The sequence below is a fragment of the Typha angustifolia genome, chromosome 14 (assembly GCF_048772165.1).
Source record: "Typha angustifolia cultivar Huaian chromosome 14, ASM4877216v1, whole genome shotgun sequence".
NCBI lineage: Eukaryota > Viridiplantae > Streptophyta > Magnoliopsida > Poales > Typhaceae > Typha > Typha angustifolia.
Genome location: NC_133252.1, coordinates 11,953,854 through 12,091,444, shown reverse-complemented (window position 1 = coordinate 12,091,444; position 137,591 = coordinate 11,953,854). Strand labels below are relative to the sequence as shown.

The 137,591-nt window shown below is 39.3% G+C and overlaps 20 protein-coding genes across 25 annotated transcripts in view; 5 read left to right on the top strand and 15 right to left on the bottom strand.

Annotated features, from left to right (window-relative positions):
* Window positions 1-3,034: 3,034 nt before the first annotated feature.
* LOC140776147 (uncharacterized) lies at window positions 3,035-6,350 on the bottom strand. Its single transcript, XM_073119747.1, has 4 exons — window positions 5,162-6,350; window positions 4,251-4,469; window positions 4,050-4,141; window positions 3,035-3,951 (listed from the first exon to the last, which is right to left on the bottom strand). Exons 1-4 carry the CDS (start codon window positions 6,251-6,253, stop codon window positions 3,213-3,215), a joined length of 2,142 nt encoding a protein of 713 aa, XP_072975848.1. The 5' UTR covers window positions 6,254-6,350; the 3' UTR covers window positions 3,035-3,212.
* A 2,194-nt stretch (window positions 6,351-8,544) lies between these two features.
* Window positions 8,545-9,654, bottom strand: LOC140776170 (protein LURP-one-related 8-like). Its single transcript, XM_073119783.1, has 2 exons — window positions 9,311-9,654; window positions 8,545-9,124 (listed from the first exon to the last, which is right to left on the bottom strand). The coding sequence occupies exons 1-2, from the start codon at window positions 9,575-9,577 to the stop codon at window positions 8,753-8,755; spliced, it is 639 nt and encodes a 212-aa protein (XP_072975884.1). The 5' UTR covers window positions 9,578-9,654; the 3' UTR covers window positions 8,545-8,752.
* Window positions 9,655-16,622: 6,968 nt separating this feature from the next.
* LOC140776364 (protein LURP-one-related 5-like) lies at window positions 16,623-18,225 on the bottom strand. Its single transcript, XM_073120041.1, has 2 exons — window positions 17,890-18,225; window positions 16,623-17,325 (listed from the first exon to the last, which is right to left on the bottom strand). The coding sequence occupies exons 1-2, from the start codon at window positions 18,139-18,141 to the stop codon at window positions 16,933-16,935; spliced, it is 645 nt and encodes a 214-aa protein (XP_072976142.1). The 5' UTR covers window positions 18,142-18,225; the 3' UTR covers window positions 16,623-16,932.
* A 12,719-nt stretch (window positions 18,226-30,944) lies between these two features.
* LOC140776378 (probable serine/threonine-protein kinase PBL8) lies at window positions 30,945-36,008 on the bottom strand. The gene is made up of 7 exons (XM_073120059.1): window positions 35,851-36,008; window positions 35,570-35,730; window positions 34,383-34,717; window positions 33,801-33,936; window positions 32,297-32,433; window positions 32,065-32,188; window positions 30,945-31,658 (listed from the first exon to the last, which is right to left on the bottom strand). Exons 2-7 carry the CDS (start codon window positions 35,622-35,624, stop codon window positions 31,204-31,206), a joined length of 1,242 nt encoding a protein of 413 aa, XP_072976160.1. The 5' UTR covers window positions 35,625-35,730; window positions 35,851-36,008; the 3' UTR covers window positions 30,945-31,203.
* A 3,214-nt stretch (window positions 36,009-39,222) lies between these two features.
* Window positions 39,223-50,400, bottom strand: LOC140775532 (ethanolamine-phosphate cytidylyltransferase-like). The gene is made up of 9 exons (XM_073118884.1): window positions 49,914-50,400; window positions 46,029-46,264; window positions 45,086-45,267; window positions 43,506-43,577; window positions 42,888-42,955; window positions 42,195-42,315; window positions 40,822-40,887; window positions 40,617-40,739; window positions 39,223-40,390 (listed from the first exon to the last, which is right to left on the bottom strand). Exons 1-9 carry the CDS (start codon window positions 50,285-50,287, stop codon window positions 40,319-40,321), a joined length of 1,314 nt encoding a protein of 437 aa, XP_072974985.1. The 5' UTR covers window positions 50,288-50,400; the 3' UTR covers window positions 39,223-40,318.
* Window positions 50,401-51,040: 640 nt separating this feature from the next.
* Window positions 51,041-54,488, bottom strand: LOC140775533 (vacuolar protein sorting-associated protein 32 homolog 1-like). The gene is made up of 6 exons (XM_073118886.1): window positions 54,210-54,488; window positions 53,461-53,560; window positions 52,687-52,772; window positions 52,496-52,587; window positions 51,841-51,955; window positions 51,041-51,406 (listed from the first exon to the last, which is right to left on the bottom strand). The coding sequence occupies exons 1-6, from the start codon at window positions 54,282-54,284 to the stop codon at window positions 51,248-51,250; spliced, it is 627 nt and encodes a 208-aa protein (XP_072974987.1). The 5' UTR covers window positions 54,285-54,488; the 3' UTR covers window positions 51,041-51,247.
* Window positions 54,489-55,110: 622 nt separating this feature from the next.
* On the bottom strand, window positions 55,111-57,934 carry LOC140775745 (cation/H(+) antiporter 15-like). The gene is made up of 4 exons (XM_073119156.1): window positions 57,695-57,934; window positions 57,017-57,589; window positions 56,518-56,934; window positions 55,111-56,364 (listed from the first exon to the last, which is right to left on the bottom strand). The coding sequence occupies exons 1-4, from the start codon at window positions 57,932-57,934 to the stop codon at window positions 55,111-55,113; spliced, it is 2,484 nt and encodes an 827-aa protein (XP_072975257.1).
* Window positions 57,935-63,615: 5,681 nt separating this feature from the next.
* LOC140775957 (protein SCARECROW 2) lies at window positions 63,616-67,402 on the top strand. The gene is made up of 2 exons (XM_073119465.1): window positions 63,616-65,814; window positions 66,295-67,402. Exons 1-2 carry the CDS (start codon window positions 64,103-64,105, stop codon window positions 66,737-66,739), a joined length of 2,157 nt encoding a protein of 718 aa, XP_072975566.1. The 5' UTR covers window positions 63,616-64,102; the 3' UTR covers window positions 66,740-67,402.
* A 1,208-nt stretch (window positions 67,403-68,610) lies between these two features.
* LOC140775744 (L-ascorbate oxidase homolog) lies at window positions 68,611-71,009 on the bottom strand. Its single transcript, XM_073119155.1, has 4 exons — window positions 70,765-71,009; window positions 70,416-70,667; window positions 69,207-70,067; window positions 68,611-69,112 (listed from the first exon to the last, which is right to left on the bottom strand). Exons 1-4 carry the CDS (start codon window positions 71,007-71,009, stop codon window positions 68,815-68,817), a joined length of 1,656 nt encoding a protein of 551 aa, XP_072975256.1. The 3' UTR covers window positions 68,611-68,814.
* A 994-nt stretch (window positions 71,010-72,003) lies between these two features.
* LOC140775959 (glutathione transferase GST 23-like) lies at window positions 72,004-72,923 on the top strand. The gene is made up of 2 exons (XM_073119470.1): window positions 72,004-72,371; window positions 72,456-72,923. Exons 1-2 carry the CDS (start codon window positions 72,048-72,050, stop codon window positions 72,813-72,815), a joined length of 684 nt encoding a protein of 227 aa, XP_072975571.1. The 5' UTR covers window positions 72,004-72,047; the 3' UTR covers window positions 72,816-72,923.
* Window positions 72,924-73,756: 833 nt separating this feature from the next.
* LOC140775958 (zinc finger CCCH domain-containing protein 53-like) lies at window positions 73,757-78,164 on the bottom strand. 3 transcript variants are annotated; one of them, XM_073119467.1, is made up of 11 exons: window positions 77,566-78,152; window positions 76,501-77,318; window positions 76,241-76,429; window positions 75,975-76,160; window positions 75,790-75,887; window positions 75,445-75,714; window positions 75,138-75,318; window positions 74,744-74,944; window positions 74,564-74,650; window positions 73,911-74,453; window positions 73,757-73,808 (listed from the first exon to the last, which is right to left on the bottom strand). In XM_073119467.1, exons 2-9 carry the CDS (start codon window positions 77,220-77,222, stop codon window positions 74,617-74,619), a joined length of 1,881 nt encoding a protein of 626 aa, XP_072975568.1. In that variant the 5' UTR covers window positions 77,223-77,318; window positions 77,566-78,152; the 3' UTR covers window positions 73,757-73,808; window positions 73,911-74,453; window positions 74,564-74,616. The 3 variants fall into 3 exon arrangements, with proteins under 3 accessions (XP_072975568.1, XP_072975569.1, XP_072975567.1); XM_073119468.1 differs by lacking the exon at window positions 73,757-73,808 and having other exon boundaries at window positions 74,102-74,453; window positions 75,981-76,160; window positions 77,566-78,164; XM_073119466.1 differs by lacking the exons at window positions 73,757-73,808; window positions 77,566-78,152 and having other exon boundaries at window positions 74,102-74,453; window positions 76,501-77,548.
* Window positions 78,165-87,372: 9,208 nt separating this feature from the next.
* On the bottom strand, window positions 87,373-89,239 carry LOC140775633 (NAC domain-containing protein 68-like). Its single transcript, XM_073119013.1, has 3 exons — window positions 88,569-89,239; window positions 88,179-88,462; window positions 87,373-88,090 (listed from the first exon to the last, which is right to left on the bottom strand). The coding sequence occupies exons 1-3, from the start codon at window positions 88,750-88,752 to the stop codon at window positions 87,659-87,661; spliced, it is 900 nt and encodes a 299-aa protein (XP_072975114.1). The 5' UTR covers window positions 88,753-89,239; the 3' UTR covers window positions 87,373-87,658.
* A 9,421-nt stretch (window positions 89,240-98,660) lies between these two features.
* On the top strand, window positions 98,661-100,042 carry LOC140776750 (NAC domain-containing protein 2-like). 2 transcript variants are annotated; one of them, XM_073120590.1, is made up of 3 exons: window positions 98,661-98,888; window positions 98,955-99,259; window positions 99,366-100,042. In XM_073120590.1, exons 1-3 carry the CDS (start codon window positions 98,726-98,728, stop codon window positions 99,891-99,893), a joined length of 996 nt encoding a protein of 331 aa, XP_072976691.1. In that variant the 5' UTR covers window positions 98,661-98,725; the 3' UTR covers window positions 99,894-100,042. The 2 variants fall into 2 exon arrangements, with proteins under 2 accessions (XP_072976691.1, XP_072976692.1); XM_073120591.1 differs by having other exon boundaries at window positions 98,727-98,865.
* Window positions 100,043-104,309: 4,267 nt separating this feature from the next.
* LOC140776166 (gibberellic acid methyltransferase 2) lies at window positions 104,310-106,099 on the bottom strand. The gene is made up of 3 exons (XM_073119778.1): window positions 105,498-106,099; window positions 105,106-105,399; window positions 104,310-104,723 (listed from the first exon to the last, which is right to left on the bottom strand). Exons 1-3 carry the CDS (start codon window positions 105,981-105,983, stop codon window positions 104,361-104,363), a joined length of 1,143 nt encoding a protein of 380 aa, XP_072975879.1. The 5' UTR covers window positions 105,984-106,099; the 3' UTR covers window positions 104,310-104,360.
* A 3,031-nt stretch (window positions 106,100-109,130) lies between these two features.
* LOC140776055 (NAC domain-containing protein 79-like) lies at window positions 109,131-110,859 on the top strand. Its single transcript, XM_073119612.1, has 3 exons — window positions 109,131-109,421; window positions 109,531-109,811; window positions 109,938-110,859. The coding sequence occupies exons 1-3, from the start codon at window positions 109,229-109,231 to the stop codon at window positions 110,529-110,531; spliced, it is 1,068 nt and encodes a 355-aa protein (XP_072975713.1). The 5' UTR covers window positions 109,131-109,228; the 3' UTR covers window positions 110,532-110,859.
* A 3,532-nt stretch (window positions 110,860-114,391) lies between these two features.
* Window positions 114,392-118,236, bottom strand: LOC140776080 (uncharacterized). Of its 3 annotated transcripts, XR_012106833.1 has the most exons (4): window positions 116,656-118,236; window positions 115,436-115,532; window positions 114,719-114,868; window positions 114,395-114,565 (listed from the first exon to the last, which is right to left on the bottom strand). XR_012106833.1 is itself a non-coding variant. In XM_073119642.1 (3 exons), exons 1-2 carry the CDS (start codon window positions 118,215-118,217, stop codon window positions 115,439-115,441), a joined length of 1,656 nt encoding a protein of 551 aa, XP_072975743.1. In that variant the 5' UTR covers window positions 118,218-118,236; the 3' UTR covers window positions 114,392-114,868; window positions 115,436-115,438. The 3 variants fall into 3 exon arrangements, 2 of the variants coding, with proteins under 2 accessions (XP_072975743.1, XP_072975742.1); XM_073119642.1 differs by having other exon boundaries at window positions 114,392-114,868; XM_073119641.1 differs by lacking the exons at window positions 114,395-114,565; window positions 114,719-114,868 and having other exon boundaries at window positions 114,917-115,532.
* A 1,854-nt stretch (window positions 118,237-120,090) lies between these two features.
* Window positions 120,091-122,117, bottom strand: LOC140776426 (protein SLOW WALKER 1). Its single transcript, XM_073120138.1, has one exon. It carries the CDS (start codon window positions 122,006-122,008, stop codon window positions 120,413-120,415), a length of 1,596 nt encoding a protein of 531 aa, XP_072976239.1. The 5' UTR covers window positions 122,009-122,117; the 3' UTR covers window positions 120,091-120,412.
* Window positions 122,118-122,232: 115 nt separating this feature from the next.
* LOC140776425 (BRCA1-associated RING domain protein 1-like) lies at window positions 122,233-126,981 on the bottom strand. Its single transcript, XM_073120137.1, has 12 exons — window positions 126,862-126,981; window positions 126,530-126,583; window positions 126,360-126,430; window positions 126,127-126,278; window positions 125,430-125,723; window positions 125,174-125,274; window positions 124,557-124,743; window positions 124,314-124,417; window positions 124,099-124,195; window positions 123,760-123,925; window positions 123,354-123,472; window positions 122,233-123,171 (listed from the first exon to the last, which is right to left on the bottom strand). Exons 1-12 carry the CDS (start codon window positions 126,948-126,950, stop codon window positions 122,812-122,814), a joined length of 1,794 nt encoding a protein of 597 aa, XP_072976238.1. The 5' UTR covers window positions 126,951-126,981; the 3' UTR covers window positions 122,233-122,811.
* A 1,323-nt stretch (window positions 126,982-128,304) lies between these two features.
* On the bottom strand, window positions 128,305-130,295 carry LOC140775996 (transcription factor MYB56-like). Its single transcript, XM_073119522.1, has 3 exons — window positions 129,524-130,295; window positions 129,032-129,430; window positions 128,305-128,943 (listed from the first exon to the last, which is right to left on the bottom strand). The coding sequence occupies exons 1-3, from the start codon at window positions 129,777-129,779 to the stop codon at window positions 128,714-128,716; spliced, it is 885 nt and encodes a 294-aa protein (XP_072975623.1). The 5' UTR covers window positions 129,780-130,295; the 3' UTR covers window positions 128,305-128,713.
* A 5,763-nt stretch (window positions 130,296-136,058) lies between these two features.
* LOC140776103 (zeaxanthin epoxidase, chloroplastic) overlaps window positions 136,059-137,591 on the top strand; it is a 2,463-nt gene continuing 930 nt past the window's right edge. The window contains exons 1-3 of the mRNA XM_073119678.1: window positions 136,059-136,352; window positions 137,376-137,440; window positions 137,516-137,576. Of these exons, the coding sequence (XP_072975779.1) occupies window positions 136,103-136,352; window positions 137,376-137,440; window positions 137,516-137,576 (376 nt within the window). The 5' untranslated portion in view covers window positions 136,059-136,102. The remainder of the gene's footprint in view (window positions 136,353-137,375; window positions 137,441-137,515; window positions 137,577-137,591) is intronic.

The following is a 137,591-nucleotide window of genomic DNA, read 5'->3' as shown; positions in this document are numbered from 1 at the left end:
AATTATATGAATTCATCACATGGGAAGAATTTAGAACTGTGGGACCTTAAAATTTCTACTCTTCTTTAAAATCTAATGCGATTATTGTGCTTGGGATGACTTTTAAAAGATCCCAAGAACGAAGGGCCTTCATTACTCAACATTCTTAATTATTATTATAAAACACATTTAGAATAAGATTCTCCTGGCAACATCGACTAATAGTTTTGTACTGAGGCATTAAAATTTTTCAAGTCAATGTACAAATTTGCTTTAGATTCCTAGCCAATGATCGAGCCAAATGGAAAATCTATCTTATTTGCAAACATGATGGTCACGTCACATCGAGGGCTAAAATAACAAGACCAAGCAACCAAAATTCCGTCTTCCACTAATCAAAGCAAGCTGCATTCATATGCTGGAACAGCCAAGCCAGTCTGCACGAGGTAATTGCTATACTGACATACCACCTAAAGAGATTAAAGAAAGAGCAAACTATACTTCACCACCCTTCCTTATTTTTATTTCACAGATGTACGATTCACACCCTATTTATTTATATGTTAAAAGTATTTACGTTTCGAGTATCTACGGTCTGGGCTTTATTCTTGAGAAATGGCCTAAGTTAATAATAATGAAGAGGTCTCAAATACAGGGCGTATGAACTGTAATAAATTTGTTAGAATTGCAGGATGTGGAATGCAATTCTTCGTTGAAAAGAAATGGAATAAATGGCATAGTGTTAGTTGGCAAGGCACAAGGGTGTTGAGGAGGAACGTAGACAGGTTTTAAAGCGAGTTGGATTACTCGAGAATGGGACTAGAAAGTCTATCATGAGTTTGGTTAAGATCCACTTCTACATTTAAGATGTGAGTTATGGCCAGTGGCTCACAATTTTCTAAGCCCTTGATTTAGAGGATCTGGTGCGAAGAGTGTGTTCTGATTACAGTTACATGTCAGCATCATCAAAATCGACCTATTTCCACCAATTCAATGTAGCTTATTATTATTATTATTATTTTTGGTCTTAAAAGTAGAATTGTTTATTTAGTTTTCTGGGTCAGTAGAATTTGTAGCAGATCTTACTTTTCAACTAGGATTAGAAAATTATCTCTGAGACACCCATTTTACCAAGAGATATAATTTTACTAGTTCCACGGCGACTTGTGATTTAACTGGGATGACATAACGTTCCACTGTCTCTAGGAAAAAGCCTAAAAGTTACAGAGATTGCTTCAAATTTTAGTTTCTCTGCTCTTGCTAAACCTGGAGTTTGATGTTTTACTCCTCATCAAATGCATTTTGCAAATACAAATTCTAGTCCTCAAAGTTTTATTTAATAATTTTATGGCGTTCAAATACTAGCAATCCTCTTGATATCAACCTCCCATCCAACATCGTTTTATATCTGCTAACAAAGTAAAGAAGCCATTTGGCGTGATGAACCTTTTCATCCTTAATCTTTAATTTCTGGGGCTTTCAAGTCCTTATCGTTAGACCACGCTCGCCAGTTAAAGCTCTGCACCGTACTCCACCGAGACCCATGATGAGGTCATGGACGAGAAGCTTTCTCCTGTAACCTGTGAACTAATGGCTACTCCGTGTTTGGTCCTACAATATCATATGCAATATAGACATTGAAATCCAGATGATGGTTACTTGTAACTGTGCGACAGAAAGAAATGAGCGTGGACGTAGCAAGCAAGCTCGACCTGGTATAATATTAAAATCATATTTTGATACGGAAATTGAATCATCGAATGAATTTAATCCCAGATTCATGCAGTTCCAAAGCTACACTTTTATGACAGCGGGGTATATTTGATGTAAACTACCAGCACCCCAAACAGTCGAGGAGTCGGATTAGAGGCAAACTTAGGATGTTATTAGGCTGCTATTTATTTCAGATCTGACTTGGGAGGGCAGAAAGATGCTGTAATTTCCTAGTAAAATTGCAAGAACTAGAACTGTAACTTGTCAAGGCTATCGAAGTAGGGGTGTTCCATTGCTGCTTTAGCTGATATTCTGTCAGCTGGGTCGAGCTGAAGCATTTTCTGCAGGACAAAACAAATCGTCAGGTCTACAAAGAGTGGCTATTTACAACATTTTCATTAACAAGATAGGTTGAAACCTTCTATTTTCCTCAATAGTCTTGCTGGCAGGAACCGGCACGTTCTAAAGATTCATGTACTGAGCTTAAATTTTAGAAATAGTTATCATTCCGAAAAGGTCATTCAATGGTTTTCGCAGTATGTTATGCCTACTCTAGTGATGTCTTTTGGATCAATAATCCAATGTAGAGTGAGGAACAAGTCTGAAAATTTGGTAAAAGATGTAGGTACTTAATGAGTCAATAATCAATCTGGTAAATTATACACATGTGCAGTCCTTGCGAAATATATTTAGATACTACTGTATTCGCTCTAGATGCAACATAAGATTGCATCAAGATGAACAAGGAGTAAATGTACATAGAATACCAAAGATGCATCCAACTAACCACATGTCAGAGTTCAATAGAACTTTAAGAGTTGTATACTGAAGTGTGACCATTTAGGACAGAAATAAACTCTCTTGGACCCATACCATAAATTCATCCTTAAAAAAATAGAACAAAGATTTTGCATATAAAATCAAATAAAATGCTTATATTAAGAAGCTTATAAAAAAATAACAACCGAAGACTTCATGACTATAGTTTTTGAGGGGTATAGTGAAGGCTCTTCTTTTAAGCCCTAGATCTGCAATTTTCATCCTACCCTTCTTCTTATTAACCGAGACCAGACTTTAAATAGCTGAAAGTATTATAAATTTTATATAAAACTTTTTAAAATTTTAATACATATATATAAGTATTGGTAGAATTTTGTTTGAAGATTTTTAAATTTGGAAATAAATAAATTATGTCGTTTAAAATGCGTTTGAATACACTCTAGAAGTTATTCAAAGTCATGAAGTCTTAGTTTCATCGTTTGAAGTTAGGAATAATTAGTATTTAAAACGTCAAGAAAAAAGCGTTTCCAAAGTGCACCAAATGCTCATATCTCGTTCGACTAAATTCATCGAAAACTAAAAATATAATTTTATTCACGAAGCTAACAAAAGATTTCTGGCCATAACAAATAACCATAAATACAATTTCCCAGAGTCTCGTCGTTCTCTCTCTCCATCATGATTTTGCAACACATTTCAACAACAAGGGCAACGATGAGTAGAGAGTCCGGTACCAATCGTCAAGACTTGGAAAGTGAAACAGAGCTCTCAAATGCAGATCCCATATGGCTTATGACGAACCCGTAAATCTTGCGTTTCAACTGCTCGATCTTCTCTTTCGTCGTCTCCTCTTCTGGCAACCTCCCTACCCCATCCAACCAGTCATTGATCCTCTTCAGCTGCGAAAGGACTGCCGCCACCTTGCCATTGTCATTGCATGAAGCTTCTCTACCGCTTGCGCTCTCTCCGAACATGCGAAAACCCATGACAAGTGCTTCTTCTACAAACTTCAAAAACCATATCTGCATCTCATGTCGTAGAGCCCTGGCAAGATCCAGTGTTTCACTCACGCCGTGTCCTTTGTTCCATGTGTTTGTTATAAGGCTAGGTGAGACCTTGGAGTGGTTCTTCGCAGGTGTTCCAAAAGATTGCCTCTTTGCTACGCTTTTCCTTGGTGGATCAACAGGGGCAATTGCCTGCTTGTCGGTAACCTTTTGCTTGTGAAGGAATTCGGAACTATTGTTCAGTAGCTGGAGGACTTCAAGATCTGTGGCTAATGCAGCCTCGACCCAGACAGAGGTGGATGTAGTCAAGGATGTGATTGTGGCGGCCTCACTGGGAGAGTTGGTATTGCGGTTAGCGATCAGAGATTCAGCAACTGTGTTGTGTTTTAAGACATCATTGTAGATGGATAGGAAACGGTCGATCGTTGGGAGTGGATTGACAGCCTTTGATGATGAACAGAGATCAGAAAACAAGCTGCAAATTAGAACAAAAGATGCAATCAGACAACAAAATATGTAGAGATATATGTTGAAGTTCGGATGGCATCGGAAGGGGGCAAAAGGATTAATTACCTTAGATTCCTAATAACAGACTCAGTGATCAGTGCCTCTTCCAATGCCTCAGCTGCAGCTATTGACGCAATATCTCTTCTTTGAAGAGCATCCTGCATTTCCCTCAGAATGAGCCATAAGAGAAAAGAAACTAATCTTGAAAAAGCACATAAGAATAAACTTCAAATGCTTCTAATTTATAATGAAATGAAGCATGACTACCTTTCCAAGCTTCGCAAGGTTATCAGAAACAGAATCTAAAGGAACGCTGCCGTCAGTCCATTTTCGGTCATGAACTGTAATCTTTGTTGGAGTCAAGTTGGGCTTCTCCGAAGAGATGGATTCAATCTTCTTACTTTGTTTTGGCTTCTCATTACTAGATGCTTCCTCAGTATTTGACTGCTCCCGAGCAGCATCACTTAGTCTCCCTGATATTGCCACCTTAAAGCCAAAAGAGAAAAGTAAGGCATTTAGTCAACATGCTCAAGAAAACGCAAAAAAAATGAGGCCAGATCAGACACAAATTATTAGCATTAAACAGCGCAATAGTCAAGATGTGGTTGAGCAAAATCAATCTTAATCCAACCAGGGAAATGAAGTACTCGTTTTCCTCTGGTAGACTAATGCGAACAAGAGATTCTTCAAGTGCACTTACATTTCAGTCATTAGTTTTAAGCACAAAATTCTAGGTGATTCAACTGCAATATTGTCTTAGAACTACAAAAACTTACAGACAAAGTGTACCAATGTTCAATTACTAAAACAGAAAACAGTTCAAGTTTTTGACTTATCTCAAAATGGTTATTACAAGTAATTAAGTAAATACTCAATAATTCTACAACGGTATATGAATGATCTGACGCAATTCAGTATTCCAGGGACATGAACAGCAGTAAGTGACAGACCTAAGTTATGTATCCTCATTCAATCTCCCTAGAGCTCTTCCAAACGACAGCATACTAGTTATTCAGTTCAGTTGCCTTTATTTGATTCAGTTTCTTAGGAAAGAAAATTAATAAAATTTTAGACGTTGTGTAAGAACAAAAATTTAATACAAGAGTTTTTTTTTTTTTTTTTTTTTTGTCCTATGCATCCCAAGTCAAATATATAAAGAACAGAGCAACATGCACTACCTGGGTTTTCAAAATAGCTTCCCTGTTCAATTTGCTCTTTGCTCCTCCCTTCTCCTTCAATTCCAAAGAAAGCACCGAACTCATGGATGAATCGTCCCAGCTCTTTCTAACAGACTTTGCCGATCCCATGAGCGCGTCCGACACCCTAGAGATGCCGGCGACCACCAGCCCGGCCTTCTTCTTGCCCCCAACAACCCCCTCCCCTGTTGCCGGGGACACCTTCAACCCAACCGACAGCCTCCTCCCAGGCGACATTGACCCCCGCCTTCCCATCGGCGATGCTGCTGCCTTCCGTCCAACTGGCGAAGGCTGGCGGTACCTCGACGGCACCACGATCGCGGGCTCCTTAGCTGATCTCCTATTCTCATCCTTTGCGGCGACGAGACTTGGGACAACACACTTGGACGGCACGGGTGATGATGACCTCGATCCGGCCCTCGTGGCTCCCACTGTGGGGGATGGGTCCCGGGATTCTGCACTGGCCTTCCTCGAGGCCAATTTCCCCGCAGAAGGGGAGGAAAATCTCCGCTTCATGGTAGGCAATTCACCCGAGTTCTTGATGACGACGTTCTCCTTTGGGGCAAAGACTGTTCTTTTTTCGTCCACCGGAGAGGAATTGGGCTTTTTCGAGGAAATTAAAGGTGGGCCCGTGTCTCCAGGGGGCGCGGGCTGGATGACGAAGCCACGGTGGGATGGGGAGGTCCGGGCGACAAGTGGCTCGGGGTTCCCAACAAAGGGTTGGGGGCGACCGCCGGGGCCGGCGACGGGGCGGAGACCGGAGGCGAGGGGAAGGGGATGCGCGAAGTGGAGGCGATCGACGTGGACGAGCTGACCCAGCTGCGGACGAGTGGAGAGGACGGCGTCAGCGTCGCGGTCGGATAGGGAGACGAAGGTGGAGTGGAGGGAGTCAGAGAGCTGGAGGAAGAAGCCATGGGAAGGCCAGAGGGAGTCGGCAGTGGAGGCGGTTAGGGCCGGGACGATGCCGATTACCTGGAGCACGGCAGAGCGGTGCTCGCCGGCTACCTTGGGATCGGAGGGGGAGTTCATAGACTGGAGGAGCTTGAGGAGGACGCCCGGCGTGAGGGAAGCCATGGATAGGGAGTGAGAATAGCAGAGCAGAGAGGAAGTGAGAGGAATAAGGTAGGGGGGGGGAGAGGAAAGAATCAAAGAAGAAGCATTTGATGTCAGATTGCGGAGAAGTGAGAGCCGTTAGGTTAACGTTAGAAGCTGGTGGTTTTCAAATTTCAAATGCCGCGCCTCGAGGGTAATTTGGGTAATATGATGAGATCTCCCTAAATGTAGAGTGGTGCGTTGAATGTTGGGGAAGGGGAAGATTGAAGGCTGATAGGACGGTCGTGGTACTCGTACCTAGGAGCGCTGTTTGGGGGATGGGGTAGTAATAGTTACTAAGTGGAATTGACAGAAATATCCCTACTTATCAATCCATCTAATATCCTGCCGAGGATTTTCATTCAAAATAGTTCAAATTCAAAAGAAATTTACCTAATGGTTGTGTTCACGATAAAGGTCATCCGTTTGATCCCCCAAGTAGATGTTTGGATTGATAATTAATTTTATATTTAGTTTTCTCTCTTTCTCTTTATTGTTATGTCCAATATATTATTGTTGTGCTTTAAAAGGATGTTAACATAATGAGTTATGGTTGATGGTAACTTTTCTAGATTGGTCCTCAACATGTCTTCATCTTTATTAGTCCCTCTGTAAGGAATTTTTTCTGGGTCATGTTTGTTATGTATCTTTTACGTGACTAAATAGTTTGCTACTATATTTTATTGATGGTTTGGTTGGTACCTGCTTCTCTTTCTAATCTTCAGTTTATCAAGCTTTGTAATGCTGTGATTCCGAATGAAACATTGGAATACGATCATTCCTCTGTGTGTCTCTCTCTATGAATAAGAAAAGGAAAAAAAGAAAAATCCTCAATAGCAACATTTAGACTCGGCCTAAGATGGGCCAGTCTTTGGGCAAAGCCCGTATGATTCATTCTTTTCGAATTTCGATTGAGTTAGCCCAAGTCACAGGCCGAAGATGGACCAGCCTCCTCGTCCAAATGGCGAAATTCGAAAAGAATGAATGATTTGCTGCAGATCTATCGCGAAATGATCGAATGATTTGTTGCAGAATGTTCTGCCTAACTTAAGAATGCGGTAAAAAGTGTAAACCCAACAAACCCGTTCCTTTTGCAGTACCTCTATTTCTCTCCAGGTCACGCAAGACACCAAGAAAAGGACAATTCCATGTACAAATGAGTCACAAATTTGACAATCATGAACTTGATTGCCGCTGATTAGTCTTCCAGCTCTTAGAGGTTGCTTTCTGCATTCAATTACAAAGATATCTCTTCTTCTCTTGAGCTTGTAAATGAACGAGAATTGTTTGACCATCACGATCTGATTTCCTCCGATTAGTCTTATTTAACTTTTAGAGGTTGCTTTCTGCATTTAATAACAAAGATCGATTTCACTCATCTTCGGTCGGGTTTAATCAACTAAGAGTTTGTAACCAAGAGAAACGAGAACTGCATCAAATTCTATACCTGGAAAGAGAATAGGAGAATTCTAGCAGATGGTGGTCAAAGTCTAACAACTTTGAGTGAAGCTTAAGACGTTTGTAGTGTTTGAGCCACACACCTGGAAGGAGAGCCGCTGATGGAGTCCTATGCACATGAGAAAACTCTGCCTGAATGCTAACGCACACCAAGGTGATCCAATTAGTCAAGGAGATTGGCGTGGTCGGTTAGAGAAAGCTCTCGAACAGAAGACCCATTGCTCCACCCCATGTTCTGCTAGCAGTTTTTAGATTAGACGGTGAGTTTTAAATATTGAGTTCAAATTCTATTAGACCTTTTATTTTATGGTAGAAAAAATAAAATCTCCGTCTATTTAAATTTATTAAAATAACTTAAACTTTAAAAATAGGAAAAAGAAATTTAGCATATTAATATCTCACTAAACCTGCTTCACTTCTTTGGGAGAACATAGTAGTAACTCGTCTGTCATAATATAACCTTTCAAAAAGTAACATTTACCAAGGATGCGGAAAGACAATTGAAGAGAGCTTTTACTGGGCCTGGTGTTTGGAGAGAAGATTAAGATTCAAGATTTTTTATTATTTATTTTTGGTCATCTCAGAGCTGACTTCTATTTGAGTGATCATTAAATCATTTTCCATGCTATTCTTCCATTTGAGTGATCATTAAATCATTTTCCATGCTATTCTTCCATTTGAGTGATCATTACATTAAACCATTTTCCATGGCATTGGGGGTTCCTATGTCTTTATCACTACTCACCACCGTTCTGTCTCATTAAACCTACCAAATGTACTCAATAAAAAAGAAAAAGAAAAAGAAAAAGAAAAATAAAGAGTTTGTACCATCCAAAACTTTTTTTTATTTTTTTTATAAAATATACACATAAGTTTGGATTTCTTCAATTCCTTTCATTGCTGCAAGGTTCGTTAATGAAAAAAAAGAAACAAAACCCTACACAATGAAAGGCTTCCAGGATCAATTTTCAATTTGACCCCGAACAAAACCCAAAATAACTCTCCGGACCCAAAAGAAAGCCCCTATGAGGACCAACTTCTCAAGAGTGAGTGCTTCGCCCCAAACACCTGATCAACAACGATCACAATGGCCATGGCGATCGACGTGTCAATCTCTGGTTGGACGACCAACCTGAAGACGTCAGCACCGAACCCCACGCCGCCGGCTGCCTCCTTCCGCTTTATCTCGGCTACCCGCTGTCGCCGGTCGTCGTACACGACGCAGCTCCGCTGCGAGTACGACCCTTCGATCTGGTAACCGGCGCCGCCGCCGCAAGGGGTCACGTGTGCGAGCGTTTTGGATTGCCGGAGATTCATGTGCCTCTTAACGGAGAAGATGGGATTAACGTCCTCCTCGCCGTTGTAGATAACCCAGTGATCGTTTAGGCTTAGCTTCTGCACCAAATAAGTTACCAAGACCGAGTTAGTCATCAGAACCATTAGAACTGAGATTTTTTGCACGCAAACCCCTTTCATATACGGTATATCTCACATTTTGAGGGTATACAAGCAAATAGCAAAAACAGAGGACTAGATATACGAATAAAAGAATTTAGAGGGGCTTGGACGCAAAATTTGTACCTTTCGTCGGACGGTGAGGAGCGGTTTCCCGGCCGTGTCCATGAGAACTACCTCGCCTTTTCTGCCGGAGCCGTAGTTATCGACCCGAAAGACCAAATTGCCCTTTGCATCGAAAACCGTGAAGCCGCTGCAATTGAAGAGGAGGGACTTCCTCCACACCGTGAGGGAGGAAACGTGTCGGTCCACGCCGCCGCCCCCATGGCAGGCAACAGCCAGATTCGGGACCTCGCGCGCCGGAGAGCTGGTGTTCGGGTAGACCTTCGTCATTCGCAAGCAGTGGCAGTTCGGTAATTGCGCCGGCGACCGGAAGGTTGAGAGGCTAGAACTTGGGAGAGAAAATGGGATCATATAAAAAGAGAGGAGCTCAGGGCGGATATATATACACCTTGGGCGGACGAAAATGCCCTCGGAGAAAGCTGGAAATGGCTCGCATGCACGTGCCCGGAGGTTGGCGATGACGTAGGCTGGGGGTTAAGAAATTTCCGACTTTCCAAGGGGGTTAATTCGAAAATAATGATTGAATTTTGGCAATTAACTTTTTTAGGGGGGTTTTATCCGGAAAGGAAAGGGCACAGGGTAGAGTTTTTGTATGAGGGGCCACGTGGTGGTCGGAAAGTGACCGAATTGGTTTAACAGAGTAGGTGACGATAAGCATAAGGGGGGGAGGTTTGGGCGGTTGGTGGGGTCCGGCTTCATGATTGGTGGACATAAGTGCTTATTGGATCCCTTCACAAAAAGAGCGAAATGATGCATTAATAAGTTAAGACTAACATTTATCAGAAACACCTTATATTATATTTTTATTACTATTATCTTTTTCAAAGCCCGAGCTATTGATTAAACTAATATCATACGCCGACCTGATAGTACATTCAGTCCACATCAACTTCTATCGAGTATTATTCTAGATTTCTCACTGCACGATATTTTCTTTTGCTGCCTTCATCTACAGTAGTACAAAGGATTGATACTACTACTACTACTTCCTAATTTTATTCAGAATAATATTTACTATAGAGATCATAATCGTCGTTTACTAATGGTTTAAGTTTATATGGAAGATGAGGATACTAAAACCTATAGTTGGGAAGGGTTGAAACGCCTTCTGATAGTAACTATCAACATGTACCTCAATCTGTCCAAAGAGTAAGACCTCAATCCAACCTATAAACTAATATAGTTGTGGCTATAAATGAAGGCATCTTGAAGCTCTAGCTCCTCGGTAGCTAGAATTGTCATTAAACATTTGATGAAGGGGATAGGACGTGGTAAAAGACGAATAAATGATGGAGTTTTGCTGTTAATTAATTGGAAAGTAGACTCCCTTCTTTTCCGAGTTATCAAGCTAAGTCAAATCATTTTCAGGCACACTTGATATATACTAGAAAGATAAATTAAAGACAACCTTTTGCTTACCGCAATCGATATTTAGCTTTGTTTCGTATGTCGAGAGTTTTCTCTTTACAAGTTACACAGCTAAAAAGGAAGTAAAGGAAGTGAATGAGTGATCTCCTTGTTACAATTAATACACCTGGGGTGAGTCTAAAACTATTGTAGAAATAGGAGAGAAAAAAAAAAGGACCAATGTCACCATGCACGTTTACTAATTAAGCTGTGTTCAAAAGCAATTGTACCTCTACTTTCTTTATTATTACGCCTTCTTGGGAGACTATTCAAGGAAAAAAGTTATTTTGTGTGATTGAGACGAGGCTTAGGAACTACCCAGGATGGTGCAAAGAAGGAATGTTAATTCTATCTCGTCATCAAATCTAACTCTTGTTTGATCGTTTGGTTAATTGATTGCCGAGAAATTATAAATCCTTCTGGCAGAAACTTCCAGTCAGAATATTGTTGGCTGATTTCAGTTTACTGCAATGCGATGGATTTTAGTTAATGACTTGTCCAGTTCACAAAATATTCTTAGCTTTAATTAATTTCTTGGGTACACATCATTATTAGAAGATATCGAACTGTCTACTGACATTTTCTTACGTTTCATAAGTATAAAACGAAGGAAGTACATCGGTTAGAGATCCTCTCAGTTGTTAGCTCTGAGCAAACCCAATAAGACTAGGCAGAAATTAAACCAGTCCAAATTGTCAATTAAATATATGATCCAATTACATATATTCTTGTACTATCTGGATCAACTCATGATATTCTTATGTGTGTTGATATTTTATCAAAAATACAAGAGTCAAATTGAAAAATTATTAGAAAATCAGGGCGTAGGTTGCACTCAATCTTTTCGCCATATTAACATGATATTAAAGGGAAAGATTTTACGAAATAATTCAGAAGGAATAATTCATCAAAGCTGATCACTTGTCATATTAAATATGTGAAGATAATGTACAAGGAATGCTTTAATCATAGTGGGAAGTCCACCAACACTTGTGCGGTGGCCGGGAAGCTGCTCAAAAGCTTAGATCCTGAAATACCCAATTATATTGGTTCAAGGAATAGAATCTGGACTTATTGCTATGTTAGTGGAGACTGAGAGCTCCTAATATTAATTCACTTGCGCTTTACTTCACCATTAGATGTGGCTACTAACAACTGTGTGACTGGCTTTAGAGTTATGTCAAAGGGGGGACATGAAATTATTGGTGTTTTGGCTTTCATTGCAATCCAATTAAAGTATCCAAGTTATTTAATTCCTTGAGTGTTTATTTTAAAGTTTAAGGAAGAGAGTGATTAGTTTTGGAGGGCTAGTGAGGAAGAAAAATGTAACAGAATGTTTGCTTAGTGATGCAACGAATAATTTTCCTTTTTCTTCTCAATAGTAGACCACTAAAGAAGAGAATAATTCAAAGTTTATTCATAGGATCAGCTTCTGCGCATGATCCATTAATAGTGGATCAGTCGTAATGGATACTGATATACCTAGTATATATCAATCTTCGGCGCTCTTAGATTTCCGTATAGTTTTGTTATTCGCTCGAGAGTTATAACAAGTGGAATCCATCCACTTGATAACAATATCCTAATAGCTGCATACACATATATACATCTCTCTACACTGCCAAATAAATTTACTCGAGATTTTATTTCCTCTAATCTTTTAGGGAAGCCGCGTATGGATTTATAGATAAACTTCCAATTGCTTCTTTCATTTGCTTCTGATTCTGCTACTGTGAGTGTATGAATAACAATACTATGTCACTCTCTCAGATGATAAAACTTTCTCCCCATCGATCGCATTCCGAGTTCGCATTGAGTCATAGAACTGGCATCTCTAGTAATTAACAATGACAGGAGTAGATCTGACAAGTTATCAGATATAAAAGTTTTCAAGAAGATTTGCTACGATGCGTCACAACTAGATCATTGGTTGAAAATTGCGTGTCAAGCTCTCTGGTAGTTATTGTCAGACATCAGAAGACGTGGGGTTGAGATGGAAAGGTTGGCCATGGAGAGCGACTACTCGCATCGTAGGATTCGTTAATATATATATTAACATATGAAGTAGGGAAAAAGTTAATAAGAATTAACTCCTCCTTGGCTCACTAACTTCCTTTTTCTCGCCTTAAAAAGAAGCACCATTTCCTCTTTCTACTCAACCTAGCTCTTAACCTAGTCACCTTTCTAGGCGTTTACAAACGTACAAACACTTTGACTAGTTCAAAAGATTTCTTCTTTTCCTGTGGCCATTAATGAGCTCTTCCTTTCTTTTGAGACTATACTAGGAACAGTACAAATTGTTCATCTCATATAGAAATTGCATCTAATACCACAAGTTTATTGGTAATAATTCTATATGTTTTATATCAAACAGTGATAATTTTGCCGACCGATCCTTTTAAGCAACTCACTGGATTTGGCCCCAAGACAGCACTCCAAGTTCAAGTCACCAGACATAATTAAGCTTGATGGAAACTAAAGTTAATCCTCTGGCCAACAACTTTCATGGTTGGGCCAGATCCTTCTCATTAGTTTATTAATGAAGGACTAAGATATGTGAGCAAAGAGGACCTCGAAAGAAGGTTTTAAGATACAAACCACTTGGCCTTGCTTGGTATTCCTCCTTTTCGTAGGCCCTATGATGCAAAGTTTGCTCCTCAAATTAGCAGCAATAGCTTTATGCCTTGAAGGCAATGCTATGTGGAGACAATTAATTTAAAAGACAAAAAAGATAAGGATCTTTATGGAATTTACTTTACTTTTGTGGTGTCTTGTCTAAAAGATGCCTATTCTGATATTCTCCAAGTTGCTTCAACACTATGGAAACTAACCTCCATGTACATCTATTATTACTAGGTTCAGTACAAGTGATCATGGAAAAAAATATATATGAACAAAATTTTTGGTGTAACCATAAAGATATATATGGTAATTAACCATTTAACAAGCTATTATAGCTTACTGTGAGAAACTTCATATTATAACTGAGGAATAGTATTAATTTGAAGCTAAGATATAAAACATAAAAGATGAACGAACGAAAATTAGTGTCTATTATATAGCTTACTGTGAGAAACTTCATATTATAACTGAGGAATAGTATTAATTGAAGCTAAGATATAAAACATGAAAGATGAACGAACGAAAATTAGTGTCTTCGTAAAATCCTTGAAACCCGGAAACATGTCTGAAACAAGCTAATCCATCTTGTCTCTTGGGATTATAATGATGACAGGAATGCTTTGTAAACTGTAACCAATCGAAAGACACCTACACTAGCTCACCATCATTGCACATTGGAAGACATAACCATTTGTCTCCCTCTTGATCCTATCAAGTGGGGACCAAATCACACTACAAACACTTGGGATTGCAGTCGCTAACAGTGGATGTAAACCCAAATGGAACTTCTTCAATGTAGGGTTATGAACACATGGACTTGCAAGCTTGAGCAATGGTGCTTGATAGCAACACACACGAGAGAGAACAGCACTGAGCTTGGCTATATCGCCTTCTGAGGAGACACACACATGAGAGTGAGTTAGCCTATTTTGTTTGCCTTCCAAACAAACCCATGTGAGCCCAACGACTTGGGTACGAGAAGAGTTGATGATCAAAGATTTTACCGACCGAGTGCTTGTTCCATGCAATTTAATCTTTGATAACCATCTTGTGACTTTTACCTGCCCTCATGCCTGGATAAATATATCTTTGCTATTGTTTCCATGCCACATGGTTTGAAGGTGGTGGCGAATGCTGTGGGCAAAAAGAGTACTAGTTTTCCTTCTCTGCAACCCAAAAATCTTGTCAAAATGACCTAATCCATCAAAGGGACCACTAAATCATTGGAACAGAAGAGAAGAATGTAAGTTTTCCATGCACCACTTGATTACCATATCTACACGGATATAATACAATATCTTTAAGGCTATATCTTGTGGAATGCACATGCAAGTTCTCAGATATGGATCAAATAATTTGGCACACAGATTCATAGACATTGCAAGTGCACTGTATGATTCATATATAGCAGATTAATTCTAGCTTTACTCGACATGTACCCAGCCAAAATAAGCAAGCTAAATAATGCAACGAACTTTTAAGATATCTGCCGAAGATCATGCGAAGCATGTCAGATTAAAAGTTAGAGCTAATCCAACGTACTTGCCGGAGTTCAAAATTGCAGAAAGTGACTTCCAAGTTGCATCCAAGCTAGGACCACTTTGGAAAGTCAACAGAAAGTGGCAACCCATCACTTTGTGATCGAGAGAAAAGTTACTCTTTGACATCCGCGTCAACGTAATATATATCCATTGCCACAAGGGTCAACGCACAGTGCTTGCTGATTCAGCTAACAGTTGTAAAATGTCAACCAAACACCACCCACTGGCATAAAAAAAAAATGTTACCTGCATGATGCATGCATGGCCAAAGTCAAGAAGATGAGGCAGTAAAGTCAACCCGCAAATTAAGGATTCAGCTTAGTCTTTTTCAATCCGTTAAGCAAGAGCACTCTTCAACCCGAGCACGACTTCGATAATGGAAACTGTGTCATGTTATAGTTTGGGTGCTTCATCCACTAATTAGCAACAATTTATTAAATGGTAGTGCATTTAGCACATTATGACATCTAAGTCTTAAACAATGAATTATAAGACAAATATTAGTACAGCCTATCAGAAAGAACGACAAACGTTAGTACTAACACCTGCAAGTTTTACATCATGAAGCACAAATTAAAGTTAGGTTGGAACTTGGAAGGCCATTCTTTATGAGGATCTAAAAATAAAAGTCTAGCAAAATTAGTTAAAAAAATCTTAAGTTTTGTTTTTATTATCATTCAGACACTGAGAGGGCCGTTACAGTATAGATAAGTTAAAATTAACTATAGATGTAAAATATTCTTAATATTCCTGAGTAAGCCTTTTAAGATTAAAGGCAAAAATAAAAAGTGAGGCCAGATTTTAATGTTAAATGAGGGGTATTTTAAAAAATAAAATATTCATGCACAGCCCCACTTACTATGGGTTGGGCCTGTAACGTTAATTTGGGCCGAAGCCTAATCCTTTATGAAGGGAACAAACAAATGACACTCTTCCGCGGAGTACGTACTGGCAATTGGCTTTAGGTTTGAGTCTTTTCGTCCTTTTCCATTTCCTCTTTCTTTTAGATTGGTAGCAAATCCGAGCAATATCGAAATGATTCGATGTGTTTGGAAGGAGGTACTGATAAAAGTGGTAGCTTTTTTTTAGTACAATGTGATGTCTATTGTTTCTTTTTTGTTGCTTGGTGCTTCATTTCTGCAATTTTAACCAAAATAATACGTTTTCTTTGCTTAATGTTGATTATTAACTCGACGTTTTGTTTTACGAGCTCTTAAATTTTTCTACGAGTAATCTTCATGCAAGTGAATCAGATGAAAATTAGATTGTATCATGTTGGATTTAAAGGTCTTTAACTTTACGAGTTCCCTTGGATGTAAAGATACTTATCAGATGATCAGTGAAAGTAATTCCGGTCCTTTCGGGCACTAGGAGTTGTAGGAAATCGACTTGAAAAGCTGCAATAGGAAAAAGTCAATTAGGTCCATCAGTTTTGGGGCATTCGCCTCTCTTACTTGGTTTCATTTACGTTGTTATTAATAGCCAACTTGGGGATTTTTGAAACAATAGCAATGCACTGGAATTGTCTTCCCATTTTCATGTAAGTGGAAGAAAAGATAACAGAAGCTACCCAACCTACAGTCATTGGCTGCTTGATATATCCAGTTTCCCAAGATTTCTCATGCTTTACTCGTCGAGGTAGAGGATCTTCCACCCATTAATACTTACCAAATTTCATATTGTTTTCTTTTAATTCTTCATGTACTAAAACATGCTTTTCCAAATTGGATCTTGAGCTGCTTTTCAATTATAACTCATTCAGAGAAGAAAAGTTTCTCTTTGTTGGACTGGTAAAACAGTGAAACTTTAGGATCTTCTGCTTACAATTCATATTGCATCAAAGTTTCCCATGCACCTTCTTCCCATGCACCTTCTTGTTTAATCTTTTTTATAGTTTTTTCAAGCTGTACATCATACAAAAATTCAGGTGCACATTGCTTGCTGCCGCAGTTAATCTTTTCCAATGATTGGCATATATGGTGCTGCACAACAACCCTTTACGGCGAGAGAGTAGCACCGTACATGAAGAGCTAAACAGAATTTAGTTCAGTTTTGTCAAGAACACATTAAAGGAGTGAATGGCTTCTGGCATATGCGATCCATAATGACAACGAAAGCCATTATGAGCTCACAATCGGCTCCTGGCTGAACGACGAGGCTGAAGACATCGTCTCCGAGTACCACTGATGTGCCGACCTTCTTTCTACATATACGTGCCACTTCCTTTCCTTCACTTCCTCGGACTTTGCAGCATCTTCTCCAGAAGCAGCCTTCGATTAGGAAGCTGGGCATCTGGGACTTGTTATCTGGGCTACCCATGAATACCTCTGCCTCGTCAGTGCTTTGGAGAATTGAGCACCTCCTCATTGAGAACACATGGGATCTGGACCTTTTGTTCCAGCCTTCTTCTCCTTTGTATCCATTCCATTGGTTATGCATGCTCAGGATCTGCTAGGAGTTATAACTATTTAGTTTGGTGTAATTGTAATGATGTTTTTTCATTATCATACACTCAACCAATTGTAATTACATGATTCTTGATAGTTGCAAACCTTTTATTGTTCTTCATATTTTATTTTCTTTGTTCTTCTAAAGTTGCTTGATTGGTCTAACTGAATCTTATAGTGAGTATCAAGTGGTACATATTTGACGTCTTTCAGTTGTGGTTGCTAGTTCACGAGGTCCCTCTCTGAAAAAAGAATCCAGGCTTTCCTTGGATTCCCAGATGTGGGTCAAAATTATCCGAGGCCCTATTAAATAGAATATAATTAGTGTTCTTTTCGACATTCATCTCAACTTTTTGATCGAAGCAGGAGAGAGCCTTTTATAAATTCCATAACCTTTGGCATCTACTTGGGTGGAGCTTTTATAAGGAATTGATACTAACAAAGTATGAGTCTTTTTAATTAATTCGTGCAGAAAGATGAACAGAAATGTAAAAGAGAAAAAGGAGATCAACATGATCAATACTAAAACAAACTAAACAATAGGAATTAAATCTCCATTTGCTACCTGAGGCCTTAGAGCCAGGAGTGCCCTCCCATCTCCATCCATTAGCAGGACCTCTGTTGTGAAACACCTATTCCTCCTCGAGTAGTTATCCACCCGGAAAGCTAATCCACCACTGCTGTCATAAACCGAGAACCCATCCATCCCATGGAATGCCATGCTCGACTTCTTCCACACTGTGTACACCGAGGGCTCATCACTCTTCCTACTCAACTCTATGGCATGACTACTCTCTGTAGGATGAATTCTACACATCTTCTAAAGAGAGAGGAACAGAGAGAGAGAGAGAGAGAGAGAGAGAACCAAGGAAGGAAGGAAGGAAGACGAGGATTTAATGACAACTAGCTTAGCGATGGTGTTAGAAACTACAAGGTTGGTTGTCTATTTTATGGCGTTGGATTCTAAGAATATTAATTGGTTTCGTGGTCTGTGAATGGAATTGTTACGTGGGATTCGAACTTTATGATGCCATGTCTTAGTCGGACTTGTGACATGGGATTAGAATAAGAGTAGAAGAAGGAGAGACTTAAGTTGTATATACTTGGCCAAAAGCGAAAGGGAATCATATTTAGTGGTCCTTTTCCTTTATTAATTTTTTTATTAGTTTCAAGGTCTCATATACTATTAAGAGCCATGTTTAGTTAGACAGTGTGAGGTCAGTGGTCTAGGAAGGTAAAGGAGGTGACAATCTAATGGTCGAAGTTAATCTTTATGAGATGATAAAGATTTCTTCCGATGAAAGTAATTGATACTGACAGTTGAGAAAATTCTACATTACACCCTATATCTCGACTATATCACAACTACAATCTCACATATATATATATATATATATATTCAAAAATATATTAAGTCACACTATATCGTCTCATAGATAAGTATAATTTAAGCTCCTAAACAATCAGAAAATAAATCGAAACACTAATTTCCAGCATAATATAATTAAAGTTAACATATCTAACAATAAATTATTTCCTACAAATATTTAGTAAAACATAGGGCTTAATTTTTAAATAAGTAAAAAGGTGGGGGGTTGAATATAAAGTTTTTTAAATATCAGAAGAGAAAATTTTATTTAGAATATAAGAATAATTACACTTCTCTCTTTTTCACGTACCCTCAACCACCAAACCTTTTTATAATATATATGTCCCATAAACTATTAAAAATATAATATTCATATGACATCATAGATAGAAAAACTTAACATCAAAATATCTAAGAATATTTTAGTAAACTAAAATTTCTATACATGATAATTTATAGAAGAAAATAATAACGAATATTTAATAGAGAAAATATTTGAGATATATTTAATAATTCTGAAGTTCTACATATTATAAGAAAATTTAATGGTATGTGAAAAAAAAATGTGATATGTACTTAATGCTATAATATAGTCAAAATAGTGGGTGTTATCCATGACTTTCTGTTCTAACTTAAGTTATCAAGCTGTTATAATATTGCTAGACATGCTCTACGTAAAGCTTGGACCGCTTGAAAGTTAGAAACCTAAATATAAAAATAAATAAATAAATAAATAACAGCCTGGACACGGTTTTTTTTTTTTTTGAAATTGGAGAGCTTCATTCAGCTAACTTAACCCAGGTTAGCTAACTAACCCGGGAATCGGTACACAATAAATTACATAGGTCTGGAGGAACATTCTCCCCCAGCGCCAGCCAAGCCGTGGCCCCAGCCATCATCCCGCGATGAGCTGCCCAATCCGCCACTCTATTGGCCTCCCTATACACCCATGAAACACTCCACCCCCTGCACTCGTTCAACAGGGTTTTGCATTCGTCAACCATATTCCTAATACACCACGGCGGGCTCGATTCGCCTCGAAGGCACCTGGCAAGCTCGCCGGAGTCCGTCTCCAGGATGAGCTGACAATCCTTGTCCACCATGCTGAGCCCAAACCTCGCCGCCCATGCTTCCGCGTAGATGGCTTCAATACTAGGACACGGTTCCCACGCAAGCTGTAACAGCTTGCCCACTTCATCCCGGAGCACCATTCCGACACCGCCCTGAGGTTTCGATCGGTCATAGCTCCCATCTATATTGAGCTTCACCCATCCCTTATCGGGAGCCTTCCATTTGGCTCTTCCCCTAGTCGTCGCTTCCATAGGAGCCTTGCCAGTCCTAGCATATTCACTGGCCATGGCTAGCGCCTTCCGGATAACCACCTTTGGACTTAGCTTCTCCCCTCCAAAGGTAACCACGTTCCTTTGCTTCCAGATCATCCAAAGAACTGTTGCCACTTTGGCCTTAACCTCCATATCCTTCTGCCGGTCCGCCTGCCATATAGAGTTCACCCAGTTCTCGTCCACCTGGACTTCCCTACTGCCGACACAGCCCTGGAACACTTTCCAGCATTCTCGGCTATACCTGCAGGTGAAGAACAGATGGTTGATAGTCTCGTTGTGCACTCTGCATAACCCACAGACCGCCTCGTATCCCAGCCCAAGCGCAGCCAGCATCGAGTTTGTGGGTAACCTTCTCCAAGATAGCTTCCACACAAAGGTTCTGACCCTAGGCGCTACCTGGAGTCTCCATATCACCTTCCATCCCGGCCAGGCGTCCACCACTGTTGGACTGATGAAGGAGTAGATCGACTTCACTGTAGGCGTACCCATCGGATGAGGCCACCAAATCCACTTATCTTCAGAGCTGTGACACCCTGCTTGGAACGACAGGATGTCGAAAGCCAATTCTTCCTTGGCTTCGCGGATAATACGTCCATTACTCCATCTTTGACGGTCCAAGATTTCCTCCACTCTGATTCTCTCATCCAGCAGAGAGTTTCCCATAATTCTTGGTTGTCTATTCCAAGGAACCACTGAGATCCAAGGCTCAGTCGCCGCTCTTGTGGTACATCCGTTGCCGATCAACTTCCTGAATCCCATTTTCAGACTTCTAGCCACACCATTGATCGCCCTCCACAGCCATGAAACCTGTCGCCCTTCAAACCTGTTCCAAGGCTTCAGCTGTCCATATTTAGCAATTAGCAGTCTTATCCATGGCACCTCCTCTTGGTTCAAGACCTTCAGCGCTAGCTTGCCTAGGTGAGCAGTCCTGGCCTTCCGAAGGTCTCTAATCGCCAAGCCACCCTCCTCTTTAGGTTTGCTCACCGTCTCCCAGCTAACCAGGTGCATTCCTCGACCGTTGGCCTTATCCCATAGGAAAGACCTAGCCCTCTTTGTTATTGAGTCCAGCACCGAGTCTGGAAGCCAGATGCTTCCTAGCCAGTACGTCGGAATTGCTAGTAGAGTAGCATTGGTGAGCGTACAGCGGCCTGCCATCGACAACACACTTTTCTTCCAGTTCGCCAGCTTCCTGTCTACCCGCTCGATCAGGAATTGGTGCTCCCTGACCTTAACTCGATTGCCAGAGATGAGCACCCCCAGGTAGAGGAAGGGAAGTGACGCACACAGGAGTCCGAGTTTACCACTTAGTTCCTGGCGCTGAGTATCTTGCAACCAGGTAGGCAGATACAGCGCCGACTTCTGGAAGTTCACCCGTTGATTGGAGATGGCCTCGTAGTGACTAAGGCATTCAAGGATGCAGTCCGCATTACCCGACGTGGCCTGTGCAGTAATCAGCAGATCATCCGCATACAGAAGGTGGGATATCCGCACATCTCCAACCTGGAAAGCTTTCAACTCGCCACTGCTCACTTTCTGATTGATTAACCCAGACAGTATCTGGGATACCAATATGAATAAGTAGGGCGATAAGGGATCACCTTGTCTTAAACCTCTGTGCGGCTGAATCCACTCAGTTTGTTTGCCATTAATCAGGATCGCGTAGCTAGGAGACGAGATACAGGCCCATATCCATCTTCTCCATGCCACCGGGAAGCCCATACGCGCCATGGTCTCCATGACAGCCTCCCATTTCACCCTGTCGTAGGCCTTCTCCATATCCAGCTTTGCCATCATCACCGGAGGTGACCTCTTGTCTGAGCACATCGAGTGTGCCATCTCTTGGGCCGCCAGCGTGTTATCGACAATACTTCGTCCGGCCACAAAGGCCGCCTGCTCCATTCCTACCAGCTTCGGGAGCAGAGGTTTAAGCCTACCGACAAGGATCTTGGCTATTATCTTGTAAGCCACATTGCAGAGCGATATGGGTCTGAACTCCTGCACCTGGGTTGGGTGATCAACTTTGGGGATGAGCGTGATGAAGGTCTGACCCCACCGTCTGGGTAGGGCAGCCGCAGTGAAGAACCGCTTAATCGCCTGAACCAAGCTTTCTCCCATAGCATCCCAAAAGTGTATGTACACCTCCACTTGCAAACCGTCCGGTCCTGGTGTTTTCCCGCGAGGTAGGCTCCACAATGCAGCCTTGATCTCCTCTCGGGACACCTGGCCTTCTAGCCGCTGAGCTTCTTCCGCAGATAAAACTGGCAGTTCAGGCCAAGTTACCGTAGAATGGTTGATGCCAGCATCCACATCCCATAGCTCCTTATAGAAGGCCGAGAACTGCCTTTCTACCTCCTCCTGCTCTTGCACCCAGATGCCCGTGGAATCAAACACTCCGGAGATCTGGTTTCTTCGCCTTCTAATAGTGGCCAGGAGATGGAAGTATTTGGTATTTTGATCGCCGTCTTTAACCCACCTTTGCCGCGCCCTCTGCATCCATCTTAGGTTTAGTTGCCTACTCAGAGCCGCCTTCCTATTGTACAAGCTTCTCAGAGAAGGCAGCTCCTCCTCGTTTAACAGACCTCTGCTATCTCTCTCCTCCATCTCCACTATATCCTTGCATGTGCTTTTAAACCGCATCTCCACGTTGCCAACTTCATGTTTAGCCCATCTTCTAAGGTCACCTTGTAGGATGCAAATCTTGTGCGTAAAGTCATGCATGGGACTGGTCTGTCCTGCACAACTCCACACCCTATCAACCACCCTGCCGCAGGTCTCATTTTCTAGCCAGCTTAACTCAAAACGAAAAGGTCGCGTCACTTTCGCAGGGCTCATCTGCACCGTAAGCAGCAGCGGTGCATGGTCCGAAGCCGATCTGTCCAAGTGAAAAACCTTGCAGTGAGGGTGTTCCCCCACCCATCGAGTGTTAGCTAGCATCCGATCTAGCCGGACCCAAATGCGGCTAGCGCCGGCCTGGTTATTGCACCAGGTAAACGGGATTCCCACATAACCCAGGTCGCATAGTCCCATGTTCTCAGCCCATGCTTTGAAGGCCTTGCTCTTTGGACCCATCTCCCCTCCTCCGTTGCTCTTCTTCTCCTGCGCTGAGGTGTAGGCATTGAAGTCGCCTCCAATAATCCACGGTACGTTGATGTTTCTCAGCGTTGATAGTTCCTCCCATAATTCACTCTGAATATGGATGTTGTTGCTCGCATATACTGCCGTCCACATCCAAGTTCTGTGGTCCTTGTTAGTAATCACTAGATGGACTGCATAGCGAGAAACCGCCACCGCGTCCACCCATCCGATCTCCGTCTTCCATAGCACCATAATACCACCGGACACACCTAGCGCCGGTACGGCGAACCAGCGCCAGCAGCGCCCTAAGGCTCTTGCCACCCTCTTGGCACCTTCCCAGCTAGTGTGGGTTTCCAGCAATATCAGCATATCAAGATTATGCTCCCTATTTAAATCCCTACATCTGTCAAGTGCTTCTCTTTTGAGAGCACCCCTACAATTCCACGTAATGGCCTTAAACATTGAATCACTAAGGTAGAGGAAGAGGGGCGCGCTAGGCCTGTCTGCCCCGCTTAGCTGCCCCGGGCCTCCCATCATCAGCAGAGACCCCCATGCTTCTTAGCGGACTGCTCATGTCCCGAGCTCCGACCTCCACGATCGCCAGGCTCGATTCCTCCTTTTCCACGTCCATAGCTACCGCTCCCTCCCGGTCCAGCTCAAGCCGGAGAGCCTGCTTCACTGTAGCCACCACGGCAGTGTGGGTATCCGTTGGTTCGTTCGTTTTCCTTTCTTCCGGTCTGGACTGAGCCGAGGCAATGCCCATTTGGATGACCTCCTTGGGATACCCGCCAGTCTGCATGGGACCATTAGCCTTTGGTTGTATGGTTTTTACGTAGGACGTCCGTTGAGATCGTGATCCACCCGATCCCAGCTTGATGGACATGCCATTAATATTGGCTATCCCAATGCAATGCGTGGAGGTATGACCCGGCTTGTCCATATGCGCTCCTTTGTCGACAGGTGGCTCGGCCTGTTTCTGAGACGCAGATGGGTTCAGTAGAGTAGGCTTTGGTGAAGTTACAGCCGTACCCCTGATAGGCAGTGTCGGCTCTTCCTGCTCCAGTGAACCGGGCCCACCACTTGTCCTTTCATATATTTTATTGGTATCTGCACTGATGGTCATTTTACCTTTTCCTTTTCTGCTGGTAAATGCATCGCCCACCTCACATTTGTCAGCGTCCCCCTTCCTCGCAGGTTGACTTTGGTTGGGAACCTTCGCACTCTGGCCATCGTGATATCTTCTCGGTCTCTGGTCCTCTTCTTCTCTCATTTTGGGATATCCTGAGTTTTTGGCTGCTTGTGCCGGTTGCTTCGTGCCCAAATGAGCTTTCCGGCTCTGGTCGGCCGTACCTCGGGTGGTCTCAGCGCTGCCTCGGTTCTCCTTCTGCCCTGCTTCGTCACGTCTCCTTTGAGTATCCTCCTTCTGCCTCGATATCTCGCCAGCTGGGCCATATCCTCTTCGAGCTTTTCGTTGAACAGTGAACCAGGGCCCGTACACTGACCCTGGTTCCTCCTTCTCCTTCTTCCGCTCCGGTTGTTCGCCGCCTTGCGCCGGCGGCATCTCCTGTTTCTGGCCCGCATCGTCTGCACCGTTTTTGGAGCCAGGAGCCTCTTGGCAACCCTCCGCCTTGTGGCCTATCATTCCACAAAGATAGCAGAACTGCGGAATGCTCTCATAGATCACCGTCTGCTCCAGTTGGTCCTCCTTTGGCCCCAGCCAGACAGCCGTCTTCAACGGTTGCTTGAGGTCCACCTCGATGCAGACTCTGCCGAACCTACTGCGAGAATGATCTAGTGTCGTTTCATCAATCCGGAGAGGTTTTCCGAAGTAGGCTGCCACTTGAACCAGTGCTTCCAACTCCCAATATTCTTTGGGAAGATTGTGGAGCTGGATCCACACCGGAGCCGTAGCAAAGGCCTCCCTTGATGGCCGGAAGTTATTCCTCCATGGTATCAAATTTAGCACCCTTCCCAGTATGGTCCAGGGGCCGTTAGTCAGCGCATATGTAAGATCCTCCTGCCGTTCAAACCGGAAGGCATAAAATCCCTCTTGCATGTCTGAGACCTCGAACCCATCTATACCGTTCCATAACTTAGCCAATATTACCTTCAACCTCCATAGTGGAATGCCTCTCCCCAAGAATCTTCCGAAAAGGGTGAGTTTCCATCTTTCTCTACACTTTTCCAAGGTCTCGGGGTCAATCACCACAGAGTCCTCCAGTTGTGACCGGATTTTTGCCAGCACCTCCGCCGGGATGGGTCGCACTGCCGGCTTCGTCGTTGTTTGTCTGCCAGCCGCTACCGATGCCCACGACCGCCCTTGAGTCTTCGGCCTATCAGTTCCTGCTGCATCCTCCCTGGCCCTACCGGACTTCGAAGACGAGGCCCGGCGCTTAAGCACATCTTCACCCTCATCGCCCATAGGAACTAGTTGGTTCGGAAGTTGCAATTTCCTTCTTAAGCACATCTTCACCCTCATCGCCTGGACACGGTTTTTGCCAGCAAAGAATATATACCCCACCATGTGTCCCACGGAAGGAAAGGGAGCAGATCGTCTCCACCTACGACTGCAGTAGTTTCCTGCAACCGAGAAACCTGGTAGCCTCTCACAGTCTTCCCTTGATGCCAAAATATATATATATATATTAAAAAAGAAAAGAAATTGCGCATAAAGCACAGTTGATAATTGTATATAATTCATTAAGATTAATTTTAGAATAAAATGAATGTTTTAGTATAAAAAAAACTTATGTTATGAACTTAATTTTTTTTAAAAAAAAATTCGAATTTTACTTTTATTATATATCAGGAATCAAGTAAATATAATTATGAAATTAATAAGATATCATAGTTGAGAGAAATATAAATATAAATATTAGAAAAAAAAATTATATGATTGTTCAGAGTAGAGGGTTTCTTTATTTATTTTTTAACAGATTTTCTTAGAATAAACTAGAGATTCATGACCTTAGGTCAGACTAATTAGAATCTAAAATGTCAGCTAAAAAGATGGCTAATGAATAATTAAGATATCATTCCAAAAGAAAGACCTTTCTGAGTGACCCTTCTCTTTGTATTCACTGGAAAAGCAGTCAAGAGTCCCAAGTAGTTCCATGGATCATATTATAATCTAAAGATAGAGTCTAAGAAGAATGATTATGTATAAGAAAAGCAAGAGAGCAAGTTAACTAATGTAATGACATTACTTAAGACAAAAGCATTAGGTGGCACCCATCGTCTTATCTAGTATCTAGTCTTCTAAATCTCTTCCTTTGGATTGCTAGGAAATTCTCTATGAAGGAGAAGGCAATATGACAACAAATTGGGTAAGATATGACATTAAGAGATTATTACATGGCATTGAATCATGCTCCACTAAGATTTTGTTATTTGAAATTATGTTCTGGAACGAGGAAAGCATGAAAGATGACAAAGCCTGCAAGAGACGAACCTATTGATGACAAGATTAGGTTGGAATTTATATCCATTTGATTCTTTTCCAACTTAGATCCTGATCATCTAAACCAACTTATGAGGAGTTTATAATAGGCATAGTTTTATGTTTTACTAGATGAAAGCATATAGAATATTAACACCTGAGAAAGCTTGCAGATCAATAGTGGGTGACTCCCAGTGACATATTTCAAAAACCTTGGGATCTCTCACATACTTTCAGTTTTGTTTAAATCTCAATACAGTTGCTATCAGGAACTCATGAACTTTGTGGCTGATCTAGTATTGATTTTTCTTGCTTGTTCATAGTTAAAAGTTGAACCTTTGCCTTTTTAGCTCTCATTAATTTGTCATCCTGGTATAGAGTTTATGCACTACATCCAATGGTGGCTCAAATGCCAATAGACAAATTGTTGGAAATCAGATAGGAGTAAGTCTGAGTGTACTTGAGTTCATGGCTCATTGGACTTGTGTGATCGATCATAAATAGACAGAAGAATTGAACTTGTATTCTAGATATCCAGCTTTGGGCCAGATCAAATTTGGGCTTTTGTTTTTGATTTTTGTTCTTTCAAAATTTGGAGAATAAACTGTACTAAATACTAGTCGTGTTGTCCTTAAAATCCATTATAGTAGTAATTTACACATTGGTACTTTGAGAAAGCTCTTTATGTCATTCACAAGAATTAATCATCAACTAGCAGCTTATACTTGAAGATATCTTTTTCGCTGTAATTGGTTAACATGTCAATCCGGAAGGTTTAATGTTCCATCTTGTGAATTAGGTTGGTTGTCGAAATTAGTCTGAGATATAGGAAGTACTATTCTGTTTATAAAAGGCAAAGTTCTTATCTTTAGTATTGCAAAATTGAAGTTAAAAATCCCATTATAATTGTAAACATATATCTGCATACCCGAAAAGTAGTCTTCTGTTTCTTAATGTGCAAATTTCTGATTTATTACTGGAAATTTGGATACTCTAATTATTGGATTTTATGCAGCTAAACAGATGTTCTTTGATCACCTCAAAGCATACAGGGGAAATAAAAAGGAAAAGAAAATCTTTTCTTGGTCTCGAAGATTTCACACAATCCTAGAATTGATACACTACAGCTAGATAGGTAATTGCTTTCCTATTTTAATGCTGCTATGGCCAATAAGAAGCTTCCCAATTGTGCTAATCAGCACCCTCAAAGTGGCAAATTAGTATAAATTTCATTTATTTGACCATATTGTAACCTCTGTGGTCCAAAATACAGCAGTATAAGTGATTAAACTATTATTATTATTATTATTATTATTATTAAATCAGACTGTATTTTTATGAGAGTAATTTTTTAACTAAGTTAAAATAGGACCACAAGGATAAAATATAATTTGCCCAATTTTTATTGTGATCGTCTCACTGTGACGTTTTCCCTTTAATTAAATTTTCATGGATTTGGTGGCCTAAAGAGGACCATTTCATCACCACGCTTGTCATCATCATCTCTCTCTCTCTCTCTCTCTCTCTCTCTCTCGACTGGTCATGGAGTCCAGACTCCAAAATTAAATGTATTTGTTTCCCCTGGACGAATATGAACCACTCATGCACACATCTCCTTCGCAGTGCACTCAAGAACAATCCAAACAAATAAACCAACAACTAAGCTTATAACATATTTACCCACACAAATAAATCTTGAATTTAATCAATCCATCCTTAAACAAATATGAACTCCTCCAACATGCATGTATCTATATTCTACTCTTTGTTTCTTTCTTTCTGAGTGTAACTTACCAGTTAGCACCCTGAGGAAGGAGAGAGTTATTGGCAGGCGGTGCAGTTGCAGGTCTTGGGCACAAAACTGCAGACCCCGAAGGGCTTGTCTGGAAGATTGCAATCTATGCCAAAGCAGCAGGAGGTTGATATGCAATTGGAAGGGTCGTTGGCTGCGCAGCACTTGCACCCGAGACACAGCTGGAAGGGATCGAAGGCGGCGGCGGTCATATGCCACTGCTCGTCGACCGGCCTGACCGGCAGGTATTCGATTGTCGCATGCCGCTCGTCGCCGGCGGCGCCTACTGCAACCAAAAGAATTCACGAATTGCTCCTCAAGTATACATATACATATACATATATTTTATTGAGAGACTGTTGTAGAGTGGAAGGTATTACCTTTGTTGGAGAGGATGGTGAAGAGGAGAGCGAGTGTTAGGATATGGTGGATTGTTTTCTTGCCCATGGTAGAAGTCTTAGGGAGAGAAGGTATGTGAGTATGTTCGTTTGGAAGGAATAATTTGGGCAAATTAAGGAAGATGCAACAGTGATCTTTTCTAGGGAGAGGAAGAGGACCTGCAAACAAAATGACAAAATTGCCACTTAGGGAGATCTTGTTGTGACTCGTGATGAGTGAACAAGAATGCACTTCGTTCGTTACCTCATGCAAGAGAGAGAGAGAGAGAGGGAGGCTGATAATGGCCAATTTTATAATTAATTGCAGTTGATATCTAAATAAATCATGCCAATTAATATTCATTTGTATTTGTTCTTGGTATTACGATATGCGTTAGAATTTTTATATATGGAAATATATATCTAGGCGCATTTATAAGGTGAAATTTGATGCTACCTACTACTGACTTTAATGGATATCTAGCATCATATCTTGGGCAATCTCAGGCCTTTAAGTCAAAATTTTAAGCACAACTTTCAAAGGTGCACTCACAAGTCAAAATTTGGCAGAAGAGCATAAAGAACCTCCTCAAAGTTTTTGTTTTTGTTTTTGTTTTTATTTTTTTAATTTTTGAGCCTTCTCAAAGTTAGTGACGAGATGCTGGATGTTAGAATTTCTGGTTTGCATTTCTTATTAATCCTTTGTATGCTCCTTGATATCTCCCAATACATTAATAAAGCTTGGGAGGTTCCTTGGTGTACACCAGAACTCTATATAATAACTATGACATTGAAGAGCATGATAAATCCACATAATTGTCCTAATTAAACACCATTCCACCTCACTGTAATCTATGCCATTTTGGGTCACTGCCACGTATAATCAAGACAGAGACAACCACAATCTTTACATGCTTAGATGTCAGGAAATTTTTAACGGAAAGAGAGACTAAAAAAAGAAAACTGAGTATGTGGAAGCCATGGAGATGACAAGGAAAGAAGACAAATGAGTTCAACCTGATCAGGAGGCAATTGCAACCATAACTCTGCAAGTGCGTGCCAGCCAAGAAACATTCCAATTCAAAAGGATAGGAGCAAGAAAAGAAATTAGGACTCTTATCCAGGCCAAAAGTGGTATAAATATAAATGTTTTTGCCTTTAATTTGGCCAAGGAGATTGAGGATGATTGCTATCTATATGTTATGTGTTTACACCATCATATTATTGATAAGATTCTAATGCCCTCAAGTCCAATGGGTTGGCATTATGTGTACAGAGTTAGCTTGGAAAAGGACCATCCAAGATACCTCCATAATTTGATAGCTCTACTTATCTGGAAACAAATAATTGACCCTATTGAGAGGCGCTTCCTCTTGTCAAAGAAGTTGGAAGTTTTAAAGGGTTGTCTCTGTAATTTAGTAGCATATATGTTAAGAGCTGCTCTATCTTCTTCTAATGAGTGCTTGGAATCAATGGCTTTGGTGAAACTGATGAAGAATAAGAATGAAAAGGGAAAAAAGAAATGCTATAGTAGTTTCAATTTGTACCAAATATATAAAGTTGAAAAACAGAGAGAGTGATATATCAACCATAAAATTTTGCAACAATGAAACAGTAGCGGAAAGTTCATTATATGACCTGAATAATGGAAGAGAAAGCATGGAAAAGATATGTGCAAGTTGTATAGCGACATGGTAGCTTCTAATTTAGCATTAGGTGAAGCACTTAATGCTAAAAAGTAGGATATAACATTCATAGGAAAATTCAACTCCACTCAGGACAATTTATCAGCATTCCTAGAGCTCCCTGTAAGAGAGGACAGGAATGAGAAATGGCAAACTCAAACTAGAGAAGTCAATCGTGACGTTGTAACCTGGGCAATCTGAAATTGTAATGAAGAACTAATTGCAGCAATGAGAGTTATAGAATTGAAACCTACGGCTGTTAGGTCCCAGATTTCCTGAGGATCAAATTGTAAGTATGTCTAGTAAGACTAGAATTATATGCATTTCATGTTTGAGATGTCTTACGCTTAGTTTATTGTACCAAAAACAAAGGCAAAGCTATTGAGGTCAGTGGTAATATCAAAACATTAATTGCCGAACAGCTGACTTGATCATTCTCTGTTCTCACAATTATCTCGAGAATGTAGAAAACAAGAAAGAAACAGCATAAAAAAGAAAAGTGCACTTCATATCATATCGGAGAAATTGAAATATAATTGCTTGCCAGGAAAAAGGGAAATTTGGTCCCACTTGCTTCCATTTTAAGATAAAACCTAGCCTTTTTGGCGAGGTTGCCTCAGTCAAGATACATAGGATCGTTATGAAAAATAAAAGACCCTAAAACAGCATGTGGATCAGATTTACATCGAAGGAGTAGGGGGACGAACAAAAACCCACACAGGTGCACACACAGACACATAAGAACAACTAGATTCTCCATATACAACTGAAACCTATTCCAGATAGTAGAGCAGAAAACTCACCTCACCCTGCATGCTGGGACAGCTGGGGAACATTTTGGACTTGGAATTGCTCTACAGTTGGCACCATTTCCAGTGAGTCTGCGATGCATCCTGTAACCAGGCAGTCCATTGGTAGGGAGGGTCAGTACAGAGCCCTCGCTTCCGCCACTCCCTTGTAGGGGCTCGAGAGTCTCCACCACATCACTCATAAGGGGCCTCGCCTTTGGATTTTGGCTCAAACAATAGAATGCCAGACTGCAGGCTTTTTGTGCAGCTCTAACTGAGTACTGATCTTCCAACCTGGGGTCGATGATCTGCAGCAGCTTTCTCTTGTCATTGAGCTTGGGACGAGCCCAATCAACCAAGCTCTGCTCCTTGCTGGGGCGTGTCTTGTCCACAGACCGTCGGCCTGTCAAGAGTTCGAGAAGGACAACCCCAAAGCTATAGACATCACTTCTGGCTGTCAAGTGACCTGCTCATGAAATGAAATAGTTCAGAACCAGTAGAAAATGGGAGCAGATATATAGTGTATGACCATTTAACCTACAAGGAAGAAAAGGAAAAATCAGCAAGCTTATGAGAAATCACAATTGATCGTTCAACACAGCTGCACCCTACCAGGAATGTCAAACAAAAAGTTATATTATAATTTGGCCAGATTTCTATGCCAGCTCCTTCAGCTCAGTCCAGAGTACTCATATTGATAGGACAGCAAATCTAGGGAAATGATAGTCAGGCTTGCACCCTCGAGAATTAATTTTTGGGGATTAAAATGATTCAACATTATAGACATAACACATTCCAGTGGTAACATAGCCAAAGTATCAGAGTAACAATGAAAAGATCATAAAGTAATTTTACAATGATGAGAATCATACCAGTCATTACATACTCAGGTGCAGCATACCCATAGGTGCCCATCACCCGTGTTGACACATGGGTCTCATCACCTTGTGGTCCAGCTTTTGCAAGGCCAAAATCAGATAATTTAGCTGTAAAATCCTGCAAAGATATGGAAAAGAAGCAGTAAGCCATGTCAAAGTCCACTCAGAATTACAATGAACAGCACAACAGGAATGAAGAATGGAATCAAAAGGATTGCTACTTAACAGAGTCCAATAAAATATTTGAGGTCTTGAAATCTCGGTAGATAACAGGTCTTTCTGCATTGTGAAGAAAAGCTAGCCCTTTGGCAGCACCCAGTGCTATTGACATTCTAGTTGCCCAAGATAATGGAGCAGCTGTCTCTGAGAATATGAAGCAAGAAAAATCAGGTTCAGCAATGTAGTTCTCCCGTAATAAATCAGTGGTAATGTGTAGTACTGTAGTGTATATAAAAGACATGCAATCACAATACAGTTGAAGTTCTCTAATACATGTATGCCATCTCTTGTATAACAAATTAGGCACTTCAGACATGCTTTAATGTCGTATATATATATGATTAGTTTGTCAGCTAGTGGCACCTGATGTCTGTAGCATAATAACTCTTCAGCACTTGAATTCAAACATTTTCTGTTCTTCAGAAAAAGAAAGCTTCAGGCGTATGCATATTACCTTGTATGACTAAATCACAGTTGATTTGCAGAAAACACTTTTACGAGTAAATATTCTGTGCATGTATATTACCTAGTTGCTACATTGCAACATGTATATTACCTTGTCTGGACATATCTTGCATGCATGTATATTTCCTTGTCTGGATATATCTTCCATGCATGTATATTACATAGTTGCCATTCTGCATGGACAGTCTCAAGAAATTGTATAACCACTATCACAAAGGTTTCCACACTAGTATATATTGTAACTTTGGCAAGTGTATAATGATTGAACCCCCATCAGATAATGATGCATCTAACAGGTGAATATCCAACTAATAGCTCTCATAGCATTTAGAAGTATTACTCCAAAATTTGTCAGGCTGGTTAAGCAACTCCCAACATTTATCCACAAGATCTATCCCCAAGAAAGCCATTTCAAGCTAAATTCTTTAAGGGTGGAATAAGACAGGAGCAGTCAAGCTCAAGAAATGATAGTAGACACACATGAGCAACTATAACTGCAGACATATTTATGGCCATGGATCTGATGACAACCGTTGAACTGGTAAAACTTTGCACAACTATAAATAAAATGCATGAGCAAGCAAAAGAATCAGTTGCAAGATACAAGCTCCTGGCATGTTAGTGTCAACTAAACTGTGGGAGATTGTAAAGGACGACACAGAAATCATTTAACACAAGGGGTGCAGTCTTTATCTATTCTCAAATTTTGTAATACCATCTCCAATATTAGCAGATGTAACTTCTAAGTATACTATGGATATGGCGGAGAACATAAACAAAATTGACATGTCTAAGAGTTGCAGAGTATCTTAATAGCTTTAAGGAAACTCCACCTTCAAAACGCTACTTCTGAAGAAGTTCAATCTCCAAAATGCCAGGAGATTATAAGTTTCATATTCTAATGCATATAACTCATGCTTGCACACATGAGTGAAAGGGCATTGAAACAGCAGGAAAAAAAAAGAATGTCCACATTTTTACATATGAATACCATCAAACAAGGAAACCAGATACTTTCATAGAGAAGAAAATGATAGAACCATTACTTCGGAATAAGTGGTTTTCAAGACTTCCCCGGTACATAAATTCGTACACAAGAAGCCTGTGATCATCCTCGCAGCAGTATCCAATCAATTTTACTAGATTAGGATGCCTTAGTTGTCCCAAAAAATTCACCTCCGTCTGTTAAAACAAAAAAAGTCAACCTTGTTCTCGAAAAGACAAATTACAAAGATACTCCTACAGGTGGGATTTCGTCAAACTAAGTAGAAAACATGTTCAAAAGATAAACCACTTTAATGTGGCCAAAGAGAAAACTGGTTTAGATGAATATTGTGAGGAAGAATTACTTGAGTTGCATATTTAGCTTCACTGAAAATCTAGAATGACATTTATAGTAGTCAAAACCATCCAGAGGTTTTATATAACTCTAGAGAATGAATTACTGTCTCTTCACTGGATGAAAATTTAATGTGAGCCAACAAAGAAGACAAAGTCAACTAATGTGCCGAATTTGTCGGCTATTGCCCATGTGAGAATATGTCAAACAAGCTTGACCATGGAGCTCCTATATAGAATCTTATTTCTCCATAAAAGGCATAGATTTAGATGAACGACCACCAACTTACAAGCCATTCACGGTGTCCCTGATGACCATCCTTGTTGAGTACTTTGACAGCGACAGGAAGTGATTTGAGGCCAACCCTCACATTCTCATCTATGTATCCCTTGTAGACAGTGCCAAAGCCGCCTTCACCAAGGACATAATCAGGGCGAAAGCTCTTTGTAATTGTCTCAAGCTCGAATAATGTGAAGGCAATCACATTGGTGTATATTGCAATGTTTCGTGAATCTTCAATATTTCTAGGTGTAGAAGGATCACTCATGTCTGAGAAGGTGCGAGTATGCTTCTTCTCCGGAAGACCATTTTTGGCAGGAAGTTGGAACATTTGGAGCTGCTGAACTGCAGACAGGAAATATCAAGGACAATTTACTCGCTTTAACCAAATCCACAGTTTGCGTACATATAAATTTCAAAAATCTACTAAGATCGCATAAGAATACAACTGCTGAAATGAAAGTAACCTAAAAGAAAAAAAAGAAAAAGAAAAAAAGAGCAACAAAAGAAAGGAGGAACTGTAAAGCTGAATGATTTGGGCACATGCAGAAGTTAACAGATAAAAATATGGCTTTAATGTTACTTTGACGAAACAATGATTTTATCTTCAAATAATTAAGAGTTTAGCATGTTAGAAACAAGTAGATTTTAAGTTTATCAAGGAATCAAGCTGAGAAGATCGATTGGCAAATTAGATCTGTTGAAGAGTTGCATGCAGGTGATTATTCACGGAATACAACATTGACTATGTAAATCAGAATTCCAGTAACTTTCCAATCCAATCCTAGCCCCAAAAGGAATATGTCTGTAAAATAGACACTTTTAAAATTACTTAAAAAAATAAATAAATATATATATATATAATGTCTTCCCCGCAATCTGAGAACCAAGAAAATAAGAAGCCAGACCGAGTGAAATTAAAGAGAAATAAAACGATATCAAGAACCAGGAAAGAGCAAAAGAAAGCGAACCAGCCACATTGCAACAATGCAATAAAGGGGACCGATACCAAATCAAGAAGACTTCCCCACCAAAAAAAATCAAATTTTGGAAAAACCCATTTCACAAAATGAATTTTTTTAGCGAAACCCATCAATCTCTTGGGACAAAAGTACAAACGATTCGAAGAACAACCCAAAACCAACCAGGAGAAAGAAGGGAACTAGAAATCAGGATCGCAAATGCATCACCACAGACCTTGCGCGTGAGCAGCGACGACGGCATTCTCCTCTCTGGTTCCGCAGTTGCCCATCTTTCACCCTCTCTCTCATTCTTCGGCACCACCCAAACCTCTCTTCCCTTCTCCTTGGCGCAACTCTACCCCGATGCTTAGCTTCATTCGAGTCCCGAAAGCTCAGCTTGAGGAAGGAAGAAAGACCAATTACAGATGAGATGAGGGAGAGCGAGAAGGTAAAGGGTAGAGAGAGAGAGAGAGAGAGAAAAGAGGAGTTTACAAGAAGTGGTAAGTAGCAGTTTACCTTTCTCTTTTGGTTGGCTTTCTTTTTACCGCCTCCTCCACCACGACCTCCACCACCTCCCAAAGATTCCCTCTTTAATTAAGGGACAAGGAATTCCCCCTGTGAGCGTGATCTATGTGACCAACGCTGGAGGTGGGGAAGGTGTGTATGAGAAGAGAGAGAGAGAGAGAGAGAGATCTTGGGAGTAGGGAAAAAAAAAACCATGGATGAAATTTACTAAAACACCCTTAATTTATACGTTTTTAAAATGAGGCATTTAATCCATTTATTATTGAACCATACGAGATTTGATAACAAAATTATCAGCGAGCCTTCCTCTCTCTCTCTCTCTCTCTCTCTCTCTCTCTCTCTCTCTCTCTCTCTCTCTCTCTCTCCCTCTCTCTCTCTCTCTCTCTCTCTCTCTCTCTCTCTCTTTATGGATATAAATTTCGGCAGGAGATACTTCTACTATTGATCGCCTGGCAAACGTCATGGCATCTATTTCATTTAACCAGATTTAATAAGCACAATTTAATCATAATTTTTGGGGCGTGATTAACAAAAGTTTAACTCATGCGTGACCTTTTGTTTTAAAAATTAATTAAAAAATCTTACGAATGAATTAAAAGATTAAAACGTTAGATCTACAAGTTAAAAAAAAGAAAAGAAAAGGAATACTACTTGTACTATTTAAGTACGGGTTTAACCACTCTTTCACAAAAATAAAAGTACGGATTTAACTAGGAAATGTCCTTCCGAACAACCTGAAGGAAAAATCCAAATTTTGAGTCGCATGGGGTGTCTTGGGAGTAGCACGTAGAGTTATTGAGTAAAGCTCAAATATATTTGTCTGATTAGATCATGAGCAACCCATAATTACTCCTTACTTATTTCCGGGATTTTATTCCCTTTCCTTGTTGATCCTTAATAACGAACATCTTGGGCTTCACTCTGTATTTAATCAGCTTTATTCTCAACAATGCGTGTTGCTAGGATGAGTTAATTTTCCAGTTTTTAGGGAGGATAGTACACAAGATAATGGATTAATTTACTTCTTGGTTGCCTTTATTATTTTAGAGTTCTTCATCTATATAAGAAGAAGCCAAACAAAAGGAAGAGGAGAAGAAAAATATATATTTATATATATATATATATATATATATATATATATATATATATATATATATATATATTTTTGAAAGAGAAAGGCAGCGATTGAATGAAGTAGACAAGGAAAGGAAGTCAAAGAAATCATTTCATCATCGCATCATACACAGTTTTTTTTTTTTTCTTTTTTCTTGTAAAAAAAAGTCATTCTCTCTGACAAGAAATCATAGACAGCATCTTAGATCTCCGGAGTAGACCTTCACCTCATCTATTTAGGTTCTTAGAACACATGCTTTTAATTTCGCACGAGCAACCCACACGTGCAGCATAATTTCAACTCATATAAAAATATCCTAGAATTTTTAGAACAAATATGTGAATTTCCAAACATTTTTCTTAAATAATAATAATAAAGGAGAAGGTATCTAAATTATCATTACAGAGGCTGGTTGGTGTACTTGAACACCTTTTATTACTACATAGTATTTAAACATTGGAGACTCCGCATAGGTAGGCCTCGCAAGTGGGCCTTGAAGTGGGCCTTGAAGACAGCTACCCAGTTCAAAAGGGCTCGTGGGAGCATGTGGTGGAGGAAAAGGATGGACAAAGGCTACTACCACTGATCGATCCTATTAAAAGATTTGGAGGAGATATCTTTCTTTATTTATTTTTTTTCTCATTATCTTTTACAACTCTTCTCTTCTCTTCTCTCTATTGACTAATCTAATATTTATCTCCTCTCCTGTCGAATGCATTCAACTACCATGGGGACAAGATCCCACGTTCATCTTATAAAGAAAAAGAAGAAGAAGAAGAAGAAGAAGAAGAAGGAAGAAAGAAAGAAAGATCCCCATGTTCATATGTGACATAGTCTTCTCTCTAACTGTCCAGCTTTGGATATTATAATGGTAGCAAAGTTAGTTAGGAGTCCTTCGCAGTAAAAGAAGAGAAGGGATTTCCCTTCTTTTCCAGTGCATTAAAGAAATGGGTTTTATTGTAGCGACAGTTGGAGAGAACGTGTGAGTGGCAAATCCCCATAATTTGGTCATTATGTGGGCATATGTACTATTTTACTCACTAGTGGGTCGTCACAAAAACCCTAATGGCACACTTGATGTGTGGATTTTCCCAAGAAAATATTGGTAAAGAAATGGGAGGGCAGAGCCAGTGGCATTTTAATGATACCAAACGCATGATGAGAGGGATTGGATGAAGGAAAGGATGCGTGAGGACATCATCTTTTGGACGTCTCTGCTCTGCACTGCACTGCACTGCACTGCAATGCACTGCATGTTTCGATTAAATAAAGGGAAGGAAACAAAGATGGATATCACCTTGGCGGATACTATTTAGCCTTAAATCCAAGTCTTATCTTCGAGATTAGGTTTATAAAATTATCAACTTCATGTGCAAGGTAAAGGACAAAGACTTGCCTACATACACGCGAAGAAGCCTAAAGTATCACCCAGTCTGAAACTAAGATTTTTAATCCTGCAACTGATACTCGCTAGCAATGGGGAGTAAGACAATGAGATCTATCAAGTTCCCTTTTTTTTTAAAGACAAAAAAGCCTTTATCTTTGATCCAACTACCTTTATTCATGGTTTGCCTCTATTAAGATGTTTAGATTCATGAATAAATCCCAAAAGAAGGAAAGGGAAGTTGTCTTGTTAGGTAGCTCTAAATCCAAAATCATAACTCTAAGTGAGGCTGATAGTTCCTTAAACTTCATGTGCAAAGTCGGAGGACAAAACTTGGTCCCTTCAAAGTAGAAGTTATATATATATATTCCTTGTTTTGTATTACCATTAAGAACCTTACCCATGGTTTAAGGTAGAGAAAAGAAGCTCCAACAAGGAACAGTACTATTTAGTGTAGAATATTACCACTCTTAATATCAAACACCAGATTGTACATATTCGCTGGCATGTGCCAACTCTCATGATCAATAAAACAAGACGATGACAATAATTAATTGTACTACTATATGGTTGAGCATGTGCCTGAATACTAACCAATCTTAACCGATAACTTAGTTATCCCTTTTAGCATGCATATGTAACCTGTTGGAATTAAGGATAATTGGATATATTAACATTTTGGAAAGTAAACAAACATGATGCAGACGTGAGAAATTTTATTTCTTTCCTTCATCCTAGAAACAAATTTTCCAATGACCAGTGGGTAATGGGAAGAGCTAATGACACTGATATTCAAAGTTTAACGTAAGCAGAGAAGAGTCTTAAAATACCAATCCAATCCAGTAAAATTACGTTAGCCTGCAGGTAGGTAATCAACTCACTCTGAAATCGTCAATAATATGCAAGAATATCTTAATTCTACGTAGGCTTAAATTCGAATCCTTGTGAAAATACATTATAGAGAAAAAATCATCAACAGAATCAGAATGATAAAGAAAGAAAGCTACTTCTAACAAGACTGCAGGCAGAGATAAGGAAGGGCACTTAAAAATCAAAACCAATAGTCACATTCATTCTGTCAAATTGCAGAGCGTTGCTTTCTTTCTTTTCCTTGAGGTCGCAGTAACACGTAGCATCATAGAAGGCACTAGCAGATGCGATCATGCACCGCCCCGATTCATTGTCCAAATTCCACAATTTCAAATGGTTAGATTCAAACGTTCCACCCACCTACCACACGTGGCTTTGGATAGTTCTTTTTCCAGATGCAACCAGCGGATATCATTTGTGTTGCCGTGGCTCAATTTTCTTTCCACTACATAGCTGTGCACCCCAAAAGTAGAGAAAGAAGAACAAGTTAGATGAGTCGTTCCCTGGGAGAGAATAATGTACGCAAACATCCTCATATCACACTAGGCATCACTATTTCTTTCATAACTATTGCGTTCTAATTTTCATAGTTCCAGTAGCCACATATGCTAATACCTGGAGCAGCCAAGGACATCACAAAGTGCGAAGAAATGAAGCAACAGAATCTCTGATATTATCCATACAGTGGAAACAGATCATTCTGAAGAACAAGTTCAGATGGACTAAAAAGGATGCTTATACTCAGGCAAAAGAGAGTAAATGGAAAGAATCACACTAAATTTTTTCCCTTTTTCTTTTAAATATTAAAGATTACGCTCGAGTAATATAGGAGAATATTTGCGAGGATCTAGAATTACAAATAACTCAGCTGGAAAAGGCAGAGTATGATGCCAATGGTATAAGAAAAGATTGATAGTACGAGAAAAGATTGGGGCGTGCTCAATAGAAGCCATTGCTCAAATATCGACCATATAATAACCAGCTCTCTGCTGCCTACTGCCTACTGCCCACGGTGTATAAATTATAGCTGCCTATGTGCTTCAGGGGAAAAAAATCAATGTTAGAAGCATAGGAGGTTCTGACACTCAGATTCAGTCTCCAGATACAAAAGCTTTTCCCTCATAATATGTCCTCTCACTGGCTTCCTTCTTCTCATTCCTTTTCTGCAAAAGCAATATATAGAAATAATTGAAAATCACATAACATACAAGATAACATAGTACTTCTTTTATTGGATGATAGAGGTGCAACACGACATGGTTAGAAAGTTGGAGCATAATCCATAAAAAAAACTTATGAAACTCAGAAACTTAAGCTAAACAGTAAAAATATGCAATGGAAACAAACCAGAAGCTGTTGGCTTATTCACATAAAAGGTTTAAGAATAACCTGATAAGCCTCGTGATTTGCAACAATCCTTCTAATAATAGTACTAGTTGTGATGTCTAAAGGACTCTCTAGCTGCCGATAGATACCCATACCCATTGGAACTGCATATGGGTTTGATTCCTCCTGTTAAGTGATCAAACACTGTTATCAGCTACTGTCAATTCACTTTTGACACTAAGATAGTTTGAAAATTATAAAATATTACCCTCCGAAAGTCCATGTTTTCTGCAATGGTTCCGTGGACAACCAATGAGATATTGAAGGTAGTAATCTGTAAACAGAACACATTTCTGAATTATGTACGTCACAGGTTCCAAACAAAATAAGAGAGAGAGAGATATAAAAGAATAAACAACAAAATTGATACCACCACATATCCATAAAATAAACTATAATTAATGGATAATTAATTAAGCATTTCTTGACATTCCTATGAAATTAAGTTAACTATTTTCTGTCCAACAACCTTGTTTTGTGAATCTACATTTAACCTGTCACATAATCCTTTTCCAGGGTTTAGAAACTTTGGATCTCAAACGAAGGAGGATTAATTTCTAATACATGAAGTGAAATTTCCCTCAACTTTTAATAAATGTTTCCTGAGAACTACATAGCCAAAAGCAAGGATCTATTAAGACATTTATTAACAATTTTACTACTTTTTATGAACAATTTTAGACATCTGCATGGGTAAAGATGGAACATGCCACTTAAAGTTGCTATGAATTACAAATTAACAGTAGGAGCATCAGATGTGCAGAATAACCGACTCATGCAAAAAGCAAATGTAAAGAAGATGAACTACAAAAAAAGAGAAGGGAAAAAAAACTAAAACAAAACACCACGGTGCCCCTGTTGCCAAAAATTGACCACAAGATTGACATCTTGAAGGGATTATTCTTCATGTGGAACCAATTTTCCCATCTAATGATTTCTTTGGTACAAAATCAATAATTTGTCAACTTGCCGCATAGCATCACTGTAGTGTCTTTTGATAGGATCATGATCCAGAAAGAAAGCATCCAAGAATAACAGAATAAAGAATAATGTGAATTTGTCGACGTGAACAAAGTTGTATTATCATCACAAGGAGAAAGAGGTACTACTCTAAGGTGATGAAGCCCAAGTTTTGTGGCCCACCAAAAATTAGTATGGATCTACAATGACATTTCAATTTTCTCACTCTTGTGGCTACTTTAAAAGAAGTTGAAGGTTAGTCATTTAGTGTGCAGTTATGCAAGGTCAATTACATGGACTGTCCTAGATAGAAGAGGGATCCACTATGATAGAGAAAGGACAGGATTCATACACAACATACATGTACCAACATCCATCAACTTGAAATAATGCAGCTAAAACTTGTTTTTTGATACCATAACATGTAAAAAGTATAATGTTGCTCATAAGTTATAAGGCATACGTGCATCTTCATATCTTAACTTTCACTTTATAGCCACTTTTTTCTCTCCATTGATAACACATATAAAGAGAAACAATTTGACTCTCTGACATTACCAGATAAGTGTTAAACAAATTAAGTGCAACAAAGAAGCAAGAAGATGAACAGAAATAGCTGACCATGTCTTTTGAAACTTCCCATGGGGCACCAATAATCACTTCATCCACATGACGACAGGCCAAAACACTCAAACTTCTCTCGTGAAGATTCATAATAGGGCGATGCACTCCTCGAGTAGCACTGAACATGGTATATCAATACATATAACTGTCATGGAGAATTCTGGTACCAAAGGAAATTAGAAGCATGTAAATCATTGAAAAATGAGCAAAATTTTGGCATTCGATCTTCAGCAGAAAAGCCCATCAGAGTTATTGGATGATAAATGGCATGGGTTATGTTAACTAGCTTAGTAGCCATCATATGAACTTCATCAGGAATAGAAAATGAGAGCACTTTTCAGTATAATATACACTACACAAAATTTAAGAAAAAAGGATAAATAACTATTCAAGAAGAGGAAACCACACTGGAGCATAGCTCTCGATACTATAAGTGTACACTGCACACATATATATGTGTGTGTGCATATACATGTCGAAGTAAAGATCTAAAGAAATCTGAAGAAAAAAAAAACAATATGTTGTTAAGAGAATACTGGAACAGATGGCAATATGGTTGACAAGAAAGTTAATCATCATACCATTGATAAGAAAAAAAAAATCACTGCATGTATTCACAAGAAGTTGTCAAAGATCATATCCCATACACACAACAGAGGAGAAAAATAAGAGGGAGAAAAGGCAAATCACCTGACTGTCTGGTCAGTATGGATGCCGACAAGTAAGAAATCTCCAAGTTCTCGAGCAATTCGTAATATCTACATAAAAACGATTCCAGGGTTACCAACAGATAGAGAAAAGTATTCATTAATAACAGTTCAAATACATGTCTATTTTAATCTATAGCAGTACAGCACCACCAATGCCACCAATAGCTTATTAAGAAACCACACCAAGAGATTACTCACATATAGATTACATCTCTATCAGATGATCTTGGGAGTCACCAAAAGATATCAGGCCCATTTAATTAATGGTTGTGACTTTTAAGACCATGCCCATCTTAATTGGATTCTATTACAAACCTATTAGGAACAATTGAAATGAGTAATCGGTAGGACTTTTTTTTATGTGAGAAAAGTGAGTGTTGCCAAGTTGTATTTTCTTAAAAGGAAAAGAGGGTTACAGCTGTGTTACAGGGAGGTGCATTATCTCATTTTGGACTGTGTACCTCAGTTAATTGTAGCACAATAAATTGGCATTCCACCAACATGAAGGCAACTCCCTTTCTACTTCTCAGTTTCTCTTTTTGTTTTCCTTTTTGGGGCAGGGAAGAATGCTGGGAGGTTGAAAAAGAACAGATTTTACCTCCACATGTCCAGCATGGAATAGATCAAATGCACCATCAATGTAAATTATGCGAGCATCTGGACCTGGTCCCTGGAAAAGAAAAAAAGAGGATGAAGGAACAAATCATATGCATGTATAAGATGCAACTTTTCATCAATACAGAAAAACAAGAACAAAATTATGACCGTAAAAGAACCCTCAGAATGCTTACTTTACAGTAAGATTTATCTTTAAAATAAAAAAAATGTAATGTCAAGCAAACTGGAAGACACTATGTAATCCTGGTTTCCATTTCAACAAACCCACTGCTTTCCTAGATCTTCCCAAGCTTTTCCATTCTTCCATTTTTAACTTATGCAATAATCTCATGCAACGAGAGGGATATAAAAGAAAAAGGAAGTCAAGATTTTTACAATATATGGAGTGAAATGTAAATACCAGGTTATTAAAACGAAAAGAGGAACCAAAACGAAATTGCACTATACACAGAGGACATCATTCTTACCCTTTTAATGATCAATGTTTAATTTAGTACAATCTCTTTGACACTTGGCTTTTTGTAGCAATAAGAAGAAAGATTATTTATTTAACTACAGACAGCATATTAGTTTACACCAGCAATAAATTGATTCTGACAATATAAATGACAACTAAATGTAGGAGTAAAAAGAACGAGGTGAGCATTAATCGGCTTAGAGATCACCATTTTATGAGTTTTACCAACCAAACAAAAAGTGACCCATAAATAAACTGTCAGCGGGTCACATGGAGGAGGAATTCTCAATAAAAAAATTTCAAAAGTAACTAGATGTAAGACGAGGAATAAAATATATAGCAATTTGTATGTATCAATGGTTATCCTTAAGACGAGTACCAAATAGGTAGTACTTTCATACCCCTAGGTTAAATATTTTACCAAGAGTGGAAGAGAATGAATGTATCGCACGTTAAATTAGAGCCAGCTGATTCAAATGGAGATGTGCCTCATAGGATTACTAACAAAGATAGAACAGGAAATGATTGGATTTATTAGAAAACGCGAGTAGCACCCTTTTGAATAAGTTGTGGGAGAACCAAAATAAATATTTTGGAGTCTTTGAATGTAATCAAGTCTGCTATGTAGTGCAACAGTAAAGATGATGATTGATCTGAGTATCTCACATTATTACATTACATACTGAATAATGACTGAAATTATGACGGTGGTGGGACATAACAATGAATCCAGCAATTATAATGTCGACAACATCACATAATAGTGAATGCGGCAATTATCATGTTCTTGATGGTACATGTTATATTTTCATTTGTTCTGCAAGTATGTCCAGTATATCAGTAATGCTTCCAGTATATCACTGATACAACAATTGAGTTAAAAGCTCCAAATTGTCAATCTATAGTCTATAAATACCATTACAATGGAAAGAAACAACTGACAGAGATTCATAATGGATTCTTTCACATCAGTGGGAAACTAACAAAGAGGGTTCTACATGTTTTCCTAATTAACATAAATTAAGCGCCTTAAGAATGTATCTTTACATCAGTGATCAAGTATGCAGAGTTCTTATGAGTTATGAGATTTAAGTCAAGCATACCTTCCCATTTGAGAACTGCACTATACGTCGAGATGTGGGCAGAAAATGAGATATCCGAGTTCTGCTTCCAGACCCTCCATCATCAACCTTCTGGCTGTGCCCATGGCTAAACTGCCTTTGTAAAGAAGAATGATTATGACTATCACCGGTGGATCTCTCCCTCACACAAAGTAGCATACGTCCTATAGGCACAAAATGTTACGGCTCATCTTGAATTGAGAGTACACATTTGCACAACAGAGAAATATTAAGTGTCAAAAGGAAAGGCATAAAACAAATTATATCAATGTACTGACTGAACTTAGGGTACAAGAATCATCCTTCCAAATCTTTCACTATCATGAAATGAAGGAATCGACGGAATATAAGTATATTTGATCCTCAATAAGCTCCTTTTAGTTGTAAATTCAGCTATATTTTAAGTCAATGAAAATCAATTACTAATTGAAGTCTACTCAAATCAAGAGAAAAGAAATCATGTATTAAAACATCAGAATGCAACTTTACTAAAAATGACTGGTGGTGATCATATCATGATTGGCATACACTAGTATTGGAATATCTCCATGAACAGGTTGGACAATAAAGATCAGCAAAGAATTCAGATACTTTCCATAGAATAAACAGACATTACTTAAAGTTCTTTTAAAGTAATGCGAGAATCCATACAGGTGAAGGCTCACATTTCTAGCAATACGAGGAAGGCAATCCTAAACCAGCACATTGCCACCACAAGGAATCAAATCTAATACTGATAAATTAATAAGTCGTGGAATCAGCAAAACCTAATATGTTCTTTTACATGACAAATTTGCAGATGAGCGTCTCAAATTCAAGACAACAGAAATAATACAAAATGTTTCTTGTTTGTTTATAGCAATAGAAATACGGCACAAGATCAGAGTAAGAAAAGAAAATGGAAAATAGAAAGCAGTATCAGTACCAACAATATCAGTGCTTGACACTCCTTCAGTTCTTTTAATCTGCTTATAGCGACCAGCCTTCTTGGCAAGGGCATATGCATCAGTACCATCTGGGAGTAGACAAGGATCATCGCCATGGATAATGTAGTCTATATTATACTCAGTGAACAGCTTGTTCATGAACTCTTCAGTTATGGCATAAGGAGCATCAGGAATGACTTCATCCACCCACTTCACAGCGCCTACCATTATCATCCTATGAGCAGAAACAAAATTATGTAATTAGCTGAAAGAGAAAAAGGACTCAATATAGACAGGCACATGTGATAACACCATAAGGTGGAAAATGGGAACTAGATATTGTTTATGAGTAATGTGCGCAGATATTCCACATTCTGCACTAATTGCACAAAAAGAAGAAAAAAAAAAGGAAAGGTAGATATCACAACGATTTGCTAATTATAAAATGGAAGGAGGCCTTATGCCCATGCATGTAGAGAACTCCATCTAGATGCCACTGGACCCTCACCTTACCAGCTCACTCTCAGTCCCTCTGCACATAGTGCAGCCACATATCAAGAGGAATCAGTTCGGTGAGGTGTCTAGATGGATTCCTCTGCACAAGCTTGGGGGTCATCCTACATGGAGTTTGGAGAATTTCTTATATTAGCTACAAAATCCAGCACAATTAACACATGGTGATACTAAATCTGAATTAAAATTTGGTGAAAGATATAAATAACTATAATTACTAATAGATACCAGAACATGACAAGTTCTTTAATTGAGATACAAAAGTAAAAAATAAGAAAAAAGAGAGTGAGACGAGGATATCCATCAAGAGTACAGATTGCTTGAAAGAGACATGATAAGCTTTCAGATGTTAGCTCTTCCTCTCCCTCTACCAGAAAATTCATATGTGTATTCCTTATTTTTCTGCTCTTTCAGCAAAAAAATTTCAAATTTCTCTGTACTAGTGAAAAGGGCATGCCAGAAATCTCAGTAAAAGTGCTAAAACAGCCAAAAAAACCTAACTAAAAGTCCAATTTATTTACAAGTACTGTGACCAACACATGCGGTTGACCCATTTCCTTGGCAGCACAATATGTTCCATCAATAGATTAAAACAAAATATTCGCTAAAAATCAGAATTTTAGAGATAGAAGGCCCAAGCAAGCAAGCAAAATGGATGAAAGAAAAAACCACCATAAACATTTGGTCAAAGAAGTTCATAAAAAAATATTTTGGTCGAAGAAATTTAAAAAACTAGTCAACTGGAAGGAGCACAGAAGCTTCATCCATTAGGGCAATTGGCAAATAAGTGTGAACTGTCATAAACATGTAGCATAAAGTATGGCATTGACCTACATTCCAAAACAGTTCAGATAAACTGTAGTAACAACGGACTTGGAAAGGCACAAGATTTAGATAATTGGTAGTAGGTCTCCTTTGATGCATCAGGAATAGTAGTCAAACCGACATAGTTGCAAATACTTGCTTATTATAGATAACACCTCTAGTAACTTCATGGATATCTAAATGAAAATGCCCAATACCTACAGGGATTCACAATTTACAAGGGCAAGAGATTGGCAAGAAGACCATGTAAGCATGAGCAGTGACAGCAGTCCCTCCAAGGACATAGCAGGCACCAAATATTTACTCAGGGTTTGCAGGTTCTAAGAGTAAAGAGGTGCCCTTATGTGCCTAAGCATCATCTAACAACGGCATTTGGAGAAAGTTAAACAGTACAATCTTATACATGCAGACGACAGCAAGATTAGTTAAACAACTAAAATTTGATCAACACAGTACTAGAGCACAATGATATATATATCAAGAGAATCTACAAAATAGTCAACTGGTAAAATTCAAAATAAACAAAACACATCTTCAAAGAGATATTGGCATTTCTACCGCTGAAAATTATGCATTCTTTTCTGCAAAACCTGCCCAATAAAAACTAAGTTGCTCATCAAGTGGCCTTGTGGTAGAAAGAAAAATAAAGAATATGCTAATGATCTAAATAAAAAGAAGATCAAGAAAACTGCAAAAAAAAATGTAAAAATAAAAGATAATCAGCATGAAAAATTAAGCGCGCATACATGCATGCACACACACACACACACACACACACACACACATATATATATAGAGAGAGAGAGAGAGATCAAACAATTCCACATATACCACTTAATACATCAAATATATAGAAAGTCACCAAAAAAGTAACAACTCACAATTAAATTGAACAATCCATAGCTACCAGTTTAATATTCAAAAGAGGTAAACAAAACATATTAGGTAAACTAACCACCAACAGAGAGATCAAAACCTCCACAGCTACCACATAATAAGATCCAAAAATAATAATCGAAACTCTTAAAAAGAAAAGCAACCACCAACATAAAGATCAAACATTCCAAAGTTACAGACTAGTAAATCATGAAAGATAGTCATCCAAACTAATGACTAACAGACTGATCAAACAATTCCACAGCTATCACTTAAGAAAATCCAAAGATATCAAAATTTCCAAAGAAACCACCAACCAAATCCAGAGAGTTCACCAAAACCCAGCCAAAAAGTAACCACTGACACAGAAAACAAACAATTACAGCAGTGGCACTTAATAGATCCAGAAATTAGACAAAACGCAACAAAAGAGTACCCAACAACAAAGAGATCAAAGATTTCACAGTTACTCTTCATAAAATTGAGAAAGGTATTTGAAAGACATCCAAAAAATTTACAATTCATAGAGAGATCAAATAATTCCGCAGATACCCTTTAATAGAATCCAAAACTGTATCTAAAACTTGTTCAAGATGTGACAACACAGAGACAGATCAAAAAAGTCAGCTACCACTTCCACTTGAAAACTCCAGGAAGGAGAACAAATTATTTTTCACAATTTAACCACTAACAACAGAGCTCAAAAACTTACTAAAAAGAAAGTCAAAATTAACCCAAAGGTTACCCACAACATAGAATCAGAAAATAACAAATTAACCACTAAAAGGGAGATCAAACAATCTGACAGCTACTACTTGTAAACTAAGAGACACAACCAAAACTGATTCAAAACCTACAACTGCCAGGAAGACCAAAGAATCCATTAGCTACCACTTAATAGAATCCATAAAGTTAACCAGAATTCATCTGAAAAGTAAGCACTAATGGAAAGATCTAACATTTTCACAGCTGACAGTTAAACAAATCATTGTAAAAGAAAGGGCTTGAAGAACTTGGCAGGCAGTAACCTATTCGGAGATTACCCAAAAACTAACTGATAACAGAGAAACAAAATAATTCCACCCAATTGAAATATCCAGAAGATAACCAAGATTCATCAAGTAACCGCCGACAGAGATATCAACTAATTCCAGAGTTATCAAGTTAATGAATCTAGAACGATAACCAAAACTCAACCAATATAATTACCAAATAATTCCATAGCTGCCGCTTAATAAAATCCAGAGTCATCCGAAAATAACCACTAAAAGAGAGGTCAAATAATTCAACAGCTGCCACTTAATAAATAAGAAGACATAGCCAAATATCATGCAAAACTATATCACTAACAGATATTAGATCAAACGATTAGACAAGTACTGTTCTATAAATCCAGAAAGATGACTTAAAACTCGTCCATAAACTGACCACTAAAAGGAAAACCACACATTTACATGGCTACGAAGAAAGATGACCAAAACCGACAACTAGCAGGGATATCAAATTTCATGGCAAAATTTTAAATCACAAACAGGGAGATCAAACAGTTCGCAGCTACCTACTTTTCATAATCAAGGATGATAACCAAAACCCATCTAAGAGCAAGTCATACAGATAGATCAAGAATCCCTTCCAATAATCATAACCATGTTTAAGATAACAAAATCAACCTCTCGTTTAGCGGCGTAACCGGCGGTCCCTTGTTCGCAGTGATCTCGTCGTCGCTGACAACTCCAACGACGAGCTCATCTCCGAGAGCCCTCGCCTGCCGCAGCGCGTTGCAGTGGCCGTAGTGCATCATGTCGAAGCACCCGTCCATGTAAACCCTCACCGGCCTCCTCTTCTTCCCCCTCCGACTCCCCAACATCGCCGGCGGCAAAGATAGCCCGAGGTGGAAAGCGAGGACGGAGGCGCCGAGGACGAGGCCCCCGAGGAAGCACGCCGTCACGAATCGCGAGGAAGCCCCCTCGGGTTCCATGGAGGATGAGGGATCAAGATCTAGGTTTTCTAAAACTCTAGGGTTTCCCAAAAATGACAAGTTCATGAGCTCCCGCCATTGGAGGTTAGAGTTAAGAGATAGATAGAGACGTGGCTTTTTCTCGAAGAGAGGGGGATTAAAAACTAATAAAGAAACGGCATCAGGTGATAGGATCACGCGTATCTACCTTTCAAGAGAGAGAGAGAGAGAGAGAGAGAGAGAGGCGGTATGGAATTAAATGCTAATTCTTAATCCTTTTTATCCTCAAGTTCTATTTTTTACGAAAATATTCTTTTATTTTTTAAAATAAAAAAAAATAGTTTAAATGTGATAGTGGAGACCTATGTTTTTGTTTGAGGTATGATTTTTTTTTATACGGTTTTGTTTATGACCAATTTGGGATTATCTTTTGTCAGGGTAGTGGACATGTGGTTCATATTTAAGAATACTTAGTGATCTCATAAAGGAAATAATAATCATAATCAACGTGGACGTAAAAGATTACTCGAGATTGCGATTAACTCACCGACTGCGATAAGAGAATAGTATATTAACTCATCAACTTGTTTTAATGCCTAAACAAAAGATAGATACTTTTATTAAGAACATTACTCGATATTCGACTAAGATTTGGGACAAGCGTAGTCATGGATTCTTTTTTCTAGAATAAGAACACTTGTGCTGCATGCAATGTTATATCTAAGCCAAAGATTGTTGTTTTCTGTACTTCGTATGTTCTTAATTCAGATAATAAAAGATGTTGTGTTTAGGAACGAAAGAATCTCTCTCAGTGCTCTCACTCAACTTCCACAAAAGAACTATTAAAAGAGATTTTAAATTAGGAGTTATTCTTCGACAATGTTCTGATCCTTGAGCATTGCAGTCATACATGATAAGCTATGTATTGTGAGATATCTATGATGAACTTTATTATCACCCTTAAATATGTACAGATAACAAAAGTTATTTCGATTGCTTTTATTGGTATGCCAAGGCAATATAACTACAGTCATTTGATTGTCCCATCTACATAGCCATCTCAGCTTCAAGTTTAGCCAGTTCATCCACATGATTGGCTGGTTGTGGAGCTGCTCTTTTGGGTAGTGCTGCTGCAGAAGGTGGCTGAGGTAACTGTTCATCTAAATCTTCGTCTTCTAGTTCTTCCAGTTCAGCTTCCAGTTCATCCTGATTCAAAGTGACAAGTGATGCAATTAAGTGAGGACCATTGATGCTTAAACATTGCATACTTGCAACTCATGATTGAAAAGAAATTAACTGTTTCCTAGGAGTTCGTTTTCAAGGACTTGATGGCATGTGCATTTCAAGAAAGAAGGATATTGAATACAAAAGCTTCCACACAGGGAAGCAATCATTATGTTCATTTTCTGCTCTTCTGAAATCAGCCTTTGTACTTCATACCAGAACTCTAATGCATGCTTGTTTTACATCTGCTGCTTTGTAAATAGGATTCAACTACCTGAACAACTATATTGCGAAAAAAGGCCCCAGTGTTGTTGTTCTTGAAAAGAAAATGATGTATAGATATATCTGTTGGGTTAGTGCAGATGAGAATAGATAGATATATAACAAGAGGCAGTAAAATGAGAGAAAATCTAAACCTCATCAAAATCAGCTGCAGAACCCACTGGTGTTGCAAGTGCCTCTTGTATCTGCTTCATACTGTCTGTATGTTCATTTGCCTCATCCAAGGTCTTCTCTATGTCATCGATATTCCTGCATTATCATCATCGAGAGAGCAGGTTATTCCAGTACAATAAGGTTTAAAGAGGCACTAAGCAAGAACAGATGTTAACATGAAATACACGAACACATCACTTTACAAGATCATAGATGGTAGTCCACTAAAGTAGCAGAAGCCAAATTAGTGAATAAAGAATCTTGAAGTGAGAGTAATATTGCAGCTAATAAGCCAATCAGTATGATTTAACCCACCCCATGAAGCAGAAGATCCTCAATTGATTACTATGTCTACATGATTACTTCTGCCTAACTACACAATTTGTTTTTGTGATATTCAGCTAAAAAAGGATGGCACTAGAACCCTGTCGATTATTGAAATGTACACCACAAACAACCAAGCCTTCCTGCTTCTAGCTAAAGTGCTGGATACGAATATACAGAGAATACACAAACTTAATTAATATCTGCTTAATCAATGCAAGGTATAAATCAGGAGGATCTTTTATTCTTTAGTGTGAAAAGTTTCACTCTATAGCCAATTAATGAAAAATAGATAGTGAAATGGAAGCTTACAAAGACTGTTGAATAGACTTAATAGCAGATGATCCAGATCTTAGAGCATCTACAGTGTCTGTAGTTGCCTTTGCACCTTCAAGCATAATCATCTACCACAATAGATACTGACTATTAATTGGATATCAATAATTCTTACTGTACAATGAAATTCAACTAATTGTTTGTTTCAATAATTAAATCAGTTTTACCTGATCATGGACTCGCAATTGAGAATTTGCCAGTTGTTCTATCTGGGCCTCATATAACTTCTTTCTCTTTAGGCATTGAATTGCAGCTGCAAGAAAGAAGAAACTGCTGTTGCAAAATAAGCTGTGAAGATGTGGATCAAGCAGGGACGAACAATTAACCGACTCTTCTGATATTTCCCTTTGTCGACATTGAATTGCATGAGTTACTCAGTAAATTTCATGTTTTATGGACCATAAGGCACACATCACTATTAAGATAAATGAAAGTAGGTGGGATATAAAAATGCCAGAGTCATAAATATTTTGTGGGCACTACTGTTTGGGTCCACATGATTCTCTACTGAACACTAGGCAAACAAAAACTTCACCTGCTGCACAGAAAATAATTCTGCATGATTTCTTTCTTCAAGAATGCTCACCACATGTACCTTAGAATAATTAAGCTATTGATGGCCAAATATCAAATAGAAGGTTGGAATCCTTTAAGAAAAGATTATTGAACTCATATAATGGTATCAACAAAATTCATAAGATCCCCTAAAAACATAAAAGAAGAGTTTGGTACATAGAATCTCTAACAAGAAACAACCACTTTAGAATTACTGTCCAAATACTTAAATTTCAAAATGCTACAATAAGAATGGAAATCCTAACGGGTAAACTCACATCCAACCAAACCAAAGTTTTTCTGTGAACTGATAATTTATATTAAACCGAAAATTTACTTGTCAAAATGAGTTATCCATCTTCTTGAGAAAGATGATTAGCATTTACCTTTTTTATTTTTCACCTTTGAGTAATCCTTAGCTTTTTCCACTTCCGCAGAAATCTTCCTTTGAAGAACACGCTCTTTCTTCTCCAACATTTCTAGCGTCTGTGAGAACCAAAAAAAAAAAAAAAAGGATGACTGAAGTTTGCAGACTGTAAATGATACAAAAGACATTCAGTTCAAGTTTATTGATGGTTTAAGAAAAGTGGTCCGCCATATCCCCTGTTCAATATCAGCATTCCTATGATCAGGATGCATCAATTCACTTGATGATATGTCCTGCTTGGGTATCACAAAGTCAATTTTTCTGACAACCAGCAGAAACCCTCATACTAAACTTATCACACCTTAATTTCTGCATACAATCTTTTGCCCCATTAAAATTGAAACAGGAGGACCATCTGAAATCAGAAAGTAATGGATCATAGCTTATTCCTCGTTGTCTCTAATTTTACGCAAAAAATTTGAACTTTACGAGTGGTGCAATGAAAAATTCACAAAACAGTTTCCTACTCAAACAATTATTTTGTTCCACACACGACCAAATTCAACAGCTTTCATGCACAAAATCTTTGTCTCCTTAAAATAAGAGCATGCGCTCCATCGGATTCAGCAAGAATCAATTTCCATCAGCCCTCCGTAACCAAATATTCGTGAAACAAGAACAAATTTTCAACAACCCAGTTCGATATTTCTGGAAAGATGGATAAAGAAGAAAAAAAACCGTCAGGATAAAGCAAGCAACAAAAATCACCTCGCGGAGTTGCTCCAAGGTGGAGATGGCCGAGGGGGGTTTCTTCTTGGGCTTTGAAATCAATCTCTTCAGCATCTTCGCAAGCTCGAGAGGCGATGGTCGGAATAGCAACTAAAAAAGATCTAGAAAGAGAGAAGCCAAGTCCTAAGAATGGAGGGAAGAAGTGGTTGTCATTTGGAAAGGCGGGTGGAAAAAGAAAGCTAAACAACACGTCGGAAGGTCAGCAAAGTGATGCAAGGCCACGGTGGCTTCCACTGCGGTAGGGGCATGCAAACCTTTTCCTCTCTCTCTCTTTCGTCCTTCTTTCTCATTTAGATTTTTATTTAAGACTAAGACTTAAAACTTTTGACTAAGATATACTTTATCTTTATAAACTATCACCAGTTCGAACACAAATTATCTTCTTTTTTTAATATATAACTAAGCTATTATGATATTTTTTTCTTAATATATATTTATTTAAATCATATTCATTATCCTTTGGAGGAAAGTTATGCTTATGATAAGAGTGCAACTGATAATACTATCAACAGTATTTAGAATTACTAAAATAATTTTATTAGATAATAATCTATTGAAGGAGGATGATTTTTATTTAAATAAATATATATTTTTTGGCTTATTTCTTTTACACCAAATTAGAAGTAGATTTTCTTATTCTTTTATATAGTTTATATAAGATAGATGATATAGATGTATTTTAGTTCATAAAAGTTAAGAAATGTCAGAATAGAGTTGATCAATAATTTCAAAAGCGTTGACACAGTTTATTCAGATCAACTTTCTTTTCAAGTTAAGTGATCCGAAAATAAATAAATAAGTAAAGTAAATTACATTTAACCGAAAAAAAGAAGAGAAAAAAATAGAAGAAGAATACAAAATTAACAGTTAACACCCACAGCTATCTTAAAATATCCTTTGACCCCCCAGAGCTACCACTATCCAAATAAACCCTCACCGCTTCCTCTCTGCTCTCCGGTGAGAGCACTACCATTCCATCCCCGACCGCCGCCCCACATATCCCTCCTTGCGCCCTCACCACCAACACCGACGCCTCCATCCCGAAGTCCGGCGAGGCGAGCAAGTCCCCTATCGGTCCCAACTCCGGGCACTCGCTCCACTCCGCCATCCCGGCAGTCAACCTCGACCCCGCCATCCCTTGTCCCCTCCCTACTACGAACAGGTCTTCCCTCCTCTCCACCCCCCGTATCGCCGACACCGTTTCCTCCGCGTTTCCCACCTCCTTCTCCTCGTACTCCACCACCCCTCCCTTCGCCCATCTCTCCGTGAATTCCTTGACGCACTCCTCGTCCATTATTTTCTCTCTCACTTCCTCTACGCAGGAGGTGGAGGAGTAGGAAACTTTTGGTACGAAGCGGAGCATGGATAGGGTGACGGCAGGGTGAGCAGCCATGCGAGAGGCCAAGGCGAGGGCCTCGCGGTCGTCGGCGCCGCCGAAGAAGACTATCGTGACGCGGTACGGGTTGGAGCGGCGGACGGCGAGGCCGCGGTCGATGAGGATGGCGGCGGTGCAGGGGGAGGAAGAGAGGAGGTTGTCGTTGAGGGAGCGGATGGCCGGGTGGAAGACCTCCATGCCGCCGTCGACGGTATGGTGCATGTGGAAGGGGAGGATGATGATGGCGATGTGGCGGTCCTCGGCGGCGGCGATGACGTCCTCGTGCATGGTAGGGTAGGGGGATATGGCGGTGAAGGAGATGACCGAGACGCCGGCGGCGTGCTGCTCGTAGCTCTCGAAGGCGTGGGTGATGTGTTCGACCTGGGACTGCAGGCGGCTGTGATGGAGGTGGCGGTTGAGGTTAGTGTTGACGCGGTTGGGGCTGTGGGAGGTGTTGAGGAGGAAGGCGGAGGCGCGGAAGGAGAGCTCGATGAGGTGGAGGACGAAGATGAAAAAGGGGGAACGCTTGGTGGGGTGGCAGAGGTCGAGGAGGCAGATGAGGGCGGGGACGTCGCGGGGGGTGTGGGCGCAAGCGAGGACGCGGAGCTCCGCGTCCGGATCGGGCCACCGGATCGAGCGGCGCTTGTAGAAAACGAGGCGACGGGCCGGCTTCACCACCGAGGTCATCACCGGGCTCACCAGGGAGGTCACCAGCACCGACATAACTACCATCACGGAGAACGACTGGTCGCCCAGGATCTGCAATAAAAATAAAATAAAATAATTGACAAATACTTGTTAGCGCGCTAATCTGGACGCTTGGAATTTGATCTATCTTCTATAGTTCTGCGATGTCGAATAACAACGTGTTTCAAATATTTATATTTAAAGAGACGGAGGAGGTAGAAGTACCATTTTGTTTCTAGCAATGTAAAGCATGACCAACTCTATGACCCCTTTCGTGTTCATCAGCAAGCCAATTGACGCCCCGTCTTGTAGCGGCATCTCATACATCGCCGCCACGAACATGCTCCCGATGACTTTCGCCAATGCCGCGGCGAACACCACCAGCACAATGAACACCGCCGCCCCTCCGTCCTTCACGGCGAACAAGTCCGTCCTGAGCCCATTAATAGCAAAGAACACCGGCAGCAGCAGGCCCACCACGAACTGCTCCGCTTTCTCCACGATCGCCAACCCGAACGGCCCGTTCGGCACCGCCAGCCCGAAGACGAACGCCCCGAAGACCGCGTGCGTCCCGACCGCGTCCGCTACGAACGCCGACACCATCACCCCGACCAACACCGCGCATTCCTCCATTTCCCCCGACTGTTTGAATATAAAGGATGAAAGCTTTCGGTTTCCAATAGCTTAAGCTTTTAAAGAACATATATGACATAGTTAGCTTTACCGTGTGGCTCCTTTGCGCAAGCCATTCCACCGCCGGCCGAGCCAAGATGAAGCTGGCGATGTAAAACGCAATCCCGCAGAACACCGTCCACAGCGACGCGAATACGTTGCCGTTGCTCTGCGCTAGAGCGACGGAGAAAGCCAGCAGGACCCACGCGAACCAGTCGGTAAGGACCCCCGCCGATTGGGCGAGCCTTCCCACTTCGGTCCCAACGAGCTTGAGCTCGGCCAGGATGCGCGAGAGGACGGAGAAGGCCGTGGCGGAGAACGCCACGCCGAGGAAAATAACAAACGCCGGCGTGTTGGTTCCTTCGTGCAGCTGGCGGTGGAGCGCGATTCCCGAGAGGACGCCGAGGACGAAAGGCGGGAGAGTGCAAACCGCCGCGAAGCCAAAGCTGCGCCGCCCCGCGCGCCGCAGCACGTTGAGCTCGACCTCTACCCCGATGATAAAGATGTAATAAACAAGGCCGAGGTGGGCGAGTGCATCGAGGAGCATCAGGCTTCGCATGGGGAATACGTAGGACGCAAACTTCGGGATCCTTCCCATTACCGTTGGGCCCAACAAGAATCCACCCTGGATATATATAAAAATAAAAATAAAAAAAATTCAAGAACTCTCGTATACAATCTCAATTCTCATTTCTAAATAAATAATACTCAATTATATATATTAATTTACCACGGTCTCGGAGATGTAGCGGGGGAGGCCAAGGGGTCGGAGGAGGAACATGGCAGTGCGAGTGACGACGATGATGAGCATCAGCTGGAGGAGAAAGATGGGGAGAGCGTACAGGAAAGGGTTCTCGGCACGCCAAATGCCGTTCGTGGTGATCATATGAGGGGTGAAACAGATGAGAGGGGTGGAGGAGGCATTAACCTCTCCAAATTTTAAGAAGCTACCGGCGTCCTCCCTCTCCATATGAAGTACAGAATTGTCAGACTGTTTGACGTGTGATCAAACTAATAACAAAATTATAAGAGAAAGGAGACGATGGAATTCGAGGAAGGAAAAGGAAAAGAAAACGTGAGGTGCGAGTGGAAGACTGGCCGAGGAGAGCTGCTATTTTGGGGTGTTTGAACTGATGGATGGTTGACGACAGAAACGGTAAACTACCAACTGCTATCCTTTTTATTCGAACTACTAGTACCTACCAAATTTATTCTATCATATTTTTTGCGTGTTATTATTTTTCGGAGTTAACATCACAATTAAGTTACCGTTTTATTTATATAAACTAAGTCACGTAATAAGTTATATATATTTTGTAGCAAAATATGATTAGTAAAAAATTGAACATTCTCCGTGTGCAATCATCTTATGGATTTATTTTTCTTGTGAACATTTTGGTCTTACTACCATTTAATCCGAGGGCATTTTTTATCTTAAAATAGTCTTATTGACTACACTTATTTACCCTCTAGCAACAAAACACAACTTTATACGTAAATTTATTTAACTCACATTTATATTCAGACAGTAAAATATGAGTAAAATTATTCTTTAAAAAAAAAATACTTGGTGCCGGAATCAAAATGAACCCTAAAAGGTTTGGGCCACCTCATTGACCTAACTAAAGCCCAGCTCTTATCGTATTTCTTAAGCCGTAGCCCACTGTGGCCCATGTTTTGATTTGACGAACTTATTTGATCCAAATCGTTCCTTCTACTTAAGTCCCTGTGCGTATGTGTGTGTGTGTGTGTGTATATATATATATATATATATGGAGGATGCAGTGGCATCGCATCCAAAGACTTTGACATGTCATGCATGAGGTGGATTAGTTGAAAAGGGCGGAGTTACCCGAGGATTAAATATAGCAAGGGGTATGTTTGATGACAGTGTCACATGGGGGTGGGTACACTAAATATTCACGGCAAGGATATATACAAGGTGAAAGAGACGAAGAGCTCATGTCAAGGATATATAGGATGAAGAAAGTACGTGGATAGAGATTACAAGGGACAAGGGGAAGCAAGCCATATATTCTAATCGGATCGGTGGATGGAAACCATACATATATGGGTCAAATGCATGCTATGTCATCTCTCTCCATCGAGAATCCCCATGCACATTGTTGGCTAATAATGCTGCAATCATCCCTCCTACCTACGTCGCCATCCATCAAATGTTTTCTTCTTTTTTTAATGTGTATATATATATATATATATGTAACGACATATATATAGTATGACAATTGTTATGAACAAGAATAACGAAAACCTATGTGTGGCCGTTTGGCCAATGACAGGATAGTCTAATAGTGCATGGTTTAGCGCATTGGTAGGATTGATGTGGACGTACTACTACTACTACTACTCTTTTTTTTTTAATTGGCTCATCTTTCCATCCATATTTTAGTCTTCATCTATGTATATTGCCTCCTTTTATCGTAGACATATTTATGCTTATTTTTCCCCCTTTTTTAAGGTGTTTTTTTTTTTAAGAAAAAGTATCTACAGTTAGGAGCTGTGATAATTCTAATCCCGCCTTATCATTATTTTTTCTAAGAGCTATTTTTTTTTAACAAAAGAATAAAGTATTATTACATAAACAATTATAAAATCTAGTTATTATAGATATCGATTAAGATAATGTAGGAAGAAAATTTAAAAACATCGCGGTGAATAAGATTGAATTTTCTTCTTCTCGAGTATATATATAAAAGTCAGTTTTTTTTTTTCTTGAAAAACAAATAAGACAGGGCTTGAATCAAATTAAAAATTTCCCTTTTAAAAAGATTTAGCAAAGATGGAAGAGGAGATATATAGAAAAAAAGAAGTATTATTTCTTGTAAAATAATAATGGGAGCAAGAACTAAGGCATTTGTGGAGTCCGATGGTGTAGTTTCACATTAATAAAATCAAAACAAAGTGAAAGAATTAATATATATATATATATATATATAACTTTGAGTGCTCTCCAGAATGAAATTAGAACTCCATTAAAAGTAGACACCTTATCCTAAGGTATTGAAACTTTTATAACACTTTTCACCCTCTTGTTTTCTCGGTTAGAGCTTTCCTTTTTGTTTAAGGTATTACAACTTCCCATGATGCATGCATGGATCCACTCCTTTTCTCACATGTAAAAGGGTCTGGTACTTGAAGAAGCTCACACACTAAAACGAAAACGATGTGCCTTTTTTCTCTAATCTATGAATATACCAGGAAAGGTGATGGAAAGGTTTAAAATGGTAGAAACGAAAGCTAGGAGGATTAAAGCGAGGTAGAGTAACCACTCCTCCCAAGAAACCTAATCCATCACCACTTGGGTCTAATCTTGGCCAATGGATAACCTTTTCTTGGGAGTTGGAGAGAGCTACGAGGGGAGGGATTGGTCAATCGAGAATTTTGAAGATTGGATCCAACTGCTTAACAACAAATAAACAACTCCATTTTGGTTAAAGGTTGCCTTCACAGATCGTAAGCAAGAATCCTCCTTTTTCTGCGGTAAAAATGGAGCGTAGACTCTCAAAACTACGTAAGGTGGTTTTATTCATGAAATAATAGTCAATAAACAGTATAGAAAGGGACAACGGAGAAAAACATGGAGTCACGGAAATCCCTCTTAAAATGTTAACGCTGGGGACCACGTGGGAAGTCACGTGCATGGATGAGAAAAAAAAGAAAAAAGAAGACAACGGACTTTTTATTACCACGCTATACGAAGGAATAAAGAAAGCAGAGGCTTTGGCAGCCGATGACGGCGATGCAGCAAAAAGACAAAAAGGCCCCCGAAAAGTTTTTAGAGGAGGGCATATTAATTTTTAGGTACTACTCTACGAGGCCCTAATTGCAAAAAAAAAAAAAGAAGCGTCGAGAGCTATCCGTTGACCGAGTCTCGACCTCTCGTCACTTCACTTCCTTGATGCCACGTGGATGGACGCGATTCAAGCGGCCATGTGTGATGGATGTTTGTTTCCAAATGATTGGAGAGGAGTGATGATATGGACACACACAGAAAACATGTGTAACACTGTAACTTATATATCCATTCCTTCAACGAAAGGAACGAGCACTAGCTAAATGTCGACATGGACATAGATTTTTATATTAATACTTAGGGATAATGGAACGTAACTATTTACAAACATTAGAAGAAAAAAGAAAGAAAGAAAGAGAGGATTGGGTTAGAGGCAAGTCACAAGTGCAGTTTCCGAGGTGCGGTGGGGTGGTGTTAAATGTTAAAAGTGGGGCCCCTGTAGGCAAGTCCGACAGCCCTCGAGCGGTCCAATTCGTTCCCCATTTCCCCATCAAAGGCCAGAAGACGACTTAGAAAAATGAACAACTCGAGAGAGGCACAGTGAGAGAGGGGCAAGTTTCAATAGAAAAGGCGTACAAATCTTAGCTTAGCCAGCCAGGCACAGACACAGGCACAGTCACAGGCAGCCACTCTCTTGTAGTTGTTCTAAAGGGCGAGGCACAAGGCTATTACGTGGGGTCCTTTTCATTTCTTTTCCTTTTACTTCTCTTTCCTCTTTTAACGTATCTAGATTAAGGGTGATATGTTTTCCTTGTAAGTTTTTTTATTTTATTTTTAATCCTTCCTTTTGGTTTTACCCTTCTATTCCTTAAATGCCTTATTAAATACTGCACGTAGAGATAAGTCTTTTTTTAATGCAAATGTCTAACTAATGAATCTGTTGTAAGAATAGAGAGAAATATTATTGTCCAACACATCGAAAATAATAGAAAGGTGGATTCTCTCTTTCTCTCGTGGACGAAAGAATAGGTAGAATAAAAAAAAAAGAAAAAAGAAGAACAAGAAGAAAGGAAAGGTGAGAGGTTGCTTTGGCGGTGATCTCGACTAGATGGAGGTGCAATGACTAAGAGAAGAAAATAAGTAGGGAGAGGGGGTGAGAGGAGGAGGAGATTGGTCGTGAAAGAGAGGTTCGACATCGTGGCCCCTAACCTACTCGAGCTAAAAAATGAGATAAAAAGAGCAATAGAGGAGAAGAACGTCTCCCGGACAAGTGACAACTAAGGGAGAGCAATAGAGAAAATCATGGATCAAGAAGTAAGGAGAGATAAGTTATTCGATAATTCTGTTACATATATGCTAACTAATGTATGCAAATACCTTTAGAGATATAATTGAGCTGAGCTTATCAAATCTAGCTCAAATTAAGTTTGAATTGAAAATAATTCTTAGCATAAATTCATAATTAAGCTTAAATTGATATTATTTTAAATTGAGTTAATTTTAAGCTCGAGTTTTTAAATGAGCTGATCAATAAGTAATTTTAAGTTTTAATTAATTTAAGTTTAATTTTGAGTCCAAGCAAATTTAATTTAGGCTCGAATAAGCTTAAAATATATAAATTAATAGAAATTTTTTATATATATGAGAAAAATAGATTAAGCTTGTCTCAATTTAATTTTTGAGGATCGAGCCTAGTTTGATTATTTTGAGGTATTAAATCTAAATTATAGTAGTTAAATAATAACTACCTATAAGATAAGATTTAAACGAGAATGAAACTAAAACACACTGTCTTTTTAATCAATTTATCCTATTTTATCAGAACACGAGGATGACCTCAAATTATAATCTAATAGTTCATTCGTGGATAAGATTGTTCTATCACAGACTCAATGTTGGCTACCAACCCGAGTAGGCCAACTTATTAAATGTGTCTCAGATGAGGCCAGCGGTGGAATTAAAAAGCAGTACTACACTCATTATTCCTCCATAGTCCCATAATTGTTTTTTTTTAAATTTTTTTGTGTGGTAGAAACATAGTTCCACTTGAAGGAAAGGAAAAGTCCATGCCCATACAAAAGACTAGTCCAAAATCAATTAAAACTCACCAATTAAGATGTCACCCCCCACTACACTGTTCTTAGCTCAGGAGATGGTGATGATGGTGACAGTCAAGCTGACCGATGACTCTGATTCATTTCATTTAGGAACATCCTTTTGTTTGCTTAGGAATAAAATAGCAACCAATCTAGCTAGCTTTTCTTTAAATTTTTTGTTTAATTATTCCAAATGGTGTATTCTAAATAGGTTAATGGTTACACAAATAACTATCAAAGTCTTTGCTGACTTTTGAGTTGCTTGTCTCTTTGCCAAGTTGTTTAGGTATTAAACCGGCAACAACTTGAATCATAAAGCCATTATAGCAGAGACACTCTGCCCTACCCATGTAGAATTTCCATGTGTGGTGGGCCTTTTTGGTGAATATTAAAGTTTGCCTTTTTGAGGATGGATAGGTTATGTGTTAGGATCGTTTGTTTCCTTTCCGTTCTACCCTTCTATGCAGAAGTAAGTTTTCAAGTAAAATTATTATTGTTTATTCTTTTTCATACTGGTCGAATAAAAATTGAGAAAAAGAAAAACGAACAAATTGATCGAAATCACGCTACAATCTCGATGCAGATTGATATCAAATCCTCCTCCACGTACGCAGCTGAAATTTTCCACCACGAAAGGTAAAAGGTTTAGTTTTCAGCCGGAACAGGAACCGAGAAACAGGCCCGAGAACCGATTTTACAAGCAAATCCCCTTCCGGCCCCCCACATTTACTATTATTATTACTACCCCCCTCTCTCCCAAGTCAAAAGGAAAAGCCTACCGTCCCTCACTAATTTAATCCTGTAGCCAGAAAGGTAGTACCATTTTCCCACCTCTCTCTTTCTCTCTCTCTTCTCTAGGCATAGCATCGCCTCCCGAGACGAGAAGGGACGAGTTTTTAAAGTATTTAGAGAGAGAGAGAGAGGAGAGAGAGGAGAGCAATCCGACCGCTGATGTCCAGTTCCCATCACCGTTATGCATTTGGAGGGCTTCCCTTAGCCGGACCCCAATGCAAGCGGAGTCCTCGAACCCAACCCCTTCGCCTTCGGCTCACCTCCTTATTCGCATCTCTCTCCCACTCTATTAATATTATTAATATTATTAATATTATTATTCCCCTTCTTGTTCTTCTTGTTCTGGCGCTGCTGCTGGTATCCTTCGCCCCCTTAGTTTTATTAGCTGCTCCAAGATTAGTAGTAGTTGTAGTAGTAGTAGCAGCAGCAGTAGTAGTAGTGGTGGTAGAAGTAATACTAGTGGCATGCGCGGAGCCCTTTCCCTTTGTTTTTTCTGATGGGTTCCTCTTCTTTGCTCCTCTTACATCAACAACAACAACAACAACAACAACAACTACAAGCCCAACAAGCCCATGACTCCTCCTCCTCCTCTGACCCATCGCCTTCTCCTATTACTTCTTCTTCCTCTTATCCCAACCCTCCCCAGCTCCCTTTGTTCCAAGTACTATCCCACCACCAAGCTAGAAGAGGAGAAGAAGAAGAGCAGGAGCTCCTTTGTCTCCTCTACCTTCAGCACCAACAGACTCAGCACCAAGCTTCGCAGGCCATGGTGCGAAAGCGACCCGCTTCGGAGCTTGACTCCGCTTCCTCTTCCGCTTACCATCAGAACGCTCGGCTAGCGCGTCGAGGAGGGGCCTCCTCTTCTCATCTGCCCTTCGTAGGAGACCCTTCTCTTCTCTTCTCTGCTCCTACTTCTACTGCTACTATAGACGCGGCCCAGCAAAATGCTTCCATTTTGGTGAATGCGGCGAACCCGACTCAGCTCTTGCCTTCTCTTCCTCCGCCGCCGACGCAGCAGCCGGTTTGTGGGTTCTCGGGATTGCCCCTGTTCCCGTCCGAGATCGACCGGAACGAGGGGTTGCAAGTCGTCGCCTCTGGCGGAGGAGATGAGGGGTCCGGCGCCGGCGCCGCCGCGTGGATAGATGGGTTCATCCGCGACTTGCTCGGCAGCGCCGCCGCGGATGTCTCGATCCCGCAGCTGATCCACAACGTACGCGAGATCATCCACCCGTGCAACCCCGGCCTCGCCGCCGTGCTCGAGTACCGCCTCCGGACCCTCACCTCCGACGCCCCTCCTCCTCCTCCTCCGGCTCCGCCGCTCACCGGCGGAGCGCCGGATCCTTCTCAGCCGCACGTCGACAAGCGGCGGCGCGAGGCGGCTCCCCCGCCTCCACCTTCACAGGCTCCACAACCGTCTCAAGCTCCGCCCAATCGCGAGGAGTCCAGTAACCCAAACCCTGTCCCCAATCCTATTACCACCGCCAAAGAAACCAGCAAAGAAGAGCTCCTCAAGCAAAAAAGAGACGAAGAAGGTCTCCATCTCCTAACCCTCCTCCTCCAATGCGCCGAAGCCGTCGCCGCCGACAACCTGGAGGAAGCCAACCGCATGCTCCTTGAAATCTCCGAGCTCTCCACCCCCTTCGGCACCTCCGCCCAGCGCGTCGCCGCCTACTTTTCTGAGGCCATGTCAGCTCGCCTCGTCAGCTCCTGCCTCGGCATCTACGCGCCGCTCCCTTCCTCCTCCTCCGCCTCCCACCGCCTCCACCACCGCCTCGCCGCCGCCTTCCAGGTCTTTAACGGCATTAGTCCCTTCGTCAAGTTCTCCCACTTCACCGCCAACCAAGCCATCCAAGAGGCCTTCGAGCGCGAGGAGAGGGTCCACATCATCGACCTCGACATCATGCAGGGGCTTCAATGGCCGGGGCTGTTCCACATCCTGGCCTCGCGGCCCGGCGGGCCGCCGAGGGTGAGGCTGACCGGATTGGGTTCCTCCATCGAGTCGCTCGAGGCGACCGGTAAGCGGCTGTCGGACTTTGCCGACACGCTCGGGCTGCCGTTTGAGTTCTGCGCCGTCGCCGAGAAGGTCGGCAACCTTGACCCGGAGAGACTCGGGGTCACCCGCCGGGAGGCCGTCGCCGTCCACTGGTTGCACCACTCCCTCTACGACGTCACCGGATCCGACACCAACACCCTCTGGCTTCTGCAAAGGTAATCTTTTTATTCGCGGTCTCTCGCAATCGTCTTTTCCTATTAATTAACATCTAGCGATATGTCATTCTTGCTATTACTATATATGCTTCCTTCGTACGTAGCCATCATCATCATGCATATAGAAAATCGGGTTACATCAATAGTTTATTATGTCGCTCAAAGCTTCTCCTTCGCATTATTATATAATACGCCTTCGTTGTGTTGGAAATCTGGACAAAAGTTTGAGAGATTATATGCCTCTGTGGCCGATCATACAAAAGGCAGTCCTCATTATGACTACCTATATACTTTGTAACCTACTTACTTCCTCTCCATGATTTAGCTAGGAGCTTCCGTTGTACTTCTTAGCACGATTCTTAAAGCAACTAGGATTGTTTAGTATATATATATATATCCAAAGATTTTGTTTTCAACAATAGTAAATTACGAGGGTGCACGGATTTGATGATGGCGGGGGTGTTAAATGTTAAAATGTAGGCTGGCGCCGAAGGTGGTGACGATGGTAGAGCAGGACCTGAGCCAGGCGGGGTCGTTCCTGGCGCGATTCGTGGAGGCGATCCACTACTACTCGGCCTTGTTCGACTCGCTCGGCGCGAGCTACGACGAGGACAGCCCGGAGCGCCACGTGGTCGAGCAGCAGCTCCTCTCCCGCGAGATCCGCAATGTGCTCGCCGTCGGCGGGCCGTCTCGCACCGGCGAGGTCAAGTTCGGCAATTGGCGTGACAAGCTGAGCCAGTCCGGTTTCCGCGGCGTCTCCCTCGCTGGCAACGCCGCCGCCCAGGCGGCCCTCCTCCTCGGCATGTTCCCCTCCGACGGCTACACCCTCGTCGAAGAGAACGGCACTCTCAAGCTCGGCTGGAAGGACCTCTGCCTTCTTACCGCCTCCGCCTGGCGTCCAATTCAAACCTCCCATGCTCGCTAGATTAGTTACCCCACCCCACCCCCCCCCAAAAAAAAAAAAACTCCTTACACTTTAATTTATTTACTGTCATCATCATCCGCTCTTTGCTAATTTAAATTTCGCCGCTTAATTAATTAGTAACTTTTTGGCAACTCGAGTTTTGAAAATTTCTCTTGAGTCTGACGTGGTGCCTAATGAAGTGGATGGAGGAGAATAAACGTTCCCTTTTCTTTTTGTATCCTTTTCTTTTCTTTTTCTTTCCAGGGCAATGAAGGGTCCTTTTCGCTCTTACAAAACGTACGTTGGCTTTGGTGTGGAGAAAGGCACTGCTGTTTTCTATTCTTTCTACTCTTCTCCCTGAAAGCAGAGGAGGTGGTGGAGGTAGGAGTAGGAGGAGGAAGAGAGCAGATCAAAGAGGGAAAGGTCGTCCTTTCTTTTTGGGGTTTTCTTTGCCTATCCGTACCACAAATGGGTGACTCCACTTGGCCGGAATAGCTAGCTAGCTAGCTAGCTTTTTGAGCGTGATGTCTCTCTCTGGCACACAGCGACTAGCCCAGGGAGGGCCTCTGTTGCTTTCGTTCCTTGAAATCTCCCAGAGAAAGTTATCGAAAACATACGAGGTTTTGTCTTTTATTATTATTGTTATTCACACTCTATCGGATCGGTGTTACTTAATTAACCTCTGCATTTAACTTTTAAGAGTTCATTAAATTTTGACCTCTTCACCGATACTTTTATCAGCACCACTCTTACCGCCACTACTTTTACTCTTTTTCAAGTTTGTAGGTGAAAATTAACTTTAGATATTTTTTAGACATTATAAAATATAATATGGGAGTCGAAATAATATACATCTATATAATAGCGAATTAGCCAGCCACAGGGTTTCAATATTTGGTCACCTTTTTTGTTTAAAAAAAAAAAATATATATATATATATCCTTGTGATTGTGGGAGATGCTGTATTACGACTGGGAGAGGTGGAGCTAAGCCAGCGATGAGTCCAAGTTGGGGGTCAGGTTTGGACGCATATGTGTGGTCACAAAGGGTCACGTGGGCCAGTGTGACTTGGCAGAATGGCAGGTGGGGCGGGTTTGTGGGCCCCCACTCGATCTGGGGTACATGTCAGGGCCTTGAACTGTCACTTCATTTGTTCTGCGAATTTTATTTTCTCTTTAACTGGGTATAGTAGAGAAGACTGAGATGGGAGATCTCTCCAGAGTATTTATTTCGTATTTCCTTTTGTGAAGTGGGTTTAGATTTGGGCATGTGAATGCTGGGGTGGATGAGAGGAGAAGGTTTAATGTTCTACGGAGGAGTAAAGGTTGGTTTAATGAACTGCATGTTCATGGTGGGTTTGTCTGACTCATGTACCTTCTGCAAGCAATGGAATTAATAGACCTTGAATAGTATTTATTGAAAGAGAAAGAAGCATCGAAGATTATCTTGAATTTTAGCGAGCTTTAAGACTACTTGGAGTCGAGTTAAAAAATGAGAGGAATTATTAGCCATTTCGGCCTTTATAGTGCGTGGTACCCAGCAAGAGTAGCGTCTGGCCCAGTTCTACGGGCCCAAATACGAGTGAACAATTACATTTCACACCCTATATAATTGTATTATCAGATCTCATCTGTGAATTCTCCTGTTTTCACTTTTTATGAGTAAGGTACGTAACTGTGAAATAGATAGGAAGATTAAGCTACACTGACTGACATCTTAATTAGCAGAGACAATATTATTGAAGTAATAATTTAAGGTACACGGAGATAGCTATGCTAATTAAAGAATTAATATGAAATATCAAAGTAATTAAACATGACATTACTACGGATTGAATTCGAAACGTGAAATAATATACGTTCAGTGAGAGTTCAGCAAACGGGTCATGCCAAGCCTCAAAAGTGACCAATAACTATATAAAAGAAAAGAATTTCCGATAAAATGGAAGGACGTAATCACGACCAGAGAGGGAATCAATCAACATAAAGAATGCAGCTAGCCGGCCACTTCTTATTCTTACTTTCTCTACCGGGTTTTTTCTTCGTCTCCCTTTCTTCCGGTAGCTCGGTTCGGGGGGTCGGATTCAGATGATATTTTCACGCATATGGCGGTGGCAGTGGCAGGTTAGTGACGGCGCCGCAGCGGATCACGTTATCAGGTATGTTGTACTCGTCCCTTATCGACCGCGCCGGAGATAACACGCTGATGTAGAGTTGCTGCCCTAGGTAGTGCTTCTCCCAGATCTCCGACCGTAGATTCCACATCCCAGCATTGTCGAACGTCAGCATGATCGCCGTCCATGATTTCGGGTATACCTGAATCGTGTGTCGGCTCACCGCATCCAGCAAGTTGTATGTTCTCCGGCTATCTGTGCTCCACTTCCCTGGGCCCATCCTATATTAAACACACACGTAGAATTGACAATTAGTTGGACTCAAAAGTTAAACTCTAGTTAATTAATAGATCAACACTATTTTATTATGTTTACCCGACGGGGAAGAATGAGTAGCCATCTAGGTGGTAGGACTGAACGGTCTTCTCAGGGTTCTCGAAGATGATCTCGATAAACGTGCGGAACTCTGCGGTCATGACGTTCGGGGCTACGGTCACAGCCGCGTCAGTCGCCGGCGGAACGTCGCCGACGAGGTTGTACTTGAACACCTTATCTGTGATGTTGAAGTACTCGGCAAGCTTGAGCGGGATCTCGGGGTCGGTGTGCGAGACTCCGTTAATGGCGTACCGAACCTTGCCGCCGACTCTGGTCCGGGTGTTCAGGAGCTTGATGGTGCGGGTGATGTTGATGCTGCCGTAGTGGTAAGACCCCTGTGGGTTGGGCCTCGCGGCGCTGGCGGTAAGGTTCCACCGGAAGGTCCGCCACTGGTTAAACGACCATGCCCAACCGACGGGGCCGTCGGGGAGGACGGTCGACGGCGGAGTGGTGGAACCGGCGTACCGGATGATGGCGGTGGACGTCTGGGTGTCCTTTAAGAACCTGGTGGAGGCGACCATGTAGTAGTCTCTGGGGGTCTGGTCGGCGGTGACGAGGACGGAGTAGCATTGGCCGGCGTGGACGTCGAGCGAGTCATAGACGTTTTGGACGGTGTGAGAGCCGTCCATCTCGACGAGCTTCATTTTGTGGGATTGGATGCGGAAATTGAGGGAGGTCTTCAGGCCGACGTTGCAGATGCGATAGCGGTACGTCTTGCCGGCCTCCACCGTGAAGAGGGGCGCATCGTCCTTGCCGGTAGTGTCCTTGCCCGTCTTGCCGTTGATCAGCACACCAGCAGGGCGGCCGATGCTGCGGCCGGCGTCGAGGAGCCGAGCGAGGACGCTGTGATCCTTGGCGTACCTGGGTAGAATATAAATAAACTAAAATGTACTAATATCCCCAAAACCACAAATAAAACCAATAAATCTATCTAGAATTGATTCTAACATAATATTTAAAAGACTCTCCTCTTCTCTTCTCAGTTTAATTTAACCTCTAAATTATTTTTCCCTAAGGTGCTATTACAAAATCTAAAGAAAATAAAGATTCTCAAACATATTTTAGTAAATTTGGTTAAGTTACATTATAACTTTATTCGTTGTGTTAAATAATATAAGGTTAAGACATTATAATGTCCGATTAAAAGTAGCTAATAAACACAAAAGCATTAAAATAATTAGGATGTTATTATTGGCAAATTAATATTACCAGTCGCCGATGAGGACAGTGAAATCATCGGCCGGAGGGTCGAAGGGGACTGGGATGAGAAGGCGACTGTTGATCCGGAGGCCGCCGAAGCCGCCGGCCGCCTTGTGCATGCCCATGGATGGAAAGTAGAAGAAACTACCGATCTGGTCCTTGACCTGGAAATGGTAAGTGAAGTTCTTCCCCGGCGGGATCGGGCAGTTCGTCCCGTACATCCCGTCCTGCCACGAGTTCTTCCTCTGCTGGATTCCATTCCTATATATATAGATATATCAAACCATGATCATCAATTTCACATACGTAAAATCTTAGCATATAAATGTTTAACATATAAACAGTAGTAGTTATGAACCAGGAGAGGAGGAAGGGTTGGTCAAGATGGTTGAAGACATTGATGACGATGTTGTTGTTGGTTGTGGAGTTGATGTTCGGCCCGGGGAACTGTCCGTTGATAAGAATACCCTGCTGAGGAACGCCCAGAGGAGCGATCGTGCCATAAGTGACGTTCCACGTGAAGTAGAGATACGGGTCCTCGGCACGGACCGCCGAGAGACCCACCAGAGATAAGAGCACCAAAACCACAGTCGCCGGTGACATCTCTCTTCCTCTTCCTCTTCCTTTTCGTATGTGTGTGTGTATATATATATATAATCTTCTTCTTTAATATCGAATTAACGAGAAGGCATTGGAAGACCCCGGCTAGCTTTTAAAAAGAGTTGAGAAATATGGGCTAGCGATCGAGATAAAAAGATCAGAAGGCCAACCGGGTAACGTCGAGGCGTTGTGCGGTGGTCGTAGAAGCCTTTTTATAAGGAGTTTTAAGGAAGAAGGTGTTTTAGACCACAGAGAGTTTGTTCAAAACTTTTCTCCCCATCACCCATTTATCCATGGATTGCGGGGTTATTATTCTACATGCATGTTTAGAAGATGAGCTACGTTGTCGGAGAAGGGAATGCGCTCTCTCTCTCTCTCTCTCTCTCTCTCTCTCTCTCTCTATATATATATATATTGATTAAGTTTGACCCATTCTTAGCGGTATGATAGCTTTAGTTGCAGCAAGTTGGAGAACTTTAAAGAAGTTAAACTATTTAAATCGCTTATGAACTCGGACAATTGAGATTAACGTGCGGAGGAAATCAAGAGAAAATTACAAATTACACCCTACATTTTAGATATTTTGTGTGCTTTTAACACTCGTCATTTACCTATTTGTTGTTTGAGTACTCCATTTTGCTTATAATTTTTGTATGACATCGTACTCTTATTTTTATATAATCTATGAATGAATTTAAAATATATTTCTAGGTCACTTTCTAATCTAATCCTACTGACTAAATTTAGTAAAATACCCTTTAAAAAGATGTTCATGAAGAAATATGGGTTAAAAGTGAAAAGGAAGGGTCAAATTACAAATAGCTCAAAGACAGGTGTAATCACAAAATCATTAAAATATGTAGGATATAATTGACATTTCCTAGAAAATTGAAGCACTCTTGATTATGATATGGCTATTGAGCAGAGCTGCACACTTGGGCTCATCTCAGCAACCAACTAAGCCGCCAAAACAGACTAAAAGTAGAAGAAAGATGCACATCAGTTCTTCTCTATATACGCTTTGGGACAAAGAACATTTCTATGGCAGCAAGAGAGGAGAAAGAAGTGAAGTTATTTGGAATATGGTCAAGCCCATATGTTCACAGAGTACAATGGGCATTGAAAATTAAGGGAGTCCAATATGACTACATCGAAGAAGATCTCTCCAACAAGAGCCCTTTGCTATTAGAGTTCAATCCTGTGCACAAGAAGGTTCCAGTGCTCGTCTACAAAGGAAAACCGATCGCCGAATCGTTGATCATCCTTGAATTCATCGAGGAGACGTGGAAGAACAATCCGATCTTGCCTGAGGATCCTTACGATCGCGCCATGGCTCGTTTCTGGGCAAAATTTGGGACAGATAAGGTACAGAGTTGTGGTTGAGTTCTTGTACATATATTATTTGTAGCCTTCTTTACCTTCAATTCTAATTTAGAATCTATGCTGCAGTTGTCACCTCCTCTTTGGCAAGTTTTCATTTCACAAGGGAAAGAGCAAGAGGAAGCTCATACAGCAGCCACTGAGAACCTGATGGTCTTAGAGCAAGAGCTCAAAGGGAAGAAGTTTTTCAGTGGAGAAAGAATTGGATTCGTAGATATATCCCTCGGCTGGATGGCACACAGTATTCCAATTCAGGAGGAAATCACCAAGTTGAAGATGATCACGGAGGAGAAATTTCCATTGCTGTCTGCATGGATGGAAGCTTTTATAAGTTCACCACTAGTTCGAGATTATCTGCCACCTAGAGATAAATTGCTCCTCAGGTGTCAAGCCATTCGTGAAGACTTCTTGGCAAAGAAGAACGGATGAACAGTTGAACATAAGATGTAGTAGTACCCTCTTGTTTAAATTTGTGTAACAAAGATATAATCTATGTTTCAGTGCAACCAATGAGCAAACTACGTACTTCTCACGAAATTTCAACTGGATTTCCGATTACAATTCGATTCACTGTCTCAAAAGCAGTATGCGGAGTAACAAGACCTATGTTTGCTGGCCAGTTAGAAGCCAATGTTTAATGGGTCGGTCGTTTTCAAGATCAGACATTAGCACGTGAAATATATCTACGATGTAAAGAATCTAATTTTGTTTATACAAACATATGATTGATCTCGTTACAAATTGAAGAACTAAATGCCTCCTTCCTCGCAAGTTCCAAGTTGGACCAATTAAAAGTTGAATCAAAGTATAGTGGGTCTCCTTTTTATTCAGGTGAGTTTGGGGACTCTAGTAGAGTAAAGCTTCCCCTATAGTATATGCATAAATATATGAAAAGAAACATAAGGATCTATATACAGAAGAAGATTGATGTTGTATAGGACCACAACTTATCTGGCGACCATGTGATCCATCCTATTAAATTAAGCAAGCCAAGAGAAAGACCACTTGATGACACAACTCCTGCCAACAAAAGGATGAGGGGCTCTAAGAGAAAGATAAGAGCAAGAGACAGCGATTTGGTAACGACCAATAATATATTTTTTTGGCCTCCATTTTATATAGGAAAGCGATCATTTTTACACCCTGCAATACCTTGCAAACTACACGATATAACTTTAGTACAATGGGAAAAATAAAGCGAAGGAGGTGGGAATGGAAACATGCCAAGCCCTTTAAGGTGTCTCATTTTTCTCCCTCAAGTCTCCTCTTTAATATACAAGGTTATCTTTGTCTTTGCTTGGTTAGATTCTCCTCCCAAAGAAGAAGGGGGTAGGTAAAAGCACAGGATAAAAGAGTTACAGCAAGATAGATGGGGGGAGTGGCAATACTTTGTTGTTGCTTTCATTTCCATTTCTTTGTCTCCTACAGTGAAATATTACAAAAGTAAAAAAAAAAAAAAAAAACTAAAAAAACTAAAAAAATAAAACAAAGGGAAAGCAGGTGAGAGGGGGGAAAAGAAGGTACATGACTACATAGGCAAGGACAGTAAGGTAATGGTCCTGGGTGATGATTCCAATTGATTCCCACTCTTCCACCAGTGTGGTCCTATCCCCTCTCTCTTCTCTCTCTTTCTTTCTCTCTCTGCAGTCCTGTCTGAGATCAGTTTTGCTTTTGTCTGTTCTCTCATCACTTCATCAGTTTGGGTGTCTGTATGCAAATAGTTTGACAGTATTTGGTAGATTGCTAGGTAGCTCTGGCTAACAGTAACAGTAGAAGAGTAAACTATTGTATGCTGTATACTAGTTGGAAGATAGATAGATGGTAGGATTCAAAGCTCCTTCCCTCTCCTGCTCTTTATTTCACCGTTTTTCTCCTCTTAAATTCAGCAGCAGATATCATTGTGGGTAGGGGGAGAGGGGGTAAAGGAAGGATGATGAAGGCCCTATGCTAAAGTAAAACTAAAGATAAGAATAAAGATAACCTATAAAGCTACAGTAAGTAGTATCCCTTTGTTTTCTCTTTTCTCTCCTATTTTGTTAAACCTTTTTTCCTCCAGTGCTGATCATCCTGCCACATAAAACAACAATAACAGAACAATCAAAGTTTTGGCAGAGCATATTATAATATGCATCATTATTGAGGTGCTGATTGCATACTAGTAGGAAAGACTTTCTTACTTCATCTGGGAGAGAGAGAAGGAAAGCCTCCCTCCTTTCCTTCCCCACTGTATTCACATCCCAATGGCTCCATGACCGGATGAGAACCTAATAACACCACCACCCATGCATGCAACTAATAAGCCAATGATATAACTTTCTGGGGTCTTTGAACTTAGTTCTCTTAGCACAGCACTGTACCTGGGCATTTGGAAGAAGCAAGAGTTGTAGGAAGCCAGGTCAAGAGTGGAAGTGGGAGGTATCAGTGTAGAAGCCATGAGATGGCTGATGTTGTTGCTTTGAGGGGCTTCAGTAGGCAGTGCTGTGGAAAAGGAGTCCCCTATCAAAGAAGCTTTGGTAGGTGAAGCGAAGGGGCTATCAGGCAAATTGTGCTCCAAACCACTGCCATTGTGCCAAATGTAGCAAAAGATTAACAAAAGAATAAACAAGAACCGTTCTTTCCTCCCTCTCCTTTCCCAGTAGCTTTATTAGGAGGCAGTAAGTAGTGGAGTCAGGAGGGGAAAAGAAAAGGGGAGGAAAAAAATAGTTGCTTTTCTTTTCTTTTTTGAAGAACATAATTTATTAGCTTAATTACCTTTCTTGGGTATCACAATCTACATTGGTTGTTGCCTCACCAGAAGATTCCTCCTTAAGAGCAGAGTTGACTGCCTGAGAGCTATCAGGCTCTTGTGAATCTGCAGTAGATGCAGCAACAGCAGCAGCAGCAGCAGAGGGGCCTGTGGTCACAGCAGCTGCACAACTACTCAGCTTCTTATCTATTAACAGAAAGGAAAAGAGAAGTTATTATTAAGTTCCACTATTTAACTCCTCATTAAAAGAGGCATCCTTTCTTCTACAAATTTAAAGGGTTTAGGCTGGGATTGGATTTAGCTAAAGCTGACCTTGGTTCATGGTATCTTCTATGTTGTTGCTGCCAGTTATCTTGTCATCATTAACAGCAGGAGCTGTGGTAGCTGTGGTAGCTGTGGGAATTGCAATGGTGGTGGAATTGAGATGGTTTCTAGTCTTGAGGTCAAGAAGCTGGAGACCCATGAATCGCCTTCTTTGTAGCTCAATTGCTTGCTGCAGCTCTGCAGCTTGCTGCTGCTCCTCAAGCTTCTTTCTCAGAAGAGCCTCTTGGTTACTGCTAGTACTGTACAACAACCTTGTTCCTGCTCGATTATTTCACCAAAAAATGAGTCATTTTAGAAAAATTGAACAAAACCTAAGTAAATTTTGAGACTCACCAAGTTGGGGCAACTCAAAGGGATCTCTGGCGTCGAGTAGTCCAGTGGGAGTTGAACACCCAGAGAAGTCACCCCTCTCTGGTTGCTGCTGCTGCTTCCTGCAACAAAAAGGAAGAACACAAGCATTGGGTTAACGAGGAGCTTGGTTTTGAGAAAAGGAGAGAACTTGGGGCAAAGAGTAGTGCCTGTACTTGTCGGGGACTTTGCCCTTCTCCTTGTAAGGCTTGACGAGAACTCTTGCATCACAAACGAAATGGGGGTTTCCCTTAGCAAGAATAACCTTCACCGTCTCAGGGTAAACAAAGGTGACGAACCCAAACATCCTCTTCTGCTGGTATGGTATCCTCACATCCTGTACTGGCCCATAGATACTTCAAACACAAAAATTAGTCATTAGATTGGAGAAGAAGACCAACTCGGTTTTCATTCCGTTATTTCGTCGAACATCTACCTGAAGTAGTTCGAAACGTCTTCTTCCCTAAAAGTACTGTCTGCCGGAAAGGTGAGGTAGATTTGCCTCGACCCGGGATTCGCCAATCCGGCGGCAAGGTCGCTCCTTTCTATCCGAGGAGATCGCGCCATGAATTTATGTCCTTCGTCACCTCCAAGCATCATTGCCGCCGCGGCTGCTGCTGCCGTCCTGTTCGATTTCGATCAAGGAATTAAAGAAAAGCACACAAAGATGAGACCTTTATAGCAGAAAGATGCTACCTTTGGCTCTCATTCTGCTGCTGCTGAAGTAGAAAGTTGACGCCTTTATTCGGCGTCGATGAAGGCGACAGCGGCGAGTAAGGTAAAGCCGAGGCCATGAGCTCCATCTTCTCCTCAGGCAAACCATGAAGAAATCGGCAACTAGTACCATTCTTGCAGTAGCCTCTCGCGAAGTAAAGGCATGGCTTCCAACCCAACCCAGCATCCGAGCCGAGGCAGAGGTCGGTGATGGAGCAGCTCCGGCGATGCTGGGACCCAAGATTTGCCCCCCAATCCGAGTAAAAGATGGGACTTTGGAGCTGGAACTCCTCGTAGAAAGGGGAACCCACTTGGTTTCTCGGACTTATGAGCTCATTCGAGCTATGGATTTCGTCTAGGCCTCCATTAGCGACGTTGGTACTGGTGACCGTCCTCGAGAACGGCTGCGGCGGAGCCCACGAGGTTGGGGAAGGAAGGGAACCGAGAAGCTGCGAAGAGGAGTTCTGCCTCGAGAGTAGGAAATGGGAGGAGGAAGGAGGAGGAGGAGGAGAAAGGAGGGAGAGGTCTTTCCGAGCTTTGAGGATTACGGAGTGGAGCAGAGATTCCGGACCAAAGGCGAGGCGAATCATCTCCTTCTCGCTGTGTTCCTGGACGAGAAGGAAGCCCATGATCTTGGCGGCGTTGTCTGGGTCCAGAGATTGGATTCTGGAGAAGACCACCTTGGTTGCCTCATAGGCATCCATGGAAAGAGAAGAGAGCGAAGAGAGAGAACAAAGCTGAGAGTTTTAGAGCACTTCACCCACTCTGTATTCTTCCTTCTTTGCTCCCCCTTCTCTTTACTTTATGGTTGGAGAAGAGGAAAGGAAAAGAAGAAAGAAGAAAGAGGAAAGAAGAAAGTTAGCTATTTGGATGTTGCTCTTAAAAAGAAGGAAGAAAGGGAGGAAGGATAAGAGAAGAAAGGGAAGAGAAACCCAAAAAAGATAACAAAAGAAAAAAGAAAAAACCAATAGCTCCTGCCAACTATGAATTAAGTACCCTTCCAAAAACAAAATTAAATACTCCTCTATATATCTACTTAATACTTACTCAGCTGATAAGTGGGGGAAAAAAATCACAGCTTCATTTGTAATCCTTCTTTCTTCACCGAGGGTTGAAGGTGGTCTCTCTCCTTTTTATCTCTCTCCATCTGCTCACTATAACTGGCCAAAATGGTGGAAGAGGAGGAGGTGGGTAAGAATCCAGATCTGCTAAAATAGAGCAGGGTATCTTGCTCTCTCTGTCCGTCTGTCTCTCTCTCTCTCTCTCTCTCTCTCTTCTAACTCCTAAGCCATAATTTGCTTAATTGGGTCCCCTCAGCTCTCTCCCTGCTGTTAGTGCTCCTGGCCCTCTCACTGAGTAACATCATATTTAGGTTAATCTACAACTACTACACTCTAATCAAAGTGATATAAAGTGCAAACCGAGTGTTAGTGCTGCTGGCCCAAAGGTCCCAATTAACTGTGTCCAAGTTTCTCTCTTCATATCTACGAAAGCATAGTAATATTGGTATAAAAATGATGGATGGTTTGAATTCACTCTCTCAATCATCATTTTCCTAGTTCACCATAATGGATGCATGCAAACATGGGAGTCCTTCCTCTTCGTTGATTCATATGTAAATGATGGTTCCCTTTGAATACAAAAAGAAAAGAAAAGGAAAGAAAATTCTCTCTCACTTTCACTCCCTCTCCCCCCTCTCTCCCTCTTTCCTACTACTAGCCCCTCAGCTTTCAGTCTTTCTACTGCTTCCTCTTGGGAAGGGCTAACTTATGCCACTCACTGCTCTCTCTCTCTCTCTCTCTCTCTCTCTCTCTCTCTCTCTCTCTCTCTCTCTCTCCACCGCATGCATGGAAGCTCAGGAGTGGGCACAACCTTTTGGGTGGGGCTGAGGTGGGACCAGAATAGGACTAGTCGACATTAAAGCAGGAGGAAAGGTACTTAAGCTGTCAGATCACCTCACATGGGGGATGTGGTCACCTCCTCCTCCTCCTCCTCCTCCTCTTCTTCCACCTCTTCCTCTTCTTCCTCCTCTTCCTCAAAGCCACAAGAATGTGATCTCAGAGGCAGCCAAATGCCACTGTACCAATCTCTGCAACTCCTCCTAACACACACACACACGCTCACCCCCACCACTCACGTGCGCCTGGCCTTGGCACGTGGGCGCAATCCGAGGTGGCGTTGCTGAGGTGGAGGTGCCATCACTGTGGGAGAGCAATGCTAAATGGGTGTTGGGAATTGGGAAGTTTGGTTTTGTTGAAGAAGGAATTTGGGGGGTTGAAGAAGACTATCCTTCCTAGTTTTAGGCCAAACTAAGTGGAATAACTCAAGTCACTCTCAACCTAAATCTATCAGGAGAATTTCTAACTTATACTTCCAGTAAATTTGAATAATCTAGATAGTCATTTAATTTGTCTTCCCATTATAGATATTATTGTTCTCTAATAACAACTTAAATTTTTAGAATAATTGATAAATTGTTATGATATTATAATAGGACCTGAATTTGAATTTTGATATGCCCATCTTTTATTAAATTATAATAATGTCAATTTATTTAAATTAAGTCTACACCATCGACTTTAGGCTTTTGCCTAGTTTAATTATGCTTATTTCTTAAATTTACATAAGAACATTTATATTGGTTAAAACTATCACGGTCTTTGGTTGTAAATCACTGTATTGGTGTAATAAATTATACTGAATGTGACATAAAATAATAAATTTAGGATATATTTTAATAAATGACTAAAATATAGACGAAGAGAAAAGAAAGGATGAGAATGATTGAAATCACACTTTATTAAAGTTACATATTTTTAAGAGCAAATATAAAATAGTGGATGAAAGAATGCGAGAAAGAAGAATGTAATTAGTGAACTAATATTAAAATAAATTATTTATTGAACATAAAATATATGTTTATTCCACAATCAAATAAAGGGTAATTATTGGTTTAAACTTTTAGAGTAGTAATATATTATAATAATAGATGAAACAACATGCCAAACTTTACTATTGCTCATTTTCTTTTGCATTTTATATAGATTGTTTAATGTTTTCTCTGTTTCTTCTCTAATTTTGTGCCTCTATCTTATATTGATTGTGCTACATGATTAGTTATATTTACGTTCATGATAATCGTTACTATTAGCCCTTCTCATGTTATAGTACTGCTGACTATGACATGCTTTACGCTTTCTATATGCTTAAAGTACTAGCGAGAAAAAGAAACATAAGGATGCATCATAAACAACAATGCATAGTATAATCTTGTGATGTGATTAATCTATAAGTTATATTCATGTATATCTGATTATTTTAATTATGTCCCCTGTTCAAATTTCTGACCAATTCTCAAATCTAAACACTAGCAATGGCCCAATGGAGGAGAAGAAGAAGAAGAAGAAGTCCTTGGTTACATAAATTAATCATTGAGCAAATGTTTGGAGGAATTTATTACAGAAGGCCTTGACAATATTACAATATATCAATTCTTTTTAGGATTAATTGTCAACCATATTTATTTTCTACAAAGGCAGAGAGTATATTTGACTTTAAAAATTTGGCAAAGAATAGAGGCATCCCATAATCCAAACTGAGAATCTCCTAAAGATGTTGATGACTGATTGGATTGTGTGGAGATTTCCATACAACCTCAAATTATAATGCTAACTTGGAAAATTTCATTGGGTCCTCTGCATTTAAGGGATACTGCTTTATGTTTCAAATGGGAAATTTTAAATAAATTTCAAAGTTTAGGTTATCAAATTCAGGGAGTCACATCGATCCAGCTAGCTACCAAATTTTAAATCTTCATGAAAAATTATATTTATTGGCTTGTCTTACTTTCTTTCTGAGCCAATTCTATGATATCATGCAGCAAAAGCCATATTAAGGAATAAGAACTATTCGCCAAAAAAATCTTTCAGAGCAAATAGTGCTAGTAGATGAGCTTTCAACTCTCACAGGGTGGTATAATAAATTAATTTTAGCTTCTTTCTTCTTCATGTAGGTCCATAACTCTAATCTGGAGATTAAAAAAAAAAGGGTTTTATGTGAATCTTTGTCATTATTATTTGAGTTAGATGAGCTTATTCTTTGAAAGCATATTGGACTATTCTTAATCAAATTTGTCGCTACCAAATGGGACCGTTCTTAGTTAATTAATCCAAGCGATGCAAATGGAAGCCCACTAATTAGGCTGGAGATTAACACAAATCCTCGTCCAAATTCTTATGTAGTAGTTGTTGTCCTCTCATGTTAAGATACAAACTGGGCCAAGGAGTGATCTGCACATTGTTATCCCTGCCAAGTTATGCTAAATAATTGTCTATCTGAAAAGGATAGAATAAATCGATCAAGTTGTCTTTGATGATGTTATAACAAGCCATAAGCAACTTTCACTGTCAAAGATGATTAATTATTATACTAATGACCATTTCTTAATCAGGGGTTTTCCTTGATAGTGAACAAAAATATAGTATACAAGACAAACGTAATTAACTTGGTGGTGAATTAAGAAAGATGACCATTTGAGCACTCTAATGAATTGCGCAATTCTATTCAAACAAAGTGGAAGATTATTTTTTTTTTCCAAATTTGTCACCAAGATGGTGGTTGAGAAAAATGAGTAGATACTATAACGAGTAGTGTCTATCTATCTAATTAATTAAATGTTTGATGCGACGCCAAGTTTCAATGAGTTATTCCTTTTTAGATATAATTCCATTAAGCTTAAATATAACAAGATTGATACAAAAAAAAAAAAAAAAAAAATGAAGAGATGATTTAGACAAAGCCTCAGACTTGGTGAACATCAATGATATGTCTAATAACACATTGTATTAAATCTAAAGAGTAACCAAAAATTAGCAAATAATTCTAAGATAAGGGTCTTTCACCATGACCTTATTGAATCCGGACTAACATTTAAATCATCTGGTACAATAAAACTATGTCGTAAAAGAGGAAAAGAGAAGAAAAAAAAGAGGCACAGTACTTAATTTGCCATCTATTTTGTGATGCTTAATGATTGGGTGTTTAATGAAGTTGAAGATGAATTCCCCAATTGAGGGATAATAGACGTTGGTGCATTTGTTATTTGATTTTTAGCCTACCAAACCTGCATTAAAGGAATCTTTTTATTAAACAAACTTGACATCAACTTCATCTAACCCTCATATGTCGAGAGTTCTGCAAAGAGCATCAAAAGTAAACCACCTCACTAATTTATTATGCATCATCATTTATTAAACAATAGCCTAATTATGTCTCTCTCTCTCAATCTCTATCTCTATCTCTATCTACATGGCTGAGTCAGTGGATCTCATCATCAGTAAGAGTATTCATTTGTCATTTGTGGAGACAAAATGCTGGTCATAGCTAGTAGGGAAAGTGAAACCAAGGAGGTGGGAGGACCCACCACAAGGTACAATCAAATTGCCTCCATGATTGGCTTTTCTATTCTCACCTCTTTCCTCCTACCACTGTTCAAAACACACACACACTCTCTCTCTCTCTTTCTCACTCACACTAACACCCAACTCTTCTTCTTTCCACCTCACTTTTATGAAGCTGGAGTGCTTGCTTTATACCTCTCTCTCTTACACCAAAAGTTGAATCATTTCAATCTGAATCCAAAATAGACTACTTATTTCTCATGCAAGATTGAATTTGAGTTGTAGTAATAGGTGCTTTATCATGAGAAGTAAGTGAGGCTTAAGTGGTTGGAACCTTAAACATGGCTGCACATGTGCTACATTGTACATTGTACTGTCCTTTCCTATGAGCAGAACCAAATCTCAAACTTTCAAGCCCACCAATCCCCCACAAGGGATTCAGGTTCCATGTGATACTGTCAGCTCCTGTCTTTTGCACCCATCCCCACCCCTCTCCTAATCCACAGTGCCATAGCATTATAACCACATAACCTTTGTGAGGAATTAGTCACAGTAATTGACTATGTTTTATGTTTGCATTAGCAGAGTAGATGCGTTCTTAAACTTCAGTCTTCAGCTTGTAGTTGTAGTAGTAGCAGCAGCAGTAGTTTTTACATTTCTTCAAGACTGCAACAGTGTGTTAGTACAGGTGGGTCCGAAGAGGGGGGAGTAGAATCAAACTGGCTCGCATGTGGGTATCTGTAGGATTTCATTTGTCACTAGTCCTCTACAAGAACAAAGGTGAAAGGAGCTTTTCCCCTTTGCTTTTGTTTCTTTTCTTGTGGATTTTGGGTTAAAAGCTGCACATTCTTCTGGGTGTGCACAAAAACTCTTTTGCACGCACGCACGCGCTTGCTTGCTGCTCCATTTGCACTCCTCTTTTATTAAAGAGTTAATAAGAGAAAGAGAATGAAGAGAAAAGAGGTAGAGATTGAATACAATCTCTGGTAACCTCTTCAAAGTGCCAATGATGTCAATCCATGTCTAAGAAAGGCAGTCCAAAGTTGTCTATCCCGACCCTTCAAAATTAATCTGCAGATGAGTTCATATCCTACAACTAGGAGTTTCACATCCCAGATTTTAAATGTCTTTCGTCTATGATCAAAATTAGTCGAAAAGCCTGACAGACTCTGTTCCGATGTCACAATCGCTTTGGATCCTTTTTACGGTCACCTTGAAGGATTTAGGGAGTGCAGATGACAAGCAAAATCTCAAGAGCCAGAGCTACATCTCTCCCCACTTAAGCTACAGTCTACGATGCCATAAAGTTGCTGTACAAGTACTGCATTGCATAGTCCATCCATAAACATATCTCTAGCTCCACAATAGATATATGTCTATTAGAAAAGAAACATAATTAGAGAAAACTAATAAAGAATAATAGAGCCATTCTTTCTTGGTTATTTGGGCTTGTCCTGGAGATGAAAGCCCAACGAAGTGGGCTAGTGTGTACAAAATTTTCATATCCCTAGCTCAATATTCTCTTGAAGTCGGCGCCGTATAAGATCTTCGGCGCAGTTTTCTTTTACGGTGGAGATATTGGTCTTATCGCCGGCTTCCGTAGGAATTGCTTCTCACATGAAAGCCAAGCCGGCGATCAAAGTAGAAGTCGTTACAGTAATACTGTGGATCGCCGACCACTAGGTAAATTACATTTCATTTCATCCTTCGCCGAACGCTTCCTTTTTTACCCCTCCGAAACCCTACTACTATGCTCTGTTCGAAGAATAATACTCGCTACTGCTTCCATGAGACGTTGCCCCTTCTCCCTTTCTCTCTTGTTTGCTACTACTGGATTCAGCTTTCGGTACATCGAAGAGTTCGCTCGCCCTCTTCTTCTTCTCCGCTTCGAAGGTATGCCTCCCTGTTTCCCCTCGTAAAGATTTACCTCGTTGATTTGGCGGGAAAGCTTTAGATCGAATCCTCTGTCTCCAATCTCCTCAAATTTGCTTCACTTCAATACTCTCTTTGCCAGCTCGCTTGGAATAGCAAGGTTTGCTCCTCGTACTATTCCAATATCGCTTGTTTAGGAAAAGCAAAAACCCAGTAATTTAGTTGGAATCGGAAGAGTTCACATGAGATCCATTCTTGTGCTTAATCTTTGGTTTTTATTTCATGTTATAGATTTTGGAGGGATATGGGGAGGGGAGGAATCCCCAAGGATGTTGTCTCCTATCCCATGAGGAGCATGGTTTCTCGATGCTTGAATTCTTAAAACATTAAAGGATGTTATCAACCTCTTCAAGCAAAGGGAGGAAGTGAGAATCAAATCAGACAGGAAGGTTTATATTTGGGTGGGGGCATCTGGTTGAGAACAACATTCTCTGGATGCGGTAATATTAGTTTCTTGATTAAATACCTCTGTGTTGCTTGACCAAAAAAGAAAAATGATGATGGATAGGAATTATTTGAGAAGATATCCAGGAGGCGCCTTCCCTGTTTTCTGTTGGCTTCCCTTGCATTCTTCACTGCATTGAAGAGCAATTAGGGAATTTTTTAGCTGTTAATTCGAGTGGAGGAAACAGGGCATAGCCCAGATTTTGTAATACATAGTACGCTGACCAGGAAGTGTTGTGTAAGGAGGCAGCAAGAGTGTGCATAAAGTGGAATGAGATGGTTGGGAGTGGATCAAATCCTGATTCAGAGTGCACATATTGTGTTGATGCATGGTTTATTTCTAAATAGTGAGTTGAGAGAGGCTTTTAAATATCACATAGTGTGAAGTAAAATGATATTTTGTCTGAACTGAAGTTTGAGATTTCAGCATAATCTTCTGGTTAAGGATGCATAGAGGATTCACTGTTAACAAAGTTGAAACATGAAGGTTGACCTAGTTTATCTTTGTCGCATGCAGCAAATTGCAAGGAGGATGTAGACAAGTAGTGTAAAAGATCAGGGGAGTTTAGATTTTCTATGCTTGATAGCTGAAGAGTTTTCTTCCAATAGGTTGTGCTGTTCTTCTTCATATAACAAAAGTACTCTAAGGTACACCCTTTGGCTTACTGTCATCAAATAAGGTACACCCTTTGGCTTACTATCATCAAAGAAAGAGCAATTCCGCCCTAGTTTTAATTCTTTGTTTGAAGGCCTTCGATAAGGAATTATCATTTTCTTTCTTCATTTTATGCAAGGTACTTGTATTATTTTAGTTGTAGTAGCTGCTGAAGAAAGGAATATACCATTACATATCACTTCTCTTTTAATGCTTTTGAGTTTTGATGCCGTAAATGTTAGACTTGCCGGAATTCAATGTTAGCATCCAATGAAGCTGTATCACAATATCATGCTTCACCTAGGAAACTTAACATATTCTCTGGAATAATGAGGACAAAGCTTCATTTGCAGCTGGTATTTAGCTAAAATTGGATATATGACTGATAAGGAAAGGTTTGGATAGCAAATTGTTCGCCTATTAAAGCATCTATAATTTCTCAAGTGGCACGTGATTGCAAAGAGTTCCTATTAGTCTGCATATTTCATACATGATGTGTTTGTGCTCTGAGCCAATTCTCTTGCTACATTCAATGTTCCAACCAAATAGTTCTTTACAATTAGTCTTTCTAGTTCCAATTGGAAAAGAACATTATAATTTCTATGAAAAAGCTTGATAAAATTATTTGGCTTCATAGCTTAAAATATTATACGACCATCATATCTGAAATCTTTCCTTGCTGACATAGACAACTTGAATGCAGAGTTGCAGACCATATGACCACTATATACATGAAAAATAAGAATGATGGTAGAACTCTTAAGTCATGAAGATACACATAGTGTATACAGGAACCTAAAACAATTTTAAGGTTTCAATAATATTCTGGTTCTGTGAGATGGGAGCACACTGCTAGGTGCTATTTTTGAATGAAAGCACATACAAAGGAGGTATTTTCTTCTAAAGGTTTCAGGTCCACAGAAACATTGTTATTCTACATAGTAGGTTGGTAGTAAAACAAGGAGTTAGGAAAGTGCACCTACATGACTATTGAAATGAAGTTAAAATGCCAAGGTACGTTCCTTACATTGGAAATTCAGTGGTCTAGAGAAAAGTATTAGGGAAGAATTATTAATAAATTTTAGGAGCATGACTGTTCTTGGAAATGAAATATAGTTACTCAGATCCCCTACCATCTTATAAGAGAAAGAAGAGCAATTGCTCCGGTTATGAGTTTGTCAGCATATTACCGGTAGACACATTAGGAGAAGTGTGGATATTGATGGAGAGGTTTGACAGAGTGAATGTTAATTGGATTTGGAACGAGCTGAGTTAGTTGGAGAAAGTTTTGTTGGAAGAATTTGGCATGCAGACTCTCTTCATGTGAGGCAATACCAAAGAAGAGGGTGAGAAACTCATGGTAGTAGCTCTTTATCCTGATTGAAGATACGCTATTTTTCCTATAAATGTTTAGCTAAAGTTGCTATCATATTATCGCTATGATAGATTGGTCAGGCAACCAATTGTAGAGTCAGTATGGATTTCACAGTAGATGTTTATTGATGTGCAACCAGCTCAGTTTGATGCTTTCTTTCATGTTGCGTGAATTGTTTCAGTAAACAAGCTTGGAACGTATGAATTGTTTAAGAAACTAATGTATCGCCGCCTGTGATATGCAATAACATGATGCTATATCTTAATTTACTTTCCTTAATTATCTCCTGATCTAGCATCACTGACAGCTCCGCCAAAGATTATCTTTAGATCAACTGAGCTCAAATTTAGTAACTAAAAGCCACGTACTTTTTGGTAACATTGCCTCTTTGACATGTCAACTACGTACCCATAGCTCTGTCTGATGACATAATTTGGCCACATTTAGGATCTCTTGTTTAATCTTGCACGTGAGCGTGCCTGATATTATCTCTATATTTGATAGCATGACTTGGTAAAGTGATCAACACACTATCTGCGCACATGATTCATAGCTTACTGTAGTAGATTCTTTAATTATGGTCCTGTCTGCTATCTTCTAGCATGCATATAAAAATACGCGCATATAAACTATTGCGCGCAATATCATTTTCTGTGATTACTGCTTTCCTTTTCAATGCTGGCTGATGCAATGATCATGCATTCGAATTCTCTCCCTTCTTGCTGTGATCCATTCAAATCGTCTTGTTGTTTTCCTGGTCTTACGTCTTATAGTGATTCCATATTTCCACTTTTTAGATGTATCGTGCTGCATTAAGTACGTAAACTCTATTCCAGTCTTGTGGGGATTCTCTCAGATCCTCGATGAGCATTCGATCTTCATCATATTCTATGTGTTTCTTTATTTTCTCCATTTATTCGTATCCACCGGTAAAAACTTTGAGCTCTCTACATTACATGCAGTCAGCTGAGCATATCAGATTCCTGCATGTAGAACTCATTCATCCTGATACCCTACATCTTTATATAAATTCAGTTGTGATGCTTACATTTCAGTAAATGAATTGGAGAAATTTTCATTACTACAAATGATGCTTTCTTACTTTCTACAACAAAATCATATGATAGTTCAACCACTAACTATATGATATTATCATATGTACATCAGCCTGTCTCCTGCCTTTTGGTTGATGAGTTGCTGTTTCTACATGGAAAGAAATCTAGAATCAAACAAAAGAATCTTACAAACTCAATTTGGAACTTACATAGTAACTAGACTATGTTCTCTCCTATACTCTCTTTTTTTTTTTTTTTTTTTTCTTAATCTCCCTCTATCTCAGTTACAGAATGGTGGCATGTTTGTCTGGTTCAACTTCACCTGTGGAGAACCGAGGGCTGCGAAGTAATAATCCTGGTTCGATATATCAATCGCCGGCGTTGATCCGAAACCCATATATGAGCTCTGCAAGTCATCTAGATTCAAGTCCATGAACCATTCATTGTCTTCCTTCTGTCGTTGCTCCATCGTCTGGTATTCGGTCGTCAGTCTGCCTGCTTGATTAGGTGCGTAAGCTCCGAACTTTTCCATGTCATCAAAGTTATGGGATGCCTCGTTATCTATATCCGATTCCAGTGTTCTAAAGCTGTCTGATCCGGTCTCATCCCATGAATCCATACTTTCTCCAAATGATATCTCCTCCTTTTGTTGCTGCATCTTCTCCCAGGTGTTCTTCTTGTTGTATAGGCGGCAAAGTACCCAGTCGTCTAACTGCATATATTTAGTCCATAATTTTATTAGCTTTCTTGTGACAAAAACAAGTTCATGATCACATGTGTTCATAATGTTCATCATATACCCTTAGGCTTCCCTTCTTGTTGGCGGCGCGGTTGACATCTGCGAGCCTGTACTCGTGCATGATCCAGTCAGTCTTCACGCCCCTCGGTGCCTTCCCGGAGTAAAAGACCAATGCCTTCTTGATTCCAAGAGCCGTACTGCTTCCCTTCTTTGACACCGGCTTGTCGGCCCCCGTCGCCTTCCAGTACCCCTTCCCGGCGGCCCTGTTAGGCCTCGAGCCGTTCGGGTACTTCCGGTCACGAGGCGTAAAGAAGTACCACTCTCTTTGCCCAAACAATGCCTTCTCTGCTCACAGAAACAACAAATTATTACTCTCTAAAGCTTTTATTTTATTATACTACGTAAATGATTGCTATCACAACCTAAGCTTGTGTTATGACAGATCCAATACCTGGAAGCTCCCACGGATCATACTTGTAGAGATCGACCTCGGCGATGATCGGAACCGGAAGGCGCTGGTAGGTGATCTTCCGGCATAAGTAGTGGACGACGAGCTCCTCGTCGGTCGGGTGGAATCGGAATCCGGGCGGCAAGTTAAGCTCCGCCTCTGCGTCTCTCGTCCTCGCCAAACCCATTTCTTTGAAGTGCAACTACTCTTCTCTGTGGTATTTCTCCTTTGTTCAGGCGTTCTTTATTTTTTTGGAGGAGAGGATGCAAGATTTCTGGGACAAGGATTAGGTCCATGTAACGGCTATAAATATGTGACGGGTTCGGGTATTGAGCACCCACGTGCCACTCGCAAGCTCACGGAAGCTTCGTCGTGTGAAAAGAGTCAAACGTTGAGTCGGCAGCCGTAGAATAGAATTTAGAATATACTAATCCGATCTGCTGATGGTTAAATGAACGGTGGATGGAGGCGGTCGCACAGAGGCTAACTCTGCGGACGTGGAGCCCATTGCAATGGCGGCTATAATGGTATTTGACGGGGGGCCAACTCATGGCCATTGGTAGGGTTCATCCCCCCTTGGCCTCTTTATTTCGGCACGTGGGTGCTGATGCCGGCGGCAGTGCGGTGCATCTGGGTGATGACTGATGAGGTAAGAGCCGACGTTAATAAACTTTGTCCTTTAAAAGGCGGTCCTCCTGTTTTCCTCTTTTGGTAGATTTCTTGTCGCGGAAGGCAACCAGTTGGAGCCGAGTCGAGTCGAGTCGAGCTTTCCTTCTTTTCTTCTCTTCTCTTCTGAAAAGATTGTTTTATCCTAAGAAAGTTAGGAGCCTTAGAAATATTAGGCCTCGTTTAGCTCGAACGAACTCGATTAGTTAGTCTCTAGAGTAGTTGATACGGTGAATCACAGACAAAGGTTGCTTGCTGAATAGGAGATGTAGAGTATCCTAATTCCTTGTCTATTTAGGAGAAATGGTCCTGTTCCTAATCCTCTCCTCCCTCCAATTGAGAGAGGTGTGGTAGAGAAATCCATTGTGCATCATAAACACCCTGCTGCTGCTGGGTTGGAATGATAGTGACTTAGATTTCGCAAATCCTAATCTGCAGGAGGATCAAATTGCAAGGTAATCCATTATCATTAGTTGGGCAAATCGTACTAGATGATTATGATATAAACCCAACCTTATCTTTGTATCTGAAATTTGATGATTGTTTAATTGGATTCCTCGTGCCAAACTGGTGATCAACTAGATATATCCCTTTCTTTAATATTAGATTGAGAACAGAAACTAATTCACTGGATTCATTCCATCTAGGATTGTAAATTTGGCTTGAACAATTCAAATGAACAAGTCAGGTATAGAGGCCATATGAATCGTTCGGCAGCTGTATTTTGCTTTTATTATCTCAAAAATATCCTATGTTAGTTAGATACTACTAAATTAACTACAAATACAAAATATCCCTAATACCCGTGAATAAGTTTTCTAAGACTAAGAAAAAATTAAAAGGGTAATTAAATTTTAAGATCAAATAGGCCGTATTTTTGGGTTATTTTAGGTTTTTTAAGTAATAGAATATTCTTTATTCTGTCCATAACCCTTAGGATAAAATTAACTCAAGGTCCATTTGAGATACTAAAAGTAAAATATAAGGCTGCCAATGGTAAGTAATAAAGGCAAAACTGGTTGTGTTTTTGATAAATTTCCCAAACTCTAAGCCTTCTTATTTATCTAGTAATTTTAGCTTCTTTTTGATGGGTTGAATATATTTTACCTCTAATGCTATCTTTATGAACTTTATTCTTTATTATTATTATCTCTATCCTCATCTTCTCTCAAATAAAAAACTTTATTTTATATTATTATGCCCTCTTTGCGCTATTTAGTAGTTAAGTATAACTTAAAATTGTTACCATTTTGAATAAGAATTATTTTATCCTCTAAACCTTTTATGTTATATTACTAACCCACCCACGCTCAACTTTCTCTTTAAATATTTATTTATCTAACAAAAACATAGATATTTAAATCATTTTGCATCTCTATGTGATGCAAAACAAAATTTAGAGAAAAAGTATTTAACCTTTTATTAATCTTACACATTGTTTGGTTGTCAAAACTTGGGAAGAATAATGACACTCTTTATTCTTTTCAAAAGTAAAGCTTTAAAATGCTCTATCACTTAATTAACTAATGATCAACGACTTAACATAATGGTCATAGTTCTTTTTTGTTGTATCTTTTCCATTCTTTGAAGTGGCGGCTTGGAAAAATCCTCAACCTCAACCTCAAACCCATGACCATTCTCTGTCTTTGTTGGAAGAAACTTGGAATTGTAAGCAGACAAATACAAGTAAAAGCGAGACCAAAACCAACTCCCTTTTAATTAGACTCTGTTCGACCCACCTCACTTTGTCTCTCGCCCATTTCAATCACGTGCGCATTAACCCCCTTTTCCTTTGTCATGCTTATCTTAGCCATTAGTACGTACACATCCAACTAACCAGTTGACTAGGCCATCCTTGTGCCACGTCAGCGCAACAGGATGACGTGTGCCAGATTTGTCGATTTCATGACAGCTGGGACGAGCGTCTTCCTTGTCCTCTTTTAACTTCGGGTCATTGGTCGGGTCACGTGGCGTCGTGGTCTATTGTTTTTAGGTGATGAATGGATCCACCCGTTATCTACCGTGTGATCCTTTTTTTATTTTCTTTTCACGCTCTTATATTATGTCTTTATTAGGTTTTACTCCACCTCCAGAATTCCTACTAGGATCCCAAAGCCCTGAAACTCCCTTGGATTTATCACTGGATTTTCAGGACAGTTTTTTATTTTTATTTTAATTAATGATTTAGGGTGCATTTGATTGATGAAAAATAAATAAATAAATAAATAAATTTTTAGAATAGAGGTGGAAATAAGCTACCCACTCTCTTAAAATCACTTATTTTCCCTTATTTCACTTAAGAATAACACTTATAATCATAACCTCTGTTTTAAGGACTCTAGAAAATAATGTGGTTAAAATGCAAAAATAGTCATCATAAACCAAACTCCTTAGGTAAAGTGTAACGATGAGCAAAAGCAGAAGAAAAGAAGGAATGACTTCACAAGTCGACACATTATGTATAATCTTGTAGCATGTCCATAAATAAAGGCATTGAAGGTGAGAGAAATGTGTAAGAGGTGCTTCTATCTTTTATATGCGTCCACCATGGATCAAGATCATAAACGCATGAAATTAATTCTCGTACATTTGGATAACCTTTTCCACATCATTCGTCAACATCTCATAGTCCAATTTGGATAACCTCTTCCACATCTTTGCTCAATATCTAATATTAGTACATTTTATAGCTCATCTTCACATGGGAGATCAGGTCCACCCTCCCATCCTTATCCTTGCAAGATTTTTTAAAAAAAAAATGTGAACAATGGACTAATATTAATTTCTAAATTTTACCACTTAAACTCTGGTAAAGTTGTTAATTACCTCCCTTAAGACTAGAGAGGTGGTGGAGTCGACTTTAATCATAAGTCATTATTGTGAAAATAATTGTTTAGTCGTTTAACTCAATGATTCGATTGATGGCTCGACGTTATGATAGCAGTTTGATAGCACGATAAATTAGAGCAATGTTCAGGTGGCGTTTAGTTTAGAGAGACAACTCATATATTGGCTAGAAGTGAATTTAAGTGTTTTTTTATCTAAGAATGATTAACCTTTTTTTTTCGTTCATATATAACATTTATGCTTTTGAATGATTAGAAAAGCAAATTGCTTTCCAAATCTTGGTCTAATACTAGACCCACCTTACTCTTTGTTAGCAATAAGGCTAAAAAAGCCTATCTAATCATGTGAAAAAGATTGAAATTGTGGCTCATTAATTATTGATTAAGCTTTTAGAAAAGATGATAAATTAATTTGAAAGGGACCAAACAATGAAAGTTTTATCTCTTCTTATATACATAAATTATTATATGGTTAAATATATTTTACTCTGATGTACTTTAGAATAAAATTAATTTACCTCCGCATACTTTCTGCCTACACTTTTAACTAAACTGCAAGTATAAATATCATTAATGTAGATAACATATTGAGCTAAATAATTAAAATAAATTGATATTCTGAGAGAAAGTTTAGGATGACTTGGTGGTACAAAATAAAAAATAATTTTTAAATTAAAAAAGAGATGATAGGGTTAACTTTGGATACATAGTGATATTAAAGTAGAGTGATTTTGATCCAGAGTACTTATGCTTTGATGATAATTAGAGCAACTTAGTAGTTCACGTCGAATGTAGATTGGACTCAAACTGGGCCTTAATTAGTGTAATCCACTTAAGGATTTTATGAACTGGGCCTCTAACAAGGTTTAAAAATATAAAGTGGGTTGGACTTGAAATGGCTTGGCCCAATTGATTCCTTTTCCTACTTAACTTTGCCCATTAACAGTTAAATGGATTTAAGTTCTTTATCATGCTAATGAAGTGTAATTGGGATCTAATGAGACAACGTATCGCTATCTTAAATCTTACAAGTAGAAGAAAAAAAATATATTTATTCATTTTAATTTATGAAGAATAAAGAAGTAGTATAGGGCATTTGTGCTTGTTGGATAAAATAATTCCGACATAGTTATTATCATAATATATATTTTCTAGAAAATCTACCTTACAATAATAAAAAAGGATTACATTCCATTATTATTCCACACGGAGAAAAGAATTGAATGGAAGGTGAAGAGTCTAAAATTGACCAGCATAAGCATTTGCCAAAAGCCATGGGTTTCAAAATTTTGGAAGCCATGATCAAACCTTTTTAGCATAAATTGACTTCAATCTCAAAGACTTCCAAACTAGTGAAAGTTCTTCGACTGCTTACCAATCTTATTACCTGCATCCTATGACTTTTCTTTTTCTTTTGTAGTTTTGTGCACACACTTCATATTTAATTATATGATACCACCTAAACTTCAATGCGTGATTTGCACCAAAACCACTAACACAACTTTGTTTTTATGGGTCAAACCTGGTTTTGTTTTTCCTTGCATGTAAGATTTATTATCTATTTTTTTCTTCTCAATTTTTGGTATTATTGAGTGATGAAGAGAGAGAATTATACTGTACATTTAATGCCGTTTGAATTTTCTTTACTATTATGTCACGTAAATATAAAATGATAAGTTTCGTAGTAAAATTGTGAAATGAAACATACAAGTGTTTAAATCCCTTATAAAACTATGAAACACATTTAGTTTTTTTATTACTCAAACTCATTAATTGCGGACGTTTCAATTATTAGGCCCATCCCATAAAAAAACAAAATAGAAAAAAAATATTGTTTTAACTTAACTCTACTGTTGATCTCTATCTATATTAGGATTTTTTTTAACATAATTGCCAATCACAACTTCCAAATTATCATTACTGTTATTACATAATATGTTTATAAAATAAAAGTTTACTAGAACACCCTTAAAATATTTATCATCAAATTTTCTGCACTATGAAATCAGATAACACTATGTAGCTTTCTAACTATCTTAAACAAATTTATACAAGCACAACATGGCCTTTTCTTAATCTAAATTCAACTTTAAAGGTGATAGATTAAATTTAATTAATATTTCTTTGAAAGACATCAATAATTTTGGCGATAATTATGGTATTCTGAAATATTTCTGCGGCAATTATGGGACCTCTCTTTGTATTCTTTGTTCAGGTGTTGTGTAAGTAAGTTGTGATAATTATAGAATCCATTAAGACAGTCAATATTACTATTGATCATGAAAGATACTCATGGAGATCATGAGGTCAGGGAGAAGAAGATGACATGTTTTCCATTATTTCTCACACAAAGTTGCCGTACTTTCCAATTATTAGTTAGGTTTGCAAGCAACTCCCATCCTGTCATTCAAAGTCAAATGTGTTTTGTTCATCCTCACACGGTTTTTGACTTTTATCTCTCTTTGCTTTAACTTTCTCCTTTAGTCTTTCTTTGATAAATTAGCTTCTGTTTCTAGGTCATTGCTACTTGAAGGTTTGCATGCAAGCTACTTCTTGTTACAATATATATCATTAATTTTCTTCCAACTACGTACGTTCATGCCATCAAATAATTATGTCACGCTACGAGGACTAAAATATATTTATATATATATAATTTTCATACATGGACCAGTAGATTAACGAATAGTCAGTCAGTGAGATAAAAGGGATCGATAGCTACGTACTATTACAATTAATTAACCGAATGGTTTGTAGTCTATTTAAGGCTTAATGCTGATGTCCAACCTGGTTGGACTATCGTGCTTAATTATTCGAGGAGGAGGAGTACTACTACTACTACTACTACTAAATGACAAAGTAGGATCAACGTGGCAAATGCAACAGTAGATGGATAAGGTTGATCATCTTGGTTAAGGAGCTTAATTATCCTTAGATAAGTGTGAACGCACGTCTAATTAAAGAGGCTAAAAAGGCATGAGCAGAGTTGCATAAGCATACATGTTAAATAGATATGTTGGAATCTTTCCATGTGTGAAGAGAGAAGAAAGAAGAAAGAAGAAAGAAGAAAGAAGAAAGAAGAAAGGTCGAGGGGGGCATATACATGCATGCGTGCATGCATGTGAATAAACATGACTTGCAGCTCAGCATTAAAGGAATAAAAGCAGGTTTAATTTCATGTTAAGATAATTAGTTAATCTAAAAACTTAAGCCTTTAACTAATAAGTAGACTAACAATAGATACATATATATTATGGCCATTTTAACAAACATACGAAGAGTATATATGCATCTTTAATTAACTTAAGAAGCATGCATGCTTATTTTCCACACGTTGTCATGCTGCTTGTACTACGATAAGACCCATGACCAGTTCGTGTTGAATACCATCTGCGTTTACACTTGGTGGAATTTAGAATTCCATCTCATTACTTATCTAAGTCAAGATCTAGACAAGCAAAAAGCCAGCATGCGTGCACATATAATTACATATCATTTTCAATGCCATCTCCATTAATTCTTCTTTACAGTACTACTGTGGAATATTTCGATCTCCACGTACTTCACTTCTTTCTCTTCACCGTCATTAGGCTCGTCAGCATGAATGCCAAACCTTACAACTCTTGGCATCTATCTAAGTCCAACTTCTCCAATCCCAGGCCTCTCTTCTTGGCTATATATTCTACTTATCTATCAATCTATCTCTCTCTCTCTCTCTTATCCATCATACAAACATGGGGACGAATCAAAGGGTGACGTGCCCCCCATGCATGCTTTCTATAACATTGGGCACTTGTTAGGTTTTCTTTATAAACCTTGCTTAAATTCCTACAATATGAGGTGTAGCAAATCAATATTCCATATTTATTAAGCAACCGGAGCTAATGATAAGCACTATATTATAAATTAATTGCGCCTAGAATTCTCACCGCACTTAGTTATAAGTAGATTAGATTAGATTAATTAGCTAATCACTGGAATTTAACCGGGTGCCGCCTTTGGTTTTAATTGTTGGATTTTCTACACAATTGCCACTAGAAACTTTTACAACGTCATATTTGCCACCCTATGTTTTTTAAAACATAGTTCATTTAGAATTGCCCATTTGACTAGTTTTTAAACAAAATATCCATAGAATATTTTAACAACTAATATACTTCCGGTAATGTAAAATGTTTCAGATTATTTTAATCAATGCATACGAGTATATGTAAAAAAGTTTGTTTTTTCTTAATCTAAGTTTAAATTAGTTAGGTTAAAGTAATGTTTGTTTTTGATAGTTGAGATAGGGGATAAAAATGATCAAATTTATCTTATTATCTTTTTTCCTAGTTTAGCATACATAAATTTATCTTTTAGAGAAAGATAGAAAATATGTTTAAAATTATATTATCATATCCATTATTTTTAGAAATTTTGGTAAAAAAAAATTTAAACTTAATTCCATGTTAATTATTAGAATAGAGAAGACAACTTTTTTTTTTTTAATAAAAGAGGGGTTAATAAATAGGGGCAAATCAGCTCTAACTTAGGCTTGGCTCTTTAAAGATATTTATGCTCGACTCAGCTCAACTCGAACTGAGCCAGACCCGAGCCCAAGCAAGGCTGAGCTTGATTAGACGAGGAGACAGAGGAGATGTCAGGGCGACGGTTTGCTGAAGGAGGAAGAGGTCGATGGAGAAGAGAAGACAACAGCGACTTATCGATGGAGGACGAGGAGGCCAGATGAGGAGACGACGAAGGAGAAAGATGAGGAGACCGACGTTGGGGTTGATGACGATGAAGGAGGAAGCTGAAATGAAGAGGAAATTGGTCGTTGAGTCTTTTTATTAGATTTATAATTAAAATTAGATAGAGATAAAATAATAATACTAGTAATCAATTCAAAATATTTAGATATAAGATATATTAATAAATATTATATTTAAGCGGATTCTTTCGAGACGAGCGTGAGCGCGCGAGCTCGTTTATTTTGACAACCCTTCGAGATTGATCCGATTACTTTACCCCCAAGGAACGTGACACCTGGAGGTCAATATTTCTGACATAAAGCGGGAATTAGTAGACTTGGTCAAGAATGGCAGCAAATCATTGCCTACTATATGCAAAACGACGTACACTAACAATGAGTGCGGACAAGTAATTGGACACGTAGACCTAGTACATACATTTATATGCTGACTCTCGATACGTTTCACATTCCTACTTGTTTATAAACTATGTTCGGTGTTCTGCGTTCCCCAGTGGATCGGCTGCAGGTTTTGACGTCATACCGCTGCTTTCCACGTGTCGCCCTTGACAAACACCAACCTAACTCAAAATTTAAATTAAAAGAGAAGAAATTTAAATTAAATGTTTGGAATTTGGAATTACTTTGCGGTGCCAACTCCTATAATTGATATTCCTACCTATATCTTCTTAGCCTGGTTTAGCTAATTCACTCGTGCTCTTTACTTCAGAATAATTTAAGAGAGATTTTGACCTACTCATATATTTTATTTCTTAAAATGATATCTATTATCTTTTTTTTTTTCTTATGAAATTATTATGAGTATTTTTTATTTCGTATAAAATAAATTAATGAGATAGATATTAATAAATATTTTAAAATGAGATTATTATAATATATTCTAGATAAAAATAATAATTTAAAAAATGAACGCCGGCTTAGTTACAGGCAATGATTACGGAAAGGTTAGAGTGCAAGTTTCGTAATGTCGACTAACCCCTTCCTTTGTATGCTATCAAACGAAAAAGGAACTATGGATGGTTTAATAGTTGACGTCATGTTAGGTCTAATTTTCTGTTGATGAAATAAAATAAAATAAAGATAGCCTAACTCTCTATGAAAGATAGGTACGATATAGTACTGTTAGGTCATTAAATATAATATTTAAAACCAATATTCTGGGGATCTCCTTTCTAGCTCTATTTAATTTAGATATAATTTCATTTCATATACTTGGGGTAGCAAGAGAGAAGTGTTTTAGAATGGATAGAGTTTTTCTCATATGTGCATCTGATACCCTTGGGTACCATTATTTGTGCTCTGATCTTATATTCTCTTGCATTCGTTTTCGGATCTGATCGCTACCGTTAATTTGTAGAGTCAAATACGTGTCATGCACACGTGATGATGGGATTCGCATTGACCAATAAACTGGGGACAGCATCACCCGTGCGGATCCGGACCCATAAAGAGGACCAGTAGTTGTTTACAATCTCTAACCATCGTCCACTGTCCATATCATTAACCCACTTCCCTAGTCGACACGTGTCCTCCCAAAAACCATGCGAGAGTCGCCAATTTTGTCGTCGTCCTCGGATCACCATCGCAGGCCCCAATCCCCTCGCCTGTCTTACGTGGATATAAAACTAACGATAACCACAACACACCCCGCCAAAAAATATTATCCCATAAAAACCCCCGGGCCCACTCATTTATTCCAATCATACCTCACTCCACGACAAAACCTCCTTCCGCGATAAAACCACCCCTGCACCTCCTCTCCTAAAACTTTCAAACTCCCCCCTCCTACCCCCTCCTCGATCTCCTCCTTCCCCCCCCCCCCCCCCCCCCCCCCCCCTCTCTCTATATCCCTCGTAGTTGCATCTAAGCAAACAAAAGCTTGGAGTCGTATTTAGATCATGTCGAACCCCACGTCGTCGCTTCCGCCGGGATTCCGGTTCCACCCGACCGACGAGGAGCTGATCATGCACTACCTGATGAAGCGTGTGGCGTCGTTACCGTGTCCAGTTTCGATCATTGCGGAGATTAACATCTATAAGTTTGATCCCTGGGACCTCCCTGGTTAGTAACTACGATAAACCTCTTCTTCTATGTCTCTTCTTATAACACCATGCGATCTTTGCGTAGCCAAAGCTATGTTTGGAGACAAGGAGTGGTACTTCTTCAGCCCAAGGGATCGGAAGTACCCGAACGGCGTCCGACCGAACCGAGCGGCGGCGTCCGGCTACTGGAAGGCGACCGGAACCGACAAGCCGATCGTCGCAAGCAAAGGGAACGAGAACATTGGGGTGAAGAAGGCACTCGTATTCTACAAAGGGAAGCCACCCAAGGGGATCAAGACGGACTGGATCATGCACGAGTACCGCCTGCACGAATCTCAAATCAGCCACAGGAGTAAACCCATGAAGCGTAGGGACTCCGCCACTATGAGGGTGAGACGCTGCTGTTTCCTCCTTGGCCTTATCATTGATTGACTTCATTTCCTCTGCTTAAGATGATTGTTTTTTGTTACATTTTTTTTGCTTTTTTTGGGTTCAGTTGGATGATTGGGTCCTCTGTAGGATCTACAAGAAGAGCAGCCACGTCCAGTCCATAGATCATGAGCAAGAAGACTCTAGCATAGAGGATTCATTCATGGCTAGTTTGCCAAATCTCACACCTCCAAGCAGCCTCAAAATGCCAAAATCCTCTTCTTTAACCGATCTCCTCGAAAGCATCGACTACGCGGCGCTGTCTCGCCTTTTGGAGAACACCTCTGACATGCCAAGCTTGGGATATGGATATCTTGGTTGCACAAATTTATGCCAATCTTCCATTAACGGCAGTAACAACAGCAATGGCAGAGCATGTCCCACTGTTTTAGATGATGAGGATGATGTCAAGCGCCAAAGGTTTGAAGATGGCAGCAATCTTTCTCACCCTGCAAAGAAGCCTTGTGATTCCAGGAGTTACAGCAGCTTCAGCAACCAGTTTGATAGCTCTCAGTTCAATTTACTAGGCCAGTCTTTGTTAGCTAACCAACTGCCATTAAACACCCATTTGGGCTTGCTAGGAGATTACAAATAGACAGTTGAAAGCATAAAAAGTATGTGAGAATTGTAGGTTAGACTCTTGATGGTTGTACACTTGATGGTTGTACATACTTTGTGGTTTTGCTATCTTTTCTTTGAATAAAAGACTATGGCATGGCACTGGAATTAAAAGCTTTTCATACATCCAATGGTGTGAGAGATGCCTCATTTCTTGTACTTTGGTACAACTAGTGTACCTGAAAGAATGTATGGCAATCCTTATCCAGAAGAAAGATGTTTGAATGAAAAATGAAATGTTTACACCCATAGTTGTTCCAAGCTAAAGATACTCTTTAAGTTCTGGGTCAGATGATTCCTTAAGAATTTGGAATATCCTCTCTTTAATCTTCACCTTCAAACTTTACTTCTTTTAGAATAACAAGCAAAACTCTACACGTTTCTGCTTGTCCTCTTTTTAAATAGAGGAGTGTAATTGCTCAAGGATACCTACAAAGAGTCAAATATAAGGATTAACTCAACCTGAAATAAGAACTTAAAAAAATATATGTATATAAGAAGGATTGATATGTAACTCTAATACGCATATGTCACATTATAGCTTTTCTGTGATTAGACTACAACTTTTTTTTTTTGTTCAGCTATATCTATCAGTGTCAAAAAAAAAAAAGCACCAGAAGAATGCCAATTCCGACTGCTATTCTGATTAGACTCATCCATCTTAGTTCACTTTTATATTCTGCCAAGCAAAGTTAGCATGAAACGTTTATTTCTGAGGACAAATGAGATGATCAAATCTTTCCCAAAATGGTAATGCAGAGATGGATACTATCTGCTGATGATATGTTGAGGATTAGCACATTGCAGAGTGATGATCAAAGCAAGAAAACAGCTTACCGGGGCGCTCCCGGTTTTTACCCTTTAATGGATTAGAGTGGTTAAACTTAGCCACTAGACTTCTTTCTTGGTTGTTTCCTTCTTGTGTTAGCAGCTTCCTCATTGGAAACATCAATGTGTAAATCATAATACTTGGAAAGTACTCCTGGTCATTGTATAATAACTAGATAATATGTACCCACCTATGGATTAAGATAATTAAGAAGTTAGAAATGATGTCAGTTGCTTTTTAAGCCTTTTGACTTCCACTGTCAGTATGGGTTATTCTAACAAGCTTCAGAAAATTATTGAGGTTAAGGCTAGAGAATAAGGACATAAGGGTAGGGTGTTTCCATCTGTGACATAACCCATGCCTAAACTTATCACACATTAATTTTTTGCAGCCTGCTCATTGGATGCATACATTATAAAAACCAAGATTAAGATACCATTCAGTGGAACATTAGTCATTGATTGCTTTCTTATTAAGTATGGCTTTCCATCTTGTTATTTGACCTGAGCAAATAATGCAGATAATCTTGGCAAACCTTGTGCTATATGTATTGTATAAGCACCGCGTCAACTGTCATATGCAAGAGCAACTTGTACATAGATTTGACAGGGAATTCTCTTTGCCATGTGTTGCGACATAGCAAGTAGTTTTCTGTTTTTTAATTGTCATTTGTTGATAGAGCCTTTGTTGATCTAAAAAAATATTTGCTAGTAGTGCATCTTATCACTTTGCCATGTGAAACGTTAGCTAAATCATATGAAAACTTGGAGAAGATATGGCTCAATGATAAGTTTCTCAATTACTATACAGCCAGTTGTATGGAAGGAAGCTAATTCTTCATTTGTCTTCTCATGTGGGATATCTGTCTGCAAGAATGATAACTAAGAATGCCATTGGGTGATCAACATTCAGAGGATAAGGACAAACTTGGATAAGATGAGTCTGATCCAATGTTGTTGTTGGTTGGTCACACTTCAGAAATCAAAAAGTTGTCCTCTTCCTATCAACAAATCATCTTTTAAGTCGTTTGCCATTACGTTTATCGTCATCCATTCTAGATAAGAAAGTTCTCTCCAAACCTCTCACAAACCAGTACAATTTTTGTAAAATCGACCCAAGTGTCTCTTCACTTGTAGAAGAAGCAGGGCAGGATTTAGATCAAGTCATTCGAGGAAGTACAAACTTGAGTTATTAAGTGGTTAATCAGTTTGTTCTTGAAGACGTGGAGGAACAAAAAAAAAGTCCTTATGTACTCCATACATCTCTTAGAGAGAAGAATCTTTGGGACTTGAACAAAAATATCCAAGTAGAAGCATGCGAATGAGACAGGAATCAAAACCAGATGAAGACTAGAGAACATCATGCCAAAATTCTGAAGGCCCTAATTGTTGACAAAATTCTCATATTGGCGTTGCGACTAAGAGTACTAATTAAATTGACTGTAAGCATTAGTTTTCAGTCATTCAAGCAGTTATGATTTTGCATACAAGTTCTGCAGCCCATTGCTCAGGGCATTACATAGAAATTTTTCAGGCACTCTAGCAGGCAAAGTAAGTGGAATTCAAGCCCACATCAAGCCCTGTGCTAAAGAAGGCATCCGTTTAGTAAATTTTACTCTGAGAAATATCTTGAATCCTCTTCTTCTACGACATCTCATATTCTTTTATGAGTTCCTTTGTAAATTTGGAAGAATATTATGCTCCTTGAAAGAAAAGAAAAAACGTAGTCCTCTAGTATAGTATGGGCCGTATGGCATCAGTTCAGAAAACAGAGAATTATCCTTAAGAGCATCTACTTACATCATCAGAAAAAGTACTTAATGCTAAACATTTTGAATGTTGACATGCAGTTCAGTTTCAGCCAGAGACAGTACATTTGCATGGAACTCATTCATATGGTTATTCTTTATATCTAGTGAAATCAATTTGAGTAACTGCCAGACAGCCAACTCACCTAGTGGTCCACACAGGACTACAGCTCAATGTTTAAACAGTAAGTTCGCCAAATAAGAAATTAAAAAAAAAAAAACCAATAGAGGAGATGGAGGACAAAACCTTAGCAAGTTCTAGATTCATAGCCTTAACAAAAATCTGACTCCATGGATGTCAAGAAACTCACACATCGATTCCGTCGTCACCGACGGCGCGATGACAGGCCATGTGGCATGCTGAAAGATGTACCAAGTGGTCCAAGCTTTGTACAAGCTTTTTGTTCACTTGCTGGAGTTCATGCAATTGCCTCTCACAGATCAAGGAAGAGATCATTGTAAAGCTGAGACCGCTGCTCATGGCAATGACAAGGTAAGCTTGGCTCCATATCAAGATGCCAATGTCGAAGGCCAAATGCGAGAAGCAACATTATGTCTGATGTTTATGTGGCATTCAACCATCCAGCATGAGGTCATGGTGTGAGTTGGCAATGGACCACAAGGGTGGGTGGGTAAATGAGACGGATGGCCAGCTTAGCATGGAGTGCATTATTAGCCTTTTAAATCTACCATCTCCTCTATGCCAATCATTAAAATGGGGCTCAGTCTTAAGGAGTTGTCTCCAGCCTTCTGGCAACCTTGGCTTCCAGTCCAGCCTTGTCATGCCATGTGAATAAATCTTTGGATTACAAATAGAATATATTCATATATGACACCTTATATATATATATATATCATCTGGTTGATTGATTATTTAACTTAAAATTCTGACATGGATTACTACAGTTGGGTGATGCCCACCATAATAGGTGGTCCGACCAAGACAATCAAACATAGAAGGAGAACCGTAGAGAGCTGCTTCGAGTTGGTAGTGCAGGGGACATGCAAACCCCACCTGTACACACAAATAGAGAAGGAGAAAGGGAGAGAGAAAAGGATAGCAATGAGAGTGAGAGGGAAAGAGAAAAGGATAGCAATGAGAGAAATATATGAGAGGAAGCTAATGGAATAGTGCTTAGATGATCAAATATGTTTAAGTTGTATGCGTTTTTCTACGTTGGAATTTATAGATTTAACTTGAACATCATTAAGTTTTTTACTTCGGCATGTCTAGATGAGAAATGCGAGAGGAAAATAGTAGTAATTGGGCTTATTTTACTTTTCAAGATACTTCTCTTTTGAAAAAAATATATATATAAATTAGACAATCAAATAAGAAGTAACACTAATTAAAAAAAAAAGTAAGAAAAATCCGGCAAAATGACTTGTAGCTTATTTATTAGAAAAATGAGAGATTTATTCTGTTGTAGCTTTGCGGTGTTGATAGATATGTTTGGCTGTCTTTGATATATTTTTATCTTCTGAAATACCACCTAAACTATTTAAACTATAACCAAAATTTATAAACACCCTACTTTCTATTTTTATCATTCTACACATATACTAGTCTAATGAGATATCTAAATAATAACGACGTGGCCTAGTGATCAGTAATCGTGAATGGCAGAGTCTAGAGTCGGGACTGAGAATAACAGATCCAATATGTTTGGTTATAGGGTGGGCCCTCACCATTAATCTACTTCGTCTTGCTTTCTTATAAAGTTAATTTTCAACTTATATATAAATATATTATGGTTTAAGCAATATAAAGTTGTACAATTATAATGAATAAATAGAAGGATGCAACTTTAAATTCTAATGGCACAAACGACAATGACGCCATAGAAGCAAGTCTTTGGCAGCGTGGCCATGTCCTCGGAGACCCTCTTCTCGAATCTCTTGAAGAGCTCGTCGGGGAGCAACTCTCCGACGTGGGCGACGAGGATTGGCCGGAGCGTGGCACGCACTAGATTCGCTTTGGCGCGGCCGTAGGAGACGGGATCCCGCATCCACTCATCTTGCTTCTCCTTGGAGTGCTCGATGAGCCTGTGGAACTCCAGTTGCTTGATCTCGAATCCCTGGCAGTGATCGAATGCTTCCTTCACCTCTTCTTTGCTCCTCATGTACGCCGGGATGTTGAAGCTGTCTCGCGTTTCTTCGTCGATTAATCCCTGCAGTATAGAGCTTATTTGTTTCCCATTTCTTATTTTCTTTTTTTCCCCCAGAAAACAAAACACTCTACTCTATTAGTATTTATCATTTCATATCCTTAATTACATCTTATTCTGCTATTTTTATAAGGTAAAAAATATTAAAAATACTTCTCAAAAGGATTATTTAGAGGTGAGCGGGACATGTTTAACTTATACAAAGACATTGCGATCATTATGTATATATAGTTAATCTAACTCATCTATATAATAATGAGAGGATGCATACATGGGGACACCAAAGGGCACTGGTTATATTATATATATATGCATGGGCTGTCATGCTGGTTTTAAGGTGGGAGATTGTGAGCTTGCCCTTGCAATTGTCTCATTTTGTACAAACCTCGTTTAGTAGGTCCTCCCATGCCTGGTCCATTGAGTCCGTGAATGGATGCTTGGCCCTTGAGTCTGGATCACATAGCTGGTTCTCCGGCCGCTGCGAGCTAGGCCGACCTCCGATGAGCATGAAAAGCATCCCTCCTTCCACAATCTCTTCCTTTCGACATCGCAAGAAAGCCCTTAAATCGTCTTTCGACTGCCTAGCATACGCGTCGACGACTTCTTTCTTCGCGCCGTCTATCCATGCTCGACCTTTATTCCACGCCGGCGATCGTCTGTCGAGCACGGCCTCCGGTATCTATCCCAATTAAAGAGTAGAGAACACTGACGTACTCTTGCATATATAAATCCCAAGATAATTTTTTTTTTAAAAAAGGAATGGCTGGCTACACTTACTTGAGAAAGCCAGTGCAAGGCGCTTAGGCTGACAGCCAAATGAATCTGGCCTCTAGGAAACAGCCTGTTATAGAATGAACCAGGCACCCCTGCTGCAAAGTATGGTCTCTTGATCCTATCATTGACGAATGGAATGGATTGGAAGAGCGAGTTGAAATCATTTGATGGGAGATCAGAGAAGAAGGCCTCGAATTCGGGGGCGTGCCCGCGTTGTTCCTCGTACTGCTGCTTAAGGTTCTGGACCACTAACTCCATGGTCGATAAGGTGTTGTGGCCTGTGGCGCAGCCTAAGTCTGCTATCCTTATAGAAGCTTCGTCGGCGAATAACTTCATCGATCGGATAGCCTTCGCGAGGAGCGGCTTTGATAACGCGACGGCAGTCGCAGGGGCATCGGAGTTCTTCGCATAGCTGTCGTCGTCGTCGCCGCCTTGCATACATAGTACTCTATGGAGGTTCCTATTCCATCTCTGGAAATGGTCTGCCATGTAATTGTAGTCTATATTGGAACTCTTATGAGATGATGACCAAGAAGAAATATATAACTCTTATCAGATGTTTTTCTTTCCCTTGTTTAAGCTGTGAGGCTGATGATTACTATGAATAAAATATTATACAGACAAAGTCATCAACACCAATAGAGAGATGTCCTTATTCATAAAGGTGAACCTCAGATTAAGGACCATGCAAGTCCCACACTATCACGGTGCACCTGCAAGTAAAAAGAGGATCGACGTAGTCCATTAATTGATGGTAGGTTCAGTTTACCCACAGTGAAAATTTGGGAATATACCAAACGCATATAGATACTTCTTTGAATTTATTGGGAGAGAGAGAGAGAGAGAGAGAGAGAGAGAGAGAGAGAGAGAGAGAGAGAGAGAGAGAGATTCATAAGAAAGAAAAAAAGGTAATCTAACCAGAATTAGATTACAAGCTGAGAAGATTTCCTAATACATTGCTTTACATTGCTGACACTTGTGGCATAAGAAGTCACTGTTACGTTGGAATTGAAACAGGAGATCCAAAGCCCTTTTGATGCATCCTTTGCATAACGTTCTAGGCGTCGCAGGGGCTAGGTTATCACCCCAAGTTCAAAGTTATGACTGCAGAGTCAACACTGGAGCTGTACCTCTAGCCTTATTCGATCTTGTTGATCTTATATGGATTACAAAGTGAGGAAGGGGGGGGGGGGGGGAGGGAGGCCCCTACTACAAAACTTTTTTCTTTGTCAAGATTGAAGAAGAGCAGCTTTCTCCTGCTATACCACCAACTGAGAGATCCAATTCCACTCAATCCCAATCTGCAGAAAGCTGTGGTGAAATATCTTTCCCTCTTTGACCTATCAATATCTGCATATGGTTCAGGTAATTAAAGCAAAGCTACTCTGGAATCAGTCTGCTCTCTTTTCTTCTTTTTGCAGATACCATCCCCCCGCCCCCGGCTGCAATACAGTGATATTGTGTGCATTGGCAGAATACCTTCTGACATTAACTGAAACGAGGGAAACAATGCCCATTTAATATCCTACCTTTTTGCTTACAAAAGTCAAAATTTTTGAGAAAATTCTATTAAAATTTTTATTAAAAAGTAAAGTGCTGCAAATACGTAGGGAGTTAAGTACAATTTTCTTTTTCCCCCTCTCTCGTTGTTGCTCTAAGAACTTGAATCATTTGGGCCTGCTCCAAACTTCTATAGAAGCTCCTTTGAATGCCAAAAGCTTTGCTTTTGGTACAAGTAATTTGTAAACAAATTCAACTATTAGTGGGCCTAAAAAGGCCCAGTTTCACTTAACTTGGTTAAGTGTGAATTAATCTCACCCGTTAATTATAATCATTAAAACCAGAAGAAACCCAACTCTTCTATTCTTCTCTCTCATTTATTAAGTTGTTTTGACTTTTGGAGGCGAGGAATCTGACAGCTTGGTCTTTGGTGTACGGCATGGGGATTTTAATTGGTCAAATGTCAAACATCCCCCCGCCCCCCAAAATAAAATGGTCAACGGATCAAGTGGGAGCGGTAGCCTAGTCGGCAGACTTCCATGCCGAAATGGTTGAGAAATTAGGCAAGCAGCCATTCCTAACCCATCCCCAATCCCCCCCCATTAGTAAACAAAACAAACGACTTTTAATTCGAGAGCATAGAAAAGGTAAGACTTGGAACTCATCTTGATCTAGTCCTCAAAGGCACACACGTGTGCAACTATTAACTAACAAGGAGATATTAATCTTGGTGACATCGACTTAGTTCTCTATCTGATCAAGATTGGACATTATAATTATTTTATAGGGGAAATTACATTTTACTCCTTTGGACTTTGGCCTAAATTTATTTCTCCCCTAATAATTTTATTTCTATTATTTACCCCCTTATGTTTACATTCAAATTGAAACTATTAATAGTAATGCTCAGATTTTAGATGACAAAATGTCTTTATTATATCTTTATCATCCAAAATCTAATCGACATTAGCTTAGTTGCATTATAAATCCTATCTGATTATTTACGATTTTATCTTTAATAAGTATGTTTAAGTTTGATTTGTAGATTGGTCAGTGATACAAATGAAATCATAAATTTAGGTGTGGAGATAAAATTTATATTTACAATTATTTAGTATTGCTAAATCTTGGGCCTCTTTGTTTAAAGCCCAACACTAATTGTGCTTTGTAGTTATTTTTCTAAAATTAAGATAGTTTCTTCTTGGGTTTTTTTTTTTTTTTTTGGGTATATATACTTTATAAAAATCTCATATAGTTGTGTAACTCTTATTTTTTTATATATATTAAGGATATTTTTATCTTTTTACTACTAAATTATTAAGATTTAACTTAAAAAATAATACGGCAGGTATCTATCTATGCAAATAGCATATGCCTCCGAATATAAATATATAAATATTAATTTAGACAGATATATAAATATATATATATAAGTAAATAACGGACTTTTAAAGTGTTTACATGAAAACAGAAAACTTTCTTTCTTCTAATTATAGCCTCTTCAAATTGCATGACCATTTGTACAACTATTGCTGCATCCATTAGAGTCAGCTCTTTTCTTGGTCATATGAAGAAGAAGAAGAAGAGGAAGAAGAAGAAGAAGGGGAAGAAAGAAACAAAGAACTGTGCTTAAGTTGGTCACTCTCACATCTTTTGACAATATATATATATATATATATCCTTTGCTAGCATATGTCATTAGCAATAGATGTCTTAATTGAAAGGTACACGGCTTCCATCTACTCTTCTAAGACGACGAAGATTCGTAGCTAGTAAATCACCAAACTATTCCTATATATAACTTTTAATTCCATAGGAATAACAAAGTCTTTACGTTCTTATTAATGACTGTAATAAGTTAAACTCAAGCTAAATCAAAGAAGAATAAATCTACTGAGCTAGTAATTACCAGGAAACGACACAAGGAATACAAGTACCAAATGAAGAGAATTAAAGGAAAAATTGAAAGGAGAGACCAGAACAGAGTACCAATTATTTAACAATGAAAGCAGCACAGTGACATCTACAGTCATAATTTAAACAAAAATCAAAGTGGGCCCAAACAAAGCGGTTTCCATGAGGAGTTTCCTTCCATAGCACGGGTCTTAATTTGGCACCCTCGAATCATCGATCTATATCTCCCCCTTCTCTCCACCTCTCTTGAGGCTTTCTTTCGTTACTATCTCTCTCCCTCTCTCCTTTAGTTTTCTAGACTTCTTTCCCGAGGTGCAAAAATGGTTGAAGTCCAAGTAGTGAACAAGGAGGAAGAGAACTGCATGTACTTGCCCCCTGGCTTTAGATTTCACCCAACTGATGAAGAGATCATAACCAACTACCTCGCAGAGAAGGTTATGAGGCCAAGTAGCTTCACCTCAAGGGCTATGGGAGAGGTGGATATGAACAAGTGTGAGCCATGGGATCTTCCAAGTAAGTTATAAGTTCCTAATTAGTCACTTCTTGTTCAAGTTCCTATTTTAGTCTAAGTTTTATGGATTCTCCTTTTCTTTTTTTTTTCTTTTTAATCTTTTTTATCTAGGCAAGGCCAAGATAGGAGAGAAGGAGTGGTACTTCTTTTGCCAAAGAGATAGGAAATACCCAACTGGCATGAGAACAAATAGAGCCACAGAAGCTGGGTACTGGAAGGCCACTGGGAAGGATAAGGAGATTCGTAGAGGAAAAGGAGCGCTTATTGGGATGAAGAAAACCCTTGTTTTCTACAAAGGAAGAGCTCCCAAAGGATTAAAAACCAACTGGGTCATGCATGAGTTCAGACTTGAAGGCAAATCTAAGCACTTTGATTTCAAACTAGCTCCAAAGGTCAACTTTTTCTTCTATTCTACTACTTTTTTCTTTCAATTATGTTTACACATGCCTTGGGTAAACTAATTAAAAGACATATTATGATATGTTTTTTTTTTTTAAAAAAAATTGTTATGACTGCAGGATGAATGGGTTGTCTGTAGGGTTTTCCATAAAAACATTGGAATGAAGAAGGTAGACTCATTTGGAGATGATGATGGTGTGGAGACTCTGATGGATACAACCTACTTGAATTCTAACAACATGCCGAGTACAAGCTTAAGTAGTGGAATTACATCAAATCCTTCAAACTTTTCTACCATGAGAGGCTTGGATGATCAAATGCACAAGAGTTTCTTGCCTCACAGCCTCTCCAATATGAGCAACCAACTTATCCAGCCAATGCTCTTACCCTCGATGCCTCCTCAAAGCCCTTCTTTGTTGCTTCCAGGATCAGCTAACTTGCAGTACTTGCACCAAGAACATGCTATTATGATGAAGAATCTAGGTGGGGCTACTAATGCATCATGTGGCTCCAAGGGCACAAGCAAGATCGAACGGCCGTCGAATTCGACGGCTAGTGCTTCTCAAGGTACTGGATTGAGCTATCATCGGAGCGCCGAGAATTCATCGAATGCAACAAAGAATAACATTGGAAGCTACTGGCCATATGGTTATCTAAGCAGCCCTTCTACTGGACCTGTTACAGATTTGGACAGCCTTCATTGGAAGTACTGAAATTTTCAAAGGGTTCATTTATGTGACAGTTTGTTTGGATTTTTCTCATCAGCGAGTAAAATTGTTTCAGGTGTTCTTAGTGTAGATATACTTCAGATTATATCAGGACTAGCATGAAACTTATTCTTTTGGAAGCTTCATCTTTGAATCCATACTTTATAATTTGTACTCCTTTTTTAAAATCTTTTTTGGCTGTTCTAAAGTTTATGCTTCTTAATTCGATGTACTAGTAGTTAAATTCTCCTTCTAGAACTCTGGCTAGTTATTGCATGCCAACTGTGATATTTTACATATAATGTAATATAACAATGAAGGAAGTTTGTGATCACACGCTAGCTATGTATAATATATTTCTAATTAATGCTACATCTTCATTTATAATTCTCAGCTATTCATTTAAGATACATGAGTACCGAAAAAGATGAATAGTAATTACTAAATGCTTGAATTAAGGATCTTCTTGTTATATATCTATCATTAAGATTGCATCTTAATTATTATTCGCTTTATTTCTCTCTTGCTTCATCTCACAAGCAAAAGAGAAGAGGAGACTAATAATTAGGCAGGTGATAGCGATTAGTCGTCAAAAGAGAGCCTGCAACTCCATGCATACGCAGCTAACTTTCTTGTCAGTATTCAATAAAAAAAATATTTATTTGCCACCTCATAATCTTAGATACGAATATAATTCTTGGTTATACCTAAATAGTCATCAAGTTATATATATATATATATATATATATATATATATATATATATATATATACATAAGATCAACAAACCCACAAACATCTAGTTCAAAATCCACATGTGATGATTGCCTATTCATGAACAAAATCCAACATCCACATGCATGCATAACTAAAACCCTTGCTTCTCCAACCTAATATTATATTCCTCTATTTTTGGGCGGCCTTCATAAGGTTGATGAACCCTTTCATAATGCATGGGTAGCAATAATGGCAAAATGATAGATTGGGTTGTCTCCTTCCAGATTATTTGAAGGAGAGAGAGAGAGAGAGAGAGTTGGGCAGCTTGTCTAACCTATCATTTTTACAGGCAAACTCCTCTGGAGATCGATCAGAAAAACAAAAACGAAAAAAACCAAAATAAAATTAGGTTAGTAAAGGACAAAAGGGAAATGGAAATGAGAAGAAGAATAATAGAGGTTCTATTCATGTGATCTTCTTCAAAGCAAAGTGCGAGTTTGTTTGGTTTAAAGTTGGGGTTATAACAAAATGCCAAAGCCTTTCTACTACTCGCCTCATTTCATGCATCAAATGCCGGCTTACAAATATTCACATGCCTTGGTTTAGCTCGTTTCATCTAAGACCTCATGAGTTACTTGTCAAGAAGAATACGCATTGGTAGCCTATGTGATTTTATAGACTTTCCTTCATAGTAGATTATATATATATATATATATATTATAGGATCAAATATATAGTTGTATAAAGTTAAAAATTAGGCTACTATGACTATAAATAAGGTAGTACTCGCATTAATTATATAAAGCCAAAAAAAGAAGAAGAAGAAGAAGAAGAAGAAGAAGAGAAAGAGAGAGATAGATAGATACAGTCATGCGATCTACACATGACATGTACCTAATTCTGTTGATTTCTTTCGAGTCATGTCGAAAATGCTAGCATACAACGTGTCAAATTGGGAGCAAAACAAAAATTAAAAGGACATGAGTAGATTTAATTCAGGAATTTGAGCACATTTGCATATATTTAATGTTCATAAGCAACTTTCATACATAAAATATGATCCCCCTCTTAGACTCTTAGTTGATCGTATCATTAAACTCCATTTATTCGGTTTAACTTTTCTACCGTCCGCTTTAATTTTTCAAGTAACAAAAGGAAGAAAAGTGCGATTTTTTAACTTTTAAATCTTAATCTCTCTTTTTTTATTTAAGGAAATAATTATTGATAATTAGAAAATTATCTTTCATAACAACATCTCGAGCTTCCTCGGTTAGGATTCTGCCCTCCTCCTCCTCCTCCTCCTCCTCCTCATGGCCACGTCACCATCACGAAACAGGCATGGGAGAACAAAAGGTGGGCCCCACTGCCATACTACTTTCCTATTGGTCGGTGTGAACTTTCTCTCCGAGATGCCGAATGGAAAGGCAGCGCCGAGGCCAACTAATTCGCAAGTTAAACCTTAGAATCATACAAAATTTGCATATAACGTCCTATCTTCTAATACAATTATAAATTATACCCTATATTTTTCATTATTAGCAAATCAAACCTTATAATTGATAAGGTATGCACAGAAAATACTCTACTATTAAGTCTATTAGTTAAACTTAATTAAACATCCGTGTTAAATTAACTATAAAAAAATTACGAAAATATCTTCAACTAAATCATGCTAAGAATATTTTAGTTATTTTAAAAATAAAAATATTTTAGTCATATTAAAAATAAAATATCTTTACTTAACGATGTTAGTATTTACTAAATCATAGGACTCGATTTACAAATAATAAAAATATAGGGGGTAAACTATAATTTTATCAAAAATTAGAGTATTATATGCAAATTTCTCTAAAATCATACTAGAAAACATAGATTCAATTTATATTGATAAAAAAAAAATACAAGATATAATTTTCTGCAATCTTCGATTGCATACGGTGTGTATATATATATATATAATGAATACAAGTATAAAATATATGCTTGTAAACAAGGAACTGAAGGAAGCAATGATGTTTCTGAGAAGAGAATAAGATCAATGTAGAAATCAATGGAAAGTTTTCTTCTATCCTTCAATTTCTCATAGATAGCTAAGGAAAGAAAATGACCCCAATGCATTTATCTGGAGTCGCTTTAGTCTTTTGACCACTGTACGATAGTTTTTAATGTAGCTGTTGGCAAATTGAATTGCCAACCTTCTCTAGTCTTGGTCTCTCTTCGTTTGTAGGCTATGAGTTCTGGCACAGCTCCTAACACAACTATGTGGCACCATTTGCATGCACATCTGTAACTATCCTCGCCAGCAAATTGAAAAACAAAAAATTTCTCTTACTTTGAAAAAGTAAGGCTAGTAACCTATCTGATGCATAGCATAATTGCATTAATATATTTAGTGGTCTAACTAATCATTAATGCTTATTGGTTTTATTGACTGTATGAAAAATAAGTGTTGATGTTATCATCTTTAGCTGCATGTAAGGAATTAGAAGAAGTTAGCTAAAGATAGTCCTTTGTTAATAAAGGATGCTAACAAGAGACAGGAAGGTAAGCAAGAAACAAATCAATATGTATACAGCATTTAGAAGTTGATAATGCTTAAAGGTGAAGTTTGATGTTTGCTTCCAGAAGGAGAGAATTCTGCTAACCTGTGCATGAGACCGCGAATTATGCATCGCCAAAGTTATGGACTTCAATAAGAACACAATGTTGGCGGTGGAAAGTAGAAAAGGACATCAGACTAAGAAAGAGTAAACAAAAACCGCTCGGTTGACAGTCAAGGAAGCAATCTGATACCTTTGCAATTAGAGTCACAAATCACTGAAGACAATGTGATGTGTGTCAAGGAAGGAATTTGATACCTTTGCAATTAGTGTCACAAATCACTGAAGACAACGTGATGTTGAATGAAGTCTCAATTGTCAAATGACTTATCTGAATTGATGTAGACTCAATATGTAGTTTTCATGGAGGTTTCTACTAGAACAAAACTAGTACTAATTGGCCACTCAATTCCTGTTATCTTCAACTGTGGTGGAACTTGTTTGGTCAATCATTACGAGCAAAATTTGTGGTAAATTTCACTTCCATATGGATAATTTCTGTTTGTATGTATATGAATATGACACGGAAATGAATATTTACTTTATATAAATATGTATACTACAACTAACGGTTTGTGTGTTGCAGTTTTTCTGTTTATGCTACTAAATATATGAATCCATGATAACAAGTTCTAGAATAAACCTGAATGAGATAAGTAATATCTAGCTCATGTAATAGCCTCAGCAACAGCAGACCAATCAGGACCAGCCCTGAGAAATTGCTCTGGATTTCCATGTTAGTCATGTTAGAAGAACTAGTCGGTCAACTATATACCCAAATTAGTGAAAGGACAAAGTAATGTGATAAACATGAACAAGTGTATATATTGGGAAAAAACATATTGGTATATCGATGAGAAATAAGACAAAATCTCACCACTCAACTAAATCCAAATATCAGATAATCCTTTAAGTCTTCTATGAGCTGTTCAAGGAGTGTCAGTTTACTACTCTCTATCAGAATGCTAGTATTAGATGATCCCTTTTCCCTCACAGTCAAATGATAAACTTTTCCAATGTTAGTTATCTGCATGAGAAAAAGAATTTATGTCGGTAAAAACAATTTATGAGCATGATGTTGTCATTTAAACTCGAAATTCAGATATATGAAATCTTTCCTTGTGTGCAGAAGTTAATTTCGAGGTACTGGCTTCAGTCATGATATTGGGAAATTGGACTTTGATATCCTTTTGTGCCGAGATGGGCAGTCTAATCCGAGCAAGAAGGACTCGACAGAATTTAGAACCCATATCCAACCAAAAGATTAAAACATCAGGTGTGGGACCAACATTCCATATCACACCTGTTCTGTTCCTAATATGGGCTTGTTCCCTCTCTGCCTTAAAACTTTTTTCTTCATATTTCTTCAATTATCTTTCTCTTCTAGTATATATTATGCAACAAGTTGAGTTCATTTGGTATGCTTAGTTCAGACTCAAAGCACAGTACTCTACCAATCACTTCCAGTTCCAATATGGAATTTTACGGGATACAAGACAAACGAGTTTGAATCAGTGACAAATTGTAGGGAAATTATAGAAGTACAACTATCATTGGTTTTCTATGCAATATATGTAGTCATACTGTTCCTTACCATCTAATGCCAGAATCCCAGTATGACAGCAATACCAAAAAGTACCGTAAGTGCCACAGCTCCACCAGGCAATAAACCTTTGCTTGAAGCAGGCAATCTGCATATAGGATGATGATAAAGTATATTCAAGCTTTATAAAAGAGCAAAGATGAAGACTGAAAAAAATCATTTGATGGCATGCCTGGAATTTTGGCTGAAAGTACTGCAAATCCTGTCCAATGGATATTTCTAGTTCAAAAAGTTGGTGTTATACAGCACAAATTTATTGATAGACAGTAAAATTAGGGTCTCAGTTCAGTTAGACAACAGAAAACAAAACACGTAACAGTAAATATTCTTTCGAGTACATTCTTTTGACCGTTAGTGATTTGAATGATAATTTTAGCCAGGTGATTTCAATATTCCCAATGTCTAAACTTCCAATCCATCAAAATGGACTACCCAATGCGAAGAAATAAATATTTCTGCAGTACCACTGGTTCATGATGCCTAAAGCATCAGCACGAGGCTCATCATGTTTAGGTTGCCATAGATCACTAAATCCTAGTTTTCACAAAAATTCGTAAGGCAAATCATTTTGAATAGTCAGTTTAATTTCCTGCCCTCCTCAGCTATCTTCTTCGGCGCTTGTATTGATCTAAAGAACTTATCCTAGGAATAGAAAGATGAATTATAATGTTAATAAAGGTGTGTCGGGTAATATTGGCCAAGCAATTATCTAACTTCCCATGACAAGAATGCAATACTTTCCCTCAATCCCTTGCCATTATCTATATATTACACTTTTCACATATCTATCCTCCACAAGCACTTCATAAGAATGGGTACCCAGGATAGGATGAGAGATGCGTGACCATCTTATGATAAGTAGGCTAAAGGGCAAATGAATATATTCTCTTAAATTATCTGCATGCACTAAAATGAAATTCTAAACTTTTGGATAGTTTAGTTATTTCTGAGTTAAAAACTGAATGAAACTTTCTTATATAAGAAGGATCAAAATTAAGAGATCTGAACATGTAAAATTTCAAGTTATTTATATTCATTGCTTTTTTTCTATTTGATAATTAAGGCAGTAATATTTTCCAACTAACTTCCACCATATTAGAGCTCCAGTTTAGACGAAAGGAGAAACATAGACATAAAAAGCAAGGCCGCAATTAATCCTCTATATCCATGATTCCTTTTTCCATTATTGAAGATAATACTGTTGATCTTACCTGCGTCTCTTCCTAGAGCGATGAACCCAAGCCATTGCTGGTGGTAGGATTCCAAAGAGAAAGCAGTTTGCATAGACTCCTGCAAAATCTAGAGCCTTAGAGAAGGCCTTGGAGAAGAAAGATGCGATGAAAATGGGGACAATGAGCACAAGCCATGTCAGAATTAGATGACTCATGCTAGAACTAACATCAAACTGAGCCGACCCATTTGTGCTGTTTTTACTAATATCTTCAGTAGGGCCTTCACTAAGAATTCCTGTCAACATTCCAGCAGTAGTAGCTTGATCAGAGATTCCCCCTTCAAATCCAAACTGACTTACTCCATTCAAATTCCCAATTTCACCTCTCTGTCGACCCACTTCTTGTGAAAAATCCCTCCTTGTCTGAGCAAACCTTTCTTTAATCAGTTCCACAGTATCTGCTAATTGTTTTGGGAAGCTCACAGCATAACCTATCATACTAGTGGCCAATGCGGCAAAAGCGAAACCTCTAACAGCGGGCAAAGCAGAAGAATTCACAGAGAGCAGCAGCTTAATAGGATCATCAAAGGCCACATTACACCTCCCTGCTAGTCCTAAAATAACTGCATTCCATGAAAGAACCATAGCCAATGGAACAGCACCTCCAAGAAGTATAGCTTTGCGGGCATCGTACACTGAGTCACCTACAATCTTGCACATAAAGGGAGTAATAACATGGAATCCTAATGTAAGCACAGCGACCGGGATTGCAGGCGAGATGGCCTCAGGCCTCCAACAAGCAAATGCAAGAGAACCCAACAAATTGCTTCTACCCACTGACAAACCGATCACCACGAGCGCCGTGATCGACACGAGCATTAGGCCGCAGAGCAACCGATTCGTGACATCGATGGCCTTAAAAGGGAAGAACCCAATTACGACGCCAATGAAACAAGGGAACAAGGCATGAGCTAAGACTGGATTAACCAAAGGAAACTGTTGGGAAACAAGAGAACCGATACCAGAAACGCATGCGATCAGAAGAGAGAAGCTAAGGCTGGCATAGATTATGGCAACGAAGGCCGCAAAGTTTGCACCCAAGGTGTTTGTTGCTAGTCCTGTGAAGCTGACCTCGTCGACACCATCCTCTTCCATAGCCGCGAAGCTTAGCTCTGCGACGAGGACGATGGAGGAAACGACGTACACCCAAGAGAGGATGATAGCAATGGTGGATGGAACAGGGCCTGATCTAATGGTGGCAGAGGGGAGACCAAGCATCCCTGGCCCAACAGCAGTGCCTATGATCAAACTAACAGCACCCCAAAAGCTCTTACCTTTACTTTTATTCTTCCCAACCAATTTCTCTTTGATGGGTTCGTCTGCATCAGAGCTGGTGGGTGAGGAGAGGGGAATGGCATTACTCCCTGCTTTGCAACTTAGAGTATAGAGAAGAGGGTAGGAGGAGGACAGAGAGAAGGGTGGTTTGCAAACTACACTAGGGCAAGTGGGTATCTTGAAAGGGGTAAGATTTTGTCTCTGGTGGAGATGAGAAGAGGGGAGTGCAGTAAAAGGAGTGATTTTGGTTAGGATGCAGGGCACCATGCTTGAGTGGGGAAGAATGAGAAGGGGGTGGGGGGGGGGGGGGGGGGGGGGGGGGGGGGGGGTTTGTTAAGATGTAAGATTCGGGGAATCTAAGAAAGAAGACGTCTGCATTCTTGTTCTATAGAGGCTATATTTGGAATTATTGTTCTAGCTGTCAGAGGTTATGCAGTTATCCAATACAGTAGGAGAAAAGAGGTGCGACAAAACTGTGCTCAAGCTTCCAATACAAATAGGAGAAGGTCTCACTCAGGTGTTCTTTTTTTTCAAAATTTTATTTCCATACTCGTCTAGTTTAAAACTACACCTTTTTTTTTAATTCCTGATTTATAGGAGTTATTTTTAGTATTTTTTTTTTCTGTTTAGTTATAATATTAGGATAGAGGGTGTAACTATAACTATGAATAAGCAGGTGCTTGATTGTAAAGAATACCATTAATGTATTTAAAAAAGTATTGGTGCTCTTTGATTTTTAGGGGTATTTTAACTTTAATTTGGAATAAGGACATGGATAAAGGGTCATATGAGAGTTATTAATCATGATATTTGCTATACAAAATTTTGTGGTGTTTGACTATAAGTGATGAATAGGAGATTCCCAGATCACAGTACCCTTTGCCAATTACACTGGAGCTCTCCAGTGTTATAGAAAGAGGTGATCAAATAATTAATAGTGCTGTGAGCTTTCACCAATAATTTATCTTTCTATAATTTCTCACACTACATAGCTAAAGCTGCCTATCCAAGAAAACTATTATAAGCTACTACATGACTAATACAATGCATAGTGCTGCTATTTTAACAACATTGTACTACGCATTAACCTGAGGTCAGAGATACTAATGCCAGAAGTGGATCATGCTAATGTAATCTTTGCCATCTGTCTTCATTATCATCATGGTGCTGGAAGGTAGGCGATACCTCGAGCTGCTGTTGCTGCTCCTGGATATATGGAGGTTTTGCAAGAAAGAGCAAGAGAATCATGTAGATATAAAGAACAAATAGAGGGTTTTATGAGACAAAAAGACTACTGTATGTAAAAAATGTGTGAATGAGAATTCCAAATGAAATAGTTCTTGGATACTGTATGGCAATCTGAGTAAAGGGCAAATAAGATTACAAGGATGAACAGACAAAAATGGAAGCAAAATGTACAATTCATTAAGGATCAATAGATAGAATAAAAATAAAAAGCAACTCAGAAGGACAACAGCCAGCATTTCTAATTTACTTACTACAGTTCGACAGAAACTAATAAATACAGTCATGCATCACTGATCACTTGTCCCAGGGTCAAGAAATCCATACTTTAAATGTGCTCCCATTGGACTGAAGAAGTTAAAGTATAAACCATCATATTTGAGAAAATCTGCTTAAAAATCATTCAACGAACAAGGCAAACAACCTTTAAAGCTTGATACAAATTGGAGAAAAAATTGATGTCTAAAGTTCATTCTTCAACAATATCAATTATCGAACCAAATCATCTAAAAAGCATAATAAATAGATATTACAAAATATTAAACCAGCCAAAACCTAGATAACTACATTGATTGCAGCTCAAATCCACAAACACAGCAAAAGCACATTAATGGAATTCTCCATACTTTACCATCCGGCATGGTTCAGACATCATGACTTCATGAGAGGCTGTGGCGGTACCCCGGTAGATAACATTACGCAGAGAGCCTAAAATATCAAGGTGGCCAATATTGAGACCTCGATGACCTTTCCCTGTAATGATGTAATCTACTATCCAGTTCATTTCACGGAAGTGTTCAATTTAATGTATGTATAGTTGTACACATTTTATACGAATCAAAGCACATTTGAAGTTAACTAATAGTTAAACATGCTTAATGGAGATTTCAACATCTTGCACCAAGAAATTACCAAATGATTGGTATTATAGAATAACAAAATGTTTCACAAGGAATAAATTTCTTTAAAGGAGAAACATCACAAGTAGATTCAGAGCATCCAGACTATTCAAAATTGTACTTACTGAATGAAGATTACAATTCAGCAGCTCTATGCAATATCCATAAATAACAGGGGCACTTTAGTAGCATACCGGAGAGGCTCACGATACTGTAAATAGTGGGAAAAATGGCAACTGATGCAAAGACCAGTGTACTTTGATGCCACAATGAGTGTTAAACTCATTTCAGGAAATTTTTTTTTTTTGCAATTAGCATTCATCTTCCAGCAATCACAAGCAAAGGCGAAATCATTCCTTGTATCTCCCGCAAAGAATGTTGTATCTGGATCTCCTCGGCAATCATTCGCTTGAGGTTCCTAACATGGTCTCTCAGCTCATTTGTTGACTGAATATCTTCCGCACGCATCTCAAGAACCTTCCTGGCCAACCCCATCAAAAACCTAGCATATCTCGGCATGGTGGCAAATCTGTGCAGAAATCCCAATAGCACTTCAAGCTCATCCTTGTCCAAATTTTCTACGCACCTAATCAGCTTCCTCCTTGCTACCAACTCCTCCATTACAGCCACAATACTATTCGGGTTCTTCTTATTCAATGCAGCAATAAGTGCATCCTTGTGCATAAATTTCTTCAAGAGTTTGTCATGTTCAGCCAACTTCACCTTCCTAGGTCTCTTCACAAGAAAATCACTCTCTCCTGGCTTCTCATTCTGACCTCGGTGGAAGTACCTATAGTTCGTTGGCCGGAGAACTTTCTTACCAGGCTCCGGAGCAGACCATTTAATCTCACTAGAACTTTTACCCCCTAGATCCTCCTCCTCCACCTTCTTCTTCTTCTTACCCATGTAGATAACACCATTAGAAGTCCCGACAACTCGAATCAACCCTGATGGGGAGAACCCCACAGACAACAATTGCGATGGGTACCTCATAGAGTGTGTGATTTTAAAGGCCGCAAAATCGAAAACCTTCATATATCCGTCAATGGAAACACTCAAAAGCCTCGAATCCCCACCTCCCACTTTCCCGAGTGACAACGCGGTGACGGTCTTATTATGACTCTCAATTGAATGAATCAACCTCCCTCCGCCGATGAGATCCCAAATCTTGACACAATTCCCGCCTGCGGTAGCAATAAGCCCGCCCGAAGGCAAAAAGAGAGTGCTTTCCACCGGCGCCCCGTGGTTGAAGGCCAAGGTTGGATTTTTGTCGACACGGACGTCCCAGAGCTTGACGGAATGATCGTAGGAGCCGGTGGCGATGACATCAGGGGAAATGGGAGATGCCGAGCCAGCACGGATGTAGTCGCGGTGGGCGGCAGGGAAGGAGACAACAACGGTCTCAGAGGGGACGTCCCAGTAGTTCAAGAGGGTGTCATCGCCTCCCGAGAAGAGGTGGAGCTTGTCGGCGATTCGAGGGTAGCGGACGACGTGGACGGGGCGGGAGTGGGATCGGAGGCGGCGGAGAGCTGCGGCGGACTTGTCGAGGCGGAAGACCTGGACGATCCCGGACTCTCCTCCGGCGGCGAGGAGCGAGCCGTCGCAACGGAATGAGGGGGAGTAGGCGACGTCGGAGAAGGAGGAGAGGGGGGAGAAGGGTTTAGGGGAGAGGTCAGGGGAGTCACCCGAGAAGAGGTGGACGGAGGCCGATACGGCGGCAGCAAGGTCGAAGGGAGGGACGGGGGAGAACTCGAGGAAGGTGACGGGGAGGTGGAGGCCGGAGGCGACGGTGGAGGACTTGAAGGAACGCCAGAACTTGGACTCGGGGGTTAGAGTTTTCGGGTTGCGAGATGGTTTGTGGAGGTGGGAGGAGGAGGATTCCACGGGGAAGAAGGACTTCGAGGGGTCGGCCATGGCGGACTCGAAACCCTAATCCTATGTGAAGGAGGGGCTTTTATTGGACAAGTTAGGGTTTAGGGTTTTGGAGAAATTGGAAGCTTGAAGAGAAGTAGAAAAGGTGAGCCCGAAACATCTCAACCCGCAATAAAACGGGTAATCGGGTGCGGATGTCATGTCCAAACCCGCCCAAAACATCCGAAACCCTCGTAAAGAAAAAGAAATTCGTGTATTGGTGCATGACATTAACATCATACAATCAAGTAGATTAGCAGTTTGAACCCCACATTTTTGCTATTTGTAAAATGACCAAAAACTCCCTGTGGTAAGATCTCAGGAAAGAAAGAACCCTGCACTTGGATAACTATCAATGCAGTGTAGCAACATAACACATTATTCTGTGATAGGAGATTATGAAAGAAGATATGGTAGTTCGTGTCATGTAGAAGTGGCTAATCCTTTTATCGAGCCTATAATTAGCTCTACGATTATCAATTAAAAAACAAAGCATTCTCCCAAAGAGTAAAGACAATTATAGTTTTGTTAGAATGTCAGATATTCTGTTTGAATTCATATGATAGGTGTAATCAAGAGATTACAGCAGAATCCACAAGTTGCTTCTCATATACAAAATATTTTTCTCTGGATAAACAGATGAGTTCATCAAAGAAGCTACGAGTTTGTCAATGATATGACCATTTATAAGCTTCAAACACAACTAAAAAGACCTTCAGGAAGGTGCCAAAAGAGAAAGCTTGTTAAAGTCTACAAAAACGAGGAGATAAAAGCATCAGATTTATGTATCTTAGACATTCAAGATACTAAGAGATTGATGTTTTTCCTCTATTGAGAAGATGACTATCAAAAGCAGCAATGGCATCCAATAACTTTGTATGACCAATGACTTGTGCGTTGGTCCTGTTTGCATATGCTACAGCCTCTTCACATCTCTCCTCTTTAACCTTGACAAGGTCTCCTGAGCTGAATTCTTGGGGAGGATCCTCATTGTAAACAAAGTATGTAAGTGGAGAGGATTCACTCGCACTCAAGTTCGACATTAGGAAACCATCTTCCATGATTGTTCCACCAGCAGCTACGACAAGGTCTTCGAGGCAACGTTTGTAAAAAGGAACGAAGTAGCCACTGAAATAAAAGTCTAATCCAGCTAATAACTTCGGTGCCTGTTAGAATATTTCCAAACGGAGTCTTCCAACATCAATATATTCATGGAGCTATAGACAAGTATGTGCACATCTACATGCACCCTAATAGCTAGGTGACATTAAAAGGTCTTGACTAGTAAATATGGAAGCTCAGATAATGTACAGATAAATTCACAGGACAGAGTGAGAGAGAGAGGGACCTTTTCTATCGCTCTAATTCTTCCCTTTCTTGGTCCATCAAACGGTCCATGCATATCAAGGTTGATTCCAAAATGCTCTTCCGAAACTAAATGTCCAGCTTCAATGCAGGCTTTGATCCCTAAAGCAGCCAAATCAAGTAGAAGTAAATATATGTTCTGCAACACAATGGACTTACTACTTTGCAGCACAGAATCATTTGATGATTATACAAAAAGCAATAAGTTCTAACCATTATAATCACATCTTTACAGGATATCAATAAATAATATGAGGTACTGAATTTTAGTAATAGCACAAGTTTTCTTTAACCACAACTATTTAGAGTTACATAATGTCCATACAAGTGTACCGCCAATATGCCACAGTCAATTAGGATAATGAAAACGAGGACAGGTTAATGCTTACAATCAATAGTGATGACCCATTTAGCAGTCAAGAGAGCCATGAGGACCTTTTGTGTTCTATGGCAAGCACCTTTCTCATTGGTTGCCGCAATGACATGAGTGACATTTGGTCCCCACTTATTTAAGACAGTTGCACCAGTCAAAGTTGCAAACTTGCCAAGAAGTTCCTAAACATTATTCATTCATATAATGAACGACTTAACGTTTGAAAAAAAAAAAGGATCATCAGTACTGAAAGAAAAATATTCTGAAATTAAATTGGATCCTCCAAAAGCATTGTCGACATGTAACTTTCACATGAAGAATCAGAATGTTGGTCTATATATTTCTTCAAGATTACCTTGTCTGATGGAGTGAGATCAGATCCAAGTAAGACATAATCAAGTTGATCCTTTTGCCAACTTATCGCCAGCTCTGCTGGCTTCATAGAACTGTTACTACCAAGATAAGATAGAGTACTATATCAGCTAGTCATGATGGCAATCTAAAATAAAATAAGGCCGGCATCATTAACTACAGTTAGCATATAGAATTTAACAGAGGATGAAAGTGTACATCTTAGTTGATGAACTGGTCAATGAAATCCTCTTCATTGCATTGGAGCTATCGCATGGTAATTTCTCCGATGAATGAGAAGGACAAAGCACATGAAAATTTTCCTGTTACAACAAAAGGCATGTTGCCCCAAAGTTAAGGAAATAAGATAAAAGGGCGCTCAAGAATTATAGACATTAAAGAGAGCACACTGGTGGTGTTCTTCAAGACATAGGTTATGACAAGGAATACTAGAGAGCTCACACAATCCCAACGACAGTCTGGAACCTCAACAGCACAGGGAATGTGAAAGCTCCTTTGGCAGCTCTTATAGTAACAACCAAGAGCAGCTCCCTTCAGTCCACATTTGCTGCATTTTATCTTTGAAGCACGTGCAAGTTCAATCTCCAAGTTATTAACAATATCACCAGAAAAATATACTTGGGGAGACCTGCATTATCAGAGAAATTGATAGTGGAAGAACATATCCAGAGTTTCCAAAAGAATATTTCAGTTTCAACTGATAGAAGAGATAAGTCAGATGGCTAAAAAGAAACCATCAGCAAAGCTCCAATTAATATGCGCTCCTGAATCCGAGTTCATATCCAGGGTCCAATAATTCCAACATCATGGAAAAGCAACAACAACAATAAGATTAATAACAAAATGATAAAAAGCACTCTGGAGTGTCATTGAGATATCACTAATGTAATTGACTTCCAATATGACCGAAATTGGACCTCAAAGTATTGCAACAAGAAAGACGAAATGGTCATTAAAAGCATGCTGAACATTTTCTGGACAATGCTAGAGTGAACTTCATCTGGATGCAAAATATATCACATAATAATTAAAAAAATTGTTACATTAGAGCAACATACCATTCAACACACTTTTGATGAACATGCACGACATTTAATTGATTGGCTTCATCAGCTGCTACCAGTTTTCCATTTATATAACATAGCATTGAACCAGAAGCCTAGAAATCAATCAAAAGAAAGAAGTCAATCACATAAGGAAACAATTTCCCAACTCTGCAGTTTTTTTAGTAAATTAGCTACATAGCAAAATCCATCTGTCTTTCGCGCTAGCAGTCCATTAAGACACAGAGCCAGATTCAGCACAATAATTCACCTCAGTGGTCCTAAATGAATGGCAGAAAGCACATTCATCAGCAAACAATCGAGTAGGAGTATGAAATGGCTGCCTGTTGAATTTGCCATGAGAATTCTTCAGCTTGTCTCCCTTCGTTTTCTTTGGCCCTACACCACTCTCTTCGGTTTGTAACAAATGTTCCTTTTTTGTGATATTTTCCATTTTTCCAGAATGATGGGTTTCAGAACTCGAAGCATCCAGCCAAGAACCTTCTTTCGTCGCACTTGTGTCAACTTTCTTAGGCAAATCATTTGTGGGTGATATCTTGATACTCTGCAAATTGGTTCGAGGGAAAGGTACAAGTCATACAACTAAAACAGAACATGGTGAGACACCTACTGCAAGTCTGCACGAGATCCATTATTAATATATTACAAGTATAGTGAACTTTCAATCAAACATTATCTTTCAACATCCTAGTTTAGCATGTTTTCGAATAACTTAATAGTGGAAACATGTAACATTGGGTTTCATTTCTTATTATCAGAATTTCTTAACTAACGGAATTTGGCAACGCTCTTGCAAAATAATCTACTCTTACTCTACTAACCTTCCCATCTGATGTGTATACAAATATATGATCGATCCAATTGGTTTAGTTTGAAATTCCTAAAAGATTATAGCTTCTTCTTCCATGACCATAAGACCATTACTGAACCAGATGATCTGTAAGTACCTCCACAAAGCCAGGTGCAGTAGATGGAGGCTCATGCTGTCTACTGGGTGTCTCATCATGAGACTCCCTCTGCTGAAGGATAACACCAATAGAAGTGTCCATGTCACTAAATATTTTTACCATTTCTCTTATGTGGACAGCTGGTCTAAGATCTGAAATTAGCAAATCAAATGAAACCAAAATTTAGTAAAGCATCCATCATAAACTGAATCCAACTCTCTCAGAAAAAGTACCTCGATGAAGAAAAGTTGAGCTGCAAATGGCACATGAAGAACTCCGTTTCTTTAGCTGCGGAATGCAACCGCTGCACATGTTTAAATACAAGGATGATCAAATATAACTCTGTGAAGGTAAATTATAACTTTTTGAACTCCGCATTGGAATTCAGAAGAACTTATCATACTGGCAAACCAGGTGGTCGCAGGGCAGCAATGTTGGAATTTCCAGCAAGTTTAAGCTACAGCAAGATAATAAACAAGTTAAGACTTCCTACGAGAGAAGGCAACATCAAGTGAACCAAATTCTCATCGACCATTTCTTGTTGATCTTCCTAAAAGAGAAGCACTAATGCAGACAGAAAAAGGAAACCTTAAAATCTATACCATCCCTTCCTATTTTCCAGTTTTCCTCACTAAAACATCAAGAACGTGCAAAGGCCGCAACTTAGGAGTTAGGGCTAATCATATTGGATCAAAAGATGAGAAATTCGATCAAAAGAGGGAAGAAGAGAGATACCAGATGGAGCATTTGAGCTCAGCCTCCATCCTCTGCAGGTGATGAAAGAAAGGGGTCAGAATTCGAGCCAATTCCTCGCAATCCGCCATTCCGAAACCTCCAATTCCACACCAAAAGAGATGTAAAGGGCGAGCAAGAAATCGAACTCAAAGTAGGAACGGATATAGATAGATATGAGAGAGGAATTATGAGGTTTATTTAATTTAATTTATCTCAGGATTTAAGGTGATCGTTCCTTCTTCCCCTCGACGAGAACCCGAAGCGATTTGATTCCGAGCTTTGGTATTTCTCGGGAATTGGGGTTGTGGTTGGCGGGAGATGATGTGATTGAATGCAGGACGATTGATGGATGGCTGAGATTCGTCAATAGAGTTTATGATGGTGAGGCTATATATACCCTTCTTTTTTTCTTCTTTTGAATAGTTATACACGGAGTTAACTACGAACTCTATATTAAACTTTATTAGTAGAGTTAAATGAATCTTAACATAAACTTGAAACAGTTATTAGTTAAAAGTAACGGCATGCACCAATTAAACGAGACTAATATTTTTCTTGTAGACAATTCTCTCTTCTTAGTTCAAGTTAATGAATAAGTTAACATCACGGAGTCCGTTTGACACCTACAACCAAAATGGGGGGGCGGGGGGGGGGGGGGGGGGAAACGAAACCGTTACAAGTCGTTGCCGTTTTCCGATTGCCAGACGTTTTCCTTCCACCGACCGCAAGCGAGGTCAGTCGCTACGCCCACGTGACTGCAGGAGACGTTACAACTCAAGAATAAAAAGTAGGTTTCAAGTAAGATCTTTGGACTCTAGTCAAAGAAAAAAGACAACTATATTTAAGAACACTTTGGAAAAACCAACCAAATCTCTCTCTCTCTCTCTCTCTCTCTCTCTCTCAGACAGTACTGATCTCTTGCGCACAATGCAAAAGCAACGGCCAGAGATTAAAGAATTTTGAGGTAATTAAGTACTGCATATAAGAGAGAGAGAGAGAGAGAGAGAGAGAGAGAGAGAGAGAATAGCTCCATTTGCTACTCACCAGAGCACCATAATGGCTGGTATCTTGTGGGGTTGGTTTTGTCAGGGAGTATATACATTTCACCACCACATCATGGCATTCTAGTTTCTTTACCTCTTTCTAACTCCTACTTGTTGCTTTTACCACTACTAATTTGAAACTTGGTTGTTGAGAATGAGTCAGTGCCTTTGGCCTCTGATGACCAGAAGCCATCAGAGCAGAAATGAACAAAAGAAGGCACTTGAATTGACAAGTGTTCATCTTTTCTTTTGGCGTATCTGGGCAGTGAGATCATGTCATTGTGCTAGGGATCCAAAAGAAGTATATGGGTTTGTTTAGCATTTTGTATTAACAACTCCAATATATTGCTTCCATTCAGCAACCTTCACTTCAGCAGTTCATATGTAACAAGTAGAGATAAACTACAATTTCAAGATCAGGTTCATTACTAACTCAGAGAGTTTGGTAGGTGATGATCAAACTCCTTCTATGGAATAAGCATACAATCATTTTCCCAGGAAATAAGAAAATATATATATCAGAACATCTTTTCACCATTGCCACTTGATTGATACCAAGAGAAAAAAGAAGAAGAGAGGAGCTCATAAGATCAGATATCTGAACCAGGATTGCAGCAGTAAATGGTCTATGACAATTGAGACTATGGGCCAGACAACCACAACCAAGTAGCAGAAAATTGAAGTAAAAAAGACTAGACTTTTGAGCACCAAAATTACTCCTCCATCCAATTTCCCTCCTCTTCCTTTCTTTTCGTCTCTGTTCTGCACATTAGCCTTGGCCTAATTTACCCTTCACCAGAAGAGAGGTTCTATACTGCTCCAACACCAAGGAAATCAAAGAAGGGCAAATTAACCTTCTCTCTGTTTCCAAAAGCTTCATCTTGCAAGAAGGGATTGCTCTTTCTCCTGTATGGAGGCACAGACTCAGTTGCTGAAGCTTGAGAGGTTGTTTCAGACTCACCATAGTTTTCCACACCCACAGGCACCAAGGGAGCACCCTCATGGAATCCTCCTTTCCTCATGGCAGCCATCTTTTCATCTATTCAAACAAAATGAACAAACCATCAGAAAACTACAAACTTCTTCTGAGTCTCAGGAGAATTAAGACAAATATATAAGAAGCATACCCATCAAGAACTCAAAGGCCTGTGGCTGTGGCTGTTGAGTTGGGCTTATTCTATTGAAGAAACCACTACTAGTTGATGCAGATTCATCTCTGGTGGTGGTGATGGTGGACTCTCCACTGCACATCTCCACCCCCTTTGGGATGTCCTGGCCATGGCAAGTGGCGGGCTTCCTCCTCTTGCAGCCATTGGAGTGCTCCCTCTGCTTCCTTGCCATGATAACATGCCAATGATTCTTCACAGAGTTATCAGTTCTCCCAGGGAATAGCCTTGCAATCAATGCCCACTTGTTCCCATAGAGCCTGTGTGCAGAGAGGAGCCTCTCCTCTTCCTCCTCACTGAAGGCCTTCTTGTTGATCCTTGGATCCAACTGGTTGAACCATCTCAGCCTGCAGCTCTTCCCTACGATTAAAAAGAGCAAACTTGTTATGATTCAACGAATGGAAAGAAAGAAAGAAAAAATTAAAATGAAGGGTTTTGATGGGTGTGGTGTACCTGATCTCCCTTCAAGCTTCTCAGCAATCAGGTTCCAGTTCTGAGGGCCATATTGGGAAACAAGCTCCTTGAGCTTGGCATCCTCCCCTGGCCTCCAATGGCCTCTCGCACAGACCTTTCTCTCACCAGATTCCCCTTTCTGATCCAATGGAAGAAGACCCATCTCGCCAGTCCCTGGTGGTAGCGATGGAGTTGGCCCTGGAGGAAAACAAGAGAAACCCATCTCCATTGTAGATATCTGCGGCTCCAGGCCCATCCCCTTTTCCTCTCAATCTAAGATCAACGGCAAGTTTTAAATAAAAAAAAGCCACTGTCTTCTTCTAAAAGTTACCCAGAAACAAAGATGGGATCTTGATCACAGATGTAATGGACTAAGGCCCTCTCCTACCTAGGATTCAACTTATGTAAGGAAGACAACAGAGAGGATTTCAGAAACAAGGGAAGGAAGAGGAATCAAGGAGGCAAGAAAAAACCACATGGGTCTTCTCAACTCACTCTCTCTCTGTCTGTCTGTGCAATTTGTTGTTCTCTTACATGAGAAGGATTGATGGCATTGGGGTTTACATGCAGTAGTATAAGAAAAGGAACCACTCGTGTGGGTTGGGTCACCTCTCTCTCTCTCTCTCTCTCTCCTTCTCTCTTCTCCCTTCTCTCTCTTCTATCTCTGAAGTATTGTAGCAGAGACAGTGGGATTGTTGGTCCTCTTGCTTTGGCAATGTCTCCTCTAAAGCTTGACAAAGAGAAGCAGTAACGCATTTGTCTCTTTTTGTACACCGCCCACTCCACCCGGCAATCCCACCCAACCCACCTGGTTTAAATCTAGATTCCAACCACTTTATTATGCCCATCAAGAAATTGGTAAGATAATTACTATTTACTAATGTGGTAAATTTATAAATGTGGACGACAAAAATGGCAACAGTAACGGCAACTATCTTCACTGTAATATTGCCATACCTAACATACAATCTTATTTGTTAACATTAATATAACCTATATTATATGTCGTTCCATGTATGTCACTGCATCCATCATTTACATTCCTCCGCAACGCAATCAAACATTTACATTTGAGAATCAAATGCGCAAACCGCAATCAAACATTCAAATTCCTGCCTCCAATCCTCTAATCCAAACATGTCTATAGAGATTCAATGCGATGGCCTGGCAATTCATGATTCATGGCCTTAATTACCATTAGTACGTAAATGCATGCATGCCCAAATGCAACGAACGAGAGGTGGGTCACTCGACCCCCCCTATGTGGCAGCAGCCAGTAAGCACGCTGGCTCACCCACATGTGCCTACGTGGCAGATGTACCGGCCGTGGGACCCACAAGTGTGGTTGTCGGCAACTTTCTCGGCTGCCACCTCAACCACAAGGGAACGTGGAAGCTGTGATGTGAGAGGAGGAAGAAGACACGACAGAAATCCACCGTAGGATTCTCTTAATAACGCATAGAAGTTTTTGGTCGCATGCAGCTGACCCTATTTGACGCTTTTAAGAGAAGACGAGTAGACGACATGGGAGGCATGCAGCCTTCTTTGACATAGAGACTTATGTACATCTATGCATGCATCTGAGAGCGAGAGACAGACCCCCCCCTTGAGTAAATATTTCTCTTTTGGATGCCGTCTTGTTTGTGACTACTTAGATCGTTTATTATAACTCAGAACTTAAAACAAAATTGTAGGCCAAAAAAAAACAGAGAGAGAGAGAGTTTGAATTACAAATAACTCGAAACACCAAAGTATTAATCATATAATCATTAAAATTCTGGATGCTGTTTCTAAGAAATAATAATTGGATACACTCTTCTCCATCTTGGAGGACATAAAATGTGGATTTTTCTAACGATCACATTCAACACATGTATCGTTCTTTCTTCTTTCTCTTAACCTAGATAACAACAAAAGGGCAATAGTAAGTATAAGACTGCAGTAAATAGAAAGCAGTGGGTGTATGTTAGAAATCTATTGGTAATTATACAGCAATTGGAGGGAGTATCAGGGAGAATCCAATGACAACTAATTGAAGACTATCTTTCACAAATTATCCTATTATTTATCTCTTTATATTTTCAAGTTTAAGTATTTAGCTCGTTAGATTTTTCATGCAAAAAATAACCCAATGTTTTTCATCATAAATAAGTTATTAAACACAGACTATTTTCATGTAAGAGTAAATTATATATATATATATATATATATTTTTTCTATTAATTCTTTTTTACCACCATGGTCCCCGTAGAAATCAATTTAAAGTACTAGGTCATTAATTCATAATAAAGAATAAAATGACAAAGAAGATGTACGTTCTGCTGACCAAAAACTCATCTATTGATGTGTCAATCCAATTTTGTACTTAATTTGTACAACAAGTTTTACATTTTGACATCAATATGATTTACAGCTAATCTAGGAAAAAGAAAACAAAAGGAGTAATTAATTAAGAGAAGAAATATATGCTTGTGATGTCCCAAATTTTATTCATGTGCTTGTACTCCATGCAACAGAAAGATAGGCTTAATGAGATAAACTAAATGTGATATGCATTGGCGATCTGATGCTGAAGATGATGGTGTTTGTTCCCATTTGAGGCAGATTAGTAGCCAGTAATTGTCTCTGTGTTCTTTTTATTCTTTTTTTAATTTGAAAAGAGAGAAAGCTCGTAGATAATTCATGTATACATTGATCTAACGGTGGATCAGTCCATTCTCTACATAGATGATTTGGAATGGCTAGTGTATGAAAACCTAATAGATAGATTAACATTGGCTCTACTTCACAGTAATTGTATCAAATTTGAATATAATTTACTTGCAAAATTCTTTATCTATATATACTCAAAATTTAATCTTGTTTAATATTTTCAGGTTGAGTTAAATTATAGTTTTATGAGTTTAGGAGACTCTTTATAATTGGGTTTCCTATGAATCTATATATGGTCTCGTAGGTAGTTGAAAATAATTTAGTTTTATGTTAATTACAAAAATTGAGATATTTTTTCATAATATTGTGACATTTTTTTTTATTTAAATTAATTTTAATATTATAATATATATTTGTGAGAATCAATAAATTAGAAAGGTTTCTTTTTAATATTCATTTGTGAACATTCATTCATGACTTAAAATTTATATTATCTCTTCCAATTTAGTGCATTAAGAATGCTGAGCTAAACTATCGAAGTAAGCAAACTAGCATATTAATTATTAAATAATTTTCTTCATAATAATTATTTAAAATTAAAGTTTATCTAATTGCTCTCGGCTCCGAGACGCCCAAGAAGATGCAAAGTGTTTCACGCCACATCACCAAATCCGAGTCACCAACAAGAGCATAAAGACCTAGATTAGTTTACACAAAATTCAAATCAAATAAATTTATGGACTAGTACTTAGGCACACGTGTCAAAATTATATATATAATTTGGCACGTGTGCCTAAGTACTGGTCCATAAATTTATTTGCACATTACAAGAAGGTCCTTGGAGGAGACAAAGGGAATCAAACAATGTGATGGCATTCCCACTATGACCTTAATATGGTCCTTTAATACTAGCTAATATACCACCCTCTTGTTTTTAATGTGATCCAATTCAATCCAATACATGGTAGGGTTATAATAAGTACAAATTTAATTCCTTTTGAAACATCTTTGCATTGATTTAAAGATTTCTAGTCTAAAGAAAGTCTATGAATAATTGGGGAACATCACATCTAATAGGTTGGTAAGAGGGCTTAACTAGAGCAGAAAGTTGTTATAATAAGGCCAAATCTAGGTGTTAGACTATTCAAACCTAAGGCTTCAAAATTAGTTAAATAATTTCTCACTTTCTTCTTTATATTCTCTAACTACTTGTCCCCATTTTCTCTAATATTTCTATTAATCTATTAGGTCCACAGCCAATAAAATTAAAGCTCATATTGTCCAAGTAGAAAATTAAACTATAGATTAAGTTAGAAATGTATAAGTATTTAAAAATAGGCTAATTTACACACAAGTATTACTGTGGTAAATACTAATTTCAGCCTAATTTAAAATAGTGTTGCAACTTTTTTTTTTTTTTTAATCTCTTAAAAGTTGGTGGTCTTTATAACAAATTTATTTTTAAAATAAAATAAATTATTATACATAGAAAGGTGGTGTTTTGTTTAAAAGAAATATTTGGTTTACTTGAGAAAGTTGGTCTTTATAGTTAGCTAACCACCATTTGTCAAGACTTTGCTCTCCCTCCAATCTCCGACAATTACATTTCCAAGAATCCAAACCATCCGTACTCTCCCTCCATTTGCAAATTTGCAATCGACAAGACAAGAAACCAAACTTTGAAATCAACAAGAGTGGAATTGTGGGTACTAAACATATCATCCAACTTAAAATATATTATTCTTTCTCCACTTAGTCTCCACATCATTCCTTAGCTAATCTCCCATCACCAGGTCAAAACAAAGACCTCTCTAATGGAGTCACGGGATTAGATTATATATATCTCTTGGCGTCATGGGTGATGCTTTAAAGAATTAATACCCAGTTCATTTCGATTCCCTGTTAAGGAGGAAGTGTATTGATTGATGTGAAATTAAATATGTTTGAGTTAACTTCACCAATAACAATATTAATTAAACATTGACCCATATATCATTGGTTTGGCCGAGCTTTTGTCATTCTTGAGATGCACCTTTCGGTGCTTTGTTGGTCTTCCTCAAGTACCAAAGGATTCCACTCTCATGATAATAGATTTAGTTTAAGGAAATATATATATATATATATATATATTCTTTTACCCCCTCCTAGATAGGTTAATATTTAAAATGTAAAACTGTACCTTTTTGAAAAAATAATACATGTATAGTTTTAACTTACGTATAATTATTAGTATTTTTAATTTTCAAAAAATATTAAGACTAAGGTGATTTTCTACATGGCCATTAAAATTTTGACTCTTTAGTAGAATTTTGGGTGAAAAAAGTGTAAAGTAGGGACTAAAATCTCTTATTCTCGTGCATATATTATTTTTAAAGTTGACATTGATATGAATGCCCTAAGTAGTAAGTAGTCTTATTTTTGTATAGATATCAATGATTTATTTACTTTTTGGTAGAAAAAATAAGTTGAGCAACTAGATTAGAAAAAGGCGAAGAGAGTAAGATAGATCGATAGTAGTTTAAAATATAAAATATAAAAATTATTATTCTTTAATAATTTAAAATTTTAAAATAGTTAGTAAGTTAACGTCGTATCAAACCAAATGCTAATCTTTGATTAGAGAGAATTGAGGGGTCTGAAATCCCCGTTCTTGGCTAGAAGATTCCCTGTATGAAACCGTGCGAGGGATATTCAACCAGAGAAAGTATTGGCCTTAGAGAGCAGAGAATTTTTTTAACAGATGGAGATGCCATGAGAAGGGCCAAGGATTGGATCGGGAAGGGGGGGCAGAAGGTCATCTACTCTCCCTTTGGTCAGACCAGAGCATTTAATGACCCCTTTCCAGAACGACGAATAGTGTGTCTTTCTTTGATAAGGATGAGATGTCTATAGTAGAACTGCAGTATGACATCTTTCCATTGGATTACTAGCCCAAGCCCAGCAAACTCCACCACTGCTAGGAAGGCAAGTATATATTTGAGGTCAATGAGTCTTTTCTGACACTTGTCCTTTGAATGTTAGGACTTCTGGAGGTTGATATGTAGGCTTGAAACCATCTCATCTCGAATAAGGAGAATGGGGATAGCCTCCGATGATAAATTTGGATCCATTTTACCGTAAGAAAACTAAAGCACATAACACATTCATACTCTCAATTTAGAGCATCTTTAATCTTTCCATTTATTAAATGGTTCAGATTTTAACACAGACTTATCTAAAAGTAACGAGAAAAATGTACTTGTAAAACAATAGGTTTTGAAAGGTATATATATGCAAAATTAACTCAACAAATTAATGGCCTACATTTGCTTTGGGTCTTCTAATATATATATATAGAGAGAGAGAGAGAGAGAGAGAATATATATATATGGTTATCTTTCTTTCATATCAACCACTAGATTCAAACGTCTTCTTGCATTTAAAAGTATTGTTTTTCATTTGTTTTGCATATTCATACCACTTTGCTAAATAGTCCCTTGTTCATATCACTGTCCTCGGGATAAAGGAGTTTGGGCCCAATAAACCCATAACCAACCACTTCTATCCCCTTCCTTCCAGGCTTCTTAGCCATTTGCCATTCTTCTAACAATTACAACACTGTTGTGCTGTACGTTGTACTTTTATGTACTACATTTCGTTTAATATTGTATAAATTATTTGGCCAATTACTGAGTTATTTTTATTATAAATATGTTATTGATCGTAAAATATTGTCACACTAATATAATACCTATCTCAAAACTTCAGCTAATACTAAATATTAATATATAGATTAGATAATTAGAACGTAAACTATGCAAATATAATGCCATAATAAAAAAAATGATTAAATATTAATTCCAATATTTATAGGAGTAGTAGTGTAATAAGGTTGGGTGGTGGCCATTCCTTTTTAATCCTCTCACACTGTCATCACGTCTCACTCCAATGGAAGCAATGGCATCGCCATCTCTAGCATTCTCAAACCCAAGATGCTCTCCTCGCCTCCCTTCCTTCCTGTCTCCCTCCTTCTCCCCTCTTCCAACCCACCTCTCTCTCCCGCCTTCCAGGATTTCCCCAAGTAGGCAATTGCTCCATCTCGCAGTAGCGAAGGAGAGAGGTCGCAGTGCTTTGCGGTGCTCTCCTAGTGAAAGCCCATCAACGGTTTCCTCAGAAAAATGGCTCCTTGAGCCCGTAGGTGTGTTCCTCCACCCGAACCTTAGCATCTGTTGCTGTTTTTATCAAGTGGGTCTGCTATGGAATCGAGCATAGGATCACACAAAGCGTTGAATTTTGAAATTGTTAACTATTCTCAGCATGGTTTAGATTCATTTCCCAAGTTCCTCTTTTTTATGTTGGTGAGTTGTTTGTAAAGGTATGAAGTGCATGGCTTTCTTCTGTTCTTTGTTCAGACTAGTAAAATTGAGTTTGTCCTGGCCAATATCAGTCTGAGTTTCACAACCCTGTACATGATTCACTGGTTAGCGAGTGAATAATAAGTTAGAATATAGCATAGGACCGTCATGCAAGAGATTTGAATGATGGCATTTGAGTTAGAAGAGATGCCTTTCTTGATTAAATGGTGGAACATTACCTACAAAGTCATTGCGGCTTGTAGAAGTTGCATCTTCAAATTGGCACATATTTCTTATTCTTACAGTTGGAAAAAGTCTTATCAATTTATTGTACTCCCTTCATTCCAGTTTCCATGTAATTTTATGATTGAATTCATTTTCCCTAGGGAAAAGAGTGAAATTAAGGTCATATGGGTAGGAAATGCTTTAGATATTGGTGCAGCATCTCCTGTCATTACCTATGGGTAGCTCTAGTATGGAAGAATCAAATTCCTATCAGTAATATCTGGGTATGATTGTTCTAAGTAGATTACATCCAGTGTCATGTATCATTAATAGTAATGCGATCACAACCTAGATATATAGAATGATTGGCATATTCAAGATGCTCTGTTTGATTTCTTTTAGTTCATGACCCATGCTCCTTTTGGATGGCTTATTCTACATAATGATGAATTGGAGATATACAGAGTGAAATGCATGGTAGAATTTCTTGCTTCAAGGGATACATAGTTTATTCTTCTTCTTCTTCATCCATTAGACCTTAAGAGTACCATCAAGAGAAACCAAAAGCGTCACTTTAATGAATTCCTCGAGATAATCTTTACATTACAGTATTCTGACTTTTTGCTATATATGTGATGCAGGTGATGGGGATTCACGTCACATTGGGTTCCGGGTTCCACTTCCTGGTGCATTTGAAATAGCTTCTGTATGTTGTCTGTAGCCTTAGATTATAACAGAATAAGATGAAACTTTCAAGGCATAAAATTTCTTTTGTCTCCAGAATGCAGTGACTGTGGGCCGCCTTTCAGAGAAAGCAGATTTGGTTATTCCTGTAGCCACTGGTATTGTCTTCTTTC

Coding starts and splice junctions, on each gene's coding strand:
- LOC140775532 (XM_073118884.1), bottom strand. CDS start 50,287: ATGAACTTGTCATTTTTGGGAAACCCTAGAGTTTTAGAAAACCTAGAT. Junction 40,888..42,194: donor GGGAAGTTTCAAAAGACATG/GTCAGCTATTTC, acceptor TTCTGTTTACAG/ATTACTACCTTCAATATCTC. Junction 40,391..40,616: donor CAAATCACGAGGCTTATCAG/GTTATTCTTAAA, acceptor TTGCTTTTGCAG/AAAAGGAATGAGAAGAAGGA.
- LOC140775959 (XM_073119470.1), top strand. CDS start 72,048: ATGGCAGCAAGAGAGGAGAAAGAAGTGAAGTTATTTGGAATATGGTCA. Junction 72,372..72,455: donor CAAAATTTGGGACAGATAAG/GTACAGAGTTGT, acceptor TCTATGCTGCAG/TTGTCACCTCCTCTTTGGCA.
- LOC140776055 (XM_073119612.1), top strand. CDS start 109,229: ATGGTTGAAGTCCAAGTAGTGAACAAGGAGGAAGAGAACTGCATGTAC. Junction 109,422..109,530: donor TGAGCCATGGGATCTTCCAA/GTAAGTTATAAG, acceptor TTTTTTATCTAG/GCAAGGCCAAGATAGGAGAG. Junction 109,812..109,937: donor ATTTCAAACTAGCTCCAAAG/GTCAACTTTTTC, acceptor TTATGACTGCAG/GATGAATGGGTTGTCTGTAG.
- LOC140776147 (XM_073119747.1), bottom strand. CDS start 6,253: ATGGCTTCCCTCACGCCGGGCGTCCTCCTCAAGCTCCTCCAGTCTATG. Junction 4,470..5,161: donor AAGCTATTTTGAAAACCCAG/GTAGTGCATGTT, acceptor TTTGGCTTTAAG/GTGGCAATATCAGGGAGACT. Junction 3,952..4,049: donor TCTGTTATTAGGAATCTAAG/GTAATTAATCCT, acceptor TCTAATTTGCAG/CTTGTTTTCTGATCTCTGTT.
- LOC140775744 (XM_073119155.1), bottom strand. CDS start 71,009: ATGTCACCGGCGACTGTGGTTTTGGTGCTCTTATCTCTGGTGGGTCTC. Junction 70,668..70,764: donor CAACCCTTCCTCCTCTCCTG/GTTCATAACTAC, acceptor CTATATATATAG/GAATGGAATCCAGCAGAGGA. Junction 70,068..70,415: donor ACTGTCCTCATCGGCGACTG/GTAATATTAATT, acceptor TATTCTACCCAG/GTACGCCAAGGATCACAGCG.
- LOC140775996 (XM_073119522.1), bottom strand. CDS start 129,779: ATGGGCCTGGAGCCGCAGATATCTACAATGGAGATGGGTTTCTCTTGT. Junction 129,431..129,523: donor GAAGCTTGAAGGGAGATCAG/GTACACCACACC, acceptor TTTTAATCGTAG/GGAAGAGCTGCAGGCTGAGA. Junction 128,944..129,031: donor GGCCTTTGAGTTCTTGATGG/GTATGCTTCTTA, acceptor TTGTTTGAATAG/ATGAAAAGATGGCTGCCATG.
- LOC140775633 (XM_073119013.1), bottom strand. CDS start 88,752: ATGGGTTTGGCGAGGACGAGAGACGCAGAGGCGGAGCTTAACTTGCCG. Junction 88,463..88,568: donor TGATCCGTGGGAGCTTCCAG/GTATTGGATCTG, acceptor TTCTGTGAGCAG/AGAAGGCATTGTTTGGGCAA. Junction 88,091..88,178: donor ACAAGAAGGGAAGCCTAAGG/GTATATGATGAA, acceptor AAATATATGCAG/TTAGACGACTGGGTACTTTG.
- LOC140776170 (XM_073119783.1), bottom strand. CDS start 9,577: ATGACGAAGGTCTACCCGAACACCAGCTCTCCGGCGCGCGAGGTCCCG. Junction 9,125..9,310: donor TCCTCACCGTCCGACGAAAG/GTACAAATTTTG, acceptor TATTTGGTGCAG/AAGCTAAGCCTAAACGATCA.
- LOC140775533 (XM_073118886.1), bottom strand. CDS start 54,284: ATGCTGAAGAGATTGATTTCAAAGCCCAAGAAGAAACCCCCCTCGGCC. Junction 52,588..52,686: donor AATTGCGAGTCCATGATCAG/GTAAAACTGATT, acceptor CTATTGTGGTAG/ATGATTATGCTTGAAGGTGC. Junction 51,956..52,495: donor AAGTCTATTCAACAGTCTTT/GTAAGCTTCCAT, acceptor ATGATAATGCAG/GAATATCGATGACATAGAGA.
- LOC140776425 (XM_073120137.1), bottom strand. CDS start 126,950: ATGGCGGATTGCGAGGAATTGGCTCGAATTCTGACCCCTTTCTTTCAT. Junction 123,926..124,098: donor ATCTCACTCCATCAGACAAG/GTAATCTTGAAG, acceptor AATAATGTTTAG/GAACTTCTTGGCAAGTTTGC. Junction 123,473..123,759: donor ATGGGTCATCACTATTGATT/GTAAGCATTAAC, acceptor TGGCTGCTTTAG/GGATCAAAGCCTGCATTGAA.
- LOC140776378 (XM_073120059.1), bottom strand. CDS start 35,624: ATGGGCAACTGCGGAACCAGAGAGGAGAATGCCGTCGTCGCTGCTCAC. Junction 33,937..34,382: donor AGGGACACCGTGAATGGCTT/GTAAGTTGGTGG, acceptor TTGTTTTAACAG/ACGGAGGTGAATTTTTTGGG. Junction 32,434..33,800: donor TGAAAACCACTTATTCCGAA/GTAATGGTTCTA, acceptor TCATATTCTCAG/AGACAGCTGCTCCATTATCT.
- LOC140775957 (XM_073119465.1), top strand. CDS start 64,103: ATGGGTTCCTCTTCTTTGCTCCTCTTACATCAACAACAACAACAACAA. Junction 65,815..66,294: donor ACCCTCTGGCTTCTGCAAAG/GTAATCTTTTTA, acceptor GTTAAAATGTAG/GCTGGCGCCGAAGGTGGTGA.
- LOC140776750 (XM_073120590.1), top strand. CDS start 98,726: ATGTCGAACCCCACGTCGTCGCTTCCGCCGGGATTCCGGTTCCACCCG. Junction 98,889..98,954: donor TGATCCCTGGGACCTCCCTG/GTTAGTAACTAC, acceptor ATCTTTGCGTAG/CCAAAGCTATGTTTGGAGAC. Junction 99,260..99,365: donor GGGACTCCGCCACTATGAGG/GTGAGACGCTGC, acceptor TTTTGGGTTCAG/TTGGATGATTGGGTCCTCTG.
- LOC140776080 (XM_073119642.1), bottom strand. CDS start 118,217: ATGGTGCCCTGCATCCTAACCAAAATCACTCCTTTTACTGCACTCCCC. Junction 115,533..116,655: donor CGCTCTAGGAAGAGACGCAG/GTAAGATCAACA, acceptor TCCTATATGCAG/ATTGCCTGCTTCAAGCAAAG.
- LOC140775958 (XM_073119467.1), bottom strand. CDS start 77,222: ATGGATGCCTATGAGGCAACCAAGGTGGTCTTCTCCAGAATCCAATCT. Junction 76,161..76,240: donor GACGTTTCGAACTACTTCAG/GTAGATGTTCGA, acceptor TTGTGTTTGAAG/TATCTATGGGCCAGTACAGG. Junction 74,651..74,743: donor TGCTTCTTCCAAATGCCCAG/GTACAGTGCTGT, acceptor TGGTGTTATTAG/GTTCTCATCCGGTCATGGAG.
- LOC140776166 (XM_073119778.1), bottom strand. CDS start 105,983: ATGGCAGACCATTTCCAGAGATGGAATAGGAACCTCCATAGAGTACTA. Junction 105,400..105,497: donor CCTTGCACTGGCTTTCTCAA/GTAAGTGTAGCC, acceptor TAATTGGGATAG/ATACCGGAGGCCGTGCTCGA. Junction 104,724..105,105: donor GGGAGGACCTACTAAACGAG/GTTTGTACAAAA, acceptor TCTATACTGCAG/GGATTAATCGACGAAGAAAC.
- LOC140775745 (XM_073119156.1), bottom strand. CDS start 57,934: ATGGAGAGGGAGGACGCCGGTAGCTTCTTAAAATTTGGAGAGGTTAAT. Junction 57,590..57,694: donor GCTACATCTCCGAGACCGTG/GTAAATTAATAT, acceptor ATATATATCCAG/GGTGGATTCTTGTTGGGCCC. Junction 56,365..56,517: donor ACATTGCTAGAAACAAAATG/GTACTTCTACCT, acceptor TTTTTATTGCAG/ATCCTGGGCGACCAGTCGTT.
- LOC140776364 (XM_073120041.1), bottom strand. CDS start 18,141: ATGTGTAGAATTCATCCTACAGAGAGTAGTCATGCCATAGAGTTGAGT. Junction 17,326..17,889: donor TCCTGGCTCTAAGGCCTCAG/GTAGCAAATGGA, acceptor AACTCCTAGCAG/ATCCTGAGCATGCATAACCA.
- LOC140776426 (XM_073120138.1), bottom strand. CDS start 122,008: ATGGCCGACCCCTCGAAGTCCTTCTTCCCCGTGGAATCCTCCTCCTCC.